The sequence below is a fragment of the Glossina fuscipes genome, unplaced genomic scaffold (genome assembly GCF_014805625.2).
Source record: "Glossina fuscipes isolate IAEA_lab_2018 unplaced genomic scaffold, Yale_Gfus_2 28, whole genome shotgun sequence".
In the NCBI taxonomy this organism is placed as follows: Eukaryota; Metazoa; Arthropoda; class Insecta; order Diptera; family Glossinidae; genus Glossina; species Glossina fuscipes.
In genome coordinates, this window is record NW_023998423.1 from 14,600,625 (window position 1) to 14,744,803 (window position 144,179).

At 34.8% G+C, this 144,179-nt stretch overlaps 6 protein-coding genes across 25 annotated transcripts; 3 read left to right on the forward strand and 3 right to left on the reverse strand.

Annotated features, from left to right (window-relative positions):
* The first annotated feature begins 11,703 nt into the window (after window positions 1-11,703).
* Window positions 11,704-16,979, forward strand: LOC119636739 (dnaJ homolog subfamily B member 6). Of its 3 annotated transcripts, XM_038032316.1 has the most exons (7): window positions 11,704-11,930; window positions 12,007-12,116; window positions 14,164-14,463; window positions 16,146-16,337; window positions 16,409-16,501; window positions 16,565-16,709; window positions 16,821-16,979. In XM_038032316.1, exons 1-7 carry the CDS (start codon window positions 11,866-11,868, stop codon window positions 16,924-16,926), a joined length of 1,011 nt encoding a protein of 336 aa, XP_037888244.1. In that variant the 5' UTR covers window positions 11,704-11,865; the 3' UTR covers window positions 16,927-16,979. The 3 variants fall into 3 exon arrangements, with proteins under 3 accessions (XP_037888244.1, XP_037888243.1, XP_037888245.1); XM_038032315.1 differs by having other exon boundaries at window positions 16,409-16,709; XM_038032317.1 differs by lacking the exon at window positions 14,164-14,463 and having other exon boundaries at window positions 16,409-16,709.
* Window positions 16,980-22,609: 5,630 nt separating this feature from the next.
* LOC119636306 (EIN3-binding F-box protein 1) lies at window positions 22,610-25,077 on the forward strand. The gene is made up of 3 exons (XM_038031609.1): window positions 22,610-22,868; window positions 22,943-24,775; window positions 24,834-25,077. Exons 1-3 carry the CDS (start codon window positions 22,794-22,796, stop codon window positions 24,981-24,983), a joined length of 2,058 nt encoding a protein of 685 aa, XP_037887537.1. The 5' UTR covers window positions 22,610-22,793; the 3' UTR covers window positions 24,984-25,077.
* A 1,705-nt stretch (window positions 25,078-26,782) lies between these two features.
* Window positions 26,783-31,809, reverse strand: LOC119636179 (protein flightless-1). Its single transcript, XM_038031376.1, has 6 exons — window positions 31,747-31,809; window positions 29,643-31,350; window positions 28,905-29,246; window positions 27,760-28,852; window positions 27,266-27,695; window positions 26,783-27,202 (listed from the first exon to the last, which is right to left on the reverse strand). Exons 1-6 carry the CDS (start codon window positions 31,807-31,809, stop codon window positions 27,068-27,070), a joined length of 3,771 nt encoding a protein of 1,256 aa, XP_037887304.1. The 3' UTR covers window positions 26,783-27,067.
* A 2,209-nt stretch (window positions 31,810-34,018) lies between these two features.
* Window positions 34,019-37,130, forward strand: LOC119636661 (zinc finger protein 860-like). 2 transcript variants are annotated; one of them, XM_038032180.1, is made up of 5 exons: window positions 34,019-34,123; window positions 34,326-34,538; window positions 34,608-35,019; window positions 35,086-35,193; window positions 35,270-37,130. In XM_038032180.1, exons 2-5 carry the CDS (start codon window positions 34,368-34,370, stop codon window positions 36,793-36,795), a joined length of 2,217 nt encoding a protein of 738 aa, XP_037888108.1. In that variant the 5' UTR covers window positions 34,019-34,123; window positions 34,326-34,367; the 3' UTR covers window positions 36,796-37,130. The 2 variants fall into 2 exon arrangements, with proteins under 2 accessions (XP_037888108.1, XP_037888109.1); XM_038032181.1 differs by having other exon boundaries at window positions 34,036-34,073.
* LOC119636659 (ryanodine receptor) lies at window positions 36,844-97,396 on the reverse strand. Of its 17 annotated transcripts, none has more exons than XM_038032162.1 (31): window positions 97,247-97,396; window positions 63,074-63,277; window positions 60,044-60,055; window positions 56,658-56,735; window positions 56,362-56,550; window positions 56,092-56,291; window positions 55,859-56,033; window positions 55,404-55,753; window positions 55,147-55,271; window positions 54,368-55,073; window positions 54,014-54,310; window positions 53,530-53,949; window positions 52,860-53,463; window positions 52,254-52,353; window positions 51,382-51,586; window positions 50,575-51,310; window positions 49,349-50,508; window positions 48,864-49,034; window positions 48,679-48,794; window positions 46,351-48,623; window positions 45,807-46,286; window positions 45,606-45,743; window positions 45,195-45,481; window positions 43,041-45,135; window positions 42,178-42,287; window positions 41,590-41,953; window positions 41,103-41,403; window positions 40,695-40,805; window positions 40,211-40,630; window positions 39,946-40,147; window positions 36,844-39,887 (listed from the first exon to the last, which is right to left on the reverse strand). In XM_038032162.1, exons 1-31 carry the CDS (start codon window positions 97,298-97,300, stop codon window positions 37,196-37,198), a joined length of 15,375 nt encoding a protein of 5,124 aa, XP_037888090.1. In that variant the 5' UTR covers window positions 97,301-97,396; the 3' UTR covers window positions 36,844-37,195. The 17 variants fall into 17 exon arrangements, with proteins under 17 accessions (XP_037888090.1, XP_037888089.1, XP_037888095.1 ...); XM_038032161.1 differs by lacking the exon at window positions 42,178-42,287 and adding an exon at window positions 42,673-42,785; XM_038032167.1 differs by lacking the exons at window positions 42,178-42,287; window positions 52,254-52,353 and adding exons at window positions 42,673-42,785; window positions 52,605-52,704 and having other exon boundaries at window positions 48,864-49,016.
* A 6,899-nt stretch (window positions 97,397-104,295) lies between these two features.
* LOC119636662 (60S ribosomal protein L44-like) lies at window positions 104,296-104,708 on the reverse strand. The gene has a single exon (XM_038032182.1). It carries the CDS (start codon window positions 104,696-104,698, stop codon window positions 104,384-104,386), a length of 315 nt encoding a protein of 104 aa, XP_037888110.1. The 5' UTR covers window positions 104,699-104,708; the 3' UTR covers window positions 104,296-104,383.
* Window positions 104,709-144,179: the final 39,471 nt, after the last annotated feature.

The following is a 144,179-nucleotide window of genomic DNA, read 5'->3' on the forward strand; positions in this document are numbered from 1 at the left end:
GAAAAATATGCCTTTTCCCTGACTAATATTTTTCTAAAGCCTCAAAAGCCCTATCATTAAGTCGCTAATAAAAAATGTATTTGCTATCATCCATAGTCAGTCCCTACATATGTTTGCTTATGGTTTTATAAGGAACTTTTCGAATTTGTATAAACGATTACAGACTTTTACTAAGTTTATGTAGCACTTTTATTCATTTCAAGCTAGAAATTTTTATTCGGGCATTGGAGTCCTTGATATTCAGTTCTACAAACGCTTCCTTTCTGTCATTGATAGCTAAAAATCATAAGTTAGTCTAATTTTTGAGGACTACCGGAGACTGAGAATATAGAAACCGACCAACATTTTCTCTTCACAGAGTTAAACAGACTAAGTTTGAAAATTGGAGTAATTCGCCTCTATAGCAATATTGAAGAGTCGTTCAAAGCAAGCAGATCTGCTTTGCCATTCAATTATCTGCTAGCAAAGACTGAGATATCCGGGACTCACGCACTTGCATGTCTTTAATCGTTTCGAGTCCCAGACGGTATTGAATAAAACACTGTCGAAGAATCCCAAGCAGCGCGATCGCGCTTTTCAGATTTTATGTCTCGACATAAACGCGCTTGGGACTCAAACGCTTAATAATGCAGCAGAGCTGCTTGCCATTCAATTTTCTACTAGTGAAGACTGAGATATTTAAAGGTAACACACTCGTATAACTTTAGTAAGCATGTAAGCCTTATAAAACCAAACAGTTGTGTTCTCATGGCTTATTCTGCCGTTTAATAAATTTTCCCGATACTTATTGTTCGCTTAACAAAATAAAAGATCGCATTATACAGAGTACTTTCATACCCGTCAATATATCTTATCAATAAATTGCCCAATAATTGCTTGAGAGGAACTAAAATTGTTTGAGCTTTCGGAACATAATGTATGTCCGTACACATATACAAAATCTACCTATATAAGGACTAACTTTTTGTAAGAAGGATCATAAATGACTTTTCTTTCTCCATTAAATGTCGTTCACGTAGCTAAACTCCCTACCGATCCTCCAAAATCGCTTCTAGTTTACGCAAGATTTTAGCTGTTCAGCGTTTTTTGTGTTTTCTTGAGAATAATACTCAATTAGTATTTTGATATTACCTTAGAGGAATATAGAAAACAAGGTATGGTTAGTCTGAAAGCGAAAAAAAAGTCTGTATATATTAAATCCCTTGTTGTTGCAATAACAACTCGCATTACATTAAAAGTTTTAAGGAAACTTAATAAAACTTGATATTGAAGCAGCCTTCCAGGCTTTTTAGTCTTTAGACGGAAACAATTTTTTACATGTACATCTACATAGCGTACAGTGATGAAAAGTAAGAAAATAAGATTAAGGTTTCTTCGGGTTCTTCTCCTTAAGCAAGACCATGCCGTTGGCACGACCTGTTACTTGAGTATTGGGCATCATTTGCAGTGCAGAGCCAATTAATCAGATTTATAAAGTCTCTCTCGTGGTTTTCGTCCTTCTTGTATCACATTGATCGCTTAAGCTCTTATCGTTCCTCAACCACTCTCATCAACTTCCTTTCATTTCTCGAAACTCAAAAGAACGGCTTTGGCAATATTTTTTTAAGAAGTAAAACCAGACCAACAGAGTCTTAGTCTTTCGCCCAAATGGACTTTGATAATTAGGTGGAAGGTGGGAAAAAACTTTAGCCCATGTGTACATAGCATACATGAAAGAATAAGCAGCTGCTTGTGTTTTATATAAAAAAAACCTTATTATCCGTTGACTATAGGTATTTACATATCTTCGGTGAACCTGAAAAGTTCTCTCAAAATCTTATTATCTACGCTTTAAGAACTGCGTTACTTAAAAAATTGTTGACATCATCGCATCGAGAAGAGAAAGGGGCAACAAAAGATCAAAATATTTTGTTCCGACTTGTTCCGAAGTGTACGGTTAATGATGTTAAGATTCTATTGGTATGTGCATGCTAAGCAGGTAACGGCTTTCAGCGTATTCCAGCGAACTCCATTTACACAGTAGCCTTTTTTCCTTTCTTTCTTTTCCATATCCATTAGAACGATTTCTTCAAGTGTACGAAACCCGAGTGCACTGTCATCAATTACAAAAATACAATTCCTACACGAATAGCAACAAAATTGCTGCACACGTATGTAGTGTACAAATAGCAAACTGTTGTCATCAATTTAAGTGAAGGAGTGAGCAGCAAGTACACCCACTTTTTGAGCCAAATACGTCAACATGTACAAACACAGCAAAGACAATCACACATAAATAGGTTTTATTTTACCTAATTGTGGGACTCTTTTGAAATTCTACTACTTAGTAGTGTAAAGCTTTTCGTTGAATTACGTTAATTTTTTTTTTGTTTTATACACCCACCTTGCGACATGCAAAGTATGTTCGTTTTTTCATTCGCTTTGTGATATCACAATGCAATATGGTTTATAATAATTCCTGGCAAAGTGATCATACCAGGGAATATTCTGGCATTGTGATAAGCGAGGATAATGTAATGGTAATGCGAAGATGATATGCCTTAAGTATAATACCAATTTTACCATAGTTTAGTACTCCGAAGAAGAATAGTTATTATAAAGTATTCTAATGTCAATTTTGCTGGAAAGCAACGTAGGTTATCAAGTCACGCAAACCCTTAGGAAAATGAAAAAAAACGCTTTATCACTTGCCATGTTCTTTGAATTAACTTAGCATAAAAGCAATAACAATAAATTTGTAATTCTACAAACATCTTCATCAGACATCAGGCTCGACAAATTTTCAAGGGACACGAATTTTCTAATAACCTAAATGAAATCTCAAGCTTTCTTCGTCCACGAATGTGTGCGGCCTTAAAAAATATGTTCATCCATCTGTTTCTTTATCCTCTTTGTTCTGGAATTCCGCCTATTATATCATGTAATTGATGTAAGTAGTTCTCGAGCTAATCATTTAATTCGATAGTAATAATGATAGAAAGAAAACGCGAAAAATGAGAAAGAACTTAAAAACCAAAAATTGAAATCAGATATGAAATTTGATAAAAATAAAAATATATTATCAGAATTATGCAAATATTTGCTTTGAAAATAGAAGCGATTATTCCGTAGGTGATATCTCTCATGGCGGTGGCAAGAGAGAAGCTTCGTCTCTTCGAACGAATAAATTGAGGATATACTATATTTGCATTGTTCCTTGTACCACCCTAATATCTATATATTTACGACCTTGTTCTTGAAATTCAGGCGGCTGCAATGCAAAACTTCCTATACTTACGGGGTCAAGAAGGCTGTTGTTTACTTGGTATACGAGGATTCCCTTCACTATTTCATATACGCGTACTCTCTTCCTGTTTAAGGATTGTATATTGCAATTACTATAGAATTGTTGTATGAACCTTAATATGGCCAATTACCTGTCCGTCTGTTCTTGTCGCTATTTAGTATCTTAAGATAAAGTACAAGATTAACCTTGAAAAATGCCTCTTAGGCTAGTAAAGCGCTTCGTTTATACTATAAACTTATAAATGTGAATTAGGTGAGCTGTGTGTGTGTGTGTGTGTGTGGAGAGAGAGCAAAAAAAAAAAAATTGCTGCTTTCTTGTCTGAGATGAAGAGCATTCAGAATTCGGTTTATATTGTGTTTTATATATTTCTTACTTGCCTTTTTGCCTTTCTTTCATTATAATGTTATAAATAACATTTAAATGTGCGATCATAACATCAACAATAACAACAACTCATTTTCAATTAACTTTTTTTTTTTATCTTAATGTCTGTAAATAGAAATCTAATTATTACGAACGTTTAGCTCGCTGTTGGTACCATGTTCTGATAGGTGTTTATTTGAATTCATTTCAAAGTGAGAACACATTAAGGTAAAGTAATTTATTCATCTTGTACGTAAACTTTGGAAAAACTGGTTTTTATATATAAAACACATATCGCTAGTTGAAGAATAGATTGAAATACACTTCAAAATAGCAGACATGTTTCGTAAGTCAGATCCTTAGCCATTATCGGTTAGTAGGTTAAGGCATTAAATAATCGATTAGATAAGAAGATTACGCTCTCGTTTCTTTGATCCCATAAATATGAGTTCACCAAATTTCGCTTACCTTAAAATCAAATATATATACATTTATATATATATGTTTCATTTTTTTAGTCGTTCTCCACTTACTTATATCTTAGTATAACGTGAACTTGATGAGAACCTACGCAGGAGAACCTTACAACGAATGCGTGTTTCTGAAAAATCGCGTGTTTGCCATCTGCTTGTTGTTGCTGTTTTCTTCTACAAATCATGTCAAGGAAATTTAATTTTTTTAAATATCAATAATACAAACGTTTATCATAATTTCTGAGCACACGCGAGCAAAAATACTCTGAGATAAATTTCAATCGAAAGAATGAAATTTACTCACTTATCTCCGCTAATGATAAGAATTTCAATTCTCTTTCAAATATCGTTGGCAGGCCTCGCTACAGCGGATGTTTGAAAGCGTAACAATATAAAATTTGTCATTTATGCAAATTGCATAGACAAGCATATTCTACTTGAACTTGATGTTTTGCGTTAAATCAACTTAAGTCGTTAAACTTATAAAACAGTCTTAAGATTGCAATGGCAACAGTAGCAAATAGAAAAGATATTTTTGGCAGTAGCCAAAAAAAAAAAAAAAGAAACAAAAAAAAAATGAAATTTGGTAATGTCTATGAAATTTGCTGGGATTGGTCGATTTCTCTGCATTCTACTCTGGAGTCACCCATAAGACGTAAACGTATGTATGTAAGCAACTGACAACAAATCCAATTTTGCTTGCTTTTGCTTTCAGCTTATATTGGACTGTAAGGAACGTGTTCTACTGCGAACCGGAACTTTACTGTTTTTGCCAAATCTGAAGACGGTGCCTTAATTTTTACTACCGATAGCATACATTTACAAAGATGGAGGCACAGAACGACAGACGGACATGTGAACATCGATTCAAAATATAATATCATGAGAGTCTATGAAGCTTCCTTTTTGATCTCTCACGTACATATAAGTATAAAAGTATATATCTATAGTAGTAAATAAACGTCTACGCACACATCCACATATATGTTTGCTTGTACAATCGACGTCTTCAAGTCACTTGAAATAAGAACCCCAAAATTATTCGCAGCCTTCTCGGTCGATATCATCCAAGGCTCAGACCAGTTTCGGTTTCTAAATTACATGGACATTGACACAGTCGCTAATATTTCGTAGACTCTTGCGCTCATCTTAAAAGTTGTCTTTAATCTATTTTGTTTTCCGTACTCTTTTTAGTTAACTTCTTTTCTTTTCTCTTTATATACATATATAAATACTTTTTCTATCTTTCCTTACATTTATTAGTCGTCTTTAAATACCTGACACAATCGTTCTTTTTTGTAATACATACATACGTTCTGTTGATAAAATATCTTATGATAATATCTACCACGCTTTGTCAACTGTTTTTTCATTAACTGAAATTGTAAAACTTGTCAGTAAATAATTGAAAAAAGAAAAGTCTTTGTTATACCCATCACTGCACGCTGGTGGCTATACTCATTTTGTCATAATGTTGGCAACATCCGAAAAGAAGCTTCAGAGAGACCCTATAATAAAGTACATGTATATTATTTGATCAACATGAAATCCTGAATTGATTAAGCAAGCCACGCCTATCCGTTTGTGGGTAAGTGTGTTGTTGACACTCTCCTGATCGCAAAAATGAAAATATCGACTTGAAATTTGGTAGAAACATTGGAAGCTTTTGCGCGTAGGTTGGCATCGAAAATGAGCCAAATTAATCGAAGCGCACGCCCCCAGTAAAGCGTAGGTTCAACATAACTCCGTTTCTTTCTCTAAGCAAAAAAGTTGCACGTTCTTGCTCATTTCTCGCGAAATTGTGGAAGATGGGATGAAATTTTCTACGTTGACCTTACGGAAAGCTCACTGTTTGTATGCAAAAATATTATGGGCGATTCGGTCCTAACCTAAAGACGTTTTGCTGAGGTCCTAGTTCCTAAAATTGATATCTTGTTAAAATTCCCTTCCAGAGAAGAGACTTGATGCTTTTGTTCCAAAAACATGGGATGAAACGTTCGCAGACACGATGTGCAGCCGCACGGCGTACAGCCGAGACTCTTTGTTCCTTAACTGTACTGTTCGCGTTAGGTACAACCTTATGACCATTTGCCGCATCTGATATCTCCATTTCCAAGTCGAACATTTACTAACAGCACTCACTTTCTTCATGTCTTTCCTTTCCTCCTATCACGCTTGCTAGTCGACAAGCTATCCGCATTGTTAGCGGGCATTCTTTGAGTAGCTGGGCATTGAAAAAAACCAGTATGTGTACATATATATTTGTACATATATACTTGCGCTCAAATATTCTTCACAATATCTGAAATGTTCTTATAGCGATCTTGCAGAAGCCGCATAACTGTTCCCATATCAAGAGGATTAAAATTATGAGCATAGCGGACAATTATATAATTTATTTATAACTATTTACCGACTACAGCGCACATTCGTCCAAATTAAGTAACACACATTTTCAATATTGAAAGCTTGATGAAACTATCGCATTATAGAGGTGAACATCAATCAGAAGCCACAGCAAAGTTCAAAACAAAAAATGTGCAAAATTTTGAGTTTGAAAAATATAATAATAATAACAAATACATATAACTAAATAATAAGTTACTACAAACTAGACGATCTACCGCACTGAGATTCGAACCGATGACCAAAGTCTTGACAGTCGCAAATCTTTATTCCATCGCTTACGCGTTAGTGAATTTGTTTTCAAAATTTGATATTCTGTCTGTAGCTGAAACTAGAATAATAAAAATATTAAAGTAATTTAAATAAGTAAATATTTTAATGTTTACTTTAAATTGCATTCGTTTGCCATGGTTTCGCTCGGTTTAATACGTTCATGGTATGGTATATCAGTGTCTTTGGCTTCTTAACTGGTTGCTCTCGTTCACTTCATTTTCACTGTTAACTGTGCAAACGCTTCTGCATGATTTTTCTTAAGCAAACAAAACTATTTAAACTTAACCTTAACACACATCGAGTACAACTGCCAATACTATACACTGAAGATATATAAATGTATTCTACGATTGTACATAGCTTTCGAATATACATGACCGTGAAAACGTTTTCATTAAGATAAAAGATATAAAAATGACTTGACATAATTCGAGATCATTTTATCTTAAACATCTTTAAAAATGCTTCTTCCACTCTGTCCTTCCTCTCTCCCCCCTTTGATGATGATAAGTGAATCTTTTGTTTTTGTTGATAAATCCAATTAATAAGCAAATTATAAGGTACACAGCTGCAAATAACACACATAACACATTATAACACGACAACAACACCAATGGCCACACATGTGATGAACTTCTCAAAGAATTGAAGAATAATTTATTTTCACACATTTTTATCAAATTTATTTAGTATTTTGTGTTACCCATACATCTTTTTGAATATCGGATTGTTGTCGTTCGCTGTATTTGTTGTTCTAGTCGTTATCGTTGATAGTGGGTGGGTTGAATTGTCTGTTAATCTATACAATTATTCGCATGCATATCATTCTATTTTAGTTGATTGCGCTCTTGGCCGACATTGAACTCCTGATATGCTAAACATATTGAAGGCGTGTTGGCATAGTGAAACTAGCGGTAGTGTGTAATATAAAACTTGAAGAAAAATCAATATTTTTTATTTTACACCAAAAGAGCTGCATATCTTTCATAAGAAACAAACACAGCCGCAGTGCAGAGGTGAACGTTTTCATATATTTTCCACATTATTTTCCTTAAGCAAAACAAACGGAATCAGCTGATGATAAATACGTTGAACCTGAAGATAATAAGCAAAAAAAAAGAAAAAAAAAAAAGAAGAAAACAAGAGAATTATATTCGGTCATGACCGAATCTCTTACACTCATCGTCATTATCTTAAGAAAGACCAAAAAGTAAGGGAAAGAACTACTTTTTTCCATATTCTATAATATTGGATGTTGCATAAGCGTGTGGGCGCTGCAAACATGTTGTTTGATCGATTTAGGTCATTTTGACTTGTTTTTTTGTTTTTGTAAATTTGTATCTTTGTTATCTTAATTTTTGCGAACAGAAAGATTGGATGGACAGACGGACACATTTAGATGCATTCTCAAGCTTGCTTTTGCACGCGTTATAACGACAATGGAAAGAAAATTAAATTTCGATAGACTATAATGTTGGGTAGCCGTGGGTTAATTTGTCTCATTTGTTGTACAGATACTACAGGATCACCCATAGAACATGCATTCAATCTTTTGTAGATTTATCTGCTGTAATTGACGAGAGATGAGTAAAAAACTAATTTTTTATTCCTTTTGAAAATCAGGGATGTGTTCTCCCAGCTTAGTGACTACTGTAGACAAATGCTTCAACCGATTTGTCCCATTTTCAATATCAACCTGCGTGCAAGATCTTTCAATGTCTCCGTCAAATTTGAAATCGTTAGTTTCAGAAGAATGTTTATTACAATAGAGGGACAGACGGACATACCTAAATCGTTTCAAAATTCGATGCTAATCAAGAGTGTATAAATACTTTGTGGGATTTCTGAAGTTTCCTTCGGTTCGTTACAAACGTTTTGATAAAATGCATATACCCTTCATCCTTCGGTGGTGGTTATGAAACAACGAAAAAGTAGTGCTAACTTTGCACAAGTTAAACTCTCTCTCCCTTCAAAAGTTTTTTGAGTTCGGTTTGTGTTAAACAGTATATGAAACCACATCAAAACTTTTATCGCACAAAAAAACTATTATTTTTTTCCCCCCAATATAAGCGTAGGCATAAAGGATTGCTTATTTCTTGTTAATATAATCACAGGAAATGAAACCACAAAATTGTCTCATTGTATAATAATATGAGCTACAATTACTGTAGTACTTAGTTGATAAATAAAATACATACACTTAACGTTGCGAAGTTGTTCATCATTGTTGCTCTTGTTGAGCAAAAATTTACATGCACTGATATATCATATCATATATCTTTAACACTTAAGTTAAAACGGATCATCGAAGAAGAGATGAAGCGCCGTCCATTTTATTCAGTTCGTACCTAAAGGCGTCCGTCAAGGCGCATGTAGGCGAGGATTTCTTTTTTTTTTTTTGAAAGAAAAAAATTTGATTTTGATTTGATGAAAATATGATTTTTCGAAAAGGATACACGCAGTAATATCCTGACTATCTTTTGAAAAATAGTACAAAAGAAAAAAAAATAAAAGCTAATAGAGTCTTCTTGAAAATCCTTGATTCCGAGTGGTACTACAAAGCAATATATCAATGTTTCTTGTATGAGATCCTATATCAAGATCAGCTGTGCCATTAACGGTTCTATTAAATTTTAAATAAATTTATTTAAAATTAATGTATCTAGTTCCTCGGTAATGAAGCATCTATCTAAAACAGTAGATAAACTCAAAATTGCGACGGAACTTTCCTCTACTTTTATTGAATCGCTTGCCATCGGATATGCTATTTATTATGCTATGGTGGTCTTAAAAAGTATGTTGTTTTTTCCACTTTAAAAAAAATAAAAGACATTCAGATAATCAATGTGTGTGTGATATACATAGGATGCTTATACGAATCTTAAGTGGATGATCGTCATCTTCTTTGGATATCTGGTCACTGCGGCTTCTTTTTTTAATGAAAATTCTGATTTTCATGCAGAAAGAGCTCAAGCTGATGGTAGCGATTCATCCATCGACCAATTATCGAATTTTTAACTTTGACGACCCGCGAGCCAGCCAAGCTATGTTGCAACGTTCTGAACAAGTGGTAATCAAAAGACGTCATGTCTGGCGAGTACATCGAGTGTTGCTTCGAGCTTCCCATTCGACCAAGGTGTCCTGGGCAACTCTTGCAACAACCAGCACAAAAATGGCATATTCAGTCAATTCGTCTCGTCATTTTCAAAGTGATGAACCGAAAGCTGACAATTGTCATATGATGGAGCAGCGTCATCATACGACTTTGAGCAGATTTCTTCAAATAGACAAAAAAAGTAATGAATTTGAAAGAAGAGTAATTTTTGAGCACACAATGATTAACGTCGGCATACGCTGAATGAATCAATGATATTAAATGGAAAACTATTATTTTATATAGAGGAAGGTTTAAACCATCGAATTTGCAACCATTATGTACACTGGTATATCCCATTCCTTTATCGTTTTTATATGTAAAAGTCGCTGATCAAAATTTTTGCAATCATCTAATAATAATATATAATAAATAATCATACCATGACAGGCGAATAAACTGCATTCCTCTCTGCCTACTCCAGTCCTTGTGAACATACGAATCAATCAAACATATTTTCCCATAGTCTCAAAAAATGCTATTGTTAGATTATTTTATTAAATCCAGTTCTCAAATGAAGTCCAATTTATTTCTATGAAACTATTGAATGTGACATATTCTTAATTTTCTCAATTTATTTTCAAGATCTACGTATTATTATTATATATATTAGTTTGGGGAAAAAGAAATCCATTATTTTTTCGGTAGATGGCTGCACTGACAGATTTCTCGTAAAGTATCGATCAAACAATTTCAAATTTATGCTCGTTGGAAAGGTGACATTTCGCAGTAAAAAAAATTCTTTTGCTGTTTTTTGTTTGGTGCATTCAGTTGTGAGTTACAGCGTGTGAAAAATGGAAGTGAACAAAGAGAAAATTCGGTACATTTTACAGTTTTTCTTTGACAAAGGTGAAAATGCAAGCCAGGCGGCTAAAATTGTGAATGGTGTTTATGGTTCCGATACTGTAACAGCCAATTATGTGCAATTTTGGTTTCGTAGATTCCGTTCAGGAATTTTTGATGTTAAACATGCACCTCGCACAGGTAGGCCGGTCGTCGAAAATGTCGATAAAATCGGGGAAGTGATCGAAGTTGACCGGCGTGTTAGCAGTCGTAACATCGCCCAGGAGCTAAAAATCGACCATAAAACAGTTTTAAACCATTTACACTAAGCTGGATTCAAAAAGAAGCTCGATGTTTGGGTGCCACACCAATTAACAGGAAAAAACATGATGGATCGAATTTCCATCTGCGAAGCCTTGGCCAAACGGAATGAGATAGACCCATTTCTTAAACGGATGGTGACTGAAGATGAGAAATGGATCACATACGATAACCCTGTGCGAAAACGATCGTAGTCAAAGAGCGGTGAAGCACCTCAAACGACCAGGAAGGTTTTGCTATGCATTTGGTGGGACTGGAAGGGGATTATTTATTATGAGTTGCTTCCATATAGCCAAACGCTAAATTCTGATCTCTACTGTCAACAACTGGACCGTTTGGGAAGTTTTAATGCATCCGCCATACCGTCCGGGCTTATCATCTCTTTCTTGCATTGCAAAATTTCTTTAATGATAAAAAATTGGAATCTAGTAAGGATTGTGAAAATCGACTGCTAGAGTTTTTTTAAAATGGCAACAAATCATACAACAAAATGGTGCATATTTGACCCAAATCGGACAATCCGAAGCATGTTAAATAGAGTCCTGAAGTTCATATAAAAATTATGGATTTCTTTTTCCCCAACCTAATATTACAGGTTTCTTTACATTAACAGAATTCTCTTTCTTTTTTTTCCCCCATTTCAGAAGAAAGAACTCGAAAGCATTCTCAGTTTGTGGGAGGATTTTTCAAACAAAAGCAAGTATCGGATTGAACGGGTCCATTTATATTCAATAAAAGGTAGAGAGTTGTAAAGGAATAAGAAGAACAACTTCAGGTAATAGATTAATTAAAAAAAACTTTGCAACATGGTGGACTATTACAAAGTCTTAGAAATAACGCGCAGTGCTTCTGAGAATGAAATAAAAAAGGCGTAAGTAAAAAACATTTAAAAAACAAAATAATCAAATGAATATTGTTTGCGTAATCGTGAATGTTTTTTCAAACAGCTACAGGAAATTGGCATTAAAATGGCATCCTGATAAAAATCCTGATAATCTGGATGAAGCCAATCGACGTTTTCGTGAACTATCAGAAGCTTACGAAGTGTTGTCGGATGGTAAGATCTCTTCCTTTTTCACAAAACAAATCGCGCAATTTTTTCCCCCTGTACATAGAAATATGAGACGTGAAAAGCGAGACTGTATAATATTTTATTTAATCATTTGCTATATTCGGAGGCCTTTGTTCATATTTCTCTCAAATCCGAGAGAAATAGAGAGAGAGAGAGAGAGGGAGATAGTCTTAGTTAGCTTTTACAGTCCAAATTTAGCAGATAAAATAGAGGAATATTCACCAGGATGTGAATCTTTCATACCCGCTATCCATTGTCTTAAATTAATATATAAAAATTGGAAAATATTTCCTTAATTGGGAACGTGTGAAAAGGCAGCAGCTAATTAAGGGTTAAAAAGTAGAAGAACGCTTTTGAGCGAATCAAATCCATCTTTGATGAAGTAAAAGCTCTCTAAGTGGACCATGTGAGAAGGTAGCAGCTAATTAAAAAATTTAGAAAGTACAGTACCGCTTTTGAGCGAATCAAATCCATCTTTGAAGAAATAAAAGCTTTCTAAGTAAACCAACGCTCCATCATTAAATACTCTACGTCTACAAAAAAGATCCGACCCGAACCATTTTCAATAGTGTTAGATCAAAGCACGCCCGCGTGCCAGATTCTATCGAAATATCTCAAAAATTGCTATCTGTTAGTTGAACATGAGAATTCAACACGGACGGACGGACGGACAACATTGATTCAGAAAGTGAATTGATGGGTGTAATAAAAGATAAACCTATCTCAAGTCCTTTGAACATAAGAACGCAAGACGGACGGACGGACAGACAAGATCGATTTAGAATGTGGTTCCGAATCGATGACCCTGATATCCGCACAAAAGTTAGTATATCCTTGTACCACGTATAACTGCATTTGTAATCGTCGACTAAGACTGCGGGTCAGTGAGGATGGTTGCACACCGATGCAATAGTGTATAGTACATAGATTACATATATATATATGTGTAGTAAATAAATTAAACATATATGCAATTATTTCCGCCATTAACAAGCGTTAATAACTGACCACTTGCAAAGCGTGTGCATAGTATGGCTTTCTAAAATTCAATGACCTCTAAATTTGTGTATGCAGGATTTCAGTTTCTCCCTTTACTTTTGGTCGAGTGTAAATATTGCGCAACAAAGAACATTAAACAATGGAGGATGATAGACGAATAATAAATACATTTAAGTTGACGTAGAATCTTATACTAATCGCAATTGTTAGTGTACTATAAAGCGTAAAGGGGGAACATGTTGTATAATAAAATAACCATTCTGTGGCGAGTATCTAAATGCACTTATAATAGCTAAGACTAGTTTAATGATATTTTCTCAATATCGCTTTGCTGTAGTTCGCATACTGTTAGTCTCAATTGTATATAATTTTCCGAATTTTTTCAAACTTAAAAAATTTTTATTGCGCTGGACTCGCTGTTGTTGTTGTTGGTCTTTAGAAAATATTTACAAACAGGTGTAAAAGCTTCTTGCGGGTTAAACCAATAGCAATAACAATAAAAAGGATGGTGTGTTAAAGATGGGGAATTCCTTAAGGAAACATATATCTTACGAGATACCTTACCTTAACCTTTTTGGGGTACCGGGTTCCCCTGGGAAAAACATCCATTGCAGCCCAAGATTCTTTTCATGATTATATGACTACAATTGGAATGGATATTAGTCTTTACCGCCGATACATTATATTCGATAGACGACCTCAGTCTTCATACACTTTACCGTTTTATTCAATCCACAAGAGCCTTAGTCAATTGTTGTCGAACTCCAGCGGCCTCGTGCATGCCTGCATAACTGTGTTACATAATTAATATTATAATTGGAATGACAAAATAAATATCACAGTTGATGTCAGTGCCATCCGCCATAACGATGCATTTATGTGCGTACGCGTTATCTGATTATTGCATAAGATTTGCCGCAAGCAAATGTTTCCAAAATTTTTCATAAAATCATAAGGAATATTTTTTACTTTCATAAATTTAAAAAAGAGTTATTTGTTTTTTATTTTTTTCTATTATTACGTAATTATTTAGACGGTAAACGTAAAATATACGATAGGCGTTCGACCCTACATAAAAGTTCTTATACTGGTAGTAATAGCTCATCAACGAAATACTCCTCTTCTACGTATCCTAATGCTGGCTCTTCAGATGCTTACGCCAATTATCGTTATCGCACTTCAAGTGGAGGTGGTGGTGGTGGTGGTATTGGCCGCGATTATGGTAGTTACTCTCCCTCCTCTTATGGTTATGGTTCAGCAAAACGAGGCAATCGCTATCAGACATTTACCTTTAGAAGTCTATTTGAGTCGACACCATTCCACAAATTGTTCGGTAAACCAAAAAAAAAAAAAAAAAAAAAAATTCAAAGTGTCCAACAAAAGCAAATTACGTTGTGTTTTTTTTTTTCTTGTTGCGTTAAACTGATCCGATTGACACTCTATACTGCCTTTATACTGCGTTTATCAATTATTATTTCGCGTTTTCTTTTACTCTTCTCATAACATTTTATTATTATGATGACTTTTTTTATGCATATAATTGAAAATAATCTGCTAACCGCCTGCTCTTAAATTGTGTTACCTTTCTTGACTTTATAAAAAGCATGCAAAGTATTTTCTACTAACAAGTGCTGTATTTTTATTTAACAATCGCGTAATCCCTCCCTTTTTTTTTTTTAATAAATTTTGAAAACGATTGCTGCCAATAGAGAGTTGTCATGATTTACTACAGGAGGTGCAGATAACATGGTCGACGTGAAATTTTGTGTCGATTAGACTATGTCTGTCCGTCTACGTGTTGTTGCTATTGTCTCGTGGTCGCAAAAATTTAAACAACGAACTTGAATTTAACGCAATCGAAGAGGGGCCGACGATCATGCGTGCAAAGCAGACCAGCTGGCGATATAATAAGCAAATTGCAAGGGGAAGTCGTCTTTGCAAACACTTTTTCATAATAGTTATGCGAAAAAGACCTCAAGTGTCTTCTTATACAAGCTCGTTTAGCTTATTTATACGATCGTTACGCATTACTTTTACTCTTAGCCGGAAGAATCGTCACAACGATTGGTGTCTTTTGCCCCTATAATGAGTTCCGTTCGGATGAATGTCGATGCGTCTCAAAAATCATTTCATAGAAAAATTCTGAAAAAATTGTCGCTCCATAATGACTAAAAACTAAGAATAAAAATTTTCTTCATTTATTTTGTGATTTAAAAAAAAAAAAAAAAAAAAAAAAAAAAAAAAAAAAAAATGATGTGTCTCTCTGTATAAAATTAATCCCATTAACTGCGATTAAAAAATCCAAGAGTAAGGCGAATACATATTCGAATACCAGGGGCTCTGAGCTAAACTGAACGTTTTAAAAATATTGAGAAGAAAAAGACAGTTCTTGTAATGTTTTTTTAAGACTATGTCCAAAAACTATCGCAATAAATGCAAACAATTGCTGATTATGATGTCGTTAACTCGCAAAGATATTTGCTTCTGTGAAAATTCGCTCAGCGGGACGTATGCTCTTCTAAGAAAAAACAATTCCTCTCTTCTTTTGATTCTTTTGACAAATTAAAGGCTGCAAGAAAAGCGCGCAATCTTATTGGAAAAGCCATCGAGTTCGAAGAAGCGAAGGCGAGCCCTCTATTACCTATAAGAAGCTTTTAACTTAAGAGAACCAATTCGATCCATTGTATTTGTTCGGCAAAAAAACCCCTAGATAGGGAAAGTGTATGCTTATAGTGAGCGTGGAACCGCAGCTAACTGTAAAGCAAAAAATTGTATTCATTTACATTTCAACTTTAGTTCATTTTACGGCCTCGTTATATATATCACCTCTACGCCGCCAAATAGAGTAAGAAATTTTGATAGGAGATTTCACTGACTATGTATATATTGTTGTTACTGTCTTTCTTACTAATACCATATGTGTAAATTTAATTTGGAATGATTACTACAACTTTCTTTCTTTATTCTTTCTTTTGTTTTTGTTTTTGTTTTTTTTTTTCTCTTTATTGGTTACAGAGAAGAAACGCCTTATATACGACCAATATGGCAAAGAAGGTCTAATGGGTGATCGTGGACATAGTTCAACGCGACATCATGGCCACGAGGATGACTTTGATTTAATGGGCGGTTTTCCATTTGTTTTTCGTTCGCCTGAAGAAGTTTTCCGTGAATTTTTCGGCACTTCACCATTTGCTAGTTTATTTAATGGTAAGCAAATCATCTCTGTAACTTAACTCTTTAGCGTTTTGCATTTGCAATTGTAATTACATTTGCTTTAGATCCCATGATATATTCGGTCAATAGCGGTGGACGTTCGAACATGTCGGGGGCACGCGGGAGTAGCCGTAATCATCAACACCATCAACAACACGGTATAAATACGAAATTCAATTCACCAATGGTCAACTACTCAATGATGGATTTTCTAATGCCAGGCAACAATGGCTTCTCGTCATTTGCTACATTTAGTAGCAGCGTATCAAATGGCTCTTCAGGACGTAGTGGTGGTGTTAACGGTGCCGTCAAGCGTACCTCGACGTCAACCACTTTCGTTAATGGCAAAAAGCTAATGACCAAACGGTTCGTAAACTGAATTAATATTTAATTACATTAGTAGAAATTTTTAATGAATGTTTTCTTCTTTTTTTTTTTTTTGTATTTTGTTTTTATTTTTTATACATTTATATACAGCGTGTTTGAAAATGGTAAAGAAACTGTTCTTTCATATGAAAACGACGTCCTGAAATCAAAGACTGTGAACGGAGTTGCCCAAAAACTCTCTTCAATTAGCAATTAAGGCACAAGTCATTAATGAAAAACAAACTAATCGTAACAATTTAACAACAACAATAACAGCAAGAACAACAATAACTAACCCAAAAATAGAGAAGGAGCCCCTTAGCACATACATACACACACACACACACCTATATACATACATAAGCAAATATACTTACATATATCAATACATAAATACATACATACGTACATACATATATACAATGCATTCAAATTGAAATTTAAACTAAACATAAAAATTCTTTCATATTTCAATTGAATATCATTTTGATTTTGATTTCGATTTCGATTTTTTTTTTTTTTTTTTTTTTTTTTTTTTTTTTTAAGAAAATTCAATTAAAATGAGAAATTTATAAATACATAATCATTTTAATATAATTGCCCAAAATTAATTGTAGTTAATGGACGAGATCAAAATCATCTGACCTGATATAGAAGAAGAAGGGTACATATACATATATATAAATAATAAATACTAAAGATAAAATCTAGTAATACTGGTAGTAAAAAAAAAAAAAAAACAAAAAAATATTAAGAAAATATGAAAATGAAAATTTACGGAAATGAGAATCAAGAGCTCTCCTCGGGAGTGAGAAATAAATTAAAAGGAAATGATTGATTTTTTTCTAAAATGTACTAAACGAAAAAACAAAAAAAAAAAAAAATTCTAATCTTAATATTTTAGTTGATAATGAAAAAAAATGCCACAACATTAGAAACTTAATAATACATATTATTTTTTCTTTCTTTTAAAAAAATCATAATTAATTTTAAAAATAGCTTTTAATTATAATATAATTGATCGAAAGAATTATTTGTGAGAAAAAAAAAAAAAGAAGAAGAAGAACTTTCATCATACACTTTGCACTTCCATTTAATGTTTATCACTTAGTAAATGAAAAAAAGAAATATAATCAATATGAATCAATGAATTTACAAACCCAAATATTAAGCTGATATGTAAACGAAATTATCACGAAGAAACCACACACAGTTACAAACAATGCCATGTATGCATAGATTTGCAATAAAACACCTCCTTTTGCTTATGAATATTGAAAAATAGCGGGATTATTCATATAACGTTGCGTCTGCAATTGAGTCGTCGTTCTGAAATATCGTTTACGTTTCGAGACAATCGAGGTTTCAGAAAACAAAGTGCATAAAATTAGGTTAGGTCAAGGCGCTCTCGCGACCGATCGCAGATATAGCGGAAGAGGGACTAAAATTTGCAAGTAATCTAATAAGCAATATTTTATTTGAAAAACACTTTTGCTTAGACATTCACCTTATCAAAGAATTTCTTACTTTACATGCGGATTTGGGATTATCGGTTGCGATGATAGAGTTTTACAGAGATAGTGCCATCTATCTATTTAAAATTATTGATAATATATATATATATGATGAAGCAAAGTTACTTATCCCTCGTGGATTATGTAGACATTTTAAAGTCATCATATTTTGAAATGGTTTTTCACTTCCCCCAAAATTTCATAGCGGTATTATTCGTTCGCGTATGATATCAAATAAAATCTCACTTTTCCATGTTAGTCCAGTTTTTTTCACAGCTATTGCACATCAATCAGCGTACAGTGGGTTTGGTAGGCAGTTGAAAAATATTTCATATAAAAGTTTCATGAGCATTAAGTAACAATGTTTGCACGTTGATCCATCTGGGTAATAATTGCTGAAATGTCGACTCGAATAACTCAGGTAGATTTTTTACGAAAATACCGCTATAACGATCCAGCTATTCTGTGTAGAATTTCTTTATCAGCAAAAAACCACAAATTTTTCAAAAATTTTTTCCTTATTTTCTTGTAATATTTTTCCAATTTTTTTAAATATTTTTTTTATTTATTTTACAATTTTTTCAATATAAGAAACTTTGTCATGCGCTTGTAAAATGTTTTCTAGCTAAAAACCGTTATCTGGCTTTTTCTTTTACATCTTTTTTTTTTACACTTCGATGTTGCGGACATAAATAAATAAACACAAAACTCATATTAATGAAAACTATATCTTACCATATAAGACTTTGATCATATTTTCTACAAGATCCACTCTTTTGTCCCTCTGATGCTAATCTCTTTCTGATGCTAACTTTACCACATGGAAAATTAAGGTGCTCAGCAGACTCATATCAATCAAGAATCACATTTGCAAGTGCAACATTGGATATACGTTTTGAGATTTTCAATATCCATATGATAGCTTTCGTGGTCCATCTCAAGCACGTAACTAATTGCCTTTGTTAAAGCTCTACTGCCTTCTCTTTCCAAGTCAACAAAATAATCAAAGGTATACTACACTATTACATTGGTTAGAATACATCGCACATATAACTCATTCAAAAATAGGTAGGCTCAACCTTAACACTGGTGGTGCGAAGCGCATGAAGTTTACGCGCCTAACACCTGAAAGATTTGAGGGTAGATTTCTGATTATAGCAATCAATTCAGAATTATTTTCTAACCGGAGCCGATAGCCTATGTTGCTAGTGATCAATGTCTTTTTTTTAGTCTAAGAATTCAATTCATTAGTCTAAAATTAAAATAATAATAATAATAATAATATTTTTTAACCGAAGTTAACTTTATCTGTTCGTCTGTGCGGGTGCTGTCTGATAACTGTCTATATATTTTAGTATTCCGCTTATAGATCGCAATATTCAAGGGACGACACTTTGATACATTGATATACTTTGACCTAAGAAGAAGCAACATTTGTGACCACTTCCAATATGTATAGTACTGCAATATGAATAACTAACCCGTAATCAAGAGAGATAGGTAGACGTCATCAAATTGTCAATAAATCAACGACAATCGTCATGTAAACATCAGAGATTGTCACCTGGTCAAGTATAGACAGGAGTGCAATTCGTATTAAAAGTTCAAATGCTTTGCGGGTATATTGGTCTAATTCTTAACACGCCTAACACATACTAAACTGAAGTTAGCATGCGTCGGTCCTTCCGCGTGAAAGCTGATGTATTTGAAAACCTTTACAAAAAAGTTAGTGGCTGCTAAGTAGGACCACCTATTCAAGTTTTTTCAAACACATGCAAAGCTCTCGGTCATTGTAAATCCAGAGACCTTATGCCGCATGTCACCAGACGGACGTAGTATTTGAATTTCTTATGCTTATTATGCCTAGATAAAATCAGATTTTTGTTTGTCTGAGTTTTCATCGGTCTCGGCAATCGTACCCGAACTCTTCCATATATTAATCCGTTGACGTAAGTGACATTGATAGACTTGCACTCCGTATGCACACGTCGTCTATAGAAGTCCTATATTTTTATTACTGCAAAGCAAAAAAAAAAAAAAGATGTGTGTTCTTGGAAGCACTTACTGATTTTAAAATAAGTTAAATAATTGAAAGGTGGAATTTATATTAACTTTGTTCATTTCCTATTGAAAAAGCAAAAAGTGTTTCATTTTTATCCAGTTGTTGAAACTTGACGATTTTGATTTTTTTGGCACTTCCTTTATCAATATTCTTGCATGATTTTTTTCCTTTCTGCGTACATAATGACAACGTTCTATGTATACCCATGGTAATGCGATAATACGACGATTTTTCAAAAGCGACGCAACAATACTATTCAGATCGTTGAGTAAACGTTTGCTCCCAAAATGCCATAAACAGAAAATGAGATGAAGAGAAAATCCTATATTTGCTAAAATAATAACTCCTGATTACTATAAATAATAATATTTTGCCGTTTTCTTAAGTTCTCTTAAGTTAAATTGTAACCTCTACGACGCTTGGCTTGTCGTTTGCTTACATAATTTAAAATTTAATCTTAAGTTGTTTATATATACATAGAAATATCATAGAGATAATAATTTACCTAGAAAACAAGTTTAAAGATATCAATAATAAAAAAACAACATTAATTAAGAACAAAAAACAAAAAAAAACGTACTTTCATTTTTCGAAATTTCCAATTTTTTTCACTTCGTTTTTCAAGTAGGCAATTTTTCGCATCATACGTTTTCGTTTTACCGACAAACTTGATATCGGGTTCGATCCTGGTGTGCGATTTTGTTACCCTTTAACCGAAAATGTTTCTTTTCTTTTTTTTACACAACTACATGTACAGACACCGCAAGAATCTTGGATGTGAAATAGTCCAGGTGGTAGAAGAGTGTAGTCAAGAATTATCAGTCGATCTACGGTAATGTAGAAAGTTTTTTAACCCGAGACTAAGCTTTTAAAACTTTCCAGTGTATTACATTTCTCCAGACAAGACTCAAAGTTCGAATACAACTAAAAGTTTACATCCCGTCCAAAATTATGGAAGGCCTTAATTAAAACATGCTTAGCAATATAAAAATCGAACTTTTCTTTCGGGAAACGAAAGGAGCAGGATGTTTAATCAGTTTGCTGCCACGATCTCTTTCAAAAATGTGCCCTATTATGTCAGATCCATTCCATTCCATTTTCATTCTCTTTATCTAATATGAAGGGATTTAAGCAAACAATATCTAAAAGGCAAGATTTTAAGTCTTTACGGGAAACACAGATTTTTCATAACTACCATTAAATGCCATAATTTGCTTTATTGGACGTATACGTAATGAGTGCTAAGCAGGATTATAGTACTTATTATCTTGGCGTGCCACATACAAAACGATACTCACAGTACGCTACACTAGAGATTTGTTTTAATTCGTCGTGGCATCTAAATATTACATTGTGTCTCTTTCATTCCAATTGCAATCTAAATAGTAAGTCGTGGCTACAGTTTAGGCACGATGGGTATACATGTCGTAAGACTCTTCACACAATAGTACCACTTCTTCGCTAGTAATGTACTTGTTAGTGAGGGCCAACTAATTAATGATAAGAACCCTCCATACTCTTAAAATCTTTGAAATTAAGCTTAATCTGATCAAATTTGGTCCGACATTAACCCCTTACTGAGCGTTATATGGGACGACTGAATTGTTGTCCACCTATCCTTGTCACTCATTTTAAAACTTTAAATTTATAGACGGTTTATTAAAAAAATATTTTAATGCTACTTTCGGACTATAAGACGCACTCAAAAATGTAGTTCATTTTTCTATGTAATGTCCTATATTGTTCATGATTTTAATAACGGTATGAAAATCAATGATTTCGATTCTGACTCTAATAAACCAAAAGCCATGAGATTTATTCAATGCAGTATACAAAGGTCTAAATAGAATCATGTTTTTATATTGTTTAAATACATATTGAACAATCCCATCTTTGATCTCTGTATCGAAAGCTTTCAATAAAATGCCATCCCTGATTTCTCATTATTGCACTTACGGTAAGTTGTTTACGAAAGTGTGTAATCAATGAAAACAAAAAACATCATCGATTTACTACACTACGCTGCTAGCAGCAAATCTCAATAACGAATTCATAGTACAAAGGAACAAAGTGGAATATGAATTTTTGCAAATGTAAATAAAGATATTTTGTTTTTCTCACTAGGAAAAAGAATGCAATGTAAGAGAAAAAGAGATTGTCATCCAGATAGGTGGATATAAATATTTAAAGAATTGTTTATTCTTTTGCCAAAATTAAAATTGAAACAGAACTTCTTTTTAACACTATTTCAATTTCGCTTTGTTTTTTGTCTGTTGCGAGAACATTGCGTTAAAATTTGTTGCTCTCCTTGCGTATTCTCTAAAAGTTGCATTGAAATTAAAAATTCATAGACTGGTTGGGAGAGAAGTTAAAATGCAAATTAATTAAATGTTGCAATAAAATATATATAATAACATCTATGTTGTAAAAGTGTATTGCAAAATAACAGTGATTCATAACATTGGATTGGCAGTGTAAGTGGTGCAATATTTCTAAGGGCAAAAAGTTATGGAATCAACAGCAAAAGAGGAACAAGTCGTAATAAATTATTGGTCACCAGATTATGGGAACTTACCTGTAGAGGTAGAAGATGAAATGTTTAAAAAACAAAAATTTTTATCACATATATAAATGTTTTAATACATCAACTTTGTTAGATCATAGAGCATATATTCGGTTATCTTCACCATTCAGATCGTCAAGCTGCTGGAGCTACTTGCAGTAATTGGCGCGATGCCTTGTTTATCGGAGAATTTAAGCGCAGCAATCAAGTGCATTTTGCCAAGGTGTGCCTTTCAGATCGCTTACCACCAGCGAAATATTTGCTTAAATGCCAGAGACTATATCGCAACTACTATTTGGACGAAGTAACATTTGGTCAAATTCAAGAGTTAACGGCTTTTATTGGCCAATCAGCGGTTGAAATAACGTTTGATAATGTCGAAATCGGTGATAAACAATTTTACGCCTTTATGCGGCTATTAACAAATTTAGAATCTTTAACTATCACACGCTGCTCATCGCTATTTATGTCCGGTGCTTTTTTGGATGGTGTTGATGATTTGGGAAATTCGATTGCATCAATACGACGTTTGTCATTGCAACAAAATCAATATTTATCGGATGCCATATTTTTACGCCTTACGTCGTTGATCAAATCTTTAGAATCATTGAATATGTCCGGATGTCATATAGCGTATCATAATGCTATACAGCGACGCTTTTATCCCAACGAAAATACCCATGCCAACGAGTCGATATTAACCTTTAAATTTATCACAAAAATTATATTAAATCATCGAAAGCATTTTAGAGAATTAGACCTGAGTCATACTATGATTAGTGGGCCGGCTTTAGAATCTTTAGGATCTCGCGAAAATATTGAAGGAGTAAAATTGCATAGATTAAAGTTAACCTCATGTCGCCAATTAAATACCGCAAGTATGATGGCATTTATTCAAACACAGCCATCTTTAGTAGTTTTGGACTTGGCCGACACATTATGCATGAATAATGACTGCTTAGCGGCTGTAGTGGAGAATATACCAAAGCTGACTAGTTTAAATATAGCTGGATGCACGGCGCTTAACAACGAAGGAGCTGCACTTTTGGGGAATTTAAAATGTTTAAAATATTTGAATATATCTCGTTGTGACGGCATAACCACAGAAGGCCTTAAACAGGGCATAGCACGGGCTCTAAATACCCATTTACGCTGTTTACAAATGTCTCATCTTAAAATATGCGAAGAGGGTATAAAATGCATAGCTTTTAATTGCCCAGAACTACGTGTTTTGAATGTGGGTCACTGTGTGAATGGCGTTACCGATGCTTCCGTCCAGTATATTGTGCAACATCTCAACTGGCTACGCGATCTTTCGCTAGAAAATTGCTTTTGGGTTAGTGATGCAGCATTAACTGGAATCAATCTTGCGAAGCTAGACTTAAAAGCTTCTCATACAAGATCTCTCGACAATTTCAATCCATTAATAACGAATTCATTACACGAACGTGACACCTTAAATACATCCTTACAATCGATGAAGATTTCACTACGCAGCAAAGCTGAAGAAGATATAGTACGAGATGCAAATCGTAAACGTGCTTTGTTTGCAGCTTACGAGCTGAATTCAGTTAACAATGTTGACGGTTTTTGCATACAGCAACTTAAAGGATTATGTTCGCTTAACATAAAGGGATGCAATAAAATTACAGACGTTACCCTCATTTATGGACTTAAATGCAATGAACTGAAACGTTTATTTTTATCTAGCTGCCAACAGATCACATCAGTAGGAATGGAATCGTTAGTTGTGAATTGTCCAGCGATAGAAGAGTTAGACTTATCCGAGTGCTATAATATTAATGATAAAACCATTCAACTAATCACTGCCAAATTGAGCCGTCTACGTGCTTTACACATAAGCGGATGTTCTCAGCTAACAGATCACAGTCTTGATGCGATATTAGTTAATTGTAAATCTTTAAATGTGAGTGGCATAGAGATTTCATAAATAATTGGAAAAATTTAATTTCCTTTTATTTCAGACACTTTCTGTACACCGATGTCGTCGTATTTACGCCGATATCGAGGATCGTTTGAGCGAGCTGTCCACTTTACGCAATTTAAACATGGACAACGCTAATAGCATGGAGAATCCTGAGCTGTTCCGTTTAAAAAGACGCCTTGATTACTGATATTTCGCCGCAATTTTTGTTGTTTTTATTCTCTACTATTTTCAATTGTACAATTTTCGCTAATTGGCCAGAAACCAAAAAAAAAAAAAAAAAAAAAAAAATTAAATAATAATATCGTAGCTTTAGTTAAAAAATTGTTACTTCATGTTATTCGTCGTCTTTACGAATCATCATCGATATGAACAAGTCAAAAGATTTGTTTAGAATTATTAGAAATAATTGTTGTTGATATTTATCCTATACACATACACGCACACATCCATAAGGAAACAAAGATACAAGATGTATGTATGTATGTATGTATGTATACACATGCATGACGTTGACAGTTTTTCAAAATGTCCAAATTATAAACCAATTAACTCTTACCGAATTGATTATTTATTAATCTAAAAAAAATCTGTGATTTTATTCTGAAAAATATAAAATTAATATGAAAATATGTACGCTTTTTTATTGTTACCGTTGTTACTTAAGTGTTAAGTATTATTATTCATTACGTATACATATATATTCTACAAGTAATTGTTCATTTTAAATTTCAATAAAATTTGTGATGATTACCGAGATAATATGCATATGAGAACTATTTGAAAAATTCATTTCCCGTAAATGTCTCATGACTGCGTGAATAAACAAGAAAAGATTTTTATGGAAAATTCTCTCTATTCGTCATCTAGTTTTTAGTGGATAATGTATCTAGCAAATGGCTATCAAAAAGATGTTGGATTTAAGAACTAACTGACACTAAGTATTAAGCGTCATTCGAGTTCCATATCGCAAAAAGAGGTGATATTGTAAAGATTCCAATAACTAAGGGCTTATGGGTAAGACAACAAACAGTGGTTCAATTTGATAAAGACATGTCAAACGCTGAGCCTTTTTATATGTAGTCAATTTTTGCTAGGATAATAGAAAGTTAGCTTATATGGAGTCCAAAAATAACACAAGCGAATCAATTGATTATGCTGGGTTTGCTGAGGCAAAGAGTCTGGCAGGATCGCGTCACGTGCATTTTTGAAATTTATCTTAAACCTATTAGAGTGGATTAGGTTCGAATCGCGACCATTTTGAACCCAATTTTACTAAACAAGAAATTCCAAATATTAATTTTCCTTGGCCAAAGCGCGTTTTAGTCCTTAATTCCCAATCTGTAATTTAATTCTATGCAAAGTTATGTTGCTGTATTTCCGAAATGGTTAATCTTCTGTATTCCATGTAGGTTTTCTTGTTCCAATTCCGAAGAACAGTCACGAAGAACGCGCAAGAATTTAAAATTTTGCTCACAGTTACGTATTGGATAATACTACTTCTTTGGGATCCGCTGAGATATAGAAAGTCTCTTAGTGTTCATCGACAAAGCAGTGAGGATGGCAGCATTGTTAAGGTGTCCTTTTAATACTTCTCATAATGTATTTGATACCTCTGACCATGGCAACATATAAGCCGCAAATTACTCTATTCCCAGCTCGGCATAACTGCACAACACAGATGTCAACAATTTAAGTCTACTCCTGCAATTTATGCCAATGTCTTTTTTTTTGATATGACGAATCGCACAAGAGATGAAAGATAAAGAGAATGTCCCTTATACATGTATAAATTCGGCGATGGTTGAGGAGAAAGTACTGATGTGACACACTTACGAATTTATTGTGAACGCTTCAGATGTAATAAAAGTATGATCTTCCATACTATGAATTGAACCTTGAGACATGCGATTGTTGTATTTCAATAACTTACTGCTGTGTGTTAGAATTCTGTGGAATTGATTTCCGGCAACAAAGAAACAAAGTAGATTGCTTTTCTATTATGCTTGACGGCACACATATAAAGTTATATTTTTATGATTTCATTGTAATGTAAAAGGTCGTTGCTATTATTGATATATAAAAATAATAATAAATAAATATTTTAAAAACTGTTACCTTAATTAAAATGAAGCACATTTAATTTTGAATACTTCGTCTATCAAAAAGCACGATGCACTTTAAACGAGACAGTTTTGAAATCGTTAAAATATTTTTCTTAATTTATTAAAGTCATGGTTATTGAAAATGTCGCTGTTATGTGTGTGAAACAATTCACTCTGGAGGTGTTTTATGAGCACTCCAGCCGTGAAAACATTTTGTGAAGCGTTTAGACTCTTTATTTTTGAGCGTTAAAAATAACTTGCGTGGTCTTTCCGGCTGCTTAATACGCATATGTTGGATATAGACCTAGAAATAGCAAATCGTGCAAATAATTTTTTTTAATTTTCTCTAAACCCATCAAGCGCTTACTTGTGCTGACTTGTAAGCCAATTTAATTTCAACTTCACTGCATCGCGAACCCAGCCAAAGGAATACTTGTTCACCATTATCAAGTATCATAATATCATCGTCTGCTAAATCGTCTTGACAGAAGTCTGTACATTTCTCAGCTACTGTAAAGTAACCTTTCTCGTTCGAGCATCTAAATAAACGCGTATAATTCATATAATCGGCATCGGTATCGTATGGTTTTCGGCCACCTAAAGCAACCCAGAAAAAATTCTCAGGCTCTTCACCTTCATTAAGTATCTGTAAGCTAACCCAGGGACTATTAAACATTTCCTCAGCAATTTCTTGAATCAATTTGGCTTCCTCATGGCATGCTTTTGAACCTAACCATACATATACAATACCCGATTGGGATTCCTCCTCAGTCTCGAAAGGTACGTAGAGTATGTAACTGAAACATTTTAAAAAATGTTAAGTTGTATGCAAATTTCTTTAGAAATCGTTAGATATTTTACCAAAAAGCCGAATTCAAGAATGAAGCATCCGCTTGGATTTGAATCAAGCGTGCACACAAGGCACCACCATTTGAACGCAAATGGAAGAATTCCACAGCCGCTTTGCCGTCTGCCGTTTTAGATCGATCTTTGCGTTTACCAGTGTGTATTATAAATTTACGTTTGAAATGAGCTAAAAATTTTAGGTTTTCCTGTTGTTGCGGTATGCGTACCACTTCTAATTCTTCGCCGAACATAGCTTTGAATTTCTTTTGCAAAGTAAACGTAAATGTCAGCCAACCCATGTTACCCGCATTGCGTCCTTGCCAAAAATAAACTACACATTCAATTTCATCTTCGGGTGGCGGCTTATTATCATTTACTTCAACGGCGGCATCTTCGTCATCATCCAAAGGAATGCAGTAGCGACATAAAAACACATAACATTCGCCGGTATAAAAATGCCCTAATTCTTCTTCAGGTAAACGGACAAATTTTTTGCCTTCCAAAACGAAAGCTTCCATAGCCTCTAAATCGTAATTCCAATCTTCCTCTAACTGCTCTGCTTCACTTAGTGGCATGGATTGTTGACGAGGCATAAACAAAGCAGCCAAATCTGCCCGCGTTTCTTGCTGTTTAGCCCATTTATTTAAATCAGCTCCAGTCTTTGCTACGGAAGTAGCAGTGCGTGTAAAATCTACGGCCATCACTTCATCCCAACCGATAAATTTGCATTTGAAGATTTGGGTTTCAGTGCCCTCTTGTAAACGGGTAACCATAGCGTACGGGGGCCGGTCAATCATGGTAAACAGTTCACGTGAAAGCTTAATGGCTGCAGCACGCACTAAACGTGTCGATTTTTGACCAAACCATACGAACAAGTCTGTGTAACAATCCAAAATGTAAACATTCTTGCTGACTAGCAACGTGTTAACCAATTTTTGTTCAGGAATTTCGACTTGAGGCAATTCCAGATAACCCAAACCAAGCTGAACCTGATAAAGACGTGGTATAGCTGGTACGAACTTATCTTCAACATGTTCCTTGATAGACAATTTGGAACCCTCATCAGGATCAACACCTAAATTTTCCCAAAACTCTGAACTTTCATCACCTGCAAGAAATAGTACTTCAAAAACTGTCAACTGACATATTTATCGACGTACCTTGCATTTCCATGATGATTTCGCATTTATTTTTGCGTTCAGTTTTATTAATTTTTTCTGCCATTAAGCGCGTTTTAGAGTTCAAGGTATTCTTTGAACGGCTCCCAATCCATATAAATAATTTTATGCTACAATCCAGCATAAATGAGAAGCGGGGATCTAAAGAATCCTGGCAAGCTGCGACAGGCTCCATGTGCACAGAAGCGCCAGCAGCATGAACGCGATATAAACGTATAGTGTATAGCATATCTTCTACCGTATAAAAACCGGTAGCGGTACGACCGCCTTCAATATAAGTAATTTCCGTATCGAAAAGAGCCAAAAATTCCTCAGACTCGTCATCTGAAAAATAAATAAAAAACATATAAAAAAAAATTAGATTTGAAACTTTAATATTCACTATTACCTCAATTCATAAAAAGGGAAAACTATCTTTTGTTAATTATGAACCTGTCAGTTGGTTGATAAATATTTCTACTAAATATTAGCTTAATAAGGTTAAGATTTGTTTCTTTTACTCATTGCGGATCACTGTCATTAGTTTTGAACTGTTTACTTTCATCAGCAGCTCTCCAGTTATGGGTGACGGAAAGACGGAAATAAATTTGACGATGATCAAAAATCTATACACTTGAAAGGTCCGTTGTTGAAGCATGGTATGCGTTCCCCCCTTTGCTAGTACGTATAGAAAGTAGAGGAGTGTAACTCAGTAAGCTGTCATTTAACACTGTAACTTACTCTGTTCTTCTCTGATCGTTCTACAACGGGCTCCCAAGAAGTTCCGCAAATTCACGGCGTGTATGGCAGCGCACGCACGTTTATCCAAAGTGGCTTCGTTACCAATCCAAAAATAGATTTCCCAATGCAGTTGACCCAAATCATCACAGGTAGTTTTAAGCACTATATAACAGTCACCCTCATAAAATTTACCATGAGCTACTTCTTCAATCTTATTGGGTAGAAAGTTTTCAATTTCCCAAATAGTTAAACCGGAAATTTGGCCATCTTCCTTTTCAAAGAATTTCGAGTAATCTAATTGTGGTTTTTCCAAAGACTCATCCCAACGCTTCGGTTTTAATGATTCCGGACGACCATCATTTAGCTCTGCTGCCCACGCACGATTCGCTTCGGCCTCGTCCTTATCTTTCGCAACATCCTTCATGCCTTTCAATATTTTAGCAGAGTCCTGTGCGGAATCATTGCGTGGTCCTCGACGCAACCGGATCTTACGTGCTGTAGAATCCTTCGGAGTAGAAGTAGCGGTGACACTTGGAGGGACAGCAGCTCCAGCCAGTCTTAATTGCGTTTGTAAAGAAAAATCTATATTGTAGAATTCAACACCTGCACCTTTAGAAACCTCGGTAGGTTTCGGCGGCATCATCAAATCTGGATTATTCCGTAAATCCAATTGATCCAAGCTATCTAATAAATGTATTGCATCCGGCAGTGTAATCAAACGATTTGAACTCAGATTTAACTTTTTCAATGATCCACACCGGCATAAGCTTTCCGGTATCATTTCCAACTTATTGTTGGAGGCTGAGAAAACTTCTAAAGCACCTAGTTTCCCAATACCCGAGGGTATGCCATCAAAATCTAAGCAGTTATCATTTAAATACAATATCCTTAATTGTAATAACTTGCAGATAGCGGCAGGTAAAACAGCTATTTCATTACGCGAGAGGTTTAAAACTTCCAAATGTTGCCAAAACTCAACACTAGCACTTAATTCAGTGATAGTGTTATCACTAAGATTTAATCGCTTTAAATTGCGCAAATTGTAAACGCAGTCTGGTACTTTTGGTAAACTATTCTGCGATAAATCCAATTCAGACAAGTTGGACAAGCTATCTAAGGTAGTCGGAAAATTATGAAGAGTACGTTGAGTGTTGCGCATATTCAAGACCTCAAGATTTTGCAAAGATGGCAATTGACGCAATTGAAACAATTCCAAAGGATTATCTGCCAATATTAAGGTTTGTAAATTCGCTAAACGTCGAGTTTGTGGCGGCAAAGTTTCCAATTTGTTGTGCGACAAATCCAAAAACAATAGATCATTTAAATGAATGAATAAGGCAGTAGCTATTGTCTCTATTTGATTGTGACTTAAATTCAAAACTAGCAAACTTTTAGCTCTTTCTAAACCTTCCGGTACCTCTTTCAACTTGTTATGCGATAAATCCAGAGTAGTCAACTCATCCAAATGAAAAAGTTCTGGCGGGACACCACTACTTTTAATGTTATTTCTACGCAAATTAAGCGAACGCAAACTGGTTAATTCGGTTAACTCGCCAAACAATTTTTCCAGCTCATTGTCCTTCAATGAGAGTTGTTCCAGCTTCAAGAGGTTACCCATTTCTTCGGGTATTTCTTTTAATTGAGTCTTATCCAAATTCAGCCATTGTACGCGTGTCATCAAACGTACGGCACTGGGAAATTTATTATTCTACAAGAAAAAATCAATTAAATAAAATCGTTACCTTTTTCTTTTTTTTTTTTTTGGACTAAGCCAATAAGATTTATGGCTTATATGCCCAGATAATGTGTTGTGGACAATATTAAGACACAACCTAAAAGAAAATAATGTGAAAGGCCGCAATTGTTTGTAAACAAATTCAGGGGGGTTTCGCGCCTTCCCCCATTGGATGTAAACCACTAACGATGACAAGAGCATTTTTGACAATTCACTCATTCGCACATTCATTTGCAAAAAGTTCAGCTGAATTTTCTTTCGTTTCATTTTCATTCAAATTTGCAATCTTCTCACTGACTTTTTGCATTTCTTTGAACAAACCGCTTGAAATGTTAGAATTTTGTATATTTTTGCAAGAAATTTACTTACACTAAAATCATTTTTAGTAAAATCGACACCACGAACAAACGGCAATACACCCGAATTAGCCATTTTTTTTAGTGTTACCAGAACTTAATATTTATCACACATAAGCACATAAAATAGAGAATAAATTAAATGCTAATCAATCATTCTAATTTTATATCCCAAATACAATTAATTTTCATTATTAGAATATAATTATATAAGCAAAACTACTGATGTGTGATAATATGTACATTTTTTAAAATATTGATTTAATGAAATTTTATATGAAAACTTTGCAACTCTATTTCCTCTGACAGTGTTGGTAAAATGAAAATTTCATATAATTGTATATGTTTGCAAAGAGTTATGCGAACAGCACAATTTTCTTAATTAATTTTTATACTTAATTCTTCATTTGCATTATTAATAGAGCAAGATTACATATTTTGGAGCTTATTTCCGTGCAGGTATTATCATAAATTGGATTTTTTATTTTTAATTTACTATTTATTTATGTAAATTTTTAATTATCAAAAACATATGAAGCTAGTTTAAATTTTCATTGATATATTGGCAATTCGTTAAAAATAGTAATCGCACGTATGGTATGTAACACGATAAAATTGGTGAAATCTCAAATTCAATTTTTCCAATTATTGAAAATCTTTAACTAACAAATTTTGTACAATTTTATTTGCTTTATTAAAAAAAAAGAAAAGGTATCAATTAAATTCTAACGACGTATTAGTCTCACTACTACCACTACTACTGCTGATGATGTCATTCATATGAATTTTGTAATGCCCGACATTTTAATTTAGATACAAATAACTTCGATTATCTCATTTGGTACTTTTATTGGCTTTGAAGTGAAGTACAAAAAATTAGGAAAACAACTTTGTATACCACGTGGAAATTGAAATACGTATTATCGAAATAATGCGAATCGAGGCCTACAAGTATTGTTTTAAATTTAACAGACTTCTGTTTATTTGAGTTCACCTAACGCAAAAAGTACAAGTGCCTCTCACATATCATGCTTGGTTATTGTTTGCGATGACTATCCATTTTCCATGATTATACAAATACAAAATGTTGAAGTAAGAATTTTTAAAACTTAAATATATGCATAAAGTTTCAAAGTTTACTGCGAATAGAGCAGTAAACATATCAAGTCATCTTTATGGCATGCAGACAATAATTTTTATAACTCACAGCTACTTATGGCACATGATTTAGAATCCTTTTCTTCCTTTTGGCAATTTTGTTGAACTTAGAGCACGTCGCTCAATGTTTTTTAACCCCTCCAACCTGAAGGTTTGGAGAGTGGTATACAATAGCGAATGGACGGTTTTGTCAGACTATAATGCTTTATTTTTTATTTTATTTGATTTTATTATAATTTGGTAAGTCTAACTGTATATATGTATGATAGAAACAAATAATAAATATTTTCAACGATACAATATTAATTGCAGAATTATTTCCACGGAATTAATTCCATATTAAAAATAACAACAGTTCGAATGGCCTGAAAAGGTAATTGGAGATAATGTAATTTGATATAAAAAGAAAAACATTTTTTATTGCAAATGTGGAAAGATATAGTTAGTGCTTGCAGCCTAGTGGGTATGCGTCCAATCGATAAGTGTTATGACTTCACGGTCTGAGTAGTCACTATACATACCTATGACTAAATATGGTCGACCTCCTTCATATTTGAACAAGCGAACACGACTTAAAAGTATTGCTCAGTTCTTGTCTACTTGCCGATCGTATATAGCATCTTACTTCTCATATAGTCTATATATATTCAATCGTAGTAGCATAATAACTTATGTTCGTACATTTGTCTTTGTTCATACACGATTTTTCAGTAATTATGAAGAAAACTTCAGATTGGTTTTCAAGAGTAAACCTAGAAAGAAGCTTGTTCCCTAAATAAAAGTTGTGAAGTTGCGATCCCGTTTTCTCTTTCGAACAGACCAACAAAGATATCTTAACCTTTCGCATTATTTACTATTACGCTATGTATATCCATAATTAACATATTAATTATAATCTTACGTTCACTATTTTTTTATTTATTTTTTTTTTGGGTTGTTGAGTGAAGATGGGATTTACGTTCACTAAGAGTGAGATAAAAATGACCTTAAATGCTTCACTTGTGTTGTGCAGTACGTTATCAAACAAAGATATTTCGTGAAAATGCATTGTTATAGAGAAACCTGTTTGCTTATTCGAGGTAGCAGCTGGTTTGCGTGACATGCATGAACGCCATTACATTGATTGTATTTTGGGAGACAAAAGCATGACGAAATTTAAAGAAGTATTTTAGTGAATTTTTGGTAAATGAAAGAAATTATCGATATTTATTTAGTAACTACTTAATAAACAGGTATGAAGAGAATTAAATATTTGTTTTAAATAACAGTTGCGTTGGTAGGCATGATTTTGCATCTTTAGAATTGCAATGTTGGCAAGACATGTGGTCGGTCGGTCATAGTTTTTTATATGTTTTTTTCTTTTGTCTTCTTAACTTGAGTATTTTACAACTGCGATTAATTAAACAAAGAAAATGTTTAAATTACCATTCGTAGTAAATAGAAAGGCGCTAAGAGGATTCGATCGGAGCGGCGGCTATGGACGCGGCACGGTGTTATTTGTGTGACCATCAGTTTGTTGAAGGCGAGGAACCTTGGTTAATGTTCGAACAACGCCTGCGCGAAGACGGCCAACCTGACAGCACATTAGCCGAATTATTGGGTGAAATATTGGAACAACAGCCTGATGAACAAGATGGCCACTCTCCGGTATTCACATTTAAAATTTGATCTAAATTTAAAATAATACTCAATATAATTAATTTAACATTTGCCTAGTTTTTGTGTGATTCCTGCAATGCTGACGTTATGGAATATAATAGTTTGCTAACACGTTTTAAACATGTACGTGAACGCATCTTGACTTATTACAAAGAGAATGCTACTATAAATAACTTAGTGATGCACGACGATATCAACAAAGTAATGAAAATTGAAATGGATAGCCAAGACCAAGATAATTTAGAATTTGTAGCGGAAAATGGGGCAGCTTTAGAAGCTGATCTGGTAGAGGAGGTACCAGAAAATGACCCTGACATTGGTAGTCATAGCTTCGATTTTACTGCATTTAATGAGCAAGTCGGTGAGAATTCTTTTCCTAGCGGAGGTTTGGATTTATCGGACAGTCTTGTTAATCTGGCAGTGTCCGGCACTTCGGTCGATGTTCAAGATGAACCTATAGATGACAAAGGTATACATATCAATCTAAGCAATTCGCTTCATACTATTTTGAAATTTGTGCCTACTACTTTTCCAGATATTATAATATATGAGCTATACGACAAGGTAATACAAGCTAATGATATGAAACCAACGACTGGCGATGACCAAAATCAAGATTTGCAAAGCTATAGCAGTACTGAAGGTACATTATACTCAAATCACTATTATAACTTCAGTAGTTCATTACAAAATGAAACGAATATATCTTTCATTTTCAGATAGCAATTTTGTATTTATAAATCCTAGTAATGCCAACGAATTGGATATTGAGGGTGATGGCAACGATAATGCATTAGAGAAGACGTCAGTTACAGTATATTCCGAACCAACGCCAGTGTGTAAAGCGCAGGGTAAAGCTTTTGTTTGCTTATTGTGTGATCCGTCCCCAAGTCTCGCTGCCGACGTCCTTGGTGAACATTTGTTAAATTTTCATGAAATCTTACACTATATGTGCGAAGTGTGTAATCAAGGCTATGCTGGCCGGCAAGAGCTTAAAGACCATACGGATATTAAGCATTCCGCTATCAACTCTAAGCCGAAACAATATTATTGCGGGGTATGTTCGCGATCATTTACTAGCCACCTGCTGTTACGATTACATAAGCGTACGCACACACATCATGGAGGTGGCGCAAAAAGCCATGAATGTAAAGTATGTTGCAAGAAATATAATACCAAAGGTATGCTGGATGAACATATGAATACTCACACTGGATTAAGACCTTACAAATGTAGCGAATGTTCGAAAGATTTCGCATCTAAGTATACTTTGCAGTCACATATGAAAATTCACACCGAACGCAATAGACCTTATCAATGCGATCAGTGCGAAAAAGCTTTCTTAAATCAGCAAAATCTCAATCAACATAAAAAATTACACGTGCCTTTTAAAGCTTTCAAATGCGAAGTGTGCTCGAAGTCTTTTATTACTCAGCACAGTCTCAATGTTCACCTAATAGTCCATTCGGGCCAAAAGCCGTTTTTATGCCGAATTTGTGGTAAAGCATTCGCTAGGAGACCCGAAATCAAGGATCATGAACGTACGCATACCGGCGAGCGACCATTTCAATGCGATTTGTGCCCAATGGCTTTTGCTCAACGGTCCAACTTAAATACGCATAAAAAAAATACCCATTTTAATGAGAAACAACACAAATGCAATCAGTGTGAGCGCTCGTTCAAGCGCAGACGTCTTTTATATTATCATGTCTTGGCAATACACACGGGCGAGAGACCACTTAAGTGCAATATATGCGGCGCTGGTTTTGTTTATCCCGAGCATTATAAGAAACATATGCTCATACACAGCGGTGCGAAACCTTTTGCTTGTGAAGTCTGTGGTAAACAATTTAATAGTCGCGATAATCGCAATGCCCATCGTTTCGTTCATAGCGACAAAAAGCCTTATGAGTGTATGGAATGCGGAGCTGGTTTTATGCGTAAACCTTTACTGCTGGCTCACATGAAGCAAACCAAACATGTGAGCGATACCATCATTGTTAACCAACCACAATTTACCAATCTGCCGTCATTGGTCAGGGAGATCGTCACAGAGCCGTCTGCAGTGGTAGAAGATGGCTCCGGTTTGTTAGAAAATTGCGACGATACCTTGGTTCAAATCGATGGCAATGAAGCGATTAGTGAAAAATATTTAAAATTTGCAGATCTCGATAGCGATGGTAGTCAAACATTGGCTTGGGTCGATATCGGTGGCAATGACGATAGTATTAATAATAAGCAGTAATATAATTATAAGATTAAAGGGAAAGACTAATTTTTCTTTTTTTGTACGTTGAGATTAAGCTAAGGGACTAAGCGAATGAGAAGTTTAGCTTGTATGTCCGGGCTAAACAAATTCATTTTATTCTAGACAAGTAAGTTTAAGGATATCAATAAGTTTATTAATACATATATAATATAGTACAGTCGATAACAAATTACAAACTCATGTATATGTTTATAAGGAGGGCGATTAGTATTGGTACGGTAATACATAAGTATCCAATAAAAGTAAGAGTTACAGTTTTAAATAAATTTTAAAAGTATAATTCGCAATTAAATGGATATTTAAAAATCTGATATCGAAATTCGTTTTAAGAGTATGGATCGATTCTCAGTTATTCCAATGGCCCACTATAAAGTCTTTAGCCGCCTCCGCCGCCACCGCCGCCTGACAATTCATCTTCATATTGTTTACGGAAGCAATCACCGACCGGGAAGAAGTCCCAACTGCGCTGTTGATACATATTCCATACGTAAGTCTCTTGACCAGTGTATTCCGTATCTGGTTTATTAATCAAATGCATTAGGAAGAACATATAGTTGGCGAGATTGTGCTCCTTTTGAACATGCGTATCAAAGCCATGCGGTACTATATCGAAGAAGTCTTTACCCATGCCACAAATAAAGCAATTTGATTCCATATTTTCCTGAACCGATTGCAATTGGTCACGGAGCTCACCAAAAGCGTCAATAATCAAACCTTGGATAATAGCCAACAATATAACAATAACAAAGAAGAAGAACGTTATGTCGAATATAATACGATACACTTCGTAATCGTCTCCATCTGGATCACCAATTTCATCACCAATACCGCCGCCAGCTCTTACGCCTTTATATAAGTGGAATACAAAACAGGTGAACATGTCATGGCACTTCTTATCAACTTCGTCATCCTCCTCTTGAATATAGAACTTGCGGAAATAATTGAAGGCAATCACAGTGTATATGTACACGACAATAGTAAGCAGCATGACTGTTAATACCAATTGTTTACCGTTATGTGTTACCGATTGTAAAATGGTACGCAAAGTTTTATAGCTTACGGCCACATCTAGTAAATGAGCAGCAAAGAAAAAATTATTGAAGTTTCCCATTACTGAGAAGGAGAAATACCACAATGAGTAAAGAAAAGCGTTGTCTGTAAATGTAACTCCTGCCTTCCATATCTGATATCGCCAATCAATGTTCATAAAATATTTAATTAAACCGCCACTTTCGGTCTCCTGAGCCACAAAAGCACTTTTTTCCATGCCCAATAAATTTGAAATTGAATCAAAGTCGTAAGTTTCACTGTATTTTTGGCGGACTTTTTTCTTGACGAATTTATCCCAATAGCTATCCGGGAATGATTTAGCTGATATAACCAATTTGTCCCAGTGGGATTTCACGTCGCCATCTTCGGGTTGTTCGGCAATAAAAAGACCATCAAATTCAAGACGACGAGCGATTTCCTTTTCCCGCTTGAATATGGCTAAAGGCACCTTTAGATGATAATAGGCGATTAGCATGCATAACGAAATCAGACTATGTAAAATGGCTGCTACACGTATCACATGTTCCATAAAGAAATAGTCTTCGTTTACATGCACTAATTCCGGAATATCTTCCTCGTCCTCCCCTCCTTCACCTGAACCTTCACCTGAACCTAAACCCGAACCGGCCAAGCCAACACCAGAACCTGAACCTAATATCAATTCATCTTCCCCAGAAGCTTCTTCATCTTCCGCAAACGATGTTACTTTATAGAACAATAGCATAAAATTGATACTGAAAGCCAGCACAAGAGCCACCAATTTTAGATTGTAAAAATTACGTGCCAAAAAGCTTACTGCTCGACGACCATATTGCGAAAAGTCTATTTGATGAACAGCTGGAGTTTCTTGGGTTTCCGTAGAAGCTTTTTTAGCTTCAGCTTCAATAGAGGCCATTGCTGCTTCTTGGGCTTTCTGCGCTTCTTGACGTTCTTGCGCGGCTTTCTTGGCTGCTTCTCCTCCCAACAAATCCACAATTGACACAGGTTCTGCATGGTGAGCCTCACCTTCGACAGCTTGGCCTTCAGCTGAAGCTGCTGCATCCTCAGGACTAGATTCTGCAGTCTCTTCACCCGAGCTGGCAGTACCACTAGCCGATGATTCATGCACTGTAACCTTGTATTGACCATTTTCTTCTTTATTTATGTCCAGCCCAAAAGCCTGCACTGTGCCTGGCGGTTCTTCCGTGGGTAGCGGAGGTAAGGCTTTCCCAAATGTTTCTTCTTCGACAGGCGGCGCTTCCACTTCTTCCGGAGCAGGTCCACGCATCAAATTCATTAGTATACCAAATATATAGCGAACAACAGCAAAGTTGGCGTAGCCCATGTAGTAGAATATATAAAAAATAATCTTAAAGAAACCAATAATCAATTCGGGTACCGATTTTGTTTGCATCACACCAATTTGGTGCTTGATATTCGCCGGACTTAGCATGTACAGGCCAAACTTTAAACCATCTTTCACGGCATTGATAGTTCGTCGTATCGGGTCTCGAGCTGCTCGTTCTTCCTCCTCTTCACTCATGTAAGAACTGTAGGAGGTATCTCGTTTAACGTTGCCACCGCCATCGTCTGTAGCCATTAGCCCAGAAGCATGAGTCATTTCAAAAATAGCATCCTCACAGAAATTAATAAACGCCTCAAGTTTTTCCTTGTCGCCACCTTCGGTTACAATAGAGTAGAAGAAGGCGTGTTTCGACTCCTTAATTTGGGGTTTTTCCCACTGCTCAATATTTGAATCCTTGATCTCAAAGTAAACACGTTCGATGCGCTTGGAACTGCCCAAAATCTCAATACGTCCCAGGAATGGTTCAAAGTAGTTCAAAACCGAACCGGCAGTTTCCAAGAAACGGGCTAAGCGTGGTTCATTAGGCATATGTTCACTTAAATTGGTCAGTAAAACGGCCAAATTAAAACCAATTTCTGTAGAGGGCTCATGGAATCGATCAACAAAGGCGGCGTAATCTATTTTTCCTTCGTGATTGCGTTCACAACAAGCCAAAAGGAAATCCATTTCCTCCCTAGAATTTTTGAGAAGAACGTAAGCAAGCGAAATAAACGGAATAGTGAAGTACTCACGGTGTGTAATTTTTCGATTGTTCCATTTTGTCCCTAAAATCTTTGGGTGTAACCCAACCTTCGTTTTTCATATCAATTTCTTGGAAGCTAGCCGATTCAATAAGATCCTTTAGCTTTAAGAACATGTCGAAATATTTTAAAATTAATTCAACATTGCTAGCAGATTCAACAAGAGTGTCGACCATTTGTTTGCCGATTGTACCTATAATTTGATAAAACAAGCCATAAGGAGAAAGCAGCAGTTAAAAAATAACACCTAGCTTACCATTTACTATATTTCCCTCCAACATGGACAACATCATGGTTATCATATCTTTTTGCAAATTTAGTAGCTCCTTCAGCAAATCCACTTGACTAGAGTGTTTGGATAATTTCTCTTGCATGTGGGAGAATAGGAAAAGAAAACCACCTACAGCATCCCATAAACGGGAATGAGCCAGAGCCTGTTGATTTAAACTACAAGGACCCTGGATGACTTCTGTTAGCGTATTAAACACTTGACTGGCTACACCGATGGCCTTGAAAAAGTTAGCTTTGCCGGCCGGATCAATTATTTCTTTGCTGGAGTAATGCCAATAGAAATCCATAATAGATTCTTGTAACCGCAAAAGATAATCAACGGTGCAGATGACTACATTGACCGTCGTAGTGTTGCCCGCTTGTGTACGCAAATAATTCTGCCAGTCTAAGAGCAGAGCAAAATTACTATAAATCGTATTTAAAGAGTTGTTGGGCTTTGTGGGACTTACCTAAGTTATGACCTTCACATGTTAACTGTATGAAACGGAACAAGGCACAGGTAAATTCGGCATCATGCATATTTTTCTCACCGGCAGCGCCTTCCGAACCGACACCAAGACCTGCACCCGCACTTGGAATGTATTCTTTCTTGCATAATATTTATAATATGGAGTGGGAATAGCGGTGCAGGATGGATCAGGCGGGTTTCATGACAATTTTTTTGATGATCATGGGACGAAGCAAACGACAATCGGGAAACATGTGGATAATCGTGCAAGGCATTCTTTTTTTAATAAAATTAAGACAAAATGTTTCAGTGTAAAAAAGGTAGGAAGGAAAATATGGTAGGAAAAGGAGAAGTGAAAGGGAAGGAGCTTGTCAAGCGAAAATTGGGAAAATTTGTGGTATGATATTACCTTCTGCTTTGGTGTTACGTTCAAACGCATCCAAATCCAAGACACTGCACGAGTTCATTAAACCAGCAATCGATGTAAAGAAGCCTACATCCTTTTTCTCTTTCAAATGGTTCAACATACCCATCTGAATGTCAATATTGCCCCCACGCAGTATAGCAATGCCGAGATTTAAAGTGGTCATCACCATTTCCGAAGGTACTCCTTTTGAAGCGGAAATATGTAGTAAAACCATTTCTGCTACACCACGATTGGAGAGACGGGCTTGATGGAAAAGCAGCTTTTGCTTTTCCATTTCTTGTTCCTAAAAAATATTGATATTTATAATTACTGTTTGGCTAATGGCAATAGACTTGAGCATTGCAATGGTTTAAAGAAAACAGTTACCACTAGTTTAATGATAGTGTACTAAGAGAGCGTTAGCATAAAGATTTTAAAAAGACTGGTTAGAATTCAGGAAAAAAGAAAAAGAATTAAGAGAAGCACTTACGTGAATCCTGCTACGTTCACCTTCACTACCACCACCCCCACCTTCGGCTTCTTCACCTTCTTCTTCGCCTCCGCCTTCCTCCTCTTCCTCACCACAGGATTTGGCAGCTATCTGAGCATAAGACATGTACAAAAGATCCTCTTGTAAAGCTCCACTTCTCTCTGTCATGGCTCCACGACAGAAGGTTGTCACCAGTTGTGTTAACGGATCCGGTTTGCCTTCTGTTTCTTCTTCGTCTTTTTTCGATTTCTCAGACTCTTCGAAAGTCTGCGTTAGGTCTTCAATCATCACTTCTTGGCCAACGTTTTCCTCTTCTAGCCATTGTTCATAGTAAGTGCGAGCAAATATATTGCAAGCACGATGTCTGCGTAGAAAATTGGAGAGACAGGTTAACAAAGGTTTAGCATGCAACAAAGGAAAAGCAAATTAAAAACCTTTAATATGAAAAATACGCATTTGTTAGTTTGTCAAAATGATAAAGAAGCAAACAGATGCGCATTCATTAACCAAAGCATAACACATGTACACACGAATATCCTTTAGTGTATTCTTTGCACTATAGATTCACTTCATACAAAACATTCCCACCTGCTAACGCGGTAGAGATGTATGGAACGTAAACTGGAAAGGACCGCTCGGCGTCGTGCCATTGTAATTTTCGAAACCCGGCTCTTTGATTTAAGCTTGTGACGAGAAGACTGCAGAAATCAAGGACAAAAACTGTGTATCAGCCAAAGGACAAATGCTAGCGACAACAGCAAAATGTTACATCGAAATTGAGATTAGTTGGAGTGATTGATGAAGTGAGATACAAATCAAAAAAGGAAACAGTGCCTGAAGAGCCGGAAACGATTGCATTGAATGCTAAAAAAAAAAACTTAGGAGATTCAACATTCTCGTTTAACAAACATTAACATAAATGCATTCCTTTACAGCTCTGTATAATAAAACATTAAAAGGATAATTGGGATAGTTGAAGAGGAGGATTATTAGTGACCGTCAGGGTGTTAGTTGTAGATTTTAATTCGTTTGTTAGTGGACAAATTCAAATGACAATTTGCACGATTATTGAGGTATAAAAACCTGGGTAAAGAATGTAAAGATGTTTGACGGAAACATGCAATAACCGCACGCTTCCGTTGTATGGAAACAACGCTCCTGTAGACGTTTTTACTCTGCTGTTGGGGATGGTCGATCTGTAGAGGTAGTTTTGATGTACAGTGTCGTTGTGATTTTATAAGTGTAAAAAAATAAAGACAATAATGTTAGATATGGATGAAGTCAACTAAGCTCAATATTGATTTCATTATATTTGTAGAAGAAAAAGGTGAGATAATATAAGGACTATTATCTTATTTCTAAGTCGAAGAGATGAAGAGTAAGATTTAAATAGAAGGAGAGAAAGAGAACGGGAAAATATGCGTCCAAAGGAAGAAGATCTGATTACGTACCATATGTAGACCGTAAAGAACTTTGGCCATTGCTACTATACGATCGACCGTCTCTTCAGTCTTGTCTTTGCCTTTCTCGTTTTGATTGGTGGACTTTTCGACGGCCTGCTCTTCGGTTGGCGGTTCCTCTTTTTTGCCCAATTTTGAGTAAAGATAATGTTGCCACGACATTTCATCCGAAGGATCTAGTTTGTCGGGTAGCGTTAGTTGATTGCGTGCGAAATCGATGACATCGTATTCTTGCATCTTCTTCAAATAACGATCCTTGCAATGCTGTACCAGTTCCTGCTCACGTCCAGCAAAGAGGTTCAATCCTACCGGCAGTAATCGTTTTAAACAAGCTACCATAAGACTCGCTTGAATTTCTTTATCTTTATCGCGTTTTTTGTCACGATTCTTTTTCTTCTTTTTTGCTTTGCCGCCCGTAACCGGAGCACCTTCAGTTATACCTGACCGTCGGGCTGCAGTCGGCATAATTAAGGCCATATTGTCAATTTCATTGGCGGAAATGAAGTTCTGCTCTTCTTTCAAGAAGTACTGACTCTTGGACCAAATATTGAATATTTCGGCCACGTGATTATATAACTCTTCGGCTTCTGGGATGTTGTCTTTTAACCAGTGATTACGTTGCAAATCGACGTATTTAATTAACAAAGGATAAAACGAGTAGATATCGCGTACCAGTAAATTCCAGTCTTCTTGTAGCTGTGTTTCTACCTGTGATGTATCGTCGCTGGCCGATTTAATAAAACCACGCATGCTTTCTTCTTTATGATACATATTTTCAGTACGTTTCTTAACGCGTTCCGCTAACGGTAAAAAGGGATCTTTAAGCAACTCTTCCGAAGTATTAATGATAATTTGTTGTGTGTATGCCGCAATTCTGGTCATCCAAAGAGCATTGTCGTTGCCTATATTCTTCTTAATCATTTTCAAGACATTACGCAGCAACGAGTTCATATGATCGGCTGTGACCATTGTCACGTGATTGCCGCTCGTTGGACTTACATTATCAGGTCCCTGAGCCCACCAGAATGGCAGATAAGAACATAGCAAAGGCAAGATCACATCAATAATGTGTGGAGCATCAACGTAGGTTTTATCAGATTCTACAAATTGATCAACTTCGTTCAAAACCGCCTCTAAATTGGGCATGCAACTTTCCATTTTTACCATAATGTCTTGGGCTTCTAAAGAATGATCCGCTATTCGATTGAGTAAGGAGAACTGATTGTGTTTATTCAAATGGGGTTCAAAGAACGCCACAGGAAAGCAAGAACTGTAGGCTCCCAAACAGGAACCTAGAGCTGGGCGATGTCTATCAATTTCGGTTTTTAAATATTTTCTGTCATGCGTTAAAGTTCCATCAGTCCCTAAATGATATAAGGCTGCTAAAATTTTATATGAAGCAACTTGTATCTCATCCAACAACAAATCGCTGCCATAGTCACAACCAGCCAAGTGGTCGAACATAGCTGTTAGCACTGGCAAAACTACTTGATTGATGTACCCAAGAGAAGTAGAAGTCTTCAGATGTGTTCCCCTTAGGTGACTGTATTTGCCATCCTGCAAATTTAAGATTGTTGTACCCAAATCATCGGCTGTTTGATTAAAGAATGTTAACATTGACGTCCTAATAAATTCGGGGCAATTCTTCACTAATGTCCTAGCATCAATGCCTTTGACTAGCACTTGAAGACAACGAACCGTTATGCGCACATCAGGACCGAAAGCAGTCAAGCGATTACGTAACAATGAAGCCAATTTACAAAATATTGAAGCGACCATTTCCTTCTCTTTTAATGATGCTCCCACATTATTAGTAGCTGTAGCTACGGCAATGAAGTAGTTACGATGCGTTGAAAAATACTTTTCCATAAGCGGCAGCACGACTTTGGAGAAGAATTTGATATCCCGAGAAGCAGTTTTGAAAGATGAGCGTCTGCTAAAAGTAGTAGAGGGTTTTAACAATTTCATGTTGATAGTGGCCCGATCCAGGTATTGTATCAATTTTTCCAGTAAGGAATAAGAAAAACGTGACTCCACCGCAATTATAGCTGCACCACCTTCACCCTCTGCTCCGCCCTTAGAAGGTCTATGAACACACATTTTGGTCAGTAGATTTCTTATTAATTAATTTAGTTTAGCGCTTACTTGTGCAATTTATAACCCTGGTATTGCATGTATTTAAGAAACTCTTGTGAACGCTCGCGATCTTTACGCTTCTCTTTATCCGTTAGCAAATCATAAGGCACTAGCTGAGGATGTATCGCACCACCACAAGTGTCTAATTCTTCCTTTTTCTTTTTAGCCCAAATATCGTGAGAATTTTCGGCTAAACGCTCTGCCATATTTTGCATTTCACGGCTGAGCGTAAGATTCGTCATATCCACAGGGTGTGGATGGTAGTTAAATGCACTACCTTCACTCTGAAAATCATGCTGTTCGTCAAGGTAAATTCATACAATTTAAATTTATGGACAGTGGGATTTAAAGACCATGCAAAGTGAGAGTGTTTTGAACATATTAATTAATTGGGAATTATCTCATGTCCTTTATACATACAATTTGAGGTTTTGACTGACGTCTCACTGAACCACGATTGTTTTGAGGCACGTCAATATCAGAATGCTCAATTGTCCAACCTATAGCCAGGAGGGCTTTCAAACATTCCCTAACGGGATCCTTATAGCGTTCGCGTTCCTAAATTAAATGAAAATGTCATCTTAAAAACTTCCATATCAATATCAGTGCATGAAGTCCTACATATTCACTTAGCATATTATAGGGCTTCAGTCTTGGATGTTTACGATCAGTGTCAGAACGAATTTCCCCATGTGTCCACCCGCTTTCCAAACGTCTACTTGCCCAAGCATCGTGATAGTGTTCGCTGAATTTCTGCACTAAAGAATTGTAATCATTAGTTAAATGTACATTTGTGGTGTCGATAGGGTTTGGATCGTATTGTGGCTGATCAGGAGAGCCCGATTGACGCCCATAATAGTCTTCTTCCGTATTTTTAGATAAACTGTAATCGGGAGGCAAAGCACATCCGATTGCAATCAGACAAGGAAGAGCTTTGCCAAACAATTCTGGATCGTAGTCCATGTTACTAAGAGAGTCAAATATATTCGAAAATAAAAGCATTGTAAGCCGTTTTTCTTCATCTGAGGCAGCGCCATATGAGCCTTGACCTTGGCTAGAACCATAGTATTTGGCACACCGATCGAAATGTAAAGTCAGAAGCTACAAAATTAATATGTTACAAGATTAAAGACATCGTTTGCAATGTATTTTGTAAAATACATACTCGTAAGGCCACGGTAGTGTATTCCGATAGCTTTGAAACATCAACAGTTAGCTTACGCAATAATTTGAGTAACATAGCTGGCTGCATTTGTGATGTTAAGGCTACCAAAAAGTCTGATACGGCTTCTCTTTGACCTTTGGTGAGCATACGATTTTTAGATAATCTATAGACTGTGTGGAGAGTGGCGTCTAGTAAACTAGCATAGTTTTCTGCTTCATTATAAAATTTTGAATGTTTGATTAATAGAGGTAGAATGGAGTTACCAATGTAGCGATTCATTGCCAGGGCCATATCACTCTCAGACCCGTCGCTTTTATCTAAAATTGTCGCGGTTCTTAGATCAGGTAGAAAGGCATCTTCCAATAAGCGATAAAAAAGGTCTTGAGTTTCTATACCATAAACGCGCTCCAAAAATAAGACTATGCTTTGCTTGTTGTTGGGCAACAAACCGGATGGCATGTCGGACTTGGGCCTTTCTTCACCTGGAGCAGTTTGCAGAATGGTGAATTTTAAGCTGAGGACACCTTGCAGATCCTCAAGTGGCACAAGAGATCTCAAAATAGCTCTAGCTCTCAGTGATTCGTTCTTACCCTGCTCTATAACTGAAGCATCGGGGGCACATCTACCCAAAAGATCAACAAGAGTGCAGTAGAAATTTAGTATTGCTGCACCGGTATCAATATAATCTTCATCTTCATCGCCTTCCGGCAATGGATGTGTGAAGTTGAGACCAGTGATGGTACCTTCAGGTTCGTCTTGTATCTTGCAACGCTCTGAGATGCGTTCAGACATGCGATTGGCTTCAACTATAGCACGGAAAAGGCCTTCACCTTCTCCTCTCAACGCTGGACCTAAACATTCTGGCCGGCGTATGAGCAACCGAATAACAAGATTTGCATTCTCTTCAACGCTCTCACCATTTACCCAAACGCAGTAACGCAAAAAGTCCAAATAGCGTTCGCCTTCAACCGGATCCCAACCCAAGTCGGGATACCCCTTTTCAATAAGTTCAGAATTACTTTGAAGACCGCAACGTGAAAGATAAATTGCAATTTTTTCTAAATAGTGTTCTCTAAGTGCCAGAGCTAATTCTGTGTTCTCCATTAAACTTGAGTATGCCACGTCTAAAGGAGTAGAACCGCGCAAACTTGGTCTAGCCAAAAGTATATTCGCGTTGTCAAGTAGAAAATCGAAGTGGTCAAACATAGCCTTTTGATTCTGTCTTCCAGTTCTACAGAAATAACAGAGGAAACGGCAACAAGCCACCACCATTTCGTGAGAAGTATCCTTCTCCTTATGTGGAGCTCCTTCCATTCCCTCTGTTTGGGCTGGGGCATCACTTTGCGCTTGCGCCCGTCTACCAAGTGTATTCATCATCACGGCCATTACGTTTTCATGTATTCTAAGGATTCTTATTAAATCGGGATGTTGGAAGAATGTGGCATTATTAACTAATTTCCACAAACGTTTTCGCATTAATTCTTCTTCATCCTGACTCATCTGTACTGGCAGCAGAGCACGAATTTGACTTAAACCCACCCACATTTCAGCTGCGTCGTTTCGGGCTTTGTTATTAATAACATAAGTCTTACCAAGAGCTCTCACGAGCTCCCCTACTGTGTCGTATTGGCGTACGAGTAAACTAAACATCTCACGCACCAATTTTGGATTTTCAATTTGTGATTCCTCAGCCCAACTTACAATTGTCTTAATTAGGACTTTGCGGAATACTTCTTCAGGAGTTTTCTTTTCAGGTTCCTCAACTTCCTTAGGCCCTTCTTCCAATTCTTTTACAGTGTTAATGAAATTGAAGATTTTCGTTATCGGTCCAGTTTTAACTTCTTCTACCCCGTTGCTTTCTGGCTCATCAGGCTCTTGCAAAGCATTTAAAGACACCTTCTTCATAAGGCCATCATGAAAATCATGTAAGCGTCCTCGCAAATCTAAACCACAGGTACAGTTTTCTTGATCATCGGGCTCAAGATTCTTAAAACATAGAATTTGATTCATCTGTTCTCGAGGTGGACAACGGAACTCTTTAGTTTTCTTAGCTGCTACGGCGCTGGGAAGATCGGATTGCTTGATTTCTATGTAACGTCGCAACTGATCACCTTGCAGATCTCCTACAAAGTCATGAGAAAAGGCAATGATGCTCTCTACACGATGTCGTAACTGTATGTCGTATAAATGTTGAAGAAGATAACACATTTGTAATTTTGCTCCTTCAGCCATCTTCATAGTTAGTAAGCCCTTGCGGTGCTCATCTTTTCCATCTACGAAGGGAATGTAAATGGCGATATTTTTATATAAACAGTTTAAAAAGCTTGCCTTTCTCGAAGTTAACATCCCATGTTTCGGGATCAACCATAAGCAGAAGTTTTTGGACGTCTTCATCCGTAAGAACGCCGACGAGAAGTAGACGATCCGTAAGCTTGATTAAAGGTCTTTAACATACGTTGATTAAAATATATTGACTACGGTCGAGCTATAGGTTCATTATTGCGGATACTTACAAGAAAAGGTTTTCATTGGTCCAACCAATCGGGTCTCTGTTGTGAACCTGATTAACTTCCACAGCTTCTTGCAATGCTTCCATTACAAATTCGCGAACAATTTCTAAGGGAAACTTGGGAGAGTAGAGTTGATCGATTTCCGGCACAGTCTCGCTAGAAACACTTTGTATACTAGATGTTTGCAATTTACAGACCGAGTAAAAGAAAAATTGTTGGTTGAGGAAGTGACGTGCCGATAGTCGATGTGCATGTGCAAGTGAATATAGAAACCAGCAGTGTTAAAGTGCGGGATTTCGTGTACAGGTTTGATAAAGCGTGCAAGGAAAAGAAAAGTAAAACAAATAGTGAAAAGAAGGTTTTTTCGGTCCGCGATGTTTGTTTTTGTCATAAAATACGCTCTAACGGCCGAAGAGGAAGTTTTCAAAGATCTTGTAATAAGAGTAAGAATTGTATTTTAAAATTTTACAAGAACTTTTAATACTTACGTAATATCGGTCATACGCATTTGTGGTCGAACCGATTCAGTAACTAAAGATCTTAATGAATGGCACATTTCTTCATCTTCATAAAGGGCCTTCAATTCTGCTCCCAGAGGAATAATGAATTCATTTTTACAAACTTCCATTGTAGTAGCGTGAGACTCCAAGTGTAATGCAATTAACAGATCATAGAAGCCCTGTCGTAACGGTCCACTCATATATTCGGAACGTATAGCATAGAGCAATTGTTTTTGATCGACATGTTGACATAAAGCATGAGCTGCTCTGTAATTGGATTGATAGCAAAGCGCTGCATACAAGGTGAGTGTGTGAGCATGGAAGGAAAGCAATTTGTCCATTTCTATGAGTTCTAAAATGTCAATACAACGATCCTCTTCGGGAATGTGCAAAGCTAGCATAGACACGGGATCCTCACAGAGCATAGACCATCCACGAATGTCTGATAGTTTTAAGGCATGAACTTGCAATGCGGTATTTGGCACCCGTGCCCATTGATGTGGTCGAAGACATTGAACTTTTAGACGTGGCGGTGATTGCGGATTAATATGTTTATCACTTGTAGGCAGTACAGCAGCGGAGAGAGGCAGTGTTGTGGCAGTGCGTCCCAATTCTATTTGTAAGATTTCCTTGCTTGTAGCTTCCACAAAAATGGCCGGGAACAGCTTAGTATTGGGCTCCATGAGCCAGCGGTGTGAAGTTTCTTTTCCTTCACAAGTAAAACGTATCATGCCAGTAGCAGTGTCCACAAAACAACCAACAAACATGCCTTGCGAAGCGCCTTTACCGGAGGCATCTTGAGTTACTTCATTGAAGAGTTCATCTGCACGTACCACATAACAGCTTTGGCGATCGATGCGCTCTATGGGATTTTCGTATTCGTCTTCAATAATTACAGAGCCACGTCGAACGCGATTTTTATTAAATTCTTTACTGTGCAAATGGTATTGGGTTGTCACCCAGCCAACATATACGTGAGTAGGATCTTGACCAGGATAAATTCTTATGCCGTAAAAGTATTCATTTATTAATTTTAAGCATTCGGCATCAAACATTTCGTTGCCCGATGATTCGATAGGCGGCTGGCCAAGAGTACCACCGCTTAAAGGTTTGGGACCCTGCACGGTTGGCGTTTGTGGCATTTCAACCTAAATCCAAATAACAACAACAACAAGTAAAATTGCTGCGAATTTAAGATTAGCATCTGTACTTACGTTATTTAGACGTAAAGTGGGAGCTCGGGGAGCCATTTGAGCGTTAACAACATTACGACCATGTGCGACGGTGTTGCGACGTTCTACAGATACTTCCGGAGCGCGTCCAGCCGTTTTTTCTTTGCTTTGATCACGTGATTTTTTCGAGAAGAATTTGAATGGGCTACGACCACGTTTCTTTTTTTCATCCAAAGCCTCTCCATCTAAACCATTAATGTCAAGTGTGGAACCTTGAAGTTCTTCTGGCAAAGTGAGACCATCTTGTTCAAATGTAATATTGCGCGTTATTGAACCTTTACGAGGCGGTCTAGAAGGGCCTCGCATATTTTCATCAGCTTCGGCAGTATCGTCATAGTTGCGATTAAGGCCTTTTATGTCGCTCATAGTAAAGCCACTCTTCAACATATGATCCATGTGAGCGGATGTTTGCTGCTGAGCTATTTCTGCATCGCGCATCAATCTATACTGGCGTAGTTTAATTTCCTCCCAGCGTCGAGCCTTTTCAGTTTCCGAGATGAATTCCCCCATACACGTCACTGGTAAGGATAACCGTAAAAATTCCCAATTGGCTTTTTCCATTGTTTCGAAAGTATTGTGTGAAATTTTCAAATGAGGCGGTGTATCCGCGCCACCAGGTATACGTGTGACGTCAATACGGCAGTCGGGCATTTCTTCAGTGTTTTCGAAAATTGGTTGATCCTTAGTGTACCAGTGCGTAACAGGACGTCTCATGTTACTGAAATTGTATAATAGTGAAGCAACTTTGCTTTTTGCTTATTATTTGATTAAGTTAATCCGTTAACTTACACGCAAAACGGTTCATAACCTTCTTGAAGGCCACATGTGGTAAAGAATTTTAAAGAATCTACATCTTGACCATAGATTAAACGAGCTTTTTGGCCTACACCAAGCGTACAGGCGGGTACAAAGCCCACGCCTTCAGCTGTGACGTCAGCAAATGTCGTCTCACCACCCAAAGCATCCATTAGAAGTTCGCCATTTAATGAAAAACCTACAAAATTTGATATTAAAATTTGGAAAAGTTTTTAATCCCTAAGTCTAAAACAAAATTACTACAAATAAGGAAGCGTTTGATGCCGTTAGTTGTTCTCATGCTCATGTATTAATGGCATTCCAGTGAAGTATTGTATATGTAACGGTTTGGCAAAATTAATGGCTGTTAATAATCAGGTAAGTGAATGTTAACTCATGCCAAGTGTTAACGTCTAATTATTTTGATCGGGAGCTAAAAGTGTAGCGAAGTAATGAAGCGCTCCATGTTAAAGATTACTGTAAGCTAAAAAGTAAAGCATATGTATTGTATGTCTAAAGAAAACTAATGTTCATCAAGAAGTGTATTGAAAGCCAGATATCAAGAGGGAATGAGGAACCCATTTGCTGTAGAAGATCAAACCGTTAGCCTTTGACTTGGTGAAGAGAATCTATTGGATGGTATTAGTGGTCTTGTGTCTATTTCAAAGTTTCTCAGGGTAAAAGTTTTTTTTTCGGATATCTCAAATATTTGTGTAGTAATAAATTTCGGGGAGCGGCAGTTTTCGGCTACTTAAGAATTCTGCGGAATTGTAGAGGAAATTTCAATTGAACTAACTTAGTTAATAATATAAGCAATGGGGGACACAAGGTATAGCGACACGGTTTTCGTTTAAAAAACTTCTTACTGATTGTATGATCGGCGACATCTAAGAACACTCCAACTATATCACCAGGTCCACATTGTTTACCGAATGTTTCACTTGCTCCGCCAAAAACTTTCTCTTCCTAAAACGCATTGTATGCAATAAGTAGATTGTGTTAAATAAAAAATCAACGCAATAGTATAATTTTTATATATGTTTAGCTACGAAAATAATATCTACAAACCCCTGAGAAGAAAAAAATCCTAATTAAGTTAAAATTGAACGAAAAGTAAACAAATTTTCAAACAAAAAATTAGTCAAAAGTTGAAATGTTGAAAATAAAACGCTTGCTATCAACCAATACACTCTTGCTATGCTATATTAAATCCTTACTGATAGTTTGCTCCTTGACATCAATAAAACAACCGATAACATCGCCTGCTTCATAAAGTATACCGAAATGTTCAACTGCGCCTGCATGAACTTTGGTTACCTAGATTTTCGTTAGAAATAAAATAATACACAAATTTGGAAACTTCATGGCATCTTCTCTTTTTAGAATACCATGATTTCCAAACCTTTAAAACTGGCTTAGCAATTAGTATAAGTCGTCACGTTTGGATCTTTTAAATTATATATAGTACTTACGTTATGACCGTCGAATGCCCAACTCGTGTCCTCACTACCCAACATCGAACCTGGATTGCAGTCAGCACGTGCCCAACCGACTCGCATAGGTCCAGAGGTAAGAACCTCGAATTCGAAATACCATTTGCCCGAAGTAACCGCATAGTTGCGTTCGACGCGATAAGTGCGAAAAGCAGCAAATTTAAGACGCAACGCTTCAGCTAGCAGTGCCTCATTCCCCTCACCAGTTGGTGGATCTAGAACATAACCGTAAACTAACAAAGTACGTACAGTTTCAGAAGCTGTGTCGCGATTAGCTTTTTTTATGGCTTCATCGACTTTAGCATAGGGTACTAAATGAGGACTGCGAAGGTTTTCGGAATCTTCGTTAAGTCCATAAGTCCAGCCTTGTTGTATGCGTTCACGTGCCCACAAATTATGGGTATTTTCGGCCAATTGATCTACTAGTTCTTCAAGCTTTGGAGTGAGAGTGACAGCACTTAGATCTAAAGGAGCCGGTTTGTAACCATTCGCCTGCATAAACAGCTCGTTAGGCAAGCGTATGGGTCTAATTCTGGCCGGCGGTTTATCCATAGTTATATAGTAACCCAAAGCAACAATAGTTCTAAAGAATTTCAAACAGCAGGTTAGTAAAAATGTCCTTACAGTAAACAATTAAACAAGTGCTCACTTTAATGTTTGCACTGCTAACTGGTTATCATAACGTTTTTCAGCTGGAGGCAATTTCTCAAATTGTGTCAAACACGGATGTATGCGATGATAATCGTCTCTATGTTCACCCCAAGCCCAACCGGCTTCGATTTTGTTAAGGGCCCACATCTCGTGAATGTTTTCGGCCAATTTCTCTTTAATTTGATCTACTGAGGAAGGCAAACTAACACCAGAAGTATCGACCGGCTGTGGTACGAAGGCGGTATCATCCTCAATAAGCCAAGGACCAGCTAAAACGTTCTTATTCAAATTACCGAAATAGAAACAAGGATCCAAACTCAATATTTGATGGGGCATTAGACACTGAACGAGAGGTGAGAAACCAGGCGGTGGAGCAAATTTTAGTCGACCATGATCTCCGCCGAACAAAAAACGGCAACTAAAAAGATTTAAGTGAAATTTTTCTGACATATGATTTAACATAGCATGTCATTACAAGTTACCTCAATTTCGAGGAACAGCTCATAACTGGGAAAAACATGCCATCCAAGTTGAATTCTCTAAAACAGCCGCGTACTTTGTTGCCATTGAAAGTGAACGTTATTACGGGCACTGATAAATCAATTGTTACGCCAATAACATCACATTTCCGTATAAACGGTTCTTCGGGAACCTGATCCATGACCAGAGTTTTACGTCCCCCGGTCCATAAATAGGCACCATCGAAACCGAACGAATATAAATCATCGCCAACTCCGTTGCCGCCCCATTTTTTGCCGCCGCCCGGATATGGAACGTAGCTAAGATGGGAGGATATACAAGAGATTTTATAAATTCCATGGCCTCTGATAACTTACCCAGTGGTGTTGGCCCATCCTATGCGTAAATGCGGCATCATATGTGTAGTCTGTTCAATATGATCCATTGTTATTTCAAAGTACCATTTTTGATACAGAGCCGAACCTTCTACGCGGCCCACAAATATGTTTGGCCTTATACTGGCAACATGATCAACAAGTTGCGTTTGCAACAATAAATTTTTTCCCGGCAACAAAAAATCGCAAATATTATTTTGCGAGGAACGCACCGCTACTCCGTTACCTACACATAGCGAACACAGGACATCCAAAACTTTAGGATCTCGCCCGTGCTTCTCCAAGAGTGATATAATCACCTTGATATGTTCGTCTCGCATCATGTTTAAAGCTTCGGGTGAATCAATCAATACGCAATGAAGTACATCCAACATGCCAGAGCCCTCGCTAGACGCTTGCGATCCCAAGCGAGAAAACAGCCAATTTAAACGATTGCTGTTAGCAAATTGCGCGCAATTTGTGTGATTGCCTTTAATAATCGCCGCTAACAATTGATACAGATAAGTGGAAATAAGGTCCCAGCTTTGACCGGTTTCGTCGCCAGCTAAAAAGCTGGCTAAAAAGCCTTGAGACGTTATGCTGTTAATTTTATCAATGGCTTCTAAAATTAGATTGAGAACACCTTCCTCCTGAAAGAGATCTTGACGATTACGTAAAGCACGGAAACGATTTTGTTTTTCCTCATGTTCTAATGATCAAAAAAGAATGAGGCTACTTAAATTTATCGGTCATGGAACATTTAGCGCATTACAAATGCATACCCATATCGTCCTCCGGCTGTGAAAAGTAATTGATTAAATCTTCAAGACACATAACCATTTCGTTAAGGTTAACTTTCTGAAAGAAAACTGAATGACGTCGATTTAATTGCAGAATTTCTAAAGCACTGAAACGAAATAATAATTAGACGTTAGGAATGACGAAATTCTATACATTTATAATAAAAAATTTCTACGAAAATGATCAAGCGTAAGTATAGCTATTTGAACCTGCAATAAATTGCTAAACTTCATTTCACCTTATAAATTGTGTAAATAAACTGCTACATTTGCGTATAACGCGAGCCGTTTTCGATTCCTCCTCCTGCGAGCGCGAAAAGTCCAAACAATCATCCATTTTTCCTTCCTCATGCAAAATGGCTTGCTTCTCTTCAACTTTGCCGACTCCTTTCTTCTTCGTTTCATAACTTTTGTAGCTAAGCCACAAACCGCTCTCACAATGCTGTACAATAACTGTAGTATCGCCATATTTGATAATAGGAGAACCGATAACTTCGAGATCTTTATCTTCTAGCACTTTTTTCTCGTCATCCTTCTCCTGTCTAAGGCAAAAAGTGGTTGTAGCTATTGAAGCTTCCTCTTTTTTCACCTGCAAGTTTGTTCCAATTTAGAAAGATTATGAAGACAAGTGGATTTAGATAGCGCCACACGATGTATGAATAATCTCTTTTATAATGCATATATGGAAATTTACCAAAATTAATTCGTTATTATCGTTGACACCTAAATAACGTCCTGTAGTGATATGTCGAAATCGCATTGGATGAAACCACATTATAAAACCGCCCGTCCATTTAGTGCGGGCCAATTCCAAACGCCACAATGAACGGGCTTGTGACATGACCGAACCGCCTTCATAAATGACAATACTGAGAAAGAATGAGCAATTACTGGGGTATAAACGATTAATTAAATGAAATTAATTACTTTTGCCCTGCTTCACGTCCCCACGTGCTGGGTATAGTAAGACATTCATCGCCGCCATGGAAAAAACGTAAGACATCTCCACCAAATACGTAACCTACATACTTCATGCGGGATATGCCAGTACCATACGGTTGCACCGACCAATGTGTCACATGAAAGCTCGCATTTACAATTGACAATTCGTTCTCCTTGGTTGTGTGCTAAACGAACATGAATAAATGATATCCAAAATGTGTGTGTAAACGCTAAAGAATTGAGGTTAATATCTACCAAATAACGTTCAGTGGCAACAGAGACTAAAATCAAGTCATCGCCTACACGCACTTTCTCACCCTCACTACGTTGCTTACTTGCAGGATGAACCGTCCACCAGCATGCCTCACCTTGACTATGTTCTTGCAGACCAACATCAAATGATAATTTGTCATTAGAAGACGACGTTGAAAGGCAAGCTAAATACTAAGTGTGCACAGGATTGTGGAAGAAAATCAAAAGAATAAAAGTTAACATCAAGATAAAAAAAAATCAATGTGGTTGAAGGGCACTGCTGCTGTTCGACAACTTACCATGTCGCTGTTATGATGACGCAGTAGTATAGCATTGCCATACAGTAACGTTCTATGACCGGAACCAGTACCTTTGCCCTGCGAATAGATATTTTATAAATAGCAACAGGCACTTAAATCGTTATTACACTCTTGGCAATTGTTGTTATCATTACATAAATAAAATTATTATAGTAAATTGGTCAAATAGTTCGCTATTTTTCCGTCAAAAGCTTGATGCTGAAATCTTATTGAAGATATAATTTAGGATTTATGGGGAATTTTGTGTAAGTCAGCCGAAGCTGCTTAAATAAGATTTTCACGTTTCAGATCTACATCACTTATTAAAAGGCGATACAGATTTTTCTTATTCCCATTTCGTATATAAGTAAACGTATGTTTGTAAAATTCTCCGATTTTTCTGTCTTTTTTTTTTTTTACGTCATAATATACAAAATTGTGATAGACAATGTGTACAACACGAATGTGGGTGCAAATGATACAATGAATAAGATACAATCAATATTATTCTTCAATTAGATTAACTTAGCTTAGGTGTGGTTTAGAGTATTTGCAACAATCTAATATTATTATTATTACTATTATTTTTCGCTTTTTTGTTGTAAATGGCAAAAGGAGATGATAATGAGAAAGAAATGAAAATGTTACAAAATTTTATTTATTTTTATCTTGATTTTATTATTGATTACCTTAGTAAAATGCAATAGCAACGAATGTCGCCGTCGTTTTAAGAAAAGAAAAGAAAAAGAAGAAGCTATTGAAAGTCTCAAATGAAATGATTTCGATAGCGAATATGGAACTAGTCATTAAAGATTTTAAAATGGTTCATTGCATATATTGACTTATCAGAATTTTTCATAGTTACATCCACTTGTAAGTCATAATCCAAAATAGTTGAATAGATTCTGCAAGAATTCATTCAAAGTTCGACAATGGTATTAAGTATTTTGCAAAGGCTTTCGAAATAATAGAATCTTGAACCTTTATATTTTAACGAAAGATTTATTACTAATAACGACATTAACCATGTTATGGCGTTGTGATTGACCATTAGTCATAAGAGAGCTAATTGGGAAATTTGCTATTCCGGAGAAACAATCACAGTCAAACTTTCTGTTATCAATCTCATTATAATGTAAAACAAGATAGTTAAGTCGCGAAGACGGTAAAAACAGCAAATGCTTAGGACAGCCTTGTGACGTCTCTGTGATGTTGTTAAGTATGCGGTTGCAAGTCGAAAATGGTAGAGCTCTTCGAAAGCGCCTATTCCAGCTTAAGTTCCCCTAATATAGAAGACTACTTTTGTCATCAGAGTTCCCCTAAATTATTAAGTGTACTAACAAACAAACAAAAAAAATTGTCTATGTATTTTTACTTGTTATTATATTCCACACAATTCGTGGTACGGGGTGTATTAAGTCAGACGTATGTAACATGCAGAAGGGCTTAAGATAGGCCCACATTTTATTATACCGATGGATTCCGAATCATAATCTGAATTGATCTAAGCCTGTCTGCTCGTCTGATGTCCGTCCATTAAATTCGTGTTCAGGTTTTTGAGATATTTTGCTGAAATTTGGTACAGTGAAGTATTTTGACCCAAGGACGAACGCTATTGAAAATGGTTCCATTTTTTCGATCACTTCCCACACAATGCCCTATTCTGAAAAGCCAGGCCCTGAGTTTGGACCCGCAACCATGGAGGTGTTAATCCATGTTAGATTCTTTGCCTACTCGGTCACTCAGGCGTATCTTTTCACTTGTAAGAAAGTTTAACAATCGAAATATACAGGAAGCAACTAAACTTGCTACATCTAATATAAATATTTTTAAGGATCAATATCACCTTATGTTCGTTAAAAGAGGGATCAAGTTTCTACATTTACACTATATAAAGATTTTTCCGATCAAAAAGGTTTGTTAGTTTCCCTGGGCAAGAATTGTAAACCTGGCAAAACAAGATTTCTTTGTCGCTTGACTCCCTGACGGATCGGGACAGATCATCATTTTTCATCTAGAATAATAAATTAAAAATTCTGCGAAAATCCGACCAACGTTTCGTTTTTGAAAAACCATAAAATTTTAATTTATCGAGAGAAGAACTGTCTTGACGATTATTAGCGATTATTATTTTATTTTGAAATTGCAGCGAAATGTTAAGGCAATTGAACGGTAAATTGAAGTGACCGTTCAAGAACGGTGGCCTTAAGAAAAGGCGCGTGTGAAGTTTTAAGTATCCTTGACAGTAGATTTCCCGACATCTGAGTCGAAAATATCTTCATGCGTTCAAAAGTTATAGACAATAATTTAAATTATCTGCGGTTTCTGGGATGGTCTTAGTTTCTTCTGCATTGTGGGATTGTCTGTAAACAAATTACACTCAATTTTTGTCTCGTGTCTTGAATTGATCAAGACATGTTTTTGGCAAATTATAGCTTTTGCGACTGTGACGGTTCGCAAAATTTACTCGTCAAATTGACGGCTGTTCGTAGAATACAATATATAATTTGCATTAAAATAGCAAAGGTGGACGTGTCCCAGAAAAAAGTGGACATACATACTTGCTGCGTTATGTCATTAAAAACCAATACACAACATCTAAAGGTATCTACTTTGTTATGCTGTCTTTTTTGAAGACGAAATCCCGTCAAATTGACGGATGCCGTAAACCTGATGTTAATGTTCGAAGAATTGACCTATGTTGAACTGTATAAAATTTTGACATTTTCATAGTCATATTTTCATATCCTATTTGGATGCTTTAAAAAAGTTTTTAAAGCTTATCATACCCTAATACCGCTTCGACAGAATTCCCTTGCAATTCTTCTTATCAATTAACTTAAGCCTGAGCTGGAATATATAGGTTTTCTCATCGACTTCCAAGGTCCATAGTATGTCTCACTATGTTATGTAGTTCCTACAAAGCTTGTCCTTTTCTTTCTATATCCTTCGAAATTCATATTCGTCAAATTTTAATTTAATATTATTTCTTTCGTCACAAATCGATTAGACAATATTTTTATTAAAGTGATTAGATTAGAAAAAGGAATTATTTGTAAGAATTTATTATACAGAAAACATTAAAAAGAATAGCACACACACACACGATTGCATAGAAAGACAGAGACAGACGTTATTACAATACATACATACATACGAGTAAATATTATACTGCAAAACAAATATCGTTCGCTTAGAAATGTGGTTAAAAGTAAAGTAAGAAATAAAAAAAAAAAAAAATAATGTAAGAACATTTTGTTAAGTGTATGATCCATTCTAATTTAAATGGCAATAGAAGAGAAGAATAGTAGAAGTTAACAGAGTTAGACATGTCAAGCAAATAATTGAAGTGCAAGATTCTTTAGAACACATTTCTATATACTTACAAATTGAGAATCCTGACGGGTAGTGAGGACACACGTCATTTTATTCAATTTATTAGGTTTTTGTTTTGATAGTTGATTTTATTTCATTTCATTTATTTATTTATTTTTATTTATTTATTTATTTATTTATTTTCAATTTATGTATTATTTTGTAGCGAAGAGAAGAAATAGTAGAATCAGTGAGATTTGTCGTATTTTAAGGTAAATGACATGAAAAGCTTATATAAGTATGTAGTTGTTGAGACAATGATAAAAACAAAGGCAACGGCAAAGGCAAAGGCAAAGGCAAAGGATCTTAATCTTAAGATTGATTTAAGCGTTTGAAGCGTAAGCGAGACAAAGCAAGCAGAAAGCAAAGCTTCGCAGAGCTTCATATGTTATGTAAATATGCAATAATTAATGAATTACAAAAAGAAAAAAGGATGCATGTGTCTGAGGACATCATTGGATTGTATTAGTAAAGGTAAAGTTTAATGAAGCAAAGTTAAGATTATTGTATGCGGTGACTGTATAGTTAATTGTGTTTCGTTTTTTACGGGACACTTTTTTTTTTCTTTTTCTTACTATTGTTATTATTGCTATCTTTGATGTTGTTGCTGTTTTTTTTTTTTTATTATTATTGTTGCTGCGGCGTAGGATAAACCAAATTGGAGAACGAACAAACGAACGTAAATGAAAGTTTACTGGCTTCATGTTTTAATATGATTTAAAACCGCATTATACACACGTACACATACATACTTATACACAGACATCTGCCTTGGTTCATAGATAGCATAAGTGTTAAATACACACAGTACATAAAGTATTGTGTATATTTATGATGTATAAACATAGTGTATTATGGTCCGACATCTGTTGAGAATCTTTATATAATATACGGAAATTGTGCTGTGTTTCAATGGCAGACATATTTATGCATGAGCGAACGCCACACTTACAAGCCATTAAACAAAGCCCAAGATTGCACGGATTTTTGTGGCAATTTAATAATAAAAATTTCTCTCTCTTTTTTTTTCTCTCTTAACAATTTCTGTTGTCTTCCTAAGGAGAAGTGTGTCAATTTAAAGCTAATAATATTACAAGGTTTCAAGCAAAGATCATTCTTTTATTAGCAATAATAGATAGGGAAGTAAGTTGATTCTAATTGGAGGGCAAGAAGGACGCTTTGACAAGCGAAATCTAAACAGAAATCGTGTATATTTCATCTCAATAACTCTCTTCGCAAAGCTTTTAATTGGTTAACTTCCCCAGCTGCATTTAAATGATTCCACAGAGATATTTCAATGATTTCTTCCAAAATAGATTAAGTGCCTTTTGCTAAAAAATTAAGGTGAATATTTTAATGGATTCGTCATGTCTTCATTTGAAGAAACATATTTATGAAACTCGTACGTAACAGTTATTTTATAAGCATTCCAATTACGTACGACATTGTGGCGAGAAAAATATTATAAAAAGTAATAAAAAAAAATATATAAAAATCTTCTAAGCATAAAGCTTTAGATGGTCTGCTTTTTGCACGAAACAGAGCCTTATCAATACTTTGAAGCATTTTTCTTACATGCTATCCGGGGTTGCTGTCAATTGGTTTTTACATTCTATGCAGCGACCGTATTAAATTCGTGTGCATATATGCGACACTCAGACAAACTTGAGATAGGCTTTCCTCTTACTCTACCAAACGATTTATAACTATTGGATCCACCTGTCCGTCCGTTTGTCCAGTTGTCTATCTGAAGCCCGTGCATGAAATTTTGTGTTCGTTCTGGCAATTTTCGCGATATTTTGATCGTAGATATATTTTGGGTCAAGCAAAAAGTCTATTGAAACTGGATCGGATCGAACATAAACATTGTTGAACACAAACAAGTTTTCTGCGGCCGAAAGGTTTTAACTTTCAGTAACGTATGATGAGCTTTGTTTAATATAAGATATAAGCGGTAAGTCTACTTTTCGATTATCTCCGTATATATGGGTCCCCATGGTAACAGGGTATAAGATTTCATATCTTATGACGCCGTTAGAAAAAGAATATTATTAAGCAAAGTAGCGTAACGTAATTCGCTTTATCTAACTTTAACTTTTTTTGTAATTTCTTTTACATAACCTGGACGGATTTAACATCTGTTATAGGAATTAATTGGAGTTGGAAAAAAAAAATTTCTTGACCTGTCACACTGAAGTTTAATTGATGACTTTTCACCGCCTTTCTTTTTAAAGATTTTCGCTGGTTTTTTGCGCGACATTTTGTTGTAAAAGCAAACATAGAGGACGGTTTCGTTTGACACCTTTGCTCGGGGTGAGCAGAGTGAATCAAATTTTTAATCATTTTAGATTCCATTTTTCCCTACTTTCCCAAATTTTCGATCGTTTCCTCAAGATTTCACCAATAACCTTAGTGGATTGCCACGGAAATGAAAGCGTATTGCAGAAACTGAAAAGCGAGGTCACGGTAAGCTGACATAAATAATAAAAACAATAAATTAACCTACAGGAGGCCCCCAACACAACATTTAGTGTTCATTTTTAAAAAAGGTAGCTTGCCTTTTTATTAGGGTTACACCTGGCTTCACGCAAGAGCTCACTCAGGCTATAATGGGCTCATCGTCACTTTTTTTGCTGGGAATGGCATTTCGGGTTGAAAAGAGAAAGAGTCGGACATGTGCCACATAATTTATGTAGGTTTTCTAATGAAATTATTAAAGTTTTCAACGTTCAAGTCACAGAAGCTTTGAAGGAGACTTCATAAATGCTTTCAATGGAGTATCTTACGATAATCTTGTAAATACATCCTAATAAATTTCTCAAATTTCTCCTCCTTTTAAATATCAGAACTTAGGTCACTTTAAAAAACAATGATCGGAAAAAAGAGAAAAGAAAATTAAACCAACTTCCGTAGTAGTCCATTAGCCATGTAGGTAGATGATACAGAGATGTATGTATGTGTATATATTGTATATAAGTGTTTTTATGTTTGTTAACATGTTAAATGCCATACTAAGTGGCAGTGCATCAATTATTACTTACCGTTTCGGAACCAGCTGCCGTAACCAGCTCCTGTAGAGCTCTCACAGACAAAGCCTGCTCAATGACAAATACACATTGTGACAGATCAGGTGGTACATTCTTGTCAGCTATATTCTCCAAAAAACAATGACGATTACCAAAACCTTCGGCAGCTAAGCATACACGTTCGCCCGTAGCTGTACATGACAAGCAGACCATGTCTTCCTGTTAAAAGAAAATAGAAAAAACCAATACATATAAATCACAATTAATTACATATTGAGGGAGTAAGAGTGGAAAGCGCAAATGGTCGCGCCATTGCCTGATTTGAATATATCTAGTCAACGAAATGCGAAATGAATGAATTTACTTTCCTTTGGCATCGTCGTCGGTGACAAAGCGCAATAACGCTACGCTTTGATCATTTAGCCCACATTGCCTGACTGACCGCCGGGTGTGATGATGCGGTCAACTGGTTGTGCTAGTGCGAAATTTTATTCATTCATTCGTTCGCTTTTTGTGTACTATAACCGCTTTTAGAATTGCTTTAGAATTGGATCCAACTGTCTATATATATATATACATATATATATATATATATATATATATATATTTATATACATCTGTGTCTAAGTATGTAGGCGTGTAAATTGTATAATTGCAATAGCAGAACGTACCATCATTCGTTTATTCAAATGCTGGTTGGTAGCAATGGCGTGTTATTTAATTCCCACTTACATACATAGTCGTCATCAGTCATTTAGTGATACAATATGTTGTTGGTGGAGACCAGCTTTTCATGTTCAAAATACCGACATGTTGTGGTATTTTGAACTGTGATTGTAAATGAAAACATTGCCGAATGCCAAAGCAATTGCACAGTTTGTGGTGGCCTTCCTCCAGTGCCCAGTACGCTTATGCTTGTGCTTGTGTGGGTGCGAATGAATGTGCGCAATTGAAAAGAATATTTTTACTAAGAATTTTTGTATTTACTTGCATTCGCATTTTAATCAGCAGCAATGAGTATCAATTTCATTATGTGAAATTCTTTTAGAGAATTTACAAACAAAGCGAGATTTTCAAGAGCTTTCCTTTACTGCAACATAGTGGCCTAGATTGATGACATCAGTCCGCTGAATCCGCAATTAACTGCAAGTGGACATTTTTTACATATGCTAACAATTTGAGAAGATTTTCTTTCCGAAATTTCCAATTTGTGACCCTGTTTACGTATATGTATGTAGGTTTATTTGGTATTTTCGGGATAGAATAGAAAGTTTTGAGCTTTCGTTGAGGAGCTAGCTTCTCGTATAATGCGTATACGAATGAGTATAAGAATTGAAAAAGATTAAACTCTTGTTTAAAAAGATAAAAGAATCAGGGAAGTTTGCAACGAAGCGTTCTCACGCATTTCGATACCAGAGAGGGAAAAGTAGAAAAAGTGTAGAAATCTGAAGCAACATTAACTTGACGGTCTAAAGTATGTTCACTCATGTGTCTATCCTTCTTTAAATTTAATATAATTTCTCTCCAGTGGTCATTATTGAAAAGACGTTTACAACACTCGCTCATTAATGCAAAAAGATGAAAGGTGAAACAGAGCAATGCGTATACTCCGGAAGGTAAACGCAACGATTCTATTCAAAAAGTTGCACGTTTCTATAATAAGTTCAACACTAACGTTCCTTTTTTGACTATAGAAATAGAAACTATAGAAATCTACAGAAATATTATAGCGAGGGAAAGCCTATTATTTATTACCTCGCCTTTATCTTCTTTCGTTTTAGGATATAAAAAATTGTGCCTTGTTGTTGTATAAAGCTTGACTTTCTTCTGGGAATTCTTGCACGGTAAACCGCTCATTAAATACACCTATGTGGCCTTATTACTCCCAATCGCCAGCCTAATGAAACCTAGCCGCAAGTTAAGACTCATTTTTCCTGATAAATAGGGCTATATGAGGGCCATATATGAGGGCCCGCTATTCATGAGTAAGCTTATTATAGGGCTCGAAGAGTAGGCTTGTGTGGTTACGAATTTCTTTTTCTCACTTTTAAGTCAGATTATTATTATGAACAAATTTTCACCAGAATAAAATCACAGCAGAAAGGTTCAGTTTTAGTAGGAACGATTATGAAGGCGTTAGAAAGTTGCCTCATCTGAATGATATTTTTCACATCAATTTGGTATTTGGACATATAATTACTTAGCGATTTTTATGAATAGATTTTAAAAATTGCAATTTTCAAAACAATGAGTTACGTGGAGGATAGCCATAGAGATCGTCCGATTCAATCCATTTTCAATTTGCGCCAAAGCTCGTGAATATAACTAATATTAAAAAGACAAGTACTTTGCATGCAACATGGACACAGATAAAGAGACGAAGAAACTAACAGCCAGGCAGGTATGCTTTAATCTGTATATGTAACGGTTCAGTGTAAATATTTTAGTATAATGTCTCAAGTCCTTGCTGGAGTTGCATACATCTCTTCTAAATTAGGCCGGGGCGGGCATTGGCAACTGCTGGCCAGCGGGCCGCATCCCCATCGAATAATTCAATAATGCTCGCACACAGCAATCTTGCAAACGGATCATATCTGCCGTCTTAGCTGTGCAGCTATCAAATCTGAAGTCTGTTTAAGTATTTTTTCTCTGAGAGAAAACTAATGCAGAAATAGTTGGATTTTGTTTTATGAGCCCGTAGATGAAAACAATTGGCCACTCACCTAGTCTAGGGTATGAATTTAACATTTTAGTTTTAAAGCGCTTCTGGCGAGATAATGTTGAGGAACTGATCGCTTGAAAATCAATATTTTATCTTTTCCATACCATTTAAGAATGAAAGTTCCATTTTGTCTCTAATGATAAACGTGGTCTTCTGGCTATGGCTGTGAAATCCGCTCAATGGTCGTTATACCATAGCCTCTCCATCCCCATAGGGTATGTTAAAAACCATTGTTTCCCTTACATATAAATCTGTTTCGCAAATATTATGAAACGAGTAAATCCTAACACTTTTGTCTCTTTTTATTCAGTGGTTTAATTTATTGTTCGTTCATATTCAATTCATTTTATACATACTGCAGGAATATTTATTATTGTTACATATTTTTCAAAGCATTATCCAACTGACTGCAGTATATGCTTCGCGTCTGACGTATTCAATTCAAATTTTTAATATTTGTTATGCCTTACGAACGCTAACAATTATTTTACTCAAATGTCTAACATATGATAGAAAATACACAAACACTGGCAGTTATTGTCCGTGGAAGAGAAGAGTTTACTATCGATAGCTATATAAACTTTAAGCCAATAATCAATTGTTATTGATGTCAATTCGTTCATATGGTCAATGCATTGGGGACTGCGCTGAGATGTAATGACGATTATTGGCCGCAAACCCTGATGGTATGAGACGGAATTTTGCTAAAGATTGGGATTATTGGGGAAAGAATAAAGGCGTCTTATGCAACTAGCGGTTTGAGCGTCTTCATAATTTTCTAAACGTTTGAGATTGACTTTTCATGCAAATTTTGTTTTTTTTTTTTTAATTGATAATCGTAAGCTTAAGGAACTAACCGTAGAAGATTATCTCAACAAAAGAAATTTTATTTCGTTTTTCATTTAATTAAAAGAAGAAGAAAACAAACAAAAAAATAACCGGTAATATAATCATATTCAGTTATAATCGAATCTTTTATACCCATCACCGTTATCCTAAAAGAGTGGAAAAAAAAAAAGTGAAAGAACTAAATATTCATGCTCTATAAATTGAAGTGGGCGCGGCTGATTTATTCCAAATAAAAGTTGTTGCCCTCGGAAAAATTTAATTCATTTCTAAATTCTTTTACAAACAGACGGACAGATAGACAGACATGTTTAAGTGCATTCCAAATTTGAAATTGTCTAAGAGTTTATCTATTTGATCGGGTTTCTGAAGGTTGTTTCTGCGCCTTACAGAGGTGTTCTCAAGTTACGTCGTTGCTATGGGCGTGTCCTCCGACCGATTTCGCCCACTTTCAATACCAATCGGCGTGCAAGAGCATCCAGTTTTATCGCAAAATTTGAAGTCGATAGCTTCATTTGTTAACGGACAGACGGACATGCTTAAATCAATTTAGAATTTGATGCCGATCAACAATATATATACACTTCGCGGGGTCTCTGATGCTTCCTTCTGGGCGTTGCGAACGTTTTCACAAAATGAATATAATCCTCATCCTGCAGTGATGGGTATAAAAATATCTGATTTAGTCATAAGTTAAGAGTATGCGAAATATGTACACCAGAGAGAACTTCAAAATAATTCTTGCATTTCTTAACTGAACTTGGAATTTATATTATTATGCATTATATTGAATGCAATCAGTTGTAGGATTTACAAATAATACGTTAAAGCAAAAATAACTTTGATTTGTAAACCGCAATAATTTGAAGAGCATTAAATTTATTGCCTTCTTTGAACTAATATCAACTTGACTATTGCCACATATCCATGAACTTCTGTTATTCTATAGTAAGGAGCAAAAATCTACAGTCAAATTCTTGACTCTCTTTGACCAACAATTATTTTCTATAGACACACTAAGGGTGAGTTATATTAAATTGATCACTTTTAATGGCAGTTTTATAAATCACCTGAGGAAAGATTCTAAAATATCTTTCCAATAAAGTAGTTCGTCCACCTGAAAAACTCACAAGAGCGTCCACATAAAATTCCGCAGAGCAAGAGAACCGTGCTCTCTTCTCATTAGAAATACATCGCTTAGCATTTTTGTCAAATTTAACGGAAACGCATGTAAAACGGATTAAAAGCTCTTTTTAGGGCAATAAATGGTATTGCACGGTATTTTTTAGATCGTTTATCTTCAAACTTTCTTGATGTTCGATGCATATAAACTTGGAATAGATTCTCTATACAGGAACTTTTTTCTGGGAATCTTAGTGTTTACAGGTTTTTGTTCTAGAAACCCGAAGTTTTTTGATTTAGTTTGTAGATGAGTCAGATCCATTTCGGAATTCAGTTTAAACAAGTGGCAGCTTTCTATCCTATTCTGCCATGATTGTATGCAATGTACGTTTCTCTCGACAATTCCCGCAGATTAGGGTGTCCCTCGCATGCCTCCCTCTTCCCCATCCACCCCCCAGGGCAAGGCGGGATTGGCAGAGAGAAATGTCCCGACACATGATGATACACGAAAGCGCGCCAAGACCCCAAGACGCCAAGAGGATGGCAATACCAAACACTAAGCTGGTCTCTGGGGTGCCAGGTATGAGAAAATAGCTGCTTAAAGAATATTCTCCTCTCTAAACAATACTTTACGCCATCGCAATTTTGAAGCAACCCCAGGGCGGAAGTTTCCGTCACATTTCCCTCAAGACTTCCTGCAAACACCAAATTTGAAACTATTCTACGCGGATGGGCCTTCCATAGTATATTTATATCCATTCAAGTCTTCCATATTGATGTTTTATTTCTAAAGGCAGACTCAATTAGATATTCGACTAGGAAAATACAATTAAGCCACGTAAGCTTAGGAGTCTCCTTGAGGACATAACGTCTGCGTTTCCAACAAATCGAACTACCATACTTTTGAGTAATGGGAATGACGTGGCCAAAGCCGTGTTTTCAATCGATTTACCCATACTTTGGATTATTTAGTTTGGAATTTCCAAACGACCAAAGAGGAATCGTGATATAACAATTTTGTGATCTCAGCTACACTTCTACTTCTCTGGACGAAGGGAGCTCACAGACCTGTTGAAAAGTGAACCTTGAACCTCCATACTAGCTGATTACAGGAAGGAAGTCTGCTAGCAGATACTTTCCCCAATTCCCGGTGGCTTCGAGCGGGCATAGCTAGAATTTTAGGAATATTTACTTCATAGATTCGTAGTAGGACTTACATAGAGCTATTGTGTTGAAAAGATAAGCAATCGGATGGATGGATAGAACTCAATTAACTTACTTTAATCAAAACCATCTCTATGTCAAATTTCTCAGAATAATATTTTTTTCAATGTAACACGTCTTCAGTTCCATATCCAGCTAATGCTTGTCGAAAAAGATGATTCCAGTGCTTTTTATATACAACTGTCTAAATTATTGGACTAAGCGGAGGTCAGTTTTATATTTTGTCTACAGTGTCTGTATACCGAGAACTGTATTGATGGTGATGGGTATTGAAAAATTCGCTTTAAGCCAAGGCAAAGCTTTCTCTTGGTTTAGATTTGTGTTTCCAAAAGTTAAAAGGTCTGCATTTCTGTTTAGTTTTTTTTGTTTGACTTTTTTTTTGGGGGAGAAGAATAGAAAATTGTTTCAAGTAGAAGTGGAGTAAAATGTTTAGTAAGTCAAATGTTGTACATGAAAATTTATGTATGCAATAAGAGATATGATACCATAACAAAATATAAGCACATACAACCGTAACTGTTCGCATAGTAGCCACATACACGCTTGGCTATCTCTGTATGCTTTTATGTGGAACAATTTTACGATAATATAAATTTTCATTTAAAAATTCAAAATTTTCGTAGATTGGCCGGCAAATGTAAAATCATCCATGGCAAAGATTTATGAGCACATCTATGATGAGGATATACGAAAGAGAGAGAGAGAGAGAGGGATAAAAGCAGAAAAAGTAAGGGTGACAGTCACAAATAAACCGAAATGAACTCATTCAAATAAAGGAATTTCTATGCAACCGGAAATGGGTTACAAACTTTATAGTCCCATATATAGATTGTATCCTCATATACGAGAATATATGTATGAACATACAAACTGCTTCCGTATCTCTCATGCAATTATAAATGAAATGGTATACAGTCTGAAGGACTTTTCTTTTTCATGACTATATAGAATTTATGACATAAGTTTTCACTTGTTTTATCCTTTTGGTAGCAACTTTCCTTACGCATCAGTTAATTTTGGGAAACAACAATTATTTTTTTTTTTTTTTGCCAACATTAGTGAATGGTTTTAATATTACTAAGCATATTCTAAGTATATTCCAAGCATATAATGATTGCAATCAAACTAGCTTTAGACACTGGCAACTAATAGTGCTAATGTCATGAACATTCTCCTTTAAAGGCATTGACAAATATCGGTTCAAATTTTTAATAATTTTAATTGCATTTTTATAAAATTGCTTTCAATAGAAATCGAAAGCAATTTTTCAATAGAAATCGAAAGCAATTTTTGGTGAAAAATATTTTCGTTTATAATTATTTTATTCATAATACAAGCAAACATCTACATAAAGCTATAGGTATTTAGAATAATAAACTTAAAAAGTACAGAGCCTTTGAAGGCCAACTATGAGAATATATTTGTCGGTAATGGATAAGAACGGGCAAGACACTTGCATTTGTTTTCGACATTTTCTGTTAAGCGCTTTTAAAGCTATCATAATATTAGTTGCAATCTTCTGCGGAACTCTTAACACGCGGTAGATTATAAGTGCCAGGCAATGACCGCATTAAAGCTTCTTTAATTTAACTCGATTTCTTTTCTTCTAATTTTATGTAAATTATTAGCATCATATACGATATGATTTGTATTGATATATTTTGTCCATTTCTTTGGAACCAGGTGTTACAATAAGTCCATTATACGATAGAATACATTTCAGGTTAACATGAAATATAGTGATAGCAGCTCATAATGCTCTTCAGATCCCATTGCTATGATCTCTGCAACAAAGCATGGATCGCATGGATTGTCTTCAGAAATGGGATTAGTTCGCTTTATGCTTGAGTTCAATAGCCTGATAATCAATTCACATGATAATAAATTTGTTTAAATCAAATTATGTGGATCCTACAAGATCCACAATTTTTCCGTAGCTAAGTCATTTTGCCTTATGAAAATCTCAACGTTTGTTGTTAACATTTGCGAGAGATATGTTTACTCCTTAGTAAAGTCGGCCTTGCTCGAATATTAAGAAGCGTTTCGAGAGTCGAAATTTCCGAAACGATAGAAAATTAATGAACTTTTATTCTTCTGCTTTTAAAACAGCGAAGTGCATTTCCAGCGTACGCAACACTTCCTCTTTTAACGAACACTTGGCTTCGATCCATAAAATCACCAATTGGAATATAAGAAGTTCCGATACCCCAAAAAGTAGCTTACTTTGATCACACCCTCTCACCGCACATATGCATTATAATCTAAACTGTTAGCCATGCCATTAGCGAAAGGCTCAATACTTTTTAGTAACACATATATGAAATATTACGTATAAATTGCATCGCATATCTGTATTCATATACCGTTTATATTTAATGTTGTGCGAATTGTGTGCATGTTTATGAATTTTGCGCATGTATCTGTGTAGTCTTTCAATTGAAATTAATATGTCCATAAATTGCATAATACCGAATTATACATTTATATTAGCATTTCCCCCAGTAAAGAATAAAAACATAAACGTGAACGCGTTGCATATTGCAATGTTCATATAGCTGTTTGTTGTATGTGTGTAAATGCGGTTATATTGCATTTGAAGACTCTTTTGGAATATTCTAAAAGTTATTCCCTCTTTCTATACTGCAGAGAGCTAAAAAAAAAAAAAAAAATATCAAAAAAAAAAAAAAAAAAACCGTTGGCGTCTACACTTTGATAGATATTGGTGATGTATGTACATATCTGAGTATATTGCATGTGAACTTTTGTTTACTTGTGTGGAAACATTGATTTACGGTCGATTGCCTTTAACGATCATCGATGGCCGCACGATATGAAATGCGAATTGTTAGAATTGATGGGATGCACAAATGAATGAAGGGGATATTTAAGCCGAATTTTAGATGCCCTATATGCTACTTTTCGAATCAACTTATCTTGGTATTGAAAATATGAAACTTTTCCCATAAACAACATTTCTTAATAGACTGTAATAACGAAAACTTTTAAAGAAAACACACAATTGTGAGACTACTTCTATAAAAAATGATGAATGATGGATGATGAAGTTTTGGAACGAGATGCAGATATATTTCGGGCAAACGCAGAGCCTTGATGATGTAATTGTGGAAATATAAAATTTATGTAGGGTGACCAACAGCATGCCATTGGCATGGCGACAAAGATGATTGGAGTAGAAAAGTTAATTAGAAAACATTGCGAGATGTTGGAGATTTTTCGTTCTCTTCGTTTCTCTTAGTTTCTGGGAAGGCGCATATGAAATTGTGGTGTTATACAAATTAGTGGAAAAATGTATTGGAAAGATCGGAGGTTGACTTTTAATAGTGAAGAACTTCGACAGACCTTTTCTTATGATCTAAGATCTTCTGATGAAAAATAAGAGTCATGCCTTGGTTTGTGCAAAAGCGGCACTTGGAGTTCTCGAAAAAAAGGGCCCAAGCTCACTTGAACCGAAATTTTCATTTCATGGCAGATCAATGGGAGAAGTTGCCTTAGTGTTATGGTTTCCATTATATAACTAATTGTTTATATGGATGAGAGGTACCTAAATTAATGCTTAAACATTTCATTACAATAAGAGTTTACATATGACATTGAGGTAGATAGCCAATGTCCATTGCTAGACATTAGTAAATCATTTTTGACACCTAGATGGCAGTACATTACAGATTTCTGCGCAACCAGAAAACCACATGCATGTATCTCGTTTATATTGTAAATAAACTTTCGGTGAAGTTTGGTGATTACTTTTCGCGTTATCTAAATAATCGCTAAACTCGTTGCAGGAATTTAAAAAAAAAGATAAATAAAGTTTTACTCTATTCAATGTTCACCTTGCGACGTGTCCTTAATATTTGTATCATTTAATTGGAAGCGTGTTTCAAACCTTGCAGATAGACGTATTTAGTTTCAGCTTTTTATTGTAATGTTTGTAATTGCGATTTTTCTGAAGGGCTGACGTTTGGCTGAATATCATTCAATCAGCCTAGAGTATCAGGATTATTATTAGCGCACAAAACAAATCAATTAATATACGCCACATTTTCGGTGTTGGTTATAAAAAGTAACTTCAGCCTTCTCGCACTGAGCGTCCAGACGGACTATTAAATATTTATTCCACACTTTAGCTCAAGATTTGTTTTTGTTAATTGCGCTCATTTTGAAACTGGATCGATAGATACTAAATTAGTGTTATATATATAAGCATGATTTCAATTATGAAATTTAATTCATGCGCCTGTGAAGGCCACAAGAAAATACGATTGCTTGAACTTACACATAGTTGTATATATTATAATATATATACATATATATATATGTATTATTGGATGCTTGGTGAATATTTTTGACGGTTACAAGAGGCAGACAAAATCTATCTCTATATATAAGGATTGCAAGTCATAACCAAGAAAAGGTAATCAAAAGTAAAAAACAAACTTTTTGACAATTGGACGATATTCGAATGTAAGTTTTTTCTAGCTCATAAAGTGCACAGATATTCACAACTGAACAAAATTTATTAAAAATTATCGATTCTAGTTATCGATTCTAGTTATCGATTATGTCAGATGAAAATAGTTAATACAATGCAACTAAAAATCTCGATAGTCTAAGAAGAATATTTCCACTCACGAGATATGCTTGTTTTGCTAATTAAATAAATATTCATATATCTTGAAACTTCAGATTAATTATTGTGAGTTCTGCTATTATCATTTAAACCAAATAATATATGCTTGTAATTAAAATTGTCTTTATTAAATAAATAATTATTGCATGCTTGCATGTATTGGTTAAAATGACATCGACTGTACACAACGGTTAAATTCGATTATTTAGATCTTTCTCAAGATAAAATGCTGTTTTCCATTTAATATAATGGAGTTATTCAGTGTAAATGTACGCGAATCATGGAAAACTTAAAATTGCATTTGCGACATTCATTATTTTTGTTGTTTGATTTGAAAAATCTGTGGTCGAAGGCTATATAGTACTTCTAACAGCTTATGGCTGTTTCATCATATTCCAATTTTTATTTTTGATTTCAACAGCGTAAAACTGGTCGTTTGATGTCAATGAGAAAGGACAGCTTAGAGGGTCAAAAGTGTTCGAAGGCAATGAATTGCAAAACTTATTAGAAAAATCTCCAAAGAACTTGGATGAATCAATTCTAGACTTTTACATGCGATGCGAAAGATCCAAAAGGAGGGAAATGATTACCATACGAATTAACTGAAAATGCTATTACGAATCGTTCTAGAATCGCAGTTTCATTACTTGCCAGGAAGAAAAAGAATAGTTTTTTGCGGCGTAATGTGACTAGCGATGAAAAGTCGAACTACTACGACAATCTCAAACAGTCATGGTATAGTCGAAGAGAGCCGCCCACATCGACGCCGAAGCTCAATATTCATGGCTATAAAGTTTTGCTATGCCGTGTATGATGGGACCAGCAAGGTGTAGCGTATTGGAACAGTTGCTGTAGATGTCTACCCACGTCAATTGGACAAATTGAACGATGTATGACGAGCGGCTAACAGACCCAAAATTATGCTCTTCCATGACAACGCTCGGCCACACATTGCAAGAGCTGTCAGTGATACACTGTTTTAGCTGGAATGGGGAGCTCTGCCGCACACAGGGTGCTCACCAGACATAACGCTTTCTGATTACCACTTGTTCAGATCGATGCAGTATGGCTTGGCTGGCACGCGGTCTCGAAATGCTGCAGAAATGTGAAAATGGATCGAAGATTAGGTCGCTGCCAAACCAATATTGCTACGCCAACTCTGTTATGATTCCTAGTAAAATTTCAGATTATGATTTTCATTCTCGAATATCTTTGTTTTTTTTTTTTTTTTTGTAAAAGAAGAATGGATAAGGCCTGTAATTTGAGAGGCCTATACACCAGTGACGTGAACTAGGAGAACGAATTTAAGTTAATTTGTTTATTTGTTTAATAAAGATTGTTAAAAGGAAAAGCCAGCAGATATGATAAAGGTAGTCGGTCAGCTGTTTGAGATGTGTGTACAATTGCTAGCACGAAAAATTTCATGTTCAAGTTATTGTATAAGTGAAAAGATGTTGACCTTTGTGGATTCAAAAATTAGATGCTCAGCTAACTCTGCAGTGTTGCATTCATCACACAAATGTCAGATTAAAATTATTAGCTATGGCAAGTCTATTGCTAGCTACGTCAACTCTGTTACGATTCCTAGTGAAATTTGAGGTTATGATTTTCGTTCTGCAATTTTATTAGATAAATTTTCTTACAATGTGTGTGTATGCGTTTTGTATAATTTGAATATAATATAATGTATTAAGTTCACTTCATCCCTGCGCCTATATCATGAAATTTTAAATGCATCCTTACGCTTATTTTGCAATCAATTGTTTTGTTCGCCTGTTCTGTATTTGCTTTTTGGGAAATCAGTGCCTATTAATAGCAAATGACTGCATAATGTCCCGCTAATGTCACTGAAATTTACGCCCTCATCATGTTTGCGATATTAAGTGATGTGAATAAATTCTAATAAAGTCAGACTGCATTCGGTTGCCGCCTTTGATTTTTATTTCATCATTATTTCACTGTCTATGGCGAGTTTGCCTGACTTCTAAGCTATCGGAGAGATTTCAATCTCGAAGTGAAACGTGTTGATGTCTGTGTTTCAATGATTTGTTAGAACATTTTCTCTCCAAGTAGTAAGACGCAATTAGGACTATGGCTATTTTTCGTTTTTCAACAATAATAGCATTAATCTTAAAATTGATCGTTCTGTATATATATATATATATATTTTTATATTCATTAAGTGGTTATTACAGGATTTTTTTACTAATAACATAACGATATCCATTTGCCGTCTGAAATCATTTGCATGTGTGCTTTTTTTTATGGCATACCATGTTTCTGACTTTACAAATTGAAAGACTGTTACGATAAAAAAAAAAATCGATTGCCTTTAATGAGCAATGATTCCCCTTTTTCATAACAATTTCCTTTTACACATGTTTGTATGAATGGATAAAGGAATGATAATTTCGATGGAAGACTAGCAACAATGTATGCATGCAATCATATAGGCTATAAGAATATCTTAACAGCAATGGTTGATGTCAGAAAGTATATTCATTTATGAATCCTGTCAGTAACATTCAAAAAGTCCTTTTGCAAATCGAATTAATGCGGACTGTATTGGAATTTCGAACCGCTCTATCATAAGCGGGCAAATCGTTTAAATGAAAATATTACGTGTACAGATTTATAGATTTGACTAGAGGGGTTTGCTTTAATCTACGGATGCGACAAAGTGAATGAAAACTTTACTCGGTTTATAATCGATCGTCCTTTGAATACGTTACTCAACAGCAATATTTCGATCGAAATTGATATTGATTCTCAATCGAGTCATTCAAGAAAGTTTAGAAAATGCCGTTGTTTAAAGATCATAAAAATGAGATTCTTGGAAGCTGATTGAAGCCATTTGCACCTTGAGAAGAGATCAATCAAAGGCATGTTCGCTTTTTTGTTTAAAATGAAGTTATATCTCTTACGCTATATATATAAGTAAGTGTGTGAAATTTTAATTTGCTAAGGAAAATGGAATATGAAAGAAGAGCGCAGTGGGGTAAACAACACTTTCAATATTTCATAGTCGTAAACGCGTCAATACCGTAAGAGCAAACTAACATGCTGTAATTTCTTAGAAAGCACGAAGCAATCCGGATAAAATCTGCATATTCCGGATAAGATAGAGATATGAATTCTCTCTCTATACGCTTGCATACGATACGATATCAATAATATTAGCATTGGCTTGCAGAATATTCGATCCAAATAGTCCTTTTTTCCAATATTCTCCTTTTCCTTTTATAAAGTTATGTATGCTGCTCTGTATGCGAAAGCAGATTCTGTAACAGATACGTATTGTTTTCATGACATTTTGCATCCTTTTTAAAAGCATACGTAGAAGGAAAAATAATTTTTATTTTCTACGTGCGGAAATAGCAAAAGGATTGGTATGTATACCGTGTGAATGTATGTTTATTTGTATTCATACATATATTTATTGTCTTGAGGCTATTATGTCTGTGATTTCGCCTTTCATCATGGCCACAATAACAAGCATATATCAGTAATTTGTGCACAAGGACTTCAAAACCATTACAAGCGGAGATAACTTCATTGGCTAGATGTGAGCGGCAGTCAGTCATTCATTCGTTCAGTCAGTATTATATTGCGACCATTTGCTCTTGTTGCTTAAGGTTACTATTGTGTGTAAACAAATATATGTATGTGTATGCAAGTGTTGTGATGAAATGTGGTGGAAGAACTCTTTTGCCTTCCGTTTCAGGGTCATGAAAGCAAACAATGTAATTGAACTGATTTTTATTTCTTTTACTTTAATAGCTTTTTCGATTTTGATTTAATTCCTTTCTATTTATAAATTCTTAAAGGAGAGGAAATTATATGGACATGTGAGGATACTACATGCATGTATATGTATGTACATTTGTATACATGTACATATGTGATGTATATGTGTATGATATATATATACATACACACACACATATTTGTGCATATATATGTTATATTACGTGTATATGTATACATATATATATATATGTATATATGTGTATGTATATCTGTATATGTGTGCATATATATGTTATATTAAAATAACTAAGGCCACGTATACTGTGTATAACAGTAATTATTTCTTTCATTCAGTCATACATCATCAATGATAATCGTTTTTCTCTTTAATCTTATCAAACAGCCACATATACTCCCATATCTTATAAGCAATTAATTCTACATACATTTGAATGCATGTAGTAGCTAAAGTTGTGTTCAGATCTGCTTTAAAATAGAACATATCTGCTTATGTGTAAATACTTTTACGTATAATTAATTAAGCAAACGTACGTTTATATGCAGATGTATATATATATATGTATGTACATGTGTGCGTACATTTTAAAGCTTAGCTAATTATTAATCCTGTCTATAATTCATTCGACAAGAATGTACAAAAATATTGCATAAATATGCAACCTAGAAATACGTTTGTTTGTTATTTTCGTTGCCTATGTATATGTGTATATTAAAATTAATGACTCTACGGATATAAATCTAATATTATACCCATATATATACTATAAAAGGACATGTTGTTACTTTTGTTATAAAATCAGGTAAAAAAGATTATATAAGTTCGCTTAGGCCGAATATTCGATATTGAAATAGGTTTGAATAAAGACTTACTAAATTACTGTCTGGACTTATTTTTTAACTGGGCTTTTAGATGGCTATTGCAAATAATGAAATTAAATTTTAAATTTCAATCTTTTATAAACTTTGGATTAAATTTTATCATCTATTCGCAGCGTAAATGCAAGCAAATTAAATCTTGTTTCAAGAGGAAATTGACAGTCTACAGCTAAAAGCATAAGCTTAAGCTTTCTTATCCAATTTTTGGGTTCCAATGAAACTAGCTACAATTAAACGAACAGACTGACAGCCATACACACGGATATGACTAAAATTACTCACTCACAAGTTCATATTGATTGAAAATGTGTACCTTTTATAATGAATAATGCTTAAGGGTTTCTCATGCTTGCATGTGTATGTGTCTGCGTGTATGTGTGTGAGTAAAATTTGTAGCTCAATATGCACGAATTTGGAGTTGAATGCAAGCGAAGAGTTATTATTTGTACATACGTATAACTTAAAAGCCTTGAAATTCGAGATCCGGATAAATACATACTTAAATAATTTATAGCGAATATGGAAAGTTTTGCATTCATTATCGAAAAATATAAACTAAGGATTATATATAATTGTGATGAGCGCAAAAATGTCAATTGATATCAGCAAAGTTTGTCTTGCTCGTTTTTCGAAATTACCTGATGGCTCTTAAAGTTCTCTTAAAACCTCAAAAATAAAATAAGAATATTACAATTGGGCAAAGATGACCATTAATCACCCTACATCATCGTTTTATCTAGTACAACTATTCATTCATTTTCGTGATACGATACAAAAATTATACGATATTTTCATATAAACATTTCATATTATTTATCAAGTCCTGGGGCTGCATCAACTGACATGATCCAAATGTGGCAAATTTAGTTTTCTTCTTAAAATTTTATTATTATCTTAGTCCCAATTTTATTATGAAAAACTACGAATTAGAATTTGTTGCCATGCAAAGATTCACTTTTCATGAGAACCCTGACATATAATAGGATCGAAAAAGTGGATCTATGTGAGACAAATTTCTCTCAATTAAGATCATTTTTCATGAGAATGCTAATGTGTAATGTGGTGCAAGCTTGATACTTTATTTTTTTTTTTTATCAAATTACTGTTATTGAGCAATTTTCACGAAGAAATATTGAAATTAACACTTTTTGTATGAGGATCAAATTCGAGTCCTTGTTTTGGTCCCACATTGTAGTTTTTTTTTTTTTCAAGTGAACAAAACATATTGAAAGTTAGGTTGACGTGTTGAGGAAGAAATTTTAGACAAAAAAAGTGAATTGAATAAAACGGTAAACTGTAAACAGGGCGGGGAAAATTTTTACTAAGTAAACCCGGAGAGCAGAACGCGAATAGATTAGAACAACAGACAACGGACGAGATAAGAAAAAAAGGAGTGTCAATATGCAGGAAATTTTCATTGAAATATAAATCGAAATATGGATAAATGAATTGTTTGAGTAACAAAAAATAGGGAACAATATCCTGAGTAAGTAGAATTCGAAGATGAGATATCGAAAAAGAAGTTTAATAGAAAATTAAGGGGAAAGTGCTTATGGAATGTACATCATATTTAAATTACTTTCGGAGATGCGGTCAGATGACTCCGCTTATCCAGTCCCTGAAAGTGATGCATATTAATAGAAATGTTCTTGTATTGGAAAAGTATCTGGATAACCGTTGTACTGTCATATGAAGGCCCACTTTTTGTTAGACGATTTTCTCAATTTTAGAAACTACATTTTCTCAAACTAGGGCGTTAGAGACTCGATTCAATTTATCTCAATATGGTTTGTCCTTGAGCCACAAGCGGTCACTGAGAGAAGTTCTTTCAAAATGTCTCAAAAATTGCGGCCTGCGGTTGAAACCCGGTAGTGCATGAACAGACAAACAAAAATCGATCCAGAAAATCATTCTAACTCGAAGAGTATAATGGAAAGCGGATTTATCTGAAGTCCATCTAAATGTTTCGCAAATCCACACAATCCTTATATACCCTATATTGAAAGTGGCGTATGTTATAAGAAGTAGAAAAGATAACTTAAGGAATTTCTGTTCATTTCATGGATTTAGCCATACGCACACATAAAATAAGTATGTATTCTATACAGTTTAGATTTTATTGTAGCGATTGAATAAGTGAAGAATTAATTGGTGACTAATAAATTTATATTTGCCTTTATAGTACGAATTTTGATAGTCGTTAAACAAATTTAAAGTGGTTTACGGGTTAAACCTCACTTGTATGAATTTCTCTCTTGTGTTTCTATAGGATTTCATAATTAAGCTTTTCAATTTGCGTCTGGTGCTTGTGTGGATATATGTGACGTCCAAAACGGCTTGAGATACACTGACTTTTTATTATACGCTTGTCTGTCCGTCTACCTATTTTCATTTCTCGTGTTCAACAGCACACGGTTTGGCCCATGTGTCAACGCTATTCAGAGTGATTCGACTCGGATCACTTTTTCGACCACGGCCCGCATAAAGCCAAATAAAGCCTTATTTTCAGAGATCCCTATACAAATAATTGTATTAAACGAGCTGATGTAGGGTTTCCAATAGTTGGCCATACCCCACTATAGTGTTGTTTTTATTGCATTCTAGGTCTAATGCGAAATTGTTGTGTGAATACATACACAAAGAGTATATTAAAAAAAAAAAAAAATAGTTTTAACAAATCATTTTCTGCTATTTTACTTACTACAGTTTAGTCATCTGCCGTTCAAGTCGTCTTCACGTTTTCAATAATTTTGAAACAAACAATTATTGTTTAACCTTTACCCGCTTGAGTCGTCTTTAAGTTATGCGTATTATAAATAGAAACAATTGCATAAATTTATTATTTAGCAGACTTTGGCTCGCTCGTTGAACGCGCTTATGTATTCCTTGCATATGCTTTGGAAAATAATAGAAATTGATGGACATTCCAAGGACCTTTACAAATGTGAAATATTTTGAATATGCGAAATATATCCGTTTCATTATTGCAAAGCTTTGTTTTAGTATAGCATCAAGTATTCGCTACATATTGACTCTCGTTAATAATAATTAACGACAAGTAAGCCTTCTTTCGAATTTCGAATATCAAGCTTTTTAATTATGTTGTGCATAAATAATAGCTCTTTGCATTAATTCAACTTGAAATTTTAACACAAATGCGTGCAAGATAACCTATATTGTTTATGCATACAAAAATAAACACATATACACACACACACACACACACACACACACACACACACACACACACAAAATTGAAATAAAAGAAATGAATATGCATTTCCTGTAGTATAACGTATTTGAAATGTTTAACACGAAAATAATGGTTCACGAGAAACTGAAGGAGAAGGAGGAAAATTACAACCACTTTTGCCAACACATATGGACCGTATATACATGCATGAGCTTCTGTGTGTACTGAAGTGCTTATCAAAATTCCGGAACAATGAAAACAAAAAAAAAAGGCAAAAAAAAAAACAAAAATAACAAAACTCTGCCCTGTCTAAAGTCATCCAAATTCAATTTTACGAATACAAAAGCCTCTCTGATATCAACCAAGTCCAATAACATTGCTTTTCATGTTCAACATGTCTACGTATTCGGGTGTACTATTGCTTGTATATGTATATGCGTGAAAATACTGTAACTCCTGCGCTTTGCACAAAAACATGTAAACAATTGCAACATAAAGGAACTTAACGCAAAACTAAGTACATAGACTACATACTCATACGTAAAATCGCACATGCATATCTATCTGTGTTTGTGTATATTTTTGAGGCAAATGTGTTTTAACACAACAAAGAGGCAACATAATTGCCTAGATCTAAATGTGTACGCGTGTGTGAGCGCGTATTTGCATACAAGAGCCCCAGCAACCTGTTAAACGTATACAGAGTTAAGTTGAGCTCTGTAACCGAATAATTGAGATTCATTTAGTGTCCTGCAAGCAACAATAACGGCAACAACAACGTCATTCAATTGGTTCGCATATAAGTAAAATCTCTTCTAGCATTATGAGTAGAATTCTCCCATGTGACTGCTGTATATGCAAATAGTACAAACTGTATACCAAGTGCAGAATACATTACCAGGTCAGTGTGTCTATATATAAATATATATATATATATATATATATATATATGTGGACTTTATATGTACTAAGCAAGATTGTCAAGACTTTAAATTTGGAATTTGAATATGCGTTTGACCATACAATGGAAAGAAAAACAAAAACAAGTAAGTAAGATAGCTTTATTCATTTTGAATCGAATAGTGGACACCCGTCGCTGGAGGTAAATAATAAACAGTTTGTACGTTTTACGTCTAACAAGGCAGATAACTTTTCTTAATGTCATACGTTCGAATATGTGAAGAGGATTTGAACGAATGCTATGAATATATCATTTTTGAACACCAATGATTAGACATCGGTGCTTTTGGGTGTCTCAGTATAAAAGAACTGAACTTTCATTTTCCTTAATTGTTGGAACTATTTATTCGATTAACACCTTATATAATTTCTTCTTATTATTATTATTATTATTATAATTTAGACTAATGAAATAAATTCTTAGAATAAAAAAAAAAAATAAGATACTGAGCACTAGCAGCACAGGCTATCGGCTCTATAATTTAACATATAATTTCTTAACAATTACTCAAGTTCCTAAGACTGTTAGTAATGTTTATATTTGATGAAAATAAATTGACATTTTTCATTGTTATTTATCGGCAAAGTGAAAGCCCTTTTACTTTGACCTTTTCCTTCTTCCATTCTTTGGCTTAGTCGTGAAAACAAATAATGTACACAAAGAACAAACGGATGGGTGCAAATTCAATCTATTTCGAATATATTTAATCTGATGCTTCTATGATACATTTTTTTTTCTTTTTTAATTTTACCAACCATTCAGGGGATGTCTCCTACTTGTGTAACACGGCTATTGTTAGAATGAACTGGAATGGCCGCAACTTAGTAGCTTTGATCGGTAAATGCTTAAACTTTACCGACTATATACTTATTGTAGTCCACCGACGCTAGCGACCAGCGACGAGACTTGACTCATCCGAACACTCACTTGATAATCGAGATTCTTACCTAGTTGGCTACGTATGCGTATCTGAGTGTTACGAAAGCGATCACAAAATTAGTGTATTTACGCATACTTATTACTACGATTAGAAACAAAATCAGATAATTCAGTATAATATGAAAATCCATAGTTAGCTCATTTTATCGATCCATCTTAAGATTAATTTTAACTATTGTCAAGCAAAACTCTATTCCATTGTATATATCTGCTATTATACCCACCACTGACGGATGGGGGTCATAATGTGTGCAACATCTGTAAGGATGCTTCAAACGCCCTGATTAAACCATATCTGTATGTTTGTGTGTTGTGAACACAGCTCGGTTTTTCTAAACAATACCTTATGGGTTTTTTTGCTCATTACTCACAAATGCGGAAACATCGGCCAGGGCAACATAAAGTTATATATGATTAAATTTTTTTTTTTTACTTTTTTGACTTTGATAGACACTACGACTTAGTGACTTAATTTTTTCTTAATAATAGCAGCGATATGGTTATCAAATAAAAGGACTTGGACAGTGGAATGCGACGTATGTTCACTGTCAATTAAGTATGGTGGGCGTCGCGATGCGGTGAATTAATTTTTCTTAACAATACCTTTTAGTAAAGTAAGAGGAGAAAGAAAAATTTTATCCGATTCACTTTTGCCATGACAATAAATAAATGCATGGGGTGTCGAAGATTTTAATTTTGGGAAATATAAATATTATCCCATTTACCTTTTATATGACAATAAATAAAAGCATGGTTTGCCGAGGATTTTAATGTTGGGAAGCATAAATTTTATCCCATTCACTTTTTTATGACAATAACTGAAAGCATGGGGTGCCGAAGATTTTAAAGTTGGCGGACATGCGAGATATAATTTTTTTTACCTGGCACAGTTTAAAATGAGCTCAATAACAGCTTATATATATGTATATATATATATATGTATATAGGTTTGTGTTCCTAGAAGATTTGCAAACACTTCATAAAAGAAACGTCTACGATAATATCTGGACGAAGGTGGACTCAAGAAACTTCTTAATACGATTTGCATGATATTTGATTTGCTGCCCAGTATAATCTACCCTGTGTGTAATGTATTAAAACGCGTAGACAATATATGTATAGATCAAGAAATATTGGAACGTCTGCAGTTTTTAACCATATTTGCATGTCCCGGTTCATTTTTATAGTGATTCTTAGGAATTGTGGGCGAATATTAAGTTCTTTTCCTTTCATATTCGAACCTGACATGGGGACTTTATGAAGAGACAATTTAGGATTGAACTTTAAGGGTCATTTTCGTTATGATCATCTTAACCGAAGGCTTACTAGCAGGCAATCTTAACTTGAAGTTATCTTGTTTACTTTCCACAAACATGTATTTTGCTGACAGTCAGTACGATGTGCGCGACATTTGAATAAGCACTTGAGATAACCTAGTTATGGAAAAATAGATTTTTTTTTCTAACTACGTAGACTATACAAATGCTTACACCCCCAGTGTTCTGCTGTTGTTTTTAAAAAGTATCCTAGCAGAGAGTTGAAACGTTGCAAGGGCCCTTTCAGCTTTATTAGAGGAGTAATTTCCGTAGAGAAACCACTTGATATAACAAGTAAGTTGTCATTATCAAAATATATTAGTTTGGGGAAAAAGAAATCCATTATTTTTATATGAACTTCAGGACTTTATTTAACATGCTTCGGATTGTCCGATTTGGGTCAAATATGCACCGTTCTGTTATACGATTTGTTGCCATTTTAAAGGTAACTTCAAAATGCCTCTCTCATAGAAGTCCTGGTCTCTATTTGCAAAAAACTCTAGTAGTCGATTTTTAGCTCCTGGGCGATGTTACGACTGCTAACATGCCGGTCAACTTCGATCATTTCTCCGATTTTATCGACATTTTCGACGACCGGCCTACCTGTGCGAGGTGCATCTTTAACATCGAAAATTCCTGAACGGAATCTACGAAACCAAAATTGCACATAATTGGCTGTTACAGTATTGGAACCATAAACACCATTCACAATTTTAGCCGCCTGGCTTGCATTTTCACCTTTGTCAAAGAGAAACTGTAAAATGTACCGAATTTTCTCTTTGTTCACTTCCATTTTTAACTCACAACTGAATGCACCAAACAAAAAACAGCAAAAGAATTTTTTTTACTGCAAAATGTCACCTTTCCAACGAGCATAAATCTGAAATTGTTTGATCGATACTCTACGAGAAATCTATCAGTGCAGCCATCTACTGAAAAAATAATGGATTTCTTTTTCACCAACCTAATATAAACTGTGTCTGCGGTTTACTTTCGCAATGTTCGTACTGTAACTGCATATCCCTTCGATAATTTGTGTCACATAATAGTAAATGAACTCCTCATTTAGCAGGTTAAGATTATTGAAAAATTGCCGGACTTGTATAATGATTATAGGGATTTACAAAATCGATTTATTATCTACGATGGGCAGGCATCGATGTTATTGTTTTATATTCTTTTATTTTTATAATAACTATTCTTTCACGTAAGTAAATTCTTACAATTTTTTTCGTTTTATTTTGTAAAGCCTACGATGATTTTTATCAGCTAACTGAGAGAAATTTTACAGAAAAATTTAATTATCAGTTAAAGTGTAACTAAAGGTTTTGAAATAGATTTGGTGTGAACGGCAAGTTAAACTCATCTAAATTTCAGTTGAAATTTTATTGGAAACGGTCCTTGATAGCTAACTGGAAGAAATAGTCCGCTTATAATTTAATCCAGAGCTTATCCGAGCACATTGGCGTAGCTTTCATGATATAGATTTGCTGTTAGCTGACAGTTTGATAAATTCAGTTTTCCTTTAATTTCTATAACCTCATATATTTTAGTGTAGTTTTCATCAAAAATGGCTCTCAATTAATATAAAGTAAGCAAACTCTAAGCTTCAGCAGTATTAATAAATTCTGCATTACTTACATATGGTTTATGTTATGGTTTTATACCCTCTCTGGGAACGAAGTTAGTTCATTTATGAACACAACCTGATTTGCTTTTTGTTAGGAAAAAATTGTACATTAAATTTGATTTCCTAGATAAAACTGTACAATCGTAGTCAGTACGGATGGACGGTGCAGAGGTTTTTCAGTTTTGCCCTTCGAAACTTTTAATATTTCTGGGCCGTCCTTAAAAACTGGTACGGTGTAAAAGTTATTTTTTGGGAAAGTAAATTAGTTCGATCCGATTTTTGTGCTCAAGAATGCATTTATTTCAGAATTTAGTAAGTGAATGAACGAATGATAAATATCTATGCAAGTATTGTTCATTGTTGATTACTGCTTTTTTCAATCTCTCTCAGCAAATTTTCCAACTCCACCGCGTATCGTGTCTTGTAAAGCTATCCCAGAAGAATCGCAATAATGTTGAAGAGAGCAATAATTCCTTTGTTTAAAAACGTATTGATCGGAAGAAGTAATGTCTGCTGATAACCGCAGAGGTGGTAGGACATTTCTAGTTTAAACTGCAAACACTTCCTCCGCAGATTATGCTATATGCGGCAAAATTTCTCAATACCTACGATGCCCATTTTTTTGTCGCAGTTGGATTACGGCTCTTAGTAATGATTTCAAGTGATTGAAACAAACCGGAATACAAACCGCCATAGATATGCAACATTATTGATGTTGACCTTGTTGGTTCACATAATCGGCATTATGGTTATTTGGACATTGGATATCGTAACGCATTCACTATTTCTTACTTATAAAGGTTCAGCAGCTCTATGCATCAAATTAAGCAGAGATAGTAAGGTTTTCCACAAATTGTGTTTTTTCTGGCGCCGAACTCTAGGTGTAATGAGCTAATGCAGAATCGTTTCCTCTATTGACGCACAGTGTACATGTATAATGGAAGATGTGTACATAGCTTATGAAATATCTATGGCATATTTCAAGGCGCTACAAATAGATATAGTTTTGTTCGTGCAGTTCATTGCTAATACAAGTAGTTGCGACGAGTCTTAGCGGCACGATAAACTTTTTTACAACCGTTATATTCCAAGGACAATACAGGGGTTGACTCCGACTTTTGTTCAAGCCGTCCGTTGCTCAAAGAAAGCAGGCATCAATTATTATGGTATATCGCTAATACGTCAATTAATTACTCCGCGAAAGCCCGTCTAACCTACTTAGCTAAAATGTGTGAAATTCAGATATTTAAATGACAAGAATAAGTTAGAATAAAATGCTCTGCAGTCTGGTCGCGACTGGTAAAAGACTGCTAATACAACTCTGCTTTATTCATTTACAGCACGTATTCTTTATGTGAACTAAGCTGAGGAAGCTCTTACTGTATGAAAGAAGGATAAGGTTACGACTCTTTCTCCCCCTTTTTCTTTTTTTCTTTATGATTTTTATTAAAAATTGTTGTTGTTTGTAATTAAAATAAGTAATAAAACAACTGCCGCATAAAATCTGTCGTGTTTAGTGTTGTGTTTATTAATTGTTGCATAGGAGGGTTCCTGTTGTCTTTTCCAGCAATGATGTCCCCCTTTGTTGGCCGTAAAATAGCGTGGAAGTAAAAAATGTTATTAATTCATCCATAGAGAACCCATTGTTTTGCCTAAAAATATGCTTGTATTTTGAAATCTGATATTCAAGATGTATAAGCGCCAGGTAAAACACCTAAGAGGCAATTTAAGCAATAAAAACTAATCCGAATAGTCTGAAGATTAAACCCGGATAGCTGCTGAATCTTTTTTTTTTTTGGATTTATCTACTGTGTATGCTTTTCTTTGAAATCAATCAATTTCCAGGTTACGGTATATAAAACAATACATTTTTTTGGCCTGCAGTGCAATCCATTCAGAATTTCAATTACTTACTTAACTCAAGGCAAAAGTGTATAGTGAAATCCATTGTAAGTCTGCCTCATAAATAATTATGAAATCAACTTAATGGAAAAATAATCTAATGAATTTTGAATAATGTTGGTTAACATGCTATATAAATTCTCATATTTGACATTCTAATGGAATGCCACGACCACAAGCGGCAATACCAATAAAGTTAACAATAATAGAAGCACCAGACAGCACAAAAATGCAAAAAACAAAAAGAAATGAATTGAATTGAAAAACCGGACCAAAAACGTATCAAATGAAAGTCATATAAATTTTTACTGATATTTTACGAGCCGTTTAATTCAAGTTTTCACACGCACAACTATGCTGCCCATAAGCAATTCATAGCTGCCGCATTTCTCTAGTGCAAGTACCCACATACAGTCAAATAAAATTTAAGCTTTTGAATAATGTACTGATAAAATGGACTTGAAAAGAAAAAAAAAAAAAAAAAGAAACCGAAAAGAACAACAAAAAATTTATGTACGCTATAAAATCAAACACATGGTGCATTAATGCATTATAAATGTTGCGTATTATGCTTGAATATAAGTGAATATGTGTGTGTGTGTGTGTGTGTGCAAGTGTTTTTGAGTGCACGCTAGCCAAGGACATGTAAAATAAAAATTTTTATACTAAAATGAATTTTCCGCATGAAAAAACATGCAGAGAATTAAGTTGCCATAACATGGTAAATATTATAAATGTGCATCATATATGTATAAATGCCTCGGCGAGCGCGTGTGTGTGTGTGTGTGTGCGTGTGTGTATGTATGTATGAACGCACTCCCGCAAACATATGTGTGTATGTTTACAATCAATGTTATATGCGTGTGCTTGAGGACCCACATTGCAAAGCCAAAGGCTTTTGTATGGTTTTGTTTACGCACACACACACACACATACATAATAACACACACACACACATACACGAACACAAATACACGCATACATACAAGTATGCATACACGTGCAATAACGCAAGCGTATACAAATACTTTATACATGTATATATGTATTTATTCAGCATATGTGCATTAATTTTGTTAGCTTCGGTGTATATGTATGCGTTGAAGGCCCGTTAAAACAGTGTCACCCCCCCATTGTTTTATATGAACGAATGTAAATACATAAACATACGATGTACGTGTGTATATTCATATATACCAAATACATATGTGCTCGTATTAAAATTTTGCACAATATTTGTGTTCAAACGAACATATTTGCATATTTATCGAACTTTTATTGCAAACACGGACTGCCTGCTTTCACTGATCGCCTGGGCTTCTACATGAGAGGTTTTATCAATATTCGATTTATTCACGCTAGAGAATGGCCGGTCATCTGTAAGTATTAATTGTAATGATTATAATACGAAAGCATTATACACAACTGTTATATGCTTGCATGCAGTAAAACGTATTCGAAAAGTCTTCGGCACGTTTGGTTAAAAACAAAGAGCAATCTTAAAAAATTAGGTAACAACCGGTTATTGCCTTTAGGACGATGTAAGACCAAAAGCAATTGATGCAACTAAGCATTGTGGTATTAGCATAAAATAACCATCGTTTCTGTATTGAATCCGCATTCGGTATACGGTTCATATTATTACGTTTCATTTAAATTCAAGAACATTGGTATTCACAGTTCTTGTTGTTGCTCTTATTGTTGTTGTAATTTTTGTTAGTTGTCGAAAACACACAGAAAAATATCTCTGAAATTTTATGTATATATATGCACAAATGTTCACTTTATATGTATATATCTAAAATCTTTATACGTAACTAGTTATCCTTTGGCAATTATCCATGTGTCAGCATCAGCTAAACTAATCGACTTTAAAAAATTCAAAACATGCCAAAGTGCTTAAGTTTGTTTTCATTTTCCAATTAATTGGCTAACAAACTAGAATATTGCTGATGATAACAATACTTTCTCTGTCAGCGACACTACCACTACCACCACCGTCAACGTCGCTACGAACGAATATCGTCATCAGTGTTGTCGCCATTACCGCTACATATATATATTAATATATACATATATATGTAAACATGAATAAATGTTGGTTATATACGCTGACACAACTTTGGCTTAATATTAGAAGAACGGTTAGAATAAGATAGTAACGGAATTTTTTATATGCATTTATCCCTTCCCCGCCGAAATATCTGGATTATACATTGTACAAAGCATAAGATAAACGAACATTAATCCTATTGCTATGAATTCTATCTGTTATTTACAAGTGATTGCTAGGCATAGCAGTGGTAGTTAACTAAAGGATTAAAGTGTCGCAGTTGTTAGTCAATGGAGAAATCCAATCAAAATTACTTTGAACTGGAAGCAATTGGAGCAAACAGCCCAAATGACTGAAGTTGAAAATTTGTTTTAAAAAAAATATGAAAAATAGTGCAGCGTTTTTAAGGTATAGAGACAGTGCGAACATGTTACGCCTTCAGCCGATATCTTATTAAAAAGACCGATTTCTAAATCGAAGTATATCGAACTTTTTTTACACGGTACATGCGTTCTTTAGCAATACGCGCGAACATGTTATGCTTTCAGCTCATGTCTTGTTAAAAAGAAATATTTCCAAATAAAAGTAAGTACGTACTTTTTTTACACGGTTGACGCGTTCCTTAGAGATCCACGCAAAAGAGATCGTGTGAAATATAAATGCGAGATGTGGCAAATTTGTTCCACTGCCGTATGTATGTGTTCCACAAGTTTAAAAAATCGTGTAAGCTGGAAAAACTCTATATATTTCATCAAAAAACCGTGAGAAAAAGTGCTAATGAAATCTATATGACACACCCAAGCAAAAACCACTCATTTTCATTACAAAAAACAAATTAAAATTTGTTTGGAGTGAAAATTCATACAACATTCAAAAACTTGAAATTAGGAGTAAAAAGCATTTTCGCAATTATTTATCGCTGCACGAAAAAGGCGTGCACGTTTACTACGGTTATCATCAAAAATGCTTTAACTAGTAGATATGTGCAACAAACTTGTCAAGTGCGATTCAAATGACGAATTGCGTCATATATTAACGGCCAAGAAGCAGTACAGCAAATCACTAACACATGCGTGGACAATATATTTTGTTGCCGCATACATAAATCTCTGTACGATATTATTAAGTTCGTGCTAGAACGAAGAATTCGTGTAAAAGAAGTGCATTTGCTCTCATTGCTGAACGGTGTTATTTCAAAATCATGTAAAAAGGAGTTCGATATATTAATTAAGGAAATTGATAATACGTGGTAACATATCACTCAATAACTTTTCGGCCTGATACATATAAGGCAATTCTATTGACAGACCCATACGATTTTTGGTTAGTACAAGCCTTCATATAATATGTATCAAAATTTCATCGCATTTTTACAATTACTTTAAAATGTACAAATTGAGAAAAGTAAATAATTGAAAATCAAGTGATTAATGGGCTTGTGATGCCGATTTTGCAGCGAAAACATTACTGCACACAAATTAATCGAATCATATATTGATTTAAACTGAATGTATACCTCGTCCATGCTAGTTTACCTGATATTTACTATATCTACTTCCTAAATAAAAATGCCAAATGTATACCATATTTTCGGACAAGAAAAACTTCTTGCATTATCATATCAGAGAAAATGCTGCGCAATTTCAAGCAATGCTGATATATTGGGTAGGCAATGTAACATATTCGGCTGAGACAAGCGGAAAGGGGATAAAATTATTCCCATATCCCTTTTCACCGATCTGTTAATGATTTTACAGACGCTGTCAATGGAATTGTTGAGAAAATGTGTTCTCTACTTCGCTTCAAGTAATTAAATTGAGTAGATGACGACAGAATAAACGCGAAAGGTAAATATTTTTAAAAAATTTGGAAGATCCGTCTTTTATAAATAGACATCAGCCATAGACTTTAAGATCATAACATTTCAAAGTAGCCCAACAATGCAATTAGCTGCTCTCGGGGGATGATTTACACACATCTATTAATGAAGTTAAGAATGTGTTAGGGTTTCCTTTCAAGCTTTTGCTTAATTTTTGTGTGCACACAGCAGGACCATTTGGATAGATTGGTTGCTAACTTATTCCGTACAAGCGTCCATTCTCTACTTTGTTCTTAAAAGTATATTAACTGGTATGGTGGCAGTTTGATTTGAGGTAAGTTCTTTTGCCAAAACGAAGTCAGGAACCATTGCAAGATGAATATATTTTTTTGATCGTTGTCCAGTTTTTAAACCCTACTCCACTTCAGGTGAACGCTGTATTAAGTTTGCGCGGACGCTTATAACACCGAGAAGGACTTGACATAGAACAAGATTTGATTTTTTCGATCAATTCAAAATCGTCTTCCGATTCGACCTAAGCTTGTCTGTCCGTCTTCCTATTTATTTGTCTGACGTCCGCCCATGTTTTTTTGGTTTTCATCAAAAAATTTCTCTTAGAATGTGATTTATAACAAAACGGTTGCAGAAAAACATAAAATGTTTAAATTTGTGCAGGACTAACGTAAATATTATTGGATGATGTCATTAAACAAGCGAATAACATTAATCAAAACGTAACTTTTAGGAAGAATACATTGCAAGATTGGTTTGTGTCGCTTAGTGCACGTGATTAGGTGAATGAATATTATATCTACGATATTTGCAATTTAAACTTTTGTTGTTGTTATAGTTATTATTTCTCTCTTATAAATAAATATATTGAAAAATAAAACTAAACATATTTGAATATTCTTTAGTTGAAAACTGATCGGGAATAATACCATTTGTTCTTATTTAACAACATAGTTTTACGGCTGCTAATGCTCGTTTTTGGCCTTTAAATTGCTGTTCAATATTTTTTGAAATTAAAACGACTAAAAACAGTCCAGTCGGGTAGGGTCCGGGATTAAATACTCTACACCTTTTCACAATAAGATGTTATACGGAAAGTATTCGAAAAAGTATTCCGATCGTCGTTGGTTCAAAGTATATCAGTGCACCAAACTTCATCGAAATATCTAAAAATTGCGGCCTAGGTAGACACGATAATAAGATGGATAAGAAGGACACACAGGAGGGAAGCTGATAAAACCGTTCTGTATCAATCGGTATAATAGCCTCAACGTTTTCGGGGTGTTGTACACCTCCGCACAATCTTAATATGCCGTAGGGTGTAAAATGAATTTAAATGTACAAACACAGATGGCATTGAGTAAAAACGAAGGTAGCAGCTTTTCTGTTTTCTGAAGAGCATAAAATTGTTGATGCTCTGCGTAGTTCTGCAAGTCCAACAAAATATTTAATTAAGCAATGAGTATATCATCTGGTGCTATCTAAATTTCGTTCTTTCAACTTTCAATTAATTTGTTTACGCTGCTTTTCAACAACTCCGCAGGCAAAGTTTTAGCTATTTTGAAGGTATCTTGATTACGTAAAGGAATTGCATTTGTAAGTCTATCGGGAACACGAATTTTAAGGGACTTTGGACTCCACATGATGTTAATATACTTTTTCCCGATTTCCCGATTATGTTTAATAAATTTATTTAAAAAACCAAAAAAAAAAAAAAAAAATAACCCAAAAGGCAAATACTTTAATTTTTATAAAAAAAATTTTTTTTTTAAAACAAATTATCATCAAATATGGCTTTAAAGAAGAGTTTTCAGTATGAAACCACAGACTCTATTCTCTTAAAATGTATGCATATATATATATATATATATATGTGTATATATGTGGTTAATCCGCAAACACGCAAAAACACATATGTCATCGTATGCATGCTACACTTAGTATGTCGTGTGTGCGTTATTGTATTGTGTAGTCATTATTTCTATTTTATGTATAGTTGTTGTTTAATGTGTTGTGTTTAATGAGGCAATTTATGTAGATATTTATATATACATATATATATATATACTATACGTGTATGCATGCATGCAATGCGTATATTTAAATATAAGCATACATATATATATATATATATATGTGTGTGTGTGAGTGCATGCATTTATTTATTCAATATTTTAGTTTTGTGAATATTTTCATTAATGTTTTTCGCTCAATTAAAGTTAATTTCATATAAATTGTGTCCATTTCCAGATAGCCGGTTAGCGGTGGTATTATACTTATGCATATTTTTTCAGCCATTGAATTGAATTGAAACTTACAAGTCATTGTTTATGCGCAAATGTACATGCACATATTTGGATATGTTGATAGGATGCCATTCAATTCATTAATGCTATTATGTTTAATAAAATCAACAACAGCTTCCATAACAACATTGCAAATATAAGTAAGTAAAATATTTTCATTTTGAAACAAAAATCAAAAAACTTGAATATTAAATAAACCTTTAAGAGCGCATTTTACATTACATTATATAATGAAACATAATAATAAAAAAAAGTTATTTTAAAGATTTAAAAAATTTTGAATCTAATAACAAAAATAAAATTTGTCCTTCTATTTAAAGCATGATATAAGGCGAACATGAGCTCAATATTTTTTTTATTACATAAAATGTAAACTAATCTAAAATTTGAGTGGTTGTAATTAGGTGTAATTAGTGTTAACAATAATTACGCTGCCTGACCATAACAATTGTAGCTTAGAAGTTTTTAATATATCCCGAGTAAGAAAAAGACTAAAAACAAAACTGGTTTATTTCGGTTCTTGTCGTTATTCAGTTCCGTTATAAAGCTGTTACCGCATAACGGAAGTGTTCAATTACGTCAATTTATTGACAAAAATAGTCCATTTGACTGCCTCAGGATAGAAGTTCAAGTTAATTGTTAAGGTATGATTTCGTTGAAAAATATATTTTTTTGAATTTGCCACAGTTAGTGGATGTCTTGAAATTATGATTTCAAAAAAGATATTACTCTTGATCTTCGTCCAGAAATGTTAAAGCTATGTAACTTATTTCGGAAAAAAATGACGATGGCTTCAAAAAAAATTATGAAGGGCTGAAAGGAAGCCTGTATAGAGAATGGTGTTAAACTGCGATGCAATTGAGGTGCTAAAGAACAAGCAAGGGCACTGTTGAATTAAGTGCAAGTAGGGACCTGGTTGTGGAAAAGCGATATTTGTTATATATATGACCAGCTTAGGTAGTGATAAATGGAAGAAGGCAGTAGTGTTTACATCCGTTCGACTTAAAAAGAGAGCCATTAAGTACGGTTGGAAAGCTCACGGTTGATATCTTCTTGCAAGGGTGGGCAGAAAGTTCAACCCTACGATGTCCGATGACACACGGGGAGAAGAAACGGCACTCATACCTCACAGAGACTAAGGCTACTCAGAAATTGTATAATAAGATTATACATATGGCATGTCCTTCCCTCTGACAAAGACGAGGCCTATCTATAATAACACCTCAAATATTTAACGTTCCCGTAGTTTTGATAACAACCATTGCCACTACGAAACTTGCGTAATGGGCCATTGCCACTCTTAGGCCGAAGGTGGAAAATTACTTTGACGGCTCCTGTTGCCTGTGTTACCAGAAATAAGAAACAGGAATATGATAGAAGAAGAAATAATGCCAGCCGCTCAATATAACCATTCACTTCTCTAATTCAGGAAATTGCCACAACATATATTTCGATTCTTCGGGGTCCTTCTTGTCTGAAAAATGCATCATTCAGAAATCTGTGACCCATATATTTCGATTCTTCGGGGTCTTTCATGTCTGGAAAATGCATCATTCAGAAATCTGTGACCCATAAGCAGGTAATCCAATTGAAGAGAAAAACTAAAGTGTGGGTATTTCCCCACAAGTGAACCATCGTGGATAAAGTTAAAGGTAACCCCACCATACTCACTACTTCCTTACCGTGATTGCCATGAGCCACGGACATGTTCCGCTAGCAATTTACGCTCCCTATTCATTCTCAATTTGTCGACTACAAGAGCAACCCCTTGTTTACAGACATTAATCAAAAGTGGCGCCTGAAGGTCCATAGGGAATGCGCTCATCATTGTTTATTGGTTGTTCAATACTTCCTCTATGCAATAAGAGACAACATTGGGTTTTGATGCCGCTAAAGTTTACCCTGATAGGTTTCTTCCATTCTGTGATTTTTGTGGGGCCTTGATTTAATGTGTCATTCACCATGCAGTTACTCGATGAAAGAGAACGACGCACAAAAGAAAGAGAGACATTCACTGACATCTACTAATGTCTAAATAGTGTTTCCTGCAGATACTTGTGCCACTTCTGAATTTAAGTGGTTTAAGTTAAATTCATTGATTACACTTCGACCGGTTGTTTAGGAAATCGATCGAAATTGTCATTGACACCAGATGCACACACATACGAATGTTTTATTTTTCATAAATCAAAGTCACTCGAATTCGAAACTCGATGGTGTAGGGAACATAATATTATCGCATTAATTGTCTAAATTTTGAGAATGCCAGTTTAAATGGCTGCAGCTTTAACATGCACATCTCTCCGATTTTAGAAGTTGAAATAACTATTTTGTCGAAAAGTTTCTTAATTATGCGTCAGATGCTTTTTGATTTCATTCTCTGATATGTGATCCGTTATTTCTATGCAATTCAGAGAATTACGTATTGCGTGCACATTTGCATTAGTCGTTGATTGAACTAAAATGTAATTCAACTAAATGACTTACAGTACATTTCTAATTACACTCAGCACCATTTGTGGTGGAAACATATCAAGTTTGTGCAGAGTGATTTATTGTATCATTGGATTCGATAGATGATTCTGATTTAAAGATGTCTATCCGTCTGCTTGTATTATGTCTGCCCATGTATTCCTGTTTTCATCTCCTATCGTATATCTTTTATTCAACCAATAAGTCAACCAATGGACGATTTTTACGCCCAGCCCCCACATAAGTGTTAAGAAAGTGTTCATTTTAACAATTTTTTACATATTTAATAGATTTTAAAAAAAATTCTTTTTGAAAAACGGCATTTTGTAATAGCGCATAAATAAATCTATATTAAGAATTTACTAAATTTACTTACCGTCCTTAAGAATGAAACATCATCCTGCTCGCTTCCTCCTTCCGCTTCAGCCATTTATGTTAATTATTGCAAAGATGACCTTAGTTATTTATAAAACGTTGTAAACAACTTCGCCGAGTGCAACTTACAAAAAAAAAAAAAAAAAAAAAAAACAAAAAGAAGAAAAGTAAACGTGGATACAAATATACTCTGCGTCCCACGCAGAGTAAGTTTATTGACCCTGCTGGTTCAATTTGCAGACAATTTGTACGCTGTTCTTGGCTACAAAACGACTGCTAGCAATAAAACTGAAAATATTAGAACGTAATAAAGAGAATGTAAATATAAATATTTAATGATTCGCATGATCTATCACACAAAAAAATCTATACGCGTCCGATATACAAAAACCGTACATATGCTTATAGATAAAGCGGAAATACCAAAATTTTATTGAATGAATTCGTTACCGATAGAAAAACTCACATAGAATATTTGCCAAGTTATTCACAACGTAATTTTAGTGACGCTAGCCAAATGTGCCTGAATATGCAATATATATAAATATATATATATATATATATATATATGTAACAGTTTGAAAGTCATTGCTAGTAAATGGGTTAGCCTTCACATAGAGAGGAACGTATCTCGTGCTACGGGCAAGACATGCTTTGGCAGAATGCCATGAGCACACGTGCCATTTTGGCATTGTGTTAAAAATTTCATTACGCCTCTTGCATGTTAATACGCATGTTTCTCTCTTTCTTATGGGTTTTGTTTTGATTTTTGCATTCATCCAATTTGTTGTGCTATTGCTTTTATTCTAACATATCGTTTCTCATGCATTTGAATGCAGTTTCTCTTTTACAGATGGATACGATGCTCACTCATTTATTTTGCTCTAATTCTCTTTCGGTGTATCTCTCAATAATTGATGAGATACTGAGAAATACAAATAAATTCCACATACTCACCCATACTATATGTTCGTTCATTCTAACAGTTGTATATATGTTTAATAGAGACGTTGACTGTTGGCCTATTGCCAAAATAATTTAATAATGTTTAATTGCTATTTTTGTCTTTGATTTTGACATGAATTTTTAATAGACTAAACCGGCCGATATGTCTATCAGTTTGAAATGGCTAATTGACAAATCAACAAACAAATAAATTATGTTTGTAACAATATAAACAGCATGATTTAAATGGGATTTAAAATTATTTTCAATGCCCTCCTGGTCTTATTTTAATTCAAAAGCACTAAACTTGTATTGTGTTTAATATTAAATCCACGTTACGTATGAGTTACATGAAATAAATATTTAAGAGAAATTTAAAATTTCTTTTCATAGTTGTGCTTGTTTTTGTGTCACTTTTAGCCACTTTCTTATTGTTAATTAAGTTTGTAGTAATTGCCTTCGCGTTGTTACTTAATGTTAGCCTTATTTCCCATCCTCACTTCTATTTTATCCGGCGTTTTTTCCCACACTTTTGCGTTCTACATATAGTGGATTGCGTAGTGAACCTTTGAATGTGAAGAGAATTTCTTCTTTCTAATCGTTAAATACCCTACACCGCTACTCTGAACATAATTGTTTATTTACTCTCGTAATAAAATACAAAAAAATGTGCCCATCAACCTGGCTAGGTCGAGTAACTTTCAGTAGGCGTCCTTTCATCGCCATTTTTGACTTGATAATCATTTCGGCCTTGCGGCACGTATGGATTCACTTAAGCTCCGCCAACTAGTATTTTAAGACTATAAATAAAAGAGTTACTCCGTCCGAGCATGACTAGTGGTTTCGCTAAGTTTTGCATCAAAAAATGACGACTAATTCTTTCACGGTTTAGAAATTCAGTGACAGGTATCACTATTAACATCTGTCAAACAGTCCATCGTCTTCAGATTTTAAACTCAAACTTTATAAGATGAGTACTTTCCATTCAGGTAACAACGGTAATCTGCTTTACGATATTCTTATCTCACGTCTCAAATCATAAAGCATGCCAAAGATTCTTAATACACGTTTTGTAAAGCTTTTGTAAAACTTATAATATTGATCAACAATTGTTTCATAAAATTGCATTAGTTGCGTTGTTTCATACGGTATCTAAGTGTGTGTATTAAAAGTAATAATTCTCCTCTTCTTATTTTCACTATCGAACTTACGGCTACATTTATTATCATTTTTTTATCTTTCAACAAAGTTTTCAATTTAATATAGACGTTTATAGAAATTTGCATTCGGTTACAATAATTTTAGAGACGTTCTGATCGAATTCTGCTTTATTTCCCAACAAATCGCAAAAATTCTCCGAATATTATGGCTCTCCGAAGTGTAGACATTGCAGATATTTGACAAGTCTAATAAATCATGTAAAACGGGAATTGGATGTATGTGAAAAGTATGATGATTGATAACATGGAATACAAAATAACTTACAGCCGGTCACACGAAAGCGATTAGAATAACAAAGAAAGAGGATAAGTGAACGAAATGCAAACTGCTGGAGGGTTTACCATTAAGGCTATTAGTTAAATTCGTAAACCGTTAAAAAAGCGGCCAAGAAAGGAACGAAAGAAAAGCTTTTGAATTCAACAATCACTAAGCAGATCCATTACAATACGCGCGCAGCCAACCAAAAAATAGAGCTTGCTATTTTACCATGCCGGTTAATAATCCTCAGGGCTGACAAATAAATATAGTCTCTAACAAAAAATGCATAGTAGTTTTAGAAAGTGCCAACTTTCGATACAGGCCTCGCAAAATTTGATGTAATTTCGATCATTTGCTTACGAGTTTCCGTAGTTTTAGTGACAATACTTTTGTTTTTTCAAAACAATGCAAAAGTTGGAATTTCGCGCGTTGCACTTAATGAGAATGAATACCATTCAAGCTGTTATATAATACTCTCATCTAGAACTTCTAAGTGAAACCAATATCAAAGCCGATTAAGTTCTATTTGTATGGAGCATCCTCCTATACTTATAACAAGAAGATATTCGCTGATAGTGCGCAGATGGGCCGCAAGGCAAATACGGAAATGATCACCACATTAGAAATGATAAAGAAAATCCACACAATGTTATTAGATGATCGTTTACTGAACGTGGTGTGGCCAATCTAAGCTAATAGGCATTTGAAAACTTGCTGTGATGTGGTTATAAATTGGGCCATGAGAACATCTAGGTGTAAGGTACATTCCGCATTTGATTGTGCTGAAATAAAAGCAACGTCGCGAGAATGTTTCAATCGAGCTACGAGGAAGCTTTATAACAGGGTGAACTATATGTCCGCTACTTCCCAGCTGCGCGGCAATAACGTTAGAATCTCGTACCAAGAAGACGAAAACTGTTTCACCCGTTGCCAAGGCCATAGCGTCAGTTGCTGAAGATGCAGGCAAAAGTCGAAAACGATGAATTTACGAGTAGTGTGGCAACTTATTGTAGCGTCCGAACGTGGAAGTAAAAAAAGTATTGCATTTGGCTAAAAAGAAAATCCAGTTACACAGAGACATCGCACCAGTTAATACTACTGGGTGGCGATGGTCACAATCAAAGAATTAACTTTTAAGTTATTTTGTTCTGTCGCTATTCAGCAAACGTAACCTACTCGGATAGAAGAAAACGGCTCGATTTGACGATTTGACATAATAAAGAATAAAGAAGAGGTGAAGCCTGCAACTTATGGTTAGTGTGAACACCTAAGGTATTATTAAAATAAATAAGGACGTCAGACCTATTGAAGACGGATGTATCAAGCTAAAGGCAGATTAGGTTGGAAAATAAAAGTTGTTTTGTTTATTAATTCCGGGACGGGTAGGTGTTAAAAGCCTAAAAGTTGCACATATCCTGGTGTTGTAACCGGTCACCACACGTAGGAGCTTTTGACTGTGTTTTCTTATCATGGATTCCGCGGACTTATATCAAATTTGGGATCTTGCGCACAATGAATCGTAATAATGATAAATTACAACCGTGCTACAAAACAAATAAGAGGATTATGTTCGGCCGCGACCGAACCTTTTATATCCATTACCGTTATCTATCTACATTTACTATCCAGGTTTTTTATTCGATACCGATTCGGTGGGGATTATGGAGGCAAAATTAATTCACCACGTCCCGCCAGCGATATTTAATTTAGAGTAAACACACCTAGTTCGTCGTCTTTTGCTCTTCAAGTTCTTTTATATGATACACAATTGATTATATTGATAAGAAAAAACGAATCCTCAACTTTGTGGGGTCCACCATTTATATCTATTTTAAAATTGATCCATTTTTAGACAGATAATATATATCGTCAAGTGAAGAATGTACAGAATAATTTTCAAAATTATGTCTCGGTTACCTTATGAGCAATAAGCAGAAAATGTAAAAAAAATAAGGAAACAAAAATTTGACCAGTTATAACTTTATGTGGGCGTGGCGGATTTTCTCCAATTTTTATATAGATAGTAAGGACCGCCATAAATTAAATAAAAAAAATTTCATGCTTCTGCCTTTCATAATTTGCGAGTAATTTTCGCTCGGAGAGACAGATTTTATGGGCGTCTGGTCACATATTCAATACCAACCTGGCTGTAAAAAGTTCCAATGCTTTTGCCAAATTTAAAGCCGATAAATTCATTTTGACGAACCGACAGATAGACGGACATACGGGCTTACTTAAACCGGTTTAGAATTTAATGCTGGTCAAGACTATCTGTATTTTATGGGATCAATGAAACATGCTTTTCGGTGTTGCAGACAAAATGAACATACTACCCGTCCTTCGATGACAGGTTGAACAAGATTGTTAGGTTCAGATGTCCATAAAACGAAAATGCCTGTGGCTAACTTCAAGGGTCAGGCTAATAGCAAGCGTCTAAGTAGAAACTGGCGTCCGCCCTCTTGTCCACGAGACAATAAGATGTTCTCGAAGCCGTATGTAAAATTCTTTTTTTCTACTTGGCAATCACGGCTAGTTGACATTTTTGAGGTTTGTTCACATATATATATATATATATATATATATATATATATATATATATTTGTTTATATATATATATGTATATATATATATAAATATATATATGCCTGTATATATTGTGTGAAAACTGTACAAAACTCCGTTCATGTGAAGTACGCACAAATGAAAAAATTCATAAACAAAGCAACCATCGTATTAAAATCCGAAATCCGAATAAAGTTAACTTTAAACTGCAATTATTACCGCAGACCGCTACTGGTTAACAACTAAGCGAATTTACAAACATGCACGCGTATCCAAGCTCACACTAGCTGGTTAAACTTGTGTGGGTGTTGTTGATATGGTCAATTATGTTCATATGTATTGTATGTATGTATGTAAGTATGCGCGAGAAAAAAGAAAAAAAAAAAAAAAAAAAAAAAGAAAAAACACTGCATTAGGTGTTGTGCAATAAAGTTTGAGTTAATTTTGGTATAAACACTATGTTGAGCATGTTGTTATGTAAGTGTTATTGCAGTCTTTAACCACTGTTAAAACCACATGTTTCCGTTTTTGTGCAGGCAACGCGTTTTATAAATACTACATATGTACGTGGGTATGTGGAACGAATCATTAATCGAATGAATGCATACATATAGCATAGTATGGGCTGCATATACTCTTTGTGAATAATTTTGATAGTACCACACAATTGTAATTATTCAAAAACATTTACGTATTCAAATATTTAAAGAACAAATCTAGCATACACGAAATCCAAAATTATTTAAATTCGTTGGAAATTGTTGCAATTTGTTGGTATTTTTCTCACTACGCTATACAAAAATTGTAGTACACTTGTAAATGCCTGAATTGTATGTTCATGTCATATAGTGATTTAAAGTTTCTGTTCACGGAATATAAATTTAAATGCACACCTATCAGCAGGAAAATGCATTAAGTTTCTGGTTCCGATTAAAATCGCATAATGAAGAAAGAGAACGCTTTTTGGCCAGAAAGTAATAAATTGAATGATGCAGAAGAGAAAATCTCTTTACGAAATTTTTCCAAAAATTGGTCTAATCCCGAAGAAATTTTGTAAGGAAAAATCGATACTCTTAGATAAAAGAAATGGATCAACACTACTAAAGTCAAGTGCGCAGATTACGTTTTATCTTGGATGAATATGAATTGGTCCTGTAATCAATATTATTGATCAATATTGTTAAGTGAAGATTGCTGTATACAATAAGTTCTGTATTCATATTAGTATATAAGTTTACATTAGCGTTGTGTGCTGTCACTAAGCAGAGTGTTGTCGACATTATAAATTCAAGGCATGACGTCGGCACTTCAATAAGATGTAAATATTAAAAATGACGCAAATTAAAGTTCTGCGAGTAATCGCTGCCTATAGCTAGTATTTTATCCGCACTGCATCTTTGCTCCTTTGTCTAGTGCTACCTAATGCAGCAGGTGGGTGGTTTCATTGTTGTTGTATCTCATTCTCCCATTGTCTTTTTTCTCTCTGTGTTGGATTGTCGGTTCCGATCGACGAGTCCGTACTGACTATCATTACAAGAATTTGTACGTGTTAACGCCCAATGCGAGTAAACTGTAGATTTTCCGCATGAGAAATTCCTAATGAGAAGCGGACATCGTTCCACTAGACTTTTTGGTCGCCCAAATCGGATTTTCTGTTATTATTGTGATCGTCCTTATCCCCGATATCGTCTTTTTGATATCCTACACGGGGAAAAGTTTGCAGCGTGACAGCTTTGGCGAACTTTGCACCTTTTATGAACGGGCAAGATATTCTAATTAAGGTATGAGCAGCATGCTGAAGTTGTTCGTACTTCGCGACAATTTTCGTTTACATGTTTAGGTGACCTTCTACGCTTTTAACGCTTCTCGTTCTCCTACTACTATTATACCTATGTTTTGAGGCTGTATAGTTTTCTCTGTGTAGGATATTTTTTTTTTTTTTTTTTTTTTTTTTTTTTTTTTTTTTTTTTTTTTTACTTTACGAGAAGAAGTTGATAAACAAGTATACCCTTGTGTTTCTTCTTCTTCCTTCGGGTAAATCTCTGTTTCTCGTATTTTCTAATACCTTTTCGCAAAAATTATTACAATTTTTACAACTAACATGACGAACTACGTTTAGAAGCGGTAAAAAAAAGAGGTCGTATAACCAAATTTAGAATTGAATCATTTGTCCTTTTCGTTTTTTATCGCCACCCAATTCGAAATGTTTACAACGCTTTAATGGAGTTTGTTTGCGGTGTTTGCATTCTGTGCATTCCATACGGAAGACAATCTTTTTAGTAGTTTTAGCCTTCTTCCGGAACATGGGTTTTGTTTGACCACCGAGGCCCTGTTGTTTTCTATCATAACGACGTCTACCCTGTGCGCTTTTTCGCTCTTTCGACTTCTTATATTGAGTTATTTTATGCAACTTGTGACACTTACACTTTTTGCAGAAGGTGCGACGCTGTTTCGGCACGTTTACCATTTTGACGATTTTCTTTTCCCAAAGTATTGACAAGCAAGATCGTCGCGAACCAAAAAGATAAAACTTCTTTCCCTGAAATGCAGCTAGAACGGAGTTAAGAGTTCTTCCCAAATTGAACACGCAGTCTTTACTAGATGTTTCCTTTAAATTGCAGATTCATTAAAATTATTTTATTCAAAGGCTTTGTGTACTACATTCTAGCAACAAATATTGTAATTAACTCATTTTTCGAGACTATCGTTTAAAGAACCCACCTTTGAGTATCTTCATTAGAATCAAAGAGAGAATGAGCCAACGATTGAAATGAAAAACGGAGCCTATTCCACCTGAACGTTAGTGTTTGCGCTTTATCTAGTGAAGAGGTGTGTTGGAAAAGCTTATTAAATACTACTGATCGTCATAATCATTGAGCTCTAGTTTCTGGAGATCTACAAGTTCCTTAAGCCTATATTGTGGCGTTTTTCGCCTTTCATATTATGTCGTGTTAATTTTTTTTCATGACAATCACTTGACAATTACTTCAGATTAAACCTGAAAATGGCAATTCTTACAAACTATTCGTCATTGACATAAAGTTCCAAATTTTCAAAATCGGAAAAAACTGTATTATTATTATTATAGAGATAGAGCCAGAGAATAAATTTGCGATTAATGTATTAAAGCACTAGCATCTAAAGCTATCGGCTTTATTAAAAACTCTAACTCACTTGAGATTTGGACTCACGGCCATTGGAGTTGCTGGTCGAGATTCTTGCCTACTCGGCCGCTCAGGCGGATAAGATTATATTTAAAAGCTTGAATATGTCTATAATTCTTTCTATGTGTCTACATATATAGAGTACATGCCTCCTAGAGTAGAAAATCCCAATTAAGTCTTTTCCTGATATAATTTTTTTAAAACAATTTTTATTATTGTAGCCTGCCTGCCTGGCTAGAACAGGATATTAGTACCAAAATGATTTTTATTGACTAAAATATCTTTTTATATTTAAGTCTTGTAATATGATTACAAAGTTTTCAGCATGTCTTTTCAGATGTATGTTAAATGTCTGTCCCTATAATATTGTTTTGAATTTATTGGTAGCAATTTCGGAGATAATGTGATAGGAATTGTCACAGTTGAAAATGGTTTGGATCCAATAATAATCACCGTCACTGGACAAGTAAAACCCTACTTTTGTAAAAAGTCATTGTTGAAGAAAAATTTCCCACTTTTAATATTTCTTGACGAAAATATCATACTGCCTGCCATACTGAATAAACGTAGAAAATTTGTATTGGATTGAATCATTTTTTGAATCCTTCTGATATAAACGTTCTTACAAATAACTTTTAACTTTTATGTGGCGAAAAGAAATAATTTTTGGTACTCTATCATGAAAGTTTATGTAAAGTGATATTTTGACAGTTGACTTTGCGGTGATAACCTTGAACTTCATAAGCCTTGTTTTTAGGAACCTTCTTCAGAGCTTCTTATAAAAAGTATATCTCCATGTGATAACATAATTTTATTATGCTGAAGATAGATGAAGGAATTGTCTTCCTTGAAGGCAATGCTTTACGATGTTCTGTAGTATAAAAAAAGGTGTTTTAAGAGAAACACATTTGCACGTTTTCTCTACAAGACTCTTTTATTTGCAATCAATTGGTTTAAGGGTAGAACTATATACATTTGACTTCGGCGAAACCCGCAACTCTAATATTTTTTTTCGACTCAAATCTTTTTTGTCCGACTGGATCTGCCTTCCGCAAATAGTCTATTTATATACCTTTTTACAAGCCTATTACTTAAGTTCATGGCTTCATTTTTAATCCGTTAACGTGCGTGTCCCCTAAACGTTTTCCTCGGCCGGCAGCTGCATAACGCACCGCAAATGTGCACTTGGGTTTCTCCTCTCTAGGGAATTTATTTTTTGGGAAAATCAATTATTTGGATTTGGGATTTCCGTAGCGATATTATAGATTGTGTGAGTCAAATAAGGTCAGACCGAGCGTGATCTGGCAACTACGAAATTGGTTTAATTTCTTAGAAACCTGAATAAAAACAGAAACGGCACTCAGATCCTATTTTGAAAATCTTCCATTCACCTCAAAATATATGAGGGTAAAGATAAATTCGAACTTAAGTGGCAAAGACATTCACAAACTCTATTAACGGAGCTCTGTGAACACCGTAACAGAGCTCTGTTAACTAGCTAGGATAAAATTATGCTTGGATTTAAAAGCCTACTCCGTTCAAATTATAAAGCGTAAGATATTGTTACGAAAATCCCAAATTCAGTTAAATGTCAGCAAAGTAATTTTCGTAAGAATAAATTCCCTAAAGAAGGGAAAACCAAATGAGCATTCGCAGGCGCCTCATGCAGCTGCAGGCCAATGAAAACGATTAGTGGAAAGGCAAACAGGTAAAAGCTAAGTGCATATTCGCAGGCTCGTCATGCAGGTGCAGGCCGATGGAAACGATTAGAGGAAAAACCAGGCTGGGAATAGACCATAACCATAAATTTAGGTATAGTAACATTCTTGTAAAATTGTATATAAATCGAATATTTGTGAAAAGTAGAGTTAGTATGACAAGAACGTAGAAGTTGAGAGTACGGCCAAAATAAATTGTAAATAAATATTCCTACTGTTGTGAAAGACAAAGTAGTAAAATAAAAGAACTTTGAAGTGCATTTCTCTTGATCAAAATATCTACGATCTAGTGATACGGACTGTATCTTGTAGAAAGCAAATTTGATAACAATATATTTGTGTGTATACCTACCTCATAAAGGTGCACACCTCAAAGATTGGAAGTGCCTTTTAAACAACCCGAAGAAATTCAATTTTGCTTTTGAAAGTATTTTTACCGAATTTTTGGAATTTGACAGCTATGTAATCATAAACAGACCGCGGAAAAATGAGTCAATTTGAGACTGTAATGCAACCAAACCAGAAGATTTCTACGCTATTTACTTACATCACGTGAATTTATATGAAAATACTTTTCAAAAAAGCTAAAGAAATTCAAATTTTCCTTTTCGAAAGTATTTTTCTTAAATTTTCAGCATTTTACATGTAAGAAATGGGAATTGGTAAAAATATTTCAAAAAAGATGAATTCAAATTTATTTAGCTTGTTTGAAAAGCATTTTCAGAGAGATTTTTTAAATGGGAAGACAAGTATCTTCCGTTTCCTAATTTGGAAGGAGTATGTTTCCAATTCCGATCTTGATCTCAATTACCTAACAGCTCTCCGAGAGCGTTTACAGAGGTCTGCTAAGAAAGTTGGTAAGAGTCTTTGCTAGCTAAACTCACATCTTCTCGGAACATTATGTTCTCCAATGGTTAAAGAACGCTAAGCTATTATCAATTAATAAATAAACCATTTTTTCCAACTCCAATAGAGTTTTTTAATAACTCGTTCGTAATTACGGCTGTTGTCTACAAAAAAATCTCGACTTGGCAAAGATGCTTTTATGATTACACTACTAGTCTTTAATTTAGTTAATCAATTAATTTATGTAAGGGTAGTGAGGTTTCTTCATCTCTCAGTTAATGTAACCCCAGGCTTAATGGAATAACTTGGTTACTTCCATAATTTTGAAAAATGTTTTTTTTTTTTTCTTTTGAAAAAATTTTATATTATGTCAGTTTTTCTGCGAGATTAACTGCAAGTCCAGTTAAGCTGAAATTATAAAAGCATTTACACGGTACGTTTCAGATATTTCTTTGTTTCCGTGTTTGTGCAATGGATTTATTATTCCAAGAAGTATATCCCTAACGCGCACAGGAAATAATAATGTATTCAAATATAAACATATATACATATATACATGTATATGTGCGCGTGTGTATATGCATTGAATATTTAATGGTCAACTGTGCGAATTGTGTTTACGTTTCTTGTTACATTACATTGTGTACGTTTTAAAAAGCTGGTTTTCTCGCTAATACTGTTTCTTTATGATTCCTTGCTGACCCAATTCTTATTGTAGAGCAGTGGTTTACTTTTCCATTGTTCAGTTTGGGGTAAGTTTGTTAAATAAAAAAAAAAAAAAAAGTGTTGTTATATGCGTACTTTTTAACTGCTTCCATTTGGTTTGCGGATTGTCGGCGCTGATGTTATTCTTTCAATTGTTGTAGTTGTAGTTGTAGTCGTAGATTGAATATGTTTTTAATTCAACGCGATATGCTAAAACTCAACACTCGAGTTAACAAAGCAAATATTATTTCAAAGCATTTAACCATTCGTTCACTCATTCATTCCCTCTCTGTAAATGTAAATAAAAAAGTAAAGTGTATGTCTAATGATGGAATGAGCTGAAGCGCTAGAGACAGAAAGACAGAGAGAGAGAGAGAGAGAGAGAGAGTGAGCAAGAGGGTAAGAGAATATTGTGTAATGTAACCGAAGCTATAAAATGGTTTTCTGCAGATGTACATTCATACATATATATGAATTTTCGATACCCCGTTGGGTATAAAGTTGATGTTTTTGTTTGTTTTTGTACGCTTTTGCACAATTGTTCAGTTAATGGGTAGAAATCACGGTTATAAACATCATAAAATGTGATGTGTTTTTGATTCAAATCAACAATGATTACATCTGGCTGCTTCAATCAGCAGAGCAACAGTAAAAAAATAAAAAAAAAAAGGAATACCAGCAAAGAAGGCAAGAAAGAATTGGGTTAGTGTGGTAATTGTTTTGTTGCATAGCAATTTACTTATACATATAGACAAAAAACATACACATACACACACACACACACACACACACACACACACACACATGTACATAAAAATTCACTAGTAATAAGCAGACGAAACTAGTATCCATGGTATGCACACATGCAGAGCTATAAGTAAAAAGCAAACTCTATACACTTTTCGTTGCCTGTCCTGAATTTAGGATATGCAATTATTATAAGTGTTAAGAGAGTAGAAGAGACGATGAGCGGCTAAGAGCGGGTAGGACAGACGGTCGACCTATTTTTCTGCTTAACGTCTCATCATTGTCGTTTTTTTTTTTTTTTTTAATATTCAATCATCTGTATGTAAGTATGCGCGTAAACATGAAATTGAAATATAAGAGAATAAAAAAAAAAGAAAAAAAAAAAAAAAACCGAAACAAGATATTCTGCTGACATCACGAGGTTGTTGACTTACTGTTATGATAGATGAGAGGTAGTAAAAACGGATGATTGAATGACATTGGTAAATACTGTTGTGCATGCCTTTGTATGTTTGTGTGTGTGTGTGTGTGTGTGTGTGTGTCGTTGTCAATTTGTCACCTTAGTTACTTGACTCATTAATATTATTGTTGTGGGAAAACAAAGTTTTCATACGCAAATGTCAAAGTTTCTGAGAAACCCCTTAAGTGCAGACAGTAACCTCGTTTATGTATGTATTTGCGTTAAGAATAAATGCATACCTGCATGCATGGATGGCATGGATGCATGGATGCATACTTGCATAATATTATGCATGAATATGTTCATGTTTGCCGCTCTGTGTAATAACATATGTTTATGATCAATTAACTGACATTACTTTAGAGCTAATCAATCAATCAATGCTATCGTGTAAAACTATTGCTATTTTGTAAGTGTAACTAAGCACATACTATACTATATTGTATTATACTCGGCTATACGAACAAGAACAAGCACATTCGAGCATGTATTCATAAAGATTACGATGATGACAACGATGGTGGTGACGATGACGACGATGATGATGATAATGATGATGATGATGATTAGGATGATAATAAATTTGAGTGAAATACATTTTCAAGTCTCACTATTGCCAGTCAAATACACACACAATTAATACCACAAGATATTTGCATAAAGATATCTATATTTTGCCAGCAACGATAACGGAAAATCCAAACATACCTTTACCTATACCGCTTTCAATACCTATTTATTCTTAACAATCCCGGCATATGCATAAAACTCATTGAAATTTAATTGAAATGAAATTCTATTAGCGCGCTTGTACTTGTTTGTTAAAGAGTAAGATTTCGGTGGCGACAACTAACAGCAGCATCAACAAATTACTATAATTACTTTATAATTTTCAATTCACATAATTAACAAACGCTCGGGGTGCAATTATGTACGTGTACGTGTTTCCACTAATAATACAAATCTTAATTAAAGTAATAATTGCCTGCAGTTGCTGGTGATGATTACGTAAGTGCTTATGCTTGTCAATGCACATACATTTCATGTATGAAACTTTAAAAAAAAACACTAAATACATATCTCTCACCAATAAAACGGTTTAAGGACATGTCTGTAAATACCGTACATTAAAAGCAAGAGTAAAATGTTATTTTATTTCGTCCGAATACTTTAACGTCCATAAGTGATAGTTTGCGCTAAAATAGACAAAGTTCTCAATAAATTATGTTAACGACGCCATTTCCTCGTTTCTATGAAGGATAGAAATAATGTTACAACAATTACACAGTTAACAGAAAAAGTATCCACGAAACTTATCCGTTTTTCTAGTAAATGAAGTCTTATAAAATGTGGAAAGCAAAAAGCAGATTTTCGATCCTTTATCCGCCAATGTCACAAAGCAAATAGGGCTTATGCAACTGGCAATTGACGGAGAGATTAAAAATAATTCACAAGACAGATGTACAACAGGTGTAAGGATTAACCAAAAAATCAGGATTAAAACGGATATTGGTCACTTGCTTTCAAAAGGATATAGAACGAGAGTATCTGTCTAAGGCAAAGTCAGTTCAATTGCTGTAATCATACGAAGAAGTCCATAAAAAGCATTGAGACGTTACAAACATAAGTTTGTCTAAACAATTTCTTTGCAGGTAGATCTTCTATAAAATCGCAGTATGTGGATAATAAGGTAAAGTAGTAAGAAGGCATTTTAGTTAAGAAGCTCTACCTCTTTCATGTAATTTCTTTTAACTTAGGAAAAAGAAAAACTCAAAATATATAAAACAACTACGACACTACCCGTTAAGCTAAAAATTCGTAATGGAAAACCTATCAATTATCCTTGGATATGTCCGCAAATTTCCGGTTGACGTCATAGAATGTTTAAGAAATACTTCTTATTCATCACTTGCCCTCGTGGAAGCAATGTAAAATATAGGGCACTGCAAAGGTCCTACTTTTGTTGTTATGGCATCACTCCAAAAATACAATTAACAGAGATTTACAAAATCATATTTTCGACCATCGCATTTCGACGTTTTAGACGTGAACTTGAACTTTTGCGAAATGTTGGTAGATCTATGATATCATGTTTTCGGCGACTGGATTCGACGTTTTTTTTTTTTGAACAAATTTGAATTCTTGCGAAATTTTGATAAAGTCCCGGGAAGTCCTGCCTTCAACGATCTGATTTTGATGTTTCTAGGTATGATAGGTAGAGGGTAGAGAGATAGAGAGTTTGAGAAATCTTTAGAGCCCTATTTTCATTGCTCTTTTTTTTGACGGACTTGGGCTCTTTTGGAAAATTTGTAGTCGCTTGAGGTATTACGTCTTTGCCGACCGTCTTTCGATGGTTATGAATAAAGCCTGAAAGCGGAAACTATTGTGAAATATTGATAGAAGCTCTAGAAATCATGATTGCAACGATCCGCAATATTTTGGCAGAGATTCCAGCAAGCATATCAGCAGTGGTCTTTTCGCAAAACACTGATAAGAAATTTTACATATCGAACAAATGAAGTGTTACAGAGTATCGTTAGTGAGCGGACTATTCTTCAGCAATCCCTTGACTTTGCGCTCGTTTTTTGTTGTTTGTAGCTATTGAAGACACACCGGAAAGCAGTGAGGTTTGGCTTTGAATTTTCGTTTTGTCATATTTGATTCGTTTTGCAGCTTTTCCAGCGAATCAAATCTATTTTGTTTAATTTTCATATTATCTTTCCAATGGAATCTAACATATATCTCGCGTTTTGCTTATGGTGGATGATTCTCCCTCAATATTTTTATGGAATTTCAATCCAGGCTTTCCCATGTATTGAAGCACACATTTTATTTCATGCTTGGTATGTGGCCATTGACAGCGTAGATATATGACAATTTGTGGTAAGATCCGGTAAGTTTATCAGATAGAGACAAAAGTCTCGAGATGCAAGCATTGTTAAATCCGCGGAGAGGTTAATTCAGGCCAAGCATTTTTATATTGTAGTCTAACGAGGCGTATGTCCTCTTTTTATAGAGAAGGGATTAATTCAGTTATGCCCCTTACAATATGCTTTAATGGCGGAAATACAAAGTATTAGTTCTTTACTAATAGACTTCATTTAATTAAGATAACATAATAATCAAACGAAAATTAACATGAAAAACTCCGGATCGATTTATTCTTCTAGAGATGATTTTACGATGGAAAGTCATTCGGATTTGCACGTCGATCAACTATACGCATACACAGTGGTAATAATCTACGCGGACAATTAGGCCAGTGAGTCAGTTTGAAATGGTCTTTCAATTCGCTTAGCATTACGTGAGTGTCTTGCGTTAGTCTGTTCTGAAAAGACCCTTAAATTGAATGATATCCAAAATATGCAGAACTGTTGCTAGAATATCATAAGTATTGAAATTTAGGGATATTTCTATATAGTGCTCTTGGTTTATTGGCCCCTCACTGAGCCTATCATGGAGCCTAGGACGTTTTGTCTGTGCGCAAACATATGCTTGATCACTGAAGGTCGAAACGAATTTGCATCTTGACACTTGTTGAGCCAACCTCTATTGAAAACTGTTATCCGCAGCATGATTTTATTATATTATTGCAGTAATAAATTCTAATTTCTTCATGTGGCAGTTATTCCATGTTAAGGCGATATCTAAGATTCTCATTCCCTCATACCATCAGATTCATTCTATTTTTTTGTGATTTTTCGACTTCACTTGCGATTCCAGGTATTATAGCTGAAATCATGACAAATTACACTGTTTTTCTTCCTAAAGTAAATCTGCTGTGAAAGACCTACGATCGCTATAAATACTTTCTAATTTTACCCTTGCAATAAAACGCGGAAGTGCAAGGAAACATTACATGCAAACTATGCTATGAACAAAAATTTAATTTAATGTCACAGAATGAATAACTATTTACTAGAATTTTCTTGGGACTAAAATGATGAGTGTTGCACAATATACGGGAAAATTTATGTGTATGCGTTAGTATGATTAATACAAACGCAGTCAATATATTAAAAATAATATTCGTGTGTAAAAAACGGTATTAATTTACTCTAAGAACAAACGATTTGAAAAAATATTCATTTTTTCGATAAGAAAATATATATATATATATATATATATATATATATCAACACTTGAAAGCATTCAAGAAGAGAAAAACTATAAAAAAAAATCGCTGTTTTTCACTATTATACACCGACAGCTCATGAGCGTGTGCTAACATTACTTGAAAGAGGGGCTGGACCAATAATTTCTCGTATGAAAGCATGTTCTTGCAAAAGCAAATCATTTTTCTTTTTATTGTTGTCCTTAACCTTGAATATAGAAGGCAGCAATGCTTTTCAAACTGTATTTCAAAGGACTCTATAATAATCCCAGTTTCTCTCGTTTCTATAGCCGCGTATATACGTCACGAATATGTAGTCAGTAACGATTGTTGCTTATGTACTACATTCTCTGTTTTGCTTTTTGTTATCATTTTTTGTTATTGTTACCATTAACGATAATATATAAGCGATGGTGAGGTAATATTTACATACTTTCTTTTTATTTGTTTTTTTTTTACTTTAATTTTCTTATTTTATAATAAACATTATGGCAAAGAACCAGTAATCCAGGGTCCAGTTCTTTGTCAACATTTACTTTATTTATCACTTTATTTTTCATTGTCGGTCACAATTATGTGTTTTCGAATAAAGGATTGAAAGACGCTTCTGCTTATTAGTACCCACCATCAACATGTTGCAAAAAAAAGATTTGCTAAATTACTCAAACCGTTTGTTACCACAGCACACATACGTTTAAAATCTCAAAAATGAAATATATATATATATATATATATATATATATATATATTCTGAATCTAGCTGTATAGCTTTGTCCAGACCCTATGCTATTATTGCAGAGTTGGAAAACCAAGATTCCAAGGTAATATTTTGCGTGCTCTGCCTTTAGAATTACGTTTTAAGACATGGAAAAATATATAAAATTTTTCTTTAATACATTCAGTTGCTTATACGCCCGGTCTTGCAAATAGTCTTTACATGGGATTATATTAAATAAATTCTAGAGAAGTATTATATAAAGGAATATTATGATGGTAGGTATTTAAAATTCGTTTCAAACGAATTTAGTTGTTTTCGTTTCTATTAGTTTCACTAAATTTTCCTTTCTAAACACATGAAATTTTTGTATGAACGTTGAGGTGCTCGTATGTTTATATTTAGATATGTCATCTACCGAACCGTACCGATCGCCTCGTAGTATGCCAAAAATAACATCACAACTGGCCTGGGATCAAGAAATTTTTTCAAATTTTCACTACAAAATTTCAATTTTCTTTAAAAAATTTACCAAATTTTCATTAAACATTCATGAGATGCCCTTAGTTAAACACTTAAACACTTAAGTTAGTCGATTTTTCGTATATCGATTATGGATTTTTCACATTTCACGTAGAATTTTCTTTAAAACTTTATAGATTTTCACTAAAATGTATCACTTGGCCCATCATCAAACAGAATATGAATACATGGCCCACAAGCAACCAACAACTTACTTTTCGTGTCGATATTTCTCTTTAGACTAATGTGCAAAACATTTGCAGCCGCACGAAAAACTTATTCGGTAAATGTGTGTAGTTTATGTGAATGTCAGTGTGTTTATAGATTGTCTGTATATGTATGCATCTGTGTGTGGATGATAGGAATTGGTGTACTCTTCTCATTTGTTTTGTTTTCGGCTCTTTTTCTCATATATAGGAAATGTTTGAGTAAGGAGTAATGGTATTCGGGCGAGTAATACGGCAGACAGTAACTTACATATGTATCTGTTATCTGTTTATTTTCATTTTTGGCAGGGTTAATTGAGGTATTTGTACGTGTTACCCATGTAATTTTGTAAGTTTCAATTATTTAAATATGTTAATTTTTCTAAGTAAGTAAGAATAAAAGTTTTTTTTCAAGTTATATATTAAAGAATAAAATACAAATTTCCAAAAAAAAAAAAAAAAAAAAATTAATAAACATCTTATTTATATCATAAAAAATTTTCCATTTCAATAAAGCATTGCATTGTGGATTTCAATCTAACAGCAAATTGAAAATGTTAAACAACGTTATTTGGCGAGAGAAGGCATGTTTCGTTTTTTCCTTATCTCATATTCTCTCCTATGCTCTCTATATATTTTTTTCATTGAAACGATCAGTTTATCTCAATTTTCGTTCAGTTTAAAAATATTTGAAAATCCATACATTTACTAGCATTTGGTGATCTTACTTGCGAAATAAGGAAACAACTTGTTTCGGATACTGGCTTCATTTGAAGGTGTAATGACCTTGTTAGGGTTTGGCTTCTTTTATCCCTTATAGAAAAGGTTTTCAAAATCCTGGTAAGAAAGAAAAAAGTGTGACCTGTAGATGCAAATCAAGTCAAGCGAACTAATCGTAGTCATTTTTCTGTTTTGGATATTGGCTTCGTTTAAAGAAGTAGTTCGTTTGTTAGGGGTCGGCTTCTTTTATCCGTTATAGGAAAGGTCTTCAGAATCCTGCTAAGAGGGGAAAAAGTGTGGTCAAGTCACGCGAACTAATCGTAGCCAATTTTTTTGTTTCGAATAATATGTTACTGACCTCGCGATCAGTGAGCGCCCCTTTGGCAGGGGATGTACATTGGCCCAAAACCGTTGAAAGGTACCAAGTACTCTTTCCTAGGCCATTTCCTGTTACAAATTCATCACAACTTACGAAGAGTAGATTATCGGAATCTATTAGAAGATTTATTAGGTGTAGGTTATGCTGAACAATGCAAGGTCGTATGATGCCAGTACTAACTTACGGCTTTTTGCTTGAAAAGCTTGCACAAAACACATTGTTTCGGAGAGATTGCTTCGAGAGATGAAGGTAGTGATTGAAAAATCTGAACCCGCCACGCCTCTGATTTGTCTGTTTTTTTTTTGACTAAAAGTGGGAAACATTTTCAATAAAGGGATAGTAGATGACGCGTCCTCTTCATCAGGGATAAGTAGAGGATGTGTGTTCTTTTTCAATCGAAGTTAGTTTAGCTTTCTTGAAAATCGAAAATTAGCTCTAGAAGTTGCAAGTATTACTTGCGCTTTACGGTATTCACCAAACTATAAGTCTTGGCTTTCTAACAAAAATCCGACAAAGCAAAAATCTATGCCTTTCAAAGTGTCACTAGTACACATGTAAACAAGTGACATCAGAGCTATTTTAAAAGCCATTTAGCAAAACTTTCCTACAGACAAAAAGTGAGATCATTATACTCGGCCCCAAGTAAGTATTCAAATATATATTATTCCCATTGAACGGTTTGTGCAATAAAACTGTTTGCCTTGAATCGTAGCAAACGCGCCTTTTTAACCTTGTCCTTAATGTGCATACGAACGACTAAAATTCTCATATTAACTTATAATTTATAAGCAACAGTCATGAAAGGTTATGTTAATATTTATTAAAGACCATTAACTAATTTGTTTGCTTATAAGAGTTGCTGAAGGACCAGTGGCACTTTTCAAAAGTAATTGACACATTTTTGGCATTGACAACATGCTCAAAATGTTGACTTTGCAAATGTGCGTAATAATATGGGTTTGATAGTCTATAGACGTGTTTGCTGTTGGTAGTAAGGAAATTGCATTAAGCGACTCTGAGAATATTTTTACATTAACAATTATATACTCTACTGTAGGTTTACACATTCTTATGCTTTATGTATATAGCTCTTAAAATGATTCAGTAGATAAATTTTCAATTTTGCCTATTTTCGATCAATATGAGACTTTAAGTCGACTTTGCGGTGCACAGAAGTATGTGTTAAGTCTCTGAAAACTAATTAAAGTTTTTTTTTGGATTACTGAAGAAAGTCTTCTGTTTAAAAAAAGGAATGAATGATTTACATTCTAACTCAAGTTGAATATTGTTCGCTTAGTTGGATTCGTGAAACAGTTTTTATGGGCACTATATTCTTTTTCTCCCTGACACATCCGCGTTAGTCTTGGAAACGAACTTTATCTTTCATTGATTTGATAGATACTTGTAGCTACTCATGTTCAGAGCAGACGTTTTAGTTTTTTATAAGCGGTCATTGGCTTCAATTACGGTGTCGTTAAGGAGCCTGCAGCCGTCGTTCAACGTTTTTCACTTTGACACATGGTGGCGTATTAAAAACTATTTAGTTGACTTTCTTCAGCTGGACGTTAAGAACGGTGCCCCAGGCTGATGATATCGAGTGACTAGATAATCCTGCTTTTTAAAATTATTACGTAGCTCTCTTAAGGCGTTATTCGGATCCATGTAAAGTCGGCAATGATTTGATATGTGTTATGTCAGTCGATTCAGAATCATTTGCTGAATTGATTTAAGCTAGTCTATCCATCTATATGTCCATATCTATATCTTCAAAGTAAAAGTCGTCAATAATGGCTAAGTGAGAGAATTTTAGCATCCTTCAAACTGATAAGAAAGATTTACATCAAAGAGGACAAATTTTTGAAAACAATCTCGTGCGTATATTCCTACGAAAAGGAAGGCTTTACCGTCTGAAACTTTATGATTGTTACGATAAAAGATAGTAAGCAAGTCGTAATTTTCCATTAAAATTAAAGTACCAATTATGGACCCGATAGGTCCACTTAAAGGATCATAATGTATATAAGAGTTGTCATGGTAAGAAAGTATTTATGTGACAGAGACGTGTGATTTTTAGTAATTTGTGCCAAAAATACGTAAAGTATAATAAGATATCTGACGATATCAGCTTACGTTTTTAGTCCCCTTGCAATATAAGAAATGACATGTAGAGTACGTTTTTATATTGAAGCAAGCCTTAGTTTTTTTGTCGGGAAAATAAATGAAGAATTGCACTCGGTGAAGTGATGTACGGAACGACTATGATGTTTGAACGTATAATAAATGACTTATAGCCCGGTTAGCATTAATTTAGGCCACGATAATCATTTTTGCCCTGGTTCTTCCATACTGCTCCGAAAGGCCACCCTGGCTATTCTTTTCCGCATGTGTATTCGCCGGCAAAAAAGCATTGACACAGCCTAGAAACCATAAGCTTTCACCACATATTACTTTAGTACATCTGTGCAGAAGCGAAAAACATTTTATAAAATGGCATCCACTAGCCATGCACTACTAAGTTAATGGGAAAAATCCCATGCTGGTTATAGGTAGATAGATTGTAAACACTTCCTCCTCGATACTCATTGAGCAATCATTTATAGAGGGATCGCGACGAGGTAATGGTTTCGGTATATCTATGTTTTTCTTCCGTAGGACATTAAGGAACGATTATTAATATAATTTCTTTCGGTTGAGATGGTTAGAAGGCGTAAGATGGTAAGCATGCACTTCAAGGCAAATCAAAATTGTAGTAAAGCTTTTTAATAAATAGTACATGAAGCGCTTCGTCAACACATTTCGAATCGTCCAAGGCAACGAGGAAAAGGAGAGTTTATGCTGATTAATACGGTCATTGACGTTATTAACTTTAGTGACCCGCAAAGTTAGGCAAGCAATTTATTTTTAAATCGATTACGATATTCGCAATGTAAATAGATGAGAAAAAAAAAAAAATTAATCTATCATGCTGAGTGCGAAATCTAAGCAGACGATCTTGATCGTAACAAATCAGTTCAATTTACAACAACTGACAATATTTTATCCTTAAAGATAATCGTTTTAACACCAATTGGAATTTATTTCCACTTGGTTCCAGTGCACATTAGCGTGTTCTTTTCCAATTACGTGTAAATTGCATATAAATTAGAATTAAATTTTTATCATTGCATTGTGGCGATGGCTCATGTGGGCAGTTATTCAACCATAGTTTCTTAATCCATCAAAGGATGTTTTTATTAAACTTCAGCTTTTTATCCAATTTATCCATTTTAGTATAAGCAGGTCTATGCAAACAACGGCTATTTTCAAAAACGCGTTTTTAATCTGACGTAATAGAAGGAACTTTTAAGTCATTCATTTACTCAACATTTAGTTTATATATATATATGTTTTAGTTTAGTTAATAAAATTTCTCATATTCGTCGCAATTTAACAAAGTGTTGAAATCAGAGCCAAAGTTGTGACACAAAAGGAAAAATGTTGCACAACAAAGTTAATGGCTTTGAAAAATTAAGAAAAACAAGGAACTTGTATGAAGTAGCAGAACACGCACGACACATACATACATAACAAGCCGCATCGCATAAAACAGTTTAAAATGTGAGATTGTATGCGGTGTGACTGACTGTGCAGTCGTGAACTCATTCAACCAGCAACTCTTGAGTTAAGGCGTAACTAGAACAATTAGAAAATTTATTTCATTTACAGTAAATGCCGCTTTGAGCAAAAGAAACAACAACAACAACAGCAGCAACAGCAACAACAACAACAACAACAATAATAATGCACAATTGTGCAAAGTTGCAAATACACTTACACATACAAACAGATACTTACATACATACACAATTATTTAAAAAGTATAGTAGTTATGCACTCACTTTAACTTCTTTTGAATTTCATTGCTACTGTTTGTTTAACCCCTGTCCTTATGAATGGGGAAAACGGGGAGACGGCCTTAGCCTCTTCATCCTGTGCTTGTGCGCAGGAGGATATCCACATTCGCAAACCTTTGTGCACACACTCATATTTTGTATGCTTTTATAACCCAGTGTTTGCTGTGCGTGATGCCATGTTGCGTATTGTATGTGATGCGAACTGTCGGAAAGCATGAGTGTATTGGCATTCATGTAAAATGCACTGCATTAGTGGTATTTATATAAATATATTTACGTATGTTTGTATATATGCATACACATATAAAGGTATTAAATATATAAGTGCAAGCGTTATATAAAGTACACTTAGTTATCCTAACATAAGCACACACCGTCTCATAGAGCTATAGATTTCTTGTATGCTTTTTAATACAATACGAGTGTCTCGCATAAATTTTATGCAATTTTAAAACAATGAACCAAAAGCATTAGTTATGTTGCTTTAAATTGCTCTTCTTGTTGTTTTTGTTGTTTTGCACTTGATAATACCGTACGCACAGATACATCCAGCTGCACAAATTTATTGATAAAATTGCTTCAATTCAAGCAAAATTGAGAAGAAGAAAAAGAAGAGGAAGAGGAAGAAGCGGCAGCAAGAATAACTGTATATACCGCATTTGAATGTCGTAAATAAATACGTATTGTTCTGACGGCAGCAGCTCTGTAGCCGCATTTTTTCTTATCCTTATCTCACTAGCAATGTTTGCAGTTATGTTTTTTATGGCTGCCACTATTATGGCTGTTGTTTTGTGTGCGCTCACAGACACAATTTGTGCACTCATTGTTTATTGTTATTCATAAATCTAATTTAAACGGTTTTCATTTAATTTTATTTTATCATCTCTTAACTGTCGTCCATAATAATAAAAAAAAGGCCTCCTCATAGTCAGTCTTTAGCAAACACATTCGCATTTTAAAAGAAATTCTGCTTTGCTTTCCTCCTTTCCCCTTTCCTAATGTTGGGATGCAACGTAAGCTTTGGCTTATTTGCTGTTCGCATATAAATTCATTTATTGTACTGCAAGTAGGAGCCTGACAACTGAAGACAGTAGTAATGAGTCATAGTTGTTGTCTTAAGACGCATCCGAGTTGACTTAATGTTGGCAATTTAGTTTAACTCTCTTTATCTTCCGTCTCTCAGTTTAGATTAAAGTTTGCTGAGCATTTGTAAAGCTTATCCGCTTGGAAGGAAGTGTATCGCCGCATTAATGCATCATAGCTCTCGTATAAACATACAATTATTCGTGCACTTATGGGACAAAAGGATCTCTCTTCTTTCATTATTATATCTACATAGTACCAGCAACCACTTCATCATACTCATCATCATCATCATCATCATCATCGTTCTCGTCGTCCTCGTCGTCGTCATCGTCGTCGCAGTCTTCCTTTAGTAGCCGTAACGTCTTTAGGCACATCACAGCTTCCGTGTTATCATAGCACAGTATTATAGAAATCTTAAGAAAATAAATAACATCCACTACACGAGTAGTTGCCATACAGTTTTGCGTATTGTTATAATTTGTTCATACATGACCTTAATCCTATTAAAACGTTTGTTGTTGTTGTTGTTAGTATATAACGTCTGCATGCGTATGTATCTTTGCATCTCACGCAACTAAGATGCGGTCACAAATCATACATATCAGGAATGCTGTGATAAATTTCAATATTTACAAAAGAGTTTAATTCTTAACATCAGAATAAGAAAGTTATAACAGCAGCAGGCCGCCAGTAATTCATTTTACTAAACAAACTCGGAGAACTTTTGAAAAATTATTCGAGTGTAATTGTAGGAAAAAAGAAAAAAAGTAAATTGTTTTCAGCTTAGAGTGATTCGTTTGCAAGCTATTCTTGGCCTGTGCTAATGAGATAAATTTATAATGCGCTATGAATGTCAAGTAGATAGAAAGCATAAAAATTGCTATTGAAGATTTTTTCGTTAAAAGCGACTTAGTCGTGTCGCCTTCTTCGAAACGAGGGGAACGAATTTGCTTTGAAAGTTTCAGTTTATACTCAATTACGGGTTAAATGGCACTGCAGGTCCGTTTAAGATGAGCAAAAACTTAATATATACCCGCTGGGATTTCGGAGAATCATTCCAAGAGGGAATGACTGGCTGAATAAGGGAATAACTGATGTTTTCAGTAATTAATTACAATTTTGATTTCCGTTTTGATTCTCGTCCTCCTAACTCCGTGACACCTGTTCTTATGTCGATTGCCCACGCAGGAAGAATGAACGGGCACGGAAGCAAATACCTTAGCATTTTTAAGATCTCAACTTGGCTTTCTTGGAGCACTCTTTTCAGTATGAACTTCTGTTCATACAAATTTCCGATCATAGCCGTTGTGCTGCTGCTTATCTTCCACCAATGTAATCAAATGTAGTGAGTAAGCTACTGGTGTTCGCAGTAGAAATCATCGACAGAAAAAAAGGAAACTAACTGAATTTTCACATTGTATAATATTGGAGGGGCGCAGCTGAATTTGGACATTGTAGGCGTGGTCTTTGACCTGTTTAAACCATTGTTAAATTTTTTTACATATTTGTAGGCGAAATTTTCATTTTTGCGAACGAGAGAATGTTTATCGCAGATACTATAGGGTTGAGAGGATAAACATACGGACATTCTTAGGGGTATTCCGAATATGTAAATGGGTAAAATTTTATATACCTTATGGGGTTTTTGAAGGATGATTCTGCGCATTATAAAGGTATTGAAAAAAAAGTAAGTTCTAATACGTTGGGTAGCCGCGTCGCCCATACAACATATCTTCAATTATTTGTGGAGTTATCTGCTCTAGTTTATGAGTAATGAGCAAAAAAAAAAATTTTTTTATTACTTTTGAACAACGTAGGTGTTCTCTGTTTACATGGTATTGTAGGCGTGTGCTTCGGCCGGTTGAGACCATTTTCAATAACGAGCTCTGTGCAAGAAGCCCCAGTGTTTTTTCCCAATCTTTAAGTTTCACTTTTTCGAAGACGAGAATGCTTACAGCAGACGTTACAAAGACTGTTCTAAGCTAAAATTCGAAAAACCGTCTTAGAAATCCAGATTTTGTTGGCAGCATCCAATTATTTAGGGGTTCGATTGGAAAACTCTCCACTTACAATAGCGAGATGAAAGAGAGAGAGAGAGAGAGAGAGAGAGAGAGAGAGAGAGAGAAAGAAAGAGACAGTCTAACGCTTGGTAAAACTTATAATTAAGTCGCTAAAAGTCGTTCATGCTAAAGTTCATTTCGAAAATTTTATTGATTTTGCAGCATGAGAAGGCAACATTGCGCAAAGCTATTAAGGCACAACCGGTTTTACCTTAAAATTCAGGAAGCGGCTGTTGACACAACAATCCTTGGTTTTTTTTTCAAGCAAAGAAATAAAAGTTTTGCATATGGGAAGCAATGTAAACGAACGCAATGAAACCGCAATCTCCAAATATTGTTCGATTCTTTATGAACCTTTGCGGGAATCATAAGGTTTTGTATGTAAACTAACAAATAAAACAAAAAGCAAAAGTAGAAGAAGAAATGAAAATAAACTTATTTCAAATTCAAAACTATTTTTTTTTTTTTTTTTAATATTTTAATTTTTTTTTACTTGTTTTTTTAAACGATGTTGTATGGAATTTGAATTTGCACTGTATATTATTTTCCATAAAATGAACATGTAAGAAAATTATATTTGGCCGCGAATCTTTCATACACATCGTCGTTATCCCAATATTACGTGGGTGTGGCTTAATTTTTCTTAGCTTATGGACCAAACACCATCTTCTCTCAACATCTACTCTCCAAGTCCTTTTATTTGACGCCCATATAGACGGTATTGTGAAGAAGAAATTAATCCATCACCTCGTGACGGTCACGAGATTTATATTACATTTGCCACTATTTTAGGCAGCTATATATATATGTTCATGTGAGCCATATACAGAATAATTTCCAGCAGTCTGTCTTCATTACCGGATGAACAATAAGTAAAAAAAGGGAAAAAAATTAAAAATTGAATCACTTATAACTCTGTGTGGGCGTGCCCGATTTTGTTATTTTAGTCTATGTGTGGTCACCCATAGTACATAAACGCAAATTTTTATCCGCTTTCGCCCAATTTCTATACCAAGTTGCGTGCAAGAACTTTCAAACTTTTTGCGAAATGTGAACCTGTTTGCTGCATTTTTGCGATCAGGAGAATGTTCTCCAAAGGCAGGTTCTGAGATATCATACAACTAAACCTTAATTAAGAAGATTTAATTGTATCGAAAAAGTAGTACACAAAGAATAAATGAACTGGACGAAGGTCCATATGAAGCGATAATGAAAACTGACTCTAATTGTATGGTCCTTTTGTATGTTTCGTATGGATACAACAAGCCCGTACAAAACGCCCATTGTATGTTTTATATGGGTACAGGAAAGAGTCGGGGTACGAAAAACGTTTTGTAGGTTTTATTTGGGTGCAAAAGGTCCATACCAAGTGTGGAGTTCAGGGTAACAGTACGTCCGGAACGCATTTAAGATTTAAAAGTAGTTACATCACTTTTGCTTTTTCCCTCTTTCATTTTACTTAAAATAAGAAAATTACATTCGGTCGTGATCGAATCTATTATACCTATCACCGTTATCCTAAAAGAGATTAAAAAACAGGGAAAGAACTGCATTTTCATACTCCATAATAGTAGTTAGGTGCAGTCGACTTTTCCATTTTCAGAATAAAAATAGAAATTTATATGTTGTACGTGTTGTGTTTTATGAGTAACAAGCAAAAAACAAGAAAAGTAAACGGAAAGAAATGCTTTTTGGTACGAGTGTTGGTATTGTAGGCGTGTCAAGTGAAAAATTTGGATAATTTTCAAACTCCTTTGCAAGTTTGCTGGCGATATATTTATTTCTGCTAAAGCGAGAATATTAACGACAGATATCGCGCAATTTAGCAGACGGGCGGACGGACAGACGAAAATATTTATATTTTTATTCATATTTCGAATTTGAAACTGGCAAATAATTTGTGTATTTTACGGGGGTTTTTGGAGCTTGCTTTGATGCGTTATAAAGATATTAAAAAAAATTAATTTATAACAGACTCTTTGAAAAGCAGAGGTGCTTTCACTTTACGTAGTACTGTGGACGTATTTTTCGATTAATCTGGACCATTTTAAATACCCACCTGAATGCAAGAACTTCCAATGTTTCTATTAACTTTGAAGCCGATAGCTTTAATTTGCGGCCATATTTACAATAGACATTAAACAGACGAACGGACAGATAGATGGACAGACGGATATGCTTAAACCGATCCAGAAAATGATGCTGACCAAGAATACATATACTTTATGGGGTCTCGGAAGCTTTCTGCTGGGCGTTGCAAACGATTTGACAAAATGAATATACCCCTCATGCATCGGTGAAGGGCAATTAAGGCGATTAATTTCCAATTTTATATACATTTTTTAAATTTGTTTTATTAAACGGTTTTAATTTTCAATTTAAAGTATGTTTGTTAAATTGTTTTATTAAAGTGTTTTATATTAAAGAGTAATTTTGAAATCATGGAAAAATTGATAATAGCAAATTTAATATTTTCCCCCCATCCATGGGAATATAAACGAAACTCCATTCTGTTTTCACCCCGTCCTTCAGCATAGATAGTATGCGGCTTCATTTGAGTTTTTCTGTGTTTCGGACAATTGAAGAATTAAGATAAAATGATTCAATCAGTCCTATTTTAAGCGGGCTATATTCAATGTTGGCGCAATTGCAAACTGAGGGTGTGAAGTTAGCCCACTGTAGTTAGCCCACATTTTAGCAAAGACAAAAATGTGCGCAACCATTATGCCTTTAGTGTTTTGGGTATACAGAGAGAGGGTTTTTGGCGAATTTCGAGATGATGGACCGGGACCAGGGTAATGAAATCTCTAGTCTAAAAATGGTTATAACACGATTTTAACATTGCATTCTTTCAGTAGTTGTAACGTACTTTTGCATGAGATTTACTAGCAATAACTAAGCATTTTTGGTTTTGCGTTTGTAATTAGCGGCTTAGTATGTTTTATATGTGCACGTTTGCTAAGATTATTAAATCTTAATACTTGTTTTACTTTATTGTTGTTTATTTCGCGATAAATTGTAACTTAGCAAAGACATTTTAGTGGAGACACGAACCAAACAAATGTGGTTATCTTGCATGGCTATCTTCACTTTGCATTACCAATTTGAAACTGGCCGAGAATTCATTTACTTTGTGGGGGGTTTTGAAGGTTGCTTCCGTGCGTCCGTTAAAGGGTTAAAAAAAAAAATAAAAGGCGTGGGCGATTTTTTCGGAAATATCATCTAAAAATTTGCAAGAGAATTTGGAAGTGAACTAAACTTTCCAAAGGACACGCCTACATAGAAAAAATTAGTTTCGCTTACTCCGCATTACAGAGAGAGCACAGACGTGTAGGTCTTTTGCCTGAGCGAATATAATTCTCTTATTTTTTGAAATAAATATTGCTTTACGTTTTCTTAAAGCGCCTTTAAAGTATACGTATACAACTAATATTTATTGTAAATTTCTTCTGCCTGGTTGTTTAAAAACTTTGTTCGACATTTGTCGCATTTATGGTAGTAAAATAAATAAAGCGAACGATGTAAAATGGATAAGAATGGACTTCCAACAGATGATACCGTACAATAACAGTACATATTACAAGCAATATTCTCTGTGACAATAAATAATTTGTTTATATTTGGTACGGTCGCTCGTTCGCTTGGTTTACCACAAAATGAAAAATTTTGTTATACGAGTGCTTATACTTATATTGTATTCTTTTGCTACAATTTCGCGAGGTTTTTGAAAATGTTGTCTCTGAAATTGTTATTACTTTTTGTTTTTGCTTTAAATCGTCCTTGCGACTTCTAGCAACTTATCATCATCGTTTTATGTTTTACAAACACAAACTGACGGCGATGACTACTGACTTATTATCAACGCAATTTTTGTTGAAATTATACGAAACAAATAAGTTTTTGTTTTTGTCCTCGCCCAACAACAGTTACACAAATACACACACACAAACACACACACACACGCACACAGCAGTAACAATGTCAATAAAGGCTGACTGAAAATAAGATTCGTGGAGAGAAAACAAGGCAACAAACGTCAGAAGCTTTACACTAAGTTGCTTTTATTGTTCGTAAGCAATGCTATGCGTATGCACGTAGCTATATATATATATATATATATATATATATATATGTATATATGTGTGTATACAAGCTATTATGGGTATTTTATCTTATTGTATTGGTCTCATTTTCTCGTTTGTTCTTTACAACAATTAGATATTTAGGTAAATATTGAATTTGTAAGTCTATGTTCAGTTCTTAACTGTTCGTTTCAAGTTGTATTAGTCGAGCGGTGGGGAGGGGGGACCCCAAGTAAGAGTTAGTCTATCTTATCTGCACTTTAAATGTAATTCTAGCTGTTGTTGCTGTTGCTACTATATTCCTGCGGCCGTTTTCTGCCTCTTCATTCTTCTGTTTAACATTCATTCCTTCGTAAAGTTAATTTGATTCCACAAGTTTTTATTGTACTTTTACTTTTTGATTACCATTCATTTCCATACATTTACTGTTGTTTTTTTTTTCTTTTATTATTTGCTTTCTGGTAAGGTTAGGTCAGGCAAGAAATGTTTTCAGGTTAATTCCTAATTTATTATAAAATAACTTTAATGCTAATGATGATGATAACGTTGACGACTGAAGACGTAAATATTTGAATATATTTCATTAATGGATTACCGGACGTCTGTTATGTGAAGACTAAATTTAATCATCGTAAGCCTTAGAGAAGAATGCAAATAAACAAAATTTAACACGTCTTATATAAAACACTTGAAGCTCTTTGCTTACTTTGTGGTCATCTGTTGATCTATTTTTTTCTTTTTTTTCTTTTCAAAAAATTCAATCAATATTTATGCTAACTTTGGTAGAAAGGTGGAAAGTAATCGCACGTAGGTTGGTATTGAAAACGGGCCAAAATGAGCGTGACGGACATGACTGCAGAACGTAAACCTGCAAGATGAATAACCTGCACGTAGATTCTATGGGCAATGCTGTAATACCTGCACAAAAATCGTCTAAGCATATAGTTATGGATATGCGCTCGTTTGTCTGTCCAACTGCCAAACTGTGCCGTATCTATGATACATGTTCCACTGCTCACAAACAAGAAGATATCGCCTGCAAATTTACAAAAGAGCCTGACGACGGTCCAATCAGGTCAAAGAACACGCCTACACAACCAAAACTGAGAACAATAAGAATATGAAAATCTATACTTTTCCTTTTTCTTAGTCCTCTTTGCATTATTCTTTTTCGCTTGTTGTTCTCGATGTCTTTTGCTTTGGCTTTTTCTCTGGTTTGTGAGTTAGAAGACTTTTGTAGTGAAATGAAATTGTGTCACTAAATATTAGTTTCATTTATTATTAAACTTTTATACAGAAAGCTTTAATGATGATTCTATAATTTGTTGTTTTTCTGTTTCTGACCTATGAACAAATGAATGAATGAATGAAATGCAGTTAATTCACTTGTCTTTATCAAGAGGAATTGCTTATTATATAATTTTCAATTCTCGTTTAAGTTTAAGCTATCTGCTCCTATGCATCTAAGTTAGAACCAACTAGTTTGTCGATAAAGTTGTAGTCTCTATGGTTAATTAGGTAATTGATATGATTACACTAAACTAGGTTATTGGTTAACCATGAAATAAATAGGGCTTATAGAAATTATACAAAAGCAATACATGCATTAACACAACCCTATTATACTGCACAAGAAAGATTTCAAAGCAAATAGATTTCAGGTATCAAACTGGATCGCAATATAAGTTCTTTCGACATGATATCGCCATTTTATCAGATGTATTATAAAATGCTGTAGAAAATGACGGACAGCATTTTGATTGTTATATATTGTACGCATTATCCCCAATAAATGCCTTCTTCAAGTGAAAAAGTGATCAAAATGTTTGCAAATACTTAACAGTTCTTAAGAAGTTTTTTTAGAAAACCCAAATATGCAATATATATATATATATATATATATGTATATATATACACTATATTTGCAAAAAAATTTTTCCCAATACATTGACTGGTCTTCCAATGAATAAATTGAACTAAAGGATCTATAAATTTGTGCTTCCAATGTAACATTATCTTGTAGGGGAAACGTCACTAAACAATATGGAAAGAAGGGAGGAAGGAAAATGCAAATAAAAGTTATCGGAGTTATCTTATGAGTCCTTTTGTTAAGCTTGTTTTTCGGGAACAATGCCGTCAAAATTTTCAAATGTATTTGGGAGACGTGTTTCTATTATCTTCTCTTCTTTTTTATTACAGTTTGCCATTACTCTGCTTTGTCAGGGCAATAATAACAGCCTCGTCTCTTTCCATGAAGATTTCATGCTATAATTGTATGTTTTTTACTGTATTTGCTGTGAAATAACACAATTCTATAACAAAGTGCGTAATCAACTATAACAACTTCAGCTCAAATGTGTAATTTCTTGGCGAAAGCACTGGAAGGTTTCGAATCGCTTTTGACGAACGTAAATATATTCCAAAAACATCTGATAGTGAATGCATTAGAGGAGTTCGAATTCGATAAGACTTAGCCTTTAACTTCTCAGCAGGGATTCATTTGACGCAGGTGGTTTTTTTAGAAACGTTTCGAAAAGATTTTGAAATTTCAAGAAATAAATATCCTTCGTCTATTCTCACATATTTTCGAAAACCTAAAAAGCGTCTATCAAGTCATTGAAAAAAATTGAATTTTTGAAAAAACTACAATGGCGTTATCACTTAAAATCATGCCTGTTCCATTTGTTATCTTAGAAAAAATTTAAGAGTGCAGTTTTTATAAGACGCCTTCGATCAAAACTTAGCTTGCAGGTATAGAAATAGAAAACCATTTCTTTATGTCTAGGGGTGAATTATATTCATTATATATACTAATGTTATAAAAAAATATTTTGCATTTAAACTTAACGGATACTGCGAAGTATTACAATTATTTTTTTTTGGGGTGGGAGTATTGTTTTTGGCATCTACCTAAAGTGTCATGTCATGTGTACAGTTGCTGTATAGTTACATGAGTGATTTACGCATTTACAGAGCTTAAATGCGTATACTTGTCAATTTTTGTTTGGTTTTGAAAACACGCCATCTTTTGCGGAAGGAGCGTAACATTGACATCTGCGAAACAATGAGTGTTGTCGTATTTCTCTGACTTAACACTACGCGAGTTCTTTCTGTTCGACAAAGTGAAAATATCTTGCCGGCTATAGCATTTGCACTGATCTTAGGCAACAAAAGCCGAATCAAAGAAGATATTTAAAGCTAACCCGAAAAAGGAATTCTCCGGTTCGAAATTGGAAAAACCCCTGCCATAAGTGGATTACATTGGACATGAAGTAGTTTGATGGGGATGAAAATGATTTCATAAAATCGTTAAAAATTTTTAAATTTATAGACAAATTCGCCTTATTGAGCGCATGTATTATACTGAGTAGGTAAATTTGAAGCAATCACTTGCGCAGGTCACGCATTTCTAAAGTAGTTTTTCTTATAGATTTGACAACAATAAGAACTCATAGTAACGAAATTTGTCGCACCAAAAAACCACAGCTTCTAACAATGACAAATGTCAAATTTTGCGGCAAGCAAGGAGTCGACATCGTTTTTGCTTTGCTTGAAAGAGATCAACGTAGTCAACCGAGGATGAAAAATAGATCTGTTTTGAGTATCCCAGGCGTAACAATTCACATCCAGATCAACTTTTACTTGTTTTCAATAGCGCTCGTCTTTGGGATATAACAGGTACGCCTACCAATTTCATCAAAATATGACAAATGTTGGAGGTAAGATCATATCAACACAAACAGATAGTTAAGCTTAGATCGCTTTTGAAAGTGATTCTGAAGCGATCTTAATAACAAATTGTTGATGAGCCTTAATCGTTGAGATAAAACACGTCGACGCACGTCGAGTTCTATCAAAATATCTCCAAAATTATACATTGGATGTTAAATGACAGACGGACGGATAGACAGACAAGCTCAGATCGATTCGGAAAACGATGCGGATAGGAGGTAGATCTATCTCAAGTTCTTCCAAGTTGTTTTATACATCTGTACAAACTGAATACTTATCTATGTACTACAAGTGATGTGAAATACTCTGAAATTCAACTGAAATTCAAATGAAGAATTTTAGAATAATTTTTTTTTTTTAACAGCAAGAAAAGTAATAAAGCGAGTTTAGTTTTTCAATTTGCTTTCTTGCCATTCCTTTCCTTTCCATTCGAATACTTATACGCTTTCGCTCTGTTTAGCTTTAAGTGAAGCAATAGTTTACATGAAGTTTTAAACTCTTCTTGCGCTCTTATTCTCGATACCAACAACTTGAATTTTTTCGACTTAACCAGTTAAATGCATATGATGCGTATATGCGACCAGCGACCATCTTCCGTTTTGATGTGCTTGTTACGAGTCGCGCGGGCAAATCTGATTTACTCTTACGTGCCGCCGAAATGTTTAGTTCATGTTTGTGTGGACGTAAACAGTATAATAATTGCATCATATGTACGCTTGCAAAACTACTGATGAGGAAATAGTATTAGAAAAAAGAACAAGACATTCCTGGACTTTTTGCTATGTCCTCAAAAAAATTGTTTACTTTTTAATTTTTCCTGTTTATGAATTTTATTATTTTTGATAATAATTTTGAAATTTTCATCCACAATACCTTTCTCAATAATGAATCATTAATTTTTCATGGAATAAAAATGAAAGCTTTTTTTCTCTGCAATCATTTGCATGGCCTTTATAAGACGTCGTTTAATTAGTTGCTGTTTGAGGGACTCCTAGGTATAAAATTGCGCAGCTAACTGATTAAATTTTATGTTTAATAATTTATAAAATTGAAAAATTATAAATTTTTGACATTATGTTTAATGCAAAAATTTCATTATCATCCATTCTTGTTAATTTCTCTCCCTCTGTTCTAGGCTACATTTCCTTAACCAATAAATTTTGCCCCTTTCCTCCGCTCCAAGCAAATTACCGATCATCGTTTGCTTAAAGTATATGATAAAGTTTTTCCTTAGTTTTAATATAAATAATATAATTTAGTTATTGTTGCATTTCTTAAAATCCAGATGTGCGCCAGAACTGCGCAAAAAAAAAAAAAAACTTTAAATTATGCAAAAGAACTGTTTTACCATAATATTAAAATTAAATTGTGTTTAGAGAAAACATAAAAAAAAAAAGAAAGTAAAAAATAAAATAAAAAAAACTCGCACAAAAGCTCTTCTTCCAAAGAAAATATTTTTTAAAGTAGTCGTGACTGAGATTGCTGGAAAATAAGATTTCCACATTCAAACTCGCACCGTACTTACGTACGTATGTATACATGATATGTGCATACGTAAGCACATGCATAACATCGAGCTTACATTGAATGTCTCATGGGTATCTGCCACTACATCCATATATACGTACATAAGTAAAATGCTGTTTTCTTCCAATTTTTTTGTTTTTTTTTGTTTTTTTTCTTTATTTCTCCCCTTTTTGTTCGGTTTAAATTTTATGCTCGTTCGTTCTTTAAGTAGAAATAAATTTTAAGATTAAAGTCGATTTAAAACGCACCTTTCATACCAATTAACTAACGTTCATCAAAAATTACACGTGAAAGCACGAAAAGAAAAAAAATATAATTGTAATATTTTAAGAATATTGCTATTTGGAGTTAGTGAGACCTTTGTTGCAAATGCTGCGCGATATATCCACACGAGTAGCCGAGCAGGCAAAGTGTCGCAACTAACGATTCATTGATCGCGGCTTCAAGTGTCAAGTGTGGTAGTATTTTCAAGACTAGCATATAAGCATATGATCTAAGTTATTCGGCAGCCTATTGGGCAATACGATCGTTGAGTATGCGCTAACTATTTTGTGAAAAGTAGTACGAAATGTGCGTTAGAAAAACTGTCTAAGATAGGTTCGACTTTAGTCTTCCCAATTCAGTTTCTTTCTAAGTCATAGATGGACTATTTTTTGAGAAGCACTCACGATTATGTTTCAGAATCTGTAAGAGAGGCTCGTCTTCCGATATCCATTCATCCATCGGATAGTTAAAGGCGTATTAAAAACTTTGATAACATTCGTTATATGCGTATTATTTTCAGATAAAGCGATCAAAAATGATTTCCAAATTCTCTAAGACAGATCCAGCTATATATATAATTTTAGTATATCTATCTATCCATTTTTTGCTCTGATAAGTATAGCGTTAGGTTTGCTATGTCTATCTATCCAACTACCAGGTAAATGTTTGTTACTCTTTGAGGGGAAGGTGAAAATATGCCTTAAAGACCTTTTAATGAAGATGTTATGTTTTGTTCTCATCGTCAATCGATCAGTCTATGGCTTAAACGGAGATTATTTCAAAAGATAGAGATAATTCGAAGATTCCGGAACTAGATTGCATTTTAATGTTCCTGCTGTGGAATCGATAATGTTTTGTGAGGAAAACATACAATTATCGTTTAGAAACCTTCTATTATACGTTCAATGGCGATTTCATCCTGTCCACTTGCCAGCTCGACTTTCAGTTAGATAATCTAATGTAAACTTCAAACTAATATCAAAAATTCTTCTTCGAATGGCTTTGAAGCCTATTGACTTTTAAATTAAAATGAGAGGAGGTGAAGTGCCATATAAGGATCTTAGACTGGGGGATGCTGATTCAAAACCGATTCACAGCGTGATAAACCTTTTGTTGGATAACTTTACGATAACTCATTGGTTTGTAACGTTTGCCGCTTTCACGAACGTATGTTGAGAGCAGACTAACTGCTAACAGGTTAGAATTTCCTGGCTGGCTTGCGTTTATGATGACGTACGAATCTTTCAAGAATTGCGCTTCTAAATAATGAGTACCAATGAATTCAATCTTAACTGAACTGAACAGCTGTTGCTTTTAACTAAACTCGATTCAATGATTCTCATCATGAGGCATAAAAATAGAGTTCTTGGGTTAATAATAAGGCTAAGCTTGTTGAATATGGACAAATTTTAGGATGCCCGCCTTTATTTGCACATCCATGAAAGTGTGAAACACAAAGTTACGTCGGTTTGTTTATTGAGCAATAACAAGCACAAAGTCCTCTGATCTCTCTTTAAGCTTATAATAGTTATCAGGTTCAAATTAAAGGAGACCAGATACCTATATCCTGTAAAGGATTTACGTAAGTAAAATCTATGCAACAATAATCGGGAATTAGGAAAAGTAGCTTGCAATTTTCTATCAAAATTTTCTTGTTCTAAAATAGTTTTGTAGAGCACGTTATGCATATTCTCAGTTGTCAAGAGCAGAATAGATGCAATCAAGCGTGCATATTATTTCCTAGAAAAATTATGTTTATGTCAATATAAATTTTCGTAAAAACTTCCCGATCGATAAGGGAAAATTTATTTCAAATAGGAAATGGGGTAATATTTACCCATAATTTATTATTATTGCCAGTAACAAAAGTCTATGTCCGCAAACACCTCACGATAAGCTTTTATGGTCCAGTTCTCGGTTTTAGGCGAATGCTGGCTATGCGTGGCATAATCATCAATGTTGATCTTATTATCTTCGAGACATTTTGTGGTGGTTGCAAACAGAATGATAAACTTAATAAAAGTCTTCCTGCAAATAGTGGATAGAAGAAAAGTTTTTCTTTTCGTTTCTTTACTTTACTATTTTATTAGCAACGTCATCGTCTTCGCCACCGCCGCCGTCACCGTTGTCGTCGTCGTCGTCGTCGGTATGTAATATTATAAGGCGAACAATCAAAAGATTTCTTTTCTTTTTAATATTAAAACACAAGAGACTAGCTTCTGTAGAACGTAAAATGTGAGAAGGTTGGGTCAGAGCAAACGGGGAAACGTAGAAGGGTGCAGCATTGAAAACATAAAGCCTTGAGAAACTAAAGTTATTAATTTTTCTTTAATATTTTTGTGTTTTTTTTTTATTCAATTTTTTTTTTTATGGATTTTTTTATTTCTTTACCTTTTCTCTTCTCTTTGGTTTTTGCTCGTCTTATTTAAACAAATGAGTTCTTGCGGAAAGTGGACGTAGAAAATGCTCATTTCAAGACTACGGCTATTGCTGCTGCGTTTAGCGTTTCAGCTTGTTTTATTAGATTTTATTGCAGCGTTTTTACTTTTTATTTAGATTTTCTTTTCTCCTTTGGCTTGCTTTTTTTCACATTTTACTTATTCTTGATAATATTTTTCTATCCAGTATCTCTTGCACGTTGCCCGTCGCAGGCAATATACATCTATTTTTATTAAACCACTCTCCACTTGTGCGTGTCGTTGTTTTGTTTAATCATCATCGTAGTGGTAAATTAAAGTCGTTTTAAGAATTAATATATAAATAATAAAAAAAAACAAAAAAAAATATAAAAAAAATATTGCATTAGGTTTATAAGGCGATTGCTATAGGATTAATTTGAAATAACAGTTATTAATATTTCTTAAAAGCAATGTCTTAGAAGAAGAAGAAGAAGAAAAAAAACCGGTACAAAAATTTCATTTTAAATCGCACGCTTGTCAATGCGAAGTTCGAGGATGGAGTCCTTTACGGAGAAACTTGTTTATTCCTCATCTCAATAGCGATAAAGTCTTTTTATTATTTGTTAATTTAGATAAATTATCCGTCCAGGCCTATGAAGATAAAACATTTAGTGCGTGTACGGGCACCGTAGCAAAAAAAAAAAAAGAAGTGCATTAAGCGATTTTCCCGCTGCGTTCCTATTTGCATAAATGCAAGACTCACTGTTTTTGTGAATGATTTTTAAAAAGTTATGTTGTCGTCAGCTAAAGACCAACAACTTTTTTTGTGCGGGATCCTACCAGCTGCTTTTCCTTGAAATATTGATTAGCTGTGTCCAAACAAAAATATTTGCATGTCGTTATTAGTCTTATGAAAATTCTTCGGAGGACCGTTTCGTATGGCGAGTCCTTAATGGAGTACACTATTGACTTACACTGTCTCTCTCTCTCTCTCTCTCTCTCTCCTCTCCAAGCGTAGTCTTTTTAAGCGCGATGGTTCTTGGAGCACTTGTGGACAGATCAATAGTGCTCCAATGCAGTGTTTCGTTGCCATCAGTTACCGCCTCCACTAACTAACTCACTGGGTTTTAAATACTCAAACCTCTTGCCGGCTGTCGTACCCGAGCATTTACATGCATTTCCGTGAGCAGTCGTGATTAGTCAGATATAATAATTTATTTACCGTTGTGGCTTATCGGTTCATCGCGTTATGCTGTTGTTGTTCCTTCCCATTGCGATTTCCAAACGGGCACTGACTCTTGCCGCTCGTCTTTTTTTTATTGCTTTTTGAAAGCGGTCGTTCTTCTGACACCGTCGAAGGGTGCACATCGTTTCATCTGCCGAAATATCAATTAGCATGGCACCTGCGATTCCAAAGGTGGCGTCTTCTGACGCTATACTCAATTCGCATATTTAGCCTAGAGAGCTAGTGCGATATGGTGACGCCAACTTTCGTTATACTGATTTTACGGTGAGTCCACGCGTCCAAAGTGGGCTCACACACACTGCGACTGTGGTTATCACCGTATTTTTTGTTTCCCTATTGGCGGTTTAGGGTCGGTGGTTCTCTGCCGCGTATTCCAAGCGGTTCTTAAAGCTAAGGAAGTGGTCTAACATGACTCCGAAGTATTTGAGGATAGGTGATAAGTTCACGGTGCTTATTAGCACCTGCTCTATCTTATGCTCCGATTCGTTGATAGTAGCGGCATTCATATATGATCCTACGACCTTATTGAGGAATGTGCAGCTATAAGCTAATTCCCTTTCTCGGAGTCCATTGTCGCTGACACCATTCTATTTACTTTAATGAAAGAATTTTTAACTCAGTGAAAGCTAAACCCATTTAGTTCAAATAATTTATCGTTTTGAGTAAAACATTATGGAAATGTCATCTTGAACTACCATCAACGCTAGAGGGCTACACAATTAGTCGTACATTTCTAGTTGTTCCCTACCTAAATGAGTGTTAGTATTGTTTTTGTAGCGTTTCAACTCGTTTTTGAATATGCAATAAATCGAAATAATATCCTCTCTGTTCAAGTGTAAACGTCCTGTAGCAAAGAGAAAAACGTATATTAATAAAAACAAATCGATGGCATCTCAACTGGTTCGATGGTGCATTAACCAATAAATGCCAAATAAGCAAATGGATGCTTGTGGTAACAAAAAAGCAAAAAGAGATACAAAGGCCGAGGTAAGTAGTTTTGCATGAAAGTCATGGAAATCTCTGTTAAAGAGAAATTGAATTAAAACGAATTTCAATTTAAGGGATTTTTTTTTTTGCAGGTGAGATGGTTGCGTTTGTTTCTGTTGCTATTACTTTAGTCATTGCGACATTTTGTATTCTGAATACGAAACTGAATAACACAAAAGGAAAAAAAAGAAAAAAAGCGAAAAGAAAACCACGAACAAAAACTCTTTAGGAAAAAGTTGCGGAAGAAATTATTACGGTAGCGGTTTGTTTTTACACGAGAATGAAAAGAAAGTAAAAAAAAAAAAAAAAAAAAAATGAAACAAAAAAACAAAAATAAAAATATTTTTTCTTTACTTCCTTCATTAGAGTAAAGCAAACAACTTACTGACTGTTTTTGGTTTTTCCATTCACCTTTCTGTTTTCCTATTCTTATGTAAGTGTGTATACGCGTTTGTGTTTGTTTGCTTGTTGTGTGTATTAGTTCAACGTCCATTCATTGGCATTGAGGTGTACTCGAAAGTTTATGATGTGTCTCGTCCTTAGAAAAAGACATTAACACACGGTTGCGGTAGTCGGGTAATAATGTGTTACGGGAAATGGAAATCGTGCAAAGTTTTTCACTCATTTAACGGTAAAGTTTGCCTAACTTTTTTTTTTTCTTGACAACTTATGCTCAGCAGCACGCACAACTCTGTAAAACGTCCATTCATTTGGTATTAATGGCACGAGAGCAATATTCGACTAAGAACAACAACAACAATAATAATAATAGTAATAATCGTATGCTTAGAAAAGAAAACAAGTTAAAGAAAACAGAGAGAAGAACAAGTTTAGCTGCATACAATAAAAAAAATACAATGTTTTGCTTATAGCATATCCTTTATTTCTTTAGCGCTAAGCCAGAAAACTAACCTAAAGCAGAAACTACGAAAGCATGCCTCAGACTATTCTATTTTGTTTTAAAGTTCATTATATGTTTTACTTCTACACTTGTTTGTTTTGTCTTAAGAACAATCAAAACAAAAGAAGAAACTATATGTTCAGCTTAAAACGCATCTTGGCGACCCATTGCCCTTAGGCGGTAGTCTAAAGATGAAATCCTTTCAGTCTTGTAAGCAGACTACAATCATTTTCAAAGTACGAATTTCAATAAAAGATTTCAAATAGATTTTATGAGTCTTTGCCATTGTGTGAGAGTTCTTTACAAGGACGGAACGATGGACGGATGGAACTTAGCTAAATCATTTGAGAATCTTATCCTAATCAATACTACAAGTGCTTGTTTATAAGGTCTTCAATACCTATTTCTCCTTGTAACAACTTCAACGGCATATGTGATAAGCCATCATAGTTTAATAGGGGGTTAAGGTAAGGAAATAAAAAGTACTTTTCAACAAATTATCACATACTCGGACTTCATGGCGAGCAATTTCATTACGCACATATGCCCAGCAAACGGAAATGTTATGTTTACGTTTTAACAACAAAAACTACGTTTGAATTGGATAAGTTGAGATAGGCTCAGCTCATGTGAATTGTAAAATTTTATAGTGACTACTAACTAACAACAACAAAGTACTTCTTCTAACAAAAGGAATACTTAATTTGACTTTAATATCCTGAATAATCGAAATATGTTATGCATACAAACTGAAGCACTTAGGTTTGCTGATTTTAAAGACAAAAGCTGCAACCAACAAAACGAAACAAATCAATGTAAGGTCAACTTACTTTCCTTCATCCCCATCTCTTATGGTGATTAGGTGTTCTGTGTGCTGTGATGTCTCCTTATTCTCTATCATAGTGTAATTATGCTCAGAAAACTTTACCCTGATGGATTTCAGATTTTGTTAAGTTGTCGTTACTGTTGTTGCTACTGTTGTTGCGGTTGTTTTTGCTATTGCCAACTTTCCCCCTTTCAGCTATACGGATAAACGCAAACACATACACACTTATATTTGCGCATAGTTTGATGTTCATTGTATGCTTGAGTTAATCAAAAAGTTTGCGTTTCATGCACGCCCTAGAATTAAAAAAAAAAAAAAAAAAAAAAAAAAAAAAAAAAATGCAAAAAGGAAAGAGAAAGAGAAAAAAGCTGTTCTATGAAAATTTAACAAAGGCCATCATTATAAATTCATATCAGCTGAGTAGATGAAAAAAAAAAAAGATGAAATAATATATTGCGAAGGGTCATGGTGAGCATCAACGTTGAAAAATACATTTTTTTTTTTTTTTTAATGGATTCTCCGCTATTAGCTTCTTTGTAAGTAGGCTCGTAAATATTAAAAAAAAAAAGAAGAAGATTATCATCATCAGGTCTTTAACGATTGATGTTGAAATTGCTCTGCAAAAACTTTGATTATAATTATAATTTATTGTGAAGTCACTATAGAAAGAATCCTTAAAAATGTCCAGAATTTGAAGCTTATATTAATATTAACCACTTCAAGGTTAAATATTTTCATTGCAAGCGTGAAGTAGCTAAAGACTTAGCAAGGCAAGGAAGTTGTTTCGGTTATTCACAAGCCCTACTAACTTTCATACATATCACTTGAAAATTTCGTTATATCAAATTCCTCTCTCGGTTGGTAACATCTGCAGACTGGCATCCGTGAATCTGTTAACCCTGGGATCTTTAAAAGCTGGGATTTGATTTATCTCAACATACGTCTATTTGCCAGAACGTCTAGCGTTTTTAGTTATTTATTGACTCTTACTTCATTCTCAAAAAAAAATTATGAAAAATTTCACTAACAACATTGGCGCACTATGCGAATGAAACTCTACGCGTGATAGTAAATTGAATCTCATTTATCTCTATATATGTATTCTTCTTATTTCAGGTAACCAAGCCATCGGACTGAATAGGCCCGATAGAAATAGGCAGATGGCTTCTCACAAGGAGTACCGACCTAAATGAAAAGTGTTAGGCGCTACACTAACGTCTACATGGAGTTTGTGTTGCACCCGATTTGGATATCATATACAAATATTTTTGACAGCTGTCAATTTCTTACTTGGCTCAAATATATATTTAACAGATTGAAGCTAAATACATAACATTCCGTGAGAATAAATCTGAAAGCAATCCGCCTGAGTAGCCGAAGGCGAGGAATCTCGACTAGCAAGTCAATGGTCGTGGGTTCGAATCTCAAGTGCGGTAGAGTTTTTAATAAAAGCCAATAGCCTTAGATGCTAGTGCTTTTAAGAGTTCAGTCTAAGAATTTATTTCTCTGGCGAAATTAATAATAATAATAATAATAAGAATAATAATAATAAATCTGAAAGCATTCGCCTGACGGAGTTCTGTAAGCAAGGCGGTGGTGCTCTGTCATCGCCTGCATGCCTTTGCTTTCTTTGTTTGTACTCGTTTATGTTAAAAAGAAATGGAAGAAATAAAGAAGGAATGCACAGAAAATGCTAGTAAGTGGCGAAAAGGCTAATTGCGGCAAACTCAAAGGTTCCTTTTTAAAAAAAATTGCGCAATTTCTATATGTGCATTGCTTTTATACCAAAAAAGCTTTTATAGTCTTATATAATAGGTACGCAAAATAAATGCCGGAATTCTTTTTCTCTTTTTGTATTAAATTTCTTTTTTATTCAAAATTAATTTCATTTAAGTACGCAATGGTCATTATTATCTATGATCTGCTGCCATTTTTTTTTTTTTTTCGGTGCGAAAAACGGTATTAAATGAATTCCTAGACCTTTTTTCAAATTAACTTTTCACACCGCTAAGAGGACTAAGTCAAGAGAGAAAGACATCGTCATCGTAATGTGGGAGATACCGTCTATACGTTGATGAGTCACAACTTCGCGGCCAAGTCTCCCAATTTTCTCCAAATTTTTTCCGGGCGATCAAAAATATGCGTAATCTGACGTTTTTAGGACGGAAGAGAACGTCTTTGTTCTGTTGATCAATTCTAGCCGACTTGTTTTTAAGTATTGACTGCTGATTATTTACTCCAATCTTATGGTGGGTAAATCTTGGCTTTGAAGAAGTTTGCGCTGGTTCATCTTCCTCTGACCCTTAAATCTTTCAAACGCAAGTCTTGTATTGAACCATTGCTAATAACGATTTGCTGCGAACACAGCCCGACTTCGTAGCGTTTCAGTAACAATACGCTGATGGATCAAATTTTTCAAATTTTCCTGGGTTAAGTCAGTCGGCTGGCTGGAATATGACTAGGATTGCCCTACGTTTTAGAAACAGATCTAACTATAATATCAATTCAGTGAAAATAAATAATGCTAGTTGTACTCAGAAGGATATAAAAGGGATTTGATGGATGGCTTACACTTTGGCATGGGGACCATAGATGGCCGAAACCTTCACCTCCCAGTGGTGATCCCCGGACAACGGCTTCGGCCGGCTAAGAAGGGTTTAAGGTTTTGAGCTACTAACGCGGCGACGAGTTTCTGAGAGATGGTGGAGGGGTTGGCTGGAAGATGAAGTCTTCGCTCTATAGCTAGTTACTACCTAGGAAATTTCCGAATGGTTTTTAAGTACGTTGAAGGTAGTAATCTAGCGAGTGCATGGTAGATCGCTCCTGCCATGTCAGTGCAATAACCGAGATCTATATATCTCGAAGAAAAGTAGTTCTTGGTGTTGGCTACCAGGATGTATGTATGCCAAAGGCTTTGCAAAACAAACTAAGAGCCACGGGGGTCAGGAGGCTCGGCTCACAAAGCCACGTATGTCTGCGGGTGTATGATGGACTTTGTTCATAAAGTCGTTGGAATAAAAATTTTCTCAAGAGAGAGTTAATTATACAAAAAAGGAATTGACGGATGGCCTTCCCTTTGGCCTATTAATTAAAAACTCTCTTGAGAATTAATACATGCAAAAATTAAAAAAGGGATTTGACGGAAAGGCTTTTTCCCCTTTTGCCTATATACTTTTGAACATATGTCACGGATGGCAGCGGGAAATGGTGGTAATTGATCAACGGCGCCGTGGAAGCCTTATGGCGTAGCGAGCGCAATTTTTTCCTTTTGAACGAGTATCGTTGATCAATTTGTGAGCCCTGACTGCTTGGGTGCGGCCCTTCGGGGAGTACTTGTGATGGTTGTGGTTTTCTCCCGTTCCATGCCAAAGTGGAACAAATCGAGGTGCGGATAGGCCTCAACATTGACCAGAGTGGGTTTATTGAACCATACGCAATATACAATCTGGACTCTGGTGCTGTTTAGGCCCCTAGTTTATAGGGATTGTCTAACTCGCCAGGGGGCGTGGATTACGCTTAAACAATCCGCGTGGCTTGGGCCACCATGGGGTTAAGCCATCAAGGCAGGACCCCACGTGAAACCCATTTCACAATCTGTACTCAGAAGGAGATCATCTTTGAATAAGAAAGAAAGTTAGAAGCGTTCCTAACATTTCGTGTACAAAAAGAGGGTTGCTGGTAAAATTGATGAAATGAAGTGTTGCCATAGCTTTCTTCCACTCACGAAGCATGGTTTTCTGCAAGCATAACAATTTTCTTTTTTACGTTACGTTACGTTTTTACGATACGTTGTTTATACAGCGATTATGGTCTTTTTTCTCCCGCACATAAATTCAAGAAGCAAAATAAGGTTCCTCCCCACATTCATTGTTAAACACTTCTTAACACTCCCGAAAAAATTAAGGGAAGGACACGGGGAAAAAAAATTTTGCTATTATTCCTTTCATTTATCAAAATCAGGGTTGCTGCTAAAACATGAAAATAAAGGGCAACAATACTGTAACATCTTCAAAGGAAGGGAGATTTTAACAACTGTTTTTTTTATATGGAATAAAGAGTAGGGTAATAAGAAGGTTACTGGGCGTATGCTTAGCTATTAAAAAAAAATTATTTCGAAGAAAAAAATTAAAAAATCGTACTCATCTATGAACTGTTATCCACCAGTTATTGCGTTTAGCAAGTAATATCCGTTTCCATTGTGTCTTGTTTCAAAGGATCTGGCCTGTCGAGACTGATTAGCATTTCACTTGAGCGTATCAAAAAATTGAGCAATGAAGACATTAAAGAAGTCAAAACAGACCAATTTCAAGTGGCAAAGTTTACTGTATATATTCTTCAAACTTGTCTCCACCTGACTACCATTAGTTTAGATTAATGCATTTAACTGATTAGCGATTCACATAAGTTGAAAATGTGCGCAAATGGGTTGATTAATACCCTGCCTTGAAAAAAATGCATCTGCAAACTACCCGATAAGAGGCAAAAGACTATAGATAATAATGGCGAATAATTCGTTTGTTAAACTTTGCATCAAGTCTTTTTTCGATTACCTTTTAAGTTTTGTTCAAATGTGCAGAGAATTTGCTGACATTCCTATTATACACATAATATAATAATCAATTAATCAGGGCATGCTCTCCACATATCTA

Coding starts and splice junctions, on each gene's coding strand:
- LOC119636739 (XM_038032315.1), top strand. CDS start 11,866: ATGGTGGACTATTACAAAGTCTTAGAAATAACGCGCAGTGCTTCTGAG. Junction 11,931..12,006: donor GAGAATGAAATAAAAAAGGC/GTAAGTAAAAAA, acceptor TTTTTCAAACAG/CTACAGGAAATTGGCATTAA. Junction 16,710..16,820: donor AAAAAGCTAATGACCAAACG/GTTCGTAAACTG, acceptor ATTTATATACAG/CGTGTTTGAAAATGGTAAAG.
- LOC119636661 (XM_038032180.1), top strand. CDS start 34,368: ATGGACGCGGCACGGTGTTATTTGTGTGACCATCAGTTTGTTGAAGGC. Junction 35,020..35,085: donor TGAACCTATAGATGACAAAG/GTATACATATCA, acceptor CTACTTTTCCAG/ATATTATAATATATGAGCTA. Junction 35,194..35,269: donor AAGCTATAGCAGTACTGAAG/GTACATTATACT, acceptor TTTCATTTTCAG/ATAGCAATTTTGTATTTATA.
- LOC119636306 (XM_038031609.1), top strand. CDS start 22,794: ATGGAATCAACAGCAAAAGAGGAACAAGTCGTAATAAATTATTGGTCA. Junction 22,869..22,942: donor ATGGGAACTTACCTGTAGAG/GTAGAAGATGAA, acceptor CAACTTTGTTAG/ATCATAGAGCATATATTCGG. Junction 24,776..24,833: donor TTAATTGTAAATCTTTAAAT/GTGAGTGGCATA, acceptor CTTTTATTTCAG/ACACTTTCTGTACACCGATG.
- LOC119636659 (XM_038032161.1), bottom strand. CDS start 97,300: ATGGCTGAAGCGGAAGGAGGAAGCGAGCAGGATGATGTTTCATTCTTA. Junction 48,624..48,678: donor GGATGTTAACTTCGAGAAAG/GCAAGCTTTTTA, acceptor TTCCCTTCGTAG/ATGGAAAAGATGAGCACCGC. Junction 46,287..46,350: donor ACACTACCGTGGCCTTACGA/GTATGTATTTTA, acceptor TTAATTTTGTAG/CTTCTGACTTTACATTTCGA.
- LOC119636662 (XM_038032182.1), bottom strand. CDS start 104,698: ATGGTAAACGTGCCGAAACAGCGTCGCACCTTCTGCAAAAAGTGTAAG.
- LOC119636179 (XM_038031376.1), bottom strand. CDS start 31,809: ATGGCTAATTCGGGTGTATTGCCGTTTGTTCGTGGTGTCGATTTTACT. Junction 29,247..29,642: donor AACGATCAGAGAAGAACAGA/GTAAGTTACAGT, acceptor TTTATTTTTCAG/ATGACGAGTCTGAGGAATTT. Junction 27,203..27,265: donor TGGCTTACAAGTCAGCACAA/GTAAGCGCTTGA, acceptor TGCTATTTCTAG/GTCTATATCCAACATATGCG.